At 46.9% G+C, this 127429-nt stretch overlaps 10 protein-coding genes and 2 pseudogenes across 16 annotated transcripts; 7 read left to right on the top strand and 5 right to left on the bottom strand.

Annotated features, from left to right (window-relative positions):
* Positions 1-14405: 14405 nt before the first annotated feature.
* On the top strand, positions 14406-17042 carry Rpl29 (ribosomal protein L29). Of its 2 annotated transcripts, none has more exons than XM_027933914.2 (4): positions 14406-14470; positions 15016-15060; positions 15371-15435; positions 16523-17042. In XM_027933914.2, the coding sequence occupies exons 2-4, from the start codon at positions 15024-15026 to the stop codon at positions 16931-16933; spliced, it is 513 nt and encodes a 170-aa protein (XP_027789715.2). In that variant the 5' UTR covers positions 14406-14470; positions 15016-15023; the 3' UTR covers positions 16934-17042. The 2 variants fall into 2 exon arrangements, with proteins under 2 accessions (XP_027789715.2, XP_027789716.2); XM_027933915.2 differs by lacking the exon at positions 14406-14470 and adding an exon at positions 14542-14600.
* Positions 17043-17133: 91 nt separating this feature from the next.
* Positions 17134-18664, top strand: LOC114091453 (translation machinery-associated protein 7-like; annotated as a pseudogene).
* Positions 18665-20098: 1434 nt separating this feature from the next.
* On the bottom strand, positions 20099-26157 carry Acy1 (aminoacylase 1). 2 transcript variants are annotated; one of them, XM_027933625.2, is made up of 15 exons: positions 25979-26157; positions 25427-25538; positions 24578-24642; positions 24383-24487; positions 24057-24151; positions 23677-23753; positions 23496-23585; positions 23338-23394; positions 22937-23010; positions 22806-22855; positions 22552-22696; positions 22369-22437; positions 21664-21743; positions 21447-21507; positions 20099-21363 (listed from the first exon to the last, which is right to left on the bottom strand). In XM_027933625.2, exons 2-15 carry the CDS (start codon positions 25518-25520, stop codon positions 21199-21201), a joined length of 1227 nt encoding a protein of 408 aa, XP_027789426.1. In that variant the 5' UTR covers positions 25521-25538; positions 25979-26157; the 3' UTR covers positions 20099-21198. The 2 variants fall into 2 exon arrangements, with proteins under 2 accessions (XP_027789426.1, XP_027789425.1); XM_027933624.2 differs by having other exon boundaries at positions 25863-26157.
* Positions 26158-27056: 899 nt separating this feature from the next.
* Abhd14a (abhydrolase domain containing 14A) lies at positions 27057-32875 on the bottom strand. 2 transcript variants are annotated; one of them, XM_027933626.2, is made up of 5 exons: positions 32743-32875; positions 29855-30069; positions 29607-29722; positions 28047-28282; positions 27057-27827 (listed from the first exon to the last, which is right to left on the bottom strand). In XM_027933626.2, exons 1-5 carry the CDS (start codon positions 32824-32826, stop codon positions 27645-27647), a joined length of 834 nt encoding a protein of 277 aa, XP_027789427.1. In that variant the 5' UTR covers positions 32827-32875; the 3' UTR covers positions 27057-27644. The 2 variants fall into 2 exon arrangements, with proteins under 2 accessions (XP_027789427.1, XP_027789428.1); XM_027933627.2 differs by lacking the exon at positions 32743-32875 and adding an exon at positions 30931-31013.
* Positions 32834-38156, top strand: Abhd14b (abhydrolase domain containing 14B). 3 transcript variants are annotated; one of them, XM_071615671.1, is made up of 5 exons: positions 32834-32872; positions 33549-34183; positions 34978-35213; positions 36585-36626; positions 37141-37229. In XM_071615671.1, the coding sequence occupies exons 2-5, from the start codon at positions 33789-33791 to the stop codon at positions 37194-37196; spliced, it is 729 nt and encodes a 242-aa protein (XP_071471772.1). In that variant the 5' UTR covers positions 32834-32872; positions 33549-33788; the 3' UTR covers positions 37197-37229. The 3 variants fall into 3 exon arrangements, with proteins under 3 accessions (XP_071471772.1, XP_071471771.1, XP_027789430.2); XM_071615670.1 differs by lacking the exon at positions 32834-32872 and having other exon boundaries at positions 34000-34183; positions 36585-36826; positions 37141-38156; XM_027933629.2 differs by lacking the exon at positions 32834-32872 and having other exon boundaries at positions 34002-34143; positions 36585-36826; positions 37141-38156.
* A 1008-nt stretch (positions 38157-39164) lies between these two features.
* Pcbp4 (poly(rC) binding protein 4) lies at positions 39165-49857 on the top strand. 2 transcript variants are annotated; one of them, XM_027933735.2, is made up of 13 exons: positions 39165-39344; positions 45742-45898; positions 46286-46309; positions 46421-46453; positions 46683-46799; positions 47027-47158; positions 47319-47447; positions 47694-47768; positions 47939-47983; positions 48060-48123; positions 48244-48296; positions 48384-48553; positions 49162-49857. In XM_027933735.2, exons 2-13 carry the CDS (start codon positions 45818-45820, stop codon positions 49226-49228), a joined length of 990 nt encoding a protein of 329 aa, XP_027789536.1. In that variant the 5' UTR covers positions 39165-39344; positions 45742-45817; the 3' UTR covers positions 49229-49857. The 2 variants fall into 2 exon arrangements, with proteins under 2 accessions (XP_027789536.1, XP_027789535.1); XM_027933734.2 differs by having other exon boundaries at positions 39166-39344; positions 48965-49857.
* Positions 49858-50544: 687 nt separating this feature from the next.
* On the bottom strand, positions 50545-51636 carry Gpr62 (G protein-coupled receptor 62). Its single transcript, XM_027933593.2, has one exon. It carries the CDS (start codon positions 51634-51636, stop codon positions 50545-50547), a length of 1092 nt encoding a protein of 363 aa, XP_027789394.2.
* A 4030-nt stretch (positions 51637-55666) lies between these two features.
* Positions 55667-62763, bottom strand: Parp3 (poly(ADP-ribose) polymerase family member 3). The gene is made up of 11 exons (XM_027933666.3): positions 62319-62763; positions 61301-61487; positions 60622-60747; positions 60246-60434; positions 59911-60043; positions 59597-59823; positions 59179-59328; positions 58897-58983; positions 58488-58665; positions 57271-57426; positions 55667-56839 (listed from the first exon to the last, which is right to left on the bottom strand). The coding sequence occupies exons 2-11, from the start codon at positions 61478-61480 to the stop codon at positions 56670-56672; spliced, it is 1596 nt and encodes a 531-aa protein (XP_027789467.1). The 5' UTR covers positions 61481-61487; positions 62319-62763; the 3' UTR covers positions 55667-56669.
* Positions 62764-62895: 132 nt separating this feature from the next.
* Rrp9 (ribosomal RNA processing 9, U3 small nucleolar RNA binding protein) lies at positions 62896-72232 on the top strand. Its single transcript, XM_027933667.3, has 15 exons — positions 62896-63222; positions 63509-63591; positions 67400-67509; positions 67901-67968; positions 68049-68090; positions 68360-68486; positions 69196-69320; positions 69401-69493; positions 69894-69994; positions 70078-70212; positions 70297-70359; positions 70943-71088; positions 71170-71249; positions 71870-71943; positions 72068-72232. The coding sequence occupies exons 1-15, from the start codon at positions 63136-63138 to the stop codon at positions 72159-72161; spliced, it is 1428 nt and encodes a 475-aa protein (XP_027789468.1). The 5' UTR covers positions 62896-63135; the 3' UTR covers positions 72162-72232.
* Positions 72233-87495: 15263 nt separating this feature from the next.
* Positions 87496-87717, bottom strand: LOC114091211 (cyclin-dependent kinases regulatory subunit 1 pseudogene; annotated as a pseudogene).
* A 1117-nt stretch (positions 87718-88834) lies between these two features.
* Positions 88835-91929, top strand: Iqcf1 (IQ motif containing F1). The gene is made up of 4 exons (XM_027933930.2): positions 88835-89556; positions 90353-90421; positions 90554-90595; positions 91483-91929. The coding sequence occupies exons 1-4, from the start codon at positions 89545-89547 to the stop codon at positions 91927-91929; spliced, it is 570 nt and encodes a 189-aa protein (XP_027789731.2). The 5' UTR covers positions 88835-89544.
* A 12564-nt stretch (positions 91930-104493) lies between these two features.
* Positions 104494-106735, top strand: Iqcf5 (IQ motif containing F5). Its single transcript, XM_027933890.2, has 2 exons — positions 104494-104497; positions 106275-106735. Exons 1-2 carry the CDS (start codon positions 104494-104496, stop codon positions 106733-106735), a joined length of 465 nt encoding a protein of 154 aa, XP_027789691.2.
* The last annotated feature ends 20694 nt before the right edge of the window (positions 106736-127429 follow it).

Consider the following 127429-nt stretch of genomic DNA (forward strand, 5'->3'; position numbering starts at 1 on the left):
GCCTCACAGAAGCATCTACTCTGGTCTCTCATTGAGATTCTAGAACCAGTGGGATCCAGAGATGATGCCACTGCAACAGAGTGGGATGGACAGGAAGGAGACTGCATGGGGAGGCTGAATACGGGCACATGGGAGCTGCCAAGTCATGTTGATCCCCGTCCCTAGGTTCAGCTCTAGGTTGGCCCTCTGGAGACCTCAGGCCCCTCCTGAGAAATGGGCCAGGAAGGCTTTGTGAGTTTCCTTTACAGAGGTGCTGGATCCCGAGACTCAGTACAGCCAGGTCCAGAACCAGGGAACAGAGTCTGGGGGGCATAGTCGCTGAATCCCCCTCCTCTCCACCCTCTCCCACTGGTCTGGGCTTGCTGGCAGTCACTGGTATAATTTCCCAGTGCTTTACAGCCCTCATAGCCACAGGGACCCAGGAATTTCCCTGCCAAACACAATACTTGTTGGGTTGTGATGACTGCAGCATTGTGGGGCCTTCAGGCTTCTGCCAACTGCTCCCCAGAGAGTCAGAACCCCGTGGCACGGGCTCACATGCATGTGCACACAAGTGCACCCAACCTGGTGCCTGACTGCCTGATTGCCCTTGGGCCCAACTGTGCCGCATTGTCATTATTCAGCAGAGCACGCTGTGCCCTGCACAGCTCCAGAGCATGTCCTCCCAGACACCCACTTACCATCTCTCTGTTGTTCAATTGGCCACATGCTTACATCTTTCTGATCTCCAAAGGCAGGCCTGAGCCGTGCTCCTTGTATTCCCCTCATGGTGGCTGTCCCAGTGTCTGACACACAGAGGATACCCTGTAAATGTGCATTGGATGGATAATGAACGGGTGGACGGGTGGATGGATGGGCAGAGGAGTGACGTGTCCAAGGTGTCTAAGACTTGAACTTGGGTCCTGGGCCTGATCACCCAGCCACAATCCTTTTTCTGTACAGTGGACACCCCTGATCTGTGCTCCCACATCTGTCTGCCACTGGTCAGGCTAGGTCACCAGACTAGGAAGGTGGTACACATCTGAAGGAAGAGGACATTGCCTGGGCCAGGAGAATTTTTCCATGTGATGTCACCTCCAGGGTCCAGAGCTGGCAGGAAACACAGCTAGGTGGAGGGCAGTGGAGGCTAGGGGGGATGAGAAAGGGGTTCCTCCATATCTCACCAACCCCCAAGACCCAGTGAAGAAAAGAAGGGGTGATGGGCAGAGACAGGCAGCAGAACGTCTCAGAGCCTGACATCTCAGCCTGAACGTCTCAGGCAGGCATCTGCCTGGCCCTGGCTTTCACTTTCTTTCTGCATCAGTGCTGAGTTGGCCAGACCTGGGGACAATCTGCCTCTGTGGATCACTGGCTTGGTGCCCTCGAGCAGTCTGCTCCTTTTGAAGCCTCATTTTATTCACCCAGAATTGGGTGAATAATGAAATTAAATGCAAAAGCTCTCTGGGCATGGTTCCCAGGTATTGTAACTATCTCACAATGGTAGCTACTGCCTATTGCCCCATTTTATAGAAGGAAAAACTGAGGTCTAGAAAGGTAAAGTAATATCCTGAGGGCAATAACAGGGTGAGGAGTGGCACTCAGATCTCCTGGCATATAGTATAGCATCTTGGCCACAGTGACCCTCTGGTTTAAGGTGGACCAGGTCCAACTGGGCTCAGGTAAGCTGAAATCTGTGACCTCAGTTGGGTGCACAGGGGTGCCATTTACATCTAGTAAAATCTGGCTAAACAAAGTAGTATGCCTGGGTGAACCTCATGAAGGATAGCCCTGCAAGGAGCTTGGAAGGGGTGTGCCCTAGGCAATCAGATCTACCCTGAGTCCTTTCACTATTCCTTCTCAGTGTTGAGGCTGCCCTTTCCTCTCTACCCCAGCCCAGAACCAGCTGCCCAGGAAGCTATCCTGGGCCATACTCTTGGCCTGAAACCTCCACTGGACATGGTCAGATACATGTCCTTCTTATGAGGAGGTTGGACCAGGATGGGCAACACCTCCTTGGCTCTTTCTCAGAGCCACACCAAAGTACAGGCTGTTCCTGGAAGACTGGAACATGATCTGGGGCTGGTGGGACTGTGCCCAGGGCCCACAAGGTTCTGGGCAGCTCTGGGGCCAGTGGACTGCTGGCTGTCCTGAGATCAGACTCTGGGATCTATATCTTGGCATGTTACGGCCTGTACCCCATGGACAGTACTAGGAACTGGTTCTTTCCTGGGGAGAAGAGCTAAGTGCCAGGATCCCCACCCCCGACATGATGATCATGTGTAACTCATTTTACAGTCTAAAAACTCTAACAGTCTCACATCTCCCAGTCAGTGATGGCAGTGGGGTCATTATGGGAGGGCCTGAGCAGTTTTCTATATCCTGGGTATCTCCCTATACCCATTCCACAGATGAGGGCATGAAGATTCAGAGAGGGGCAATCCCTTGCTTGTGATCACACATCCCTCCAACTAGGCTCTGCCCAACCTTGAGTAGGTGCTTCTCACTGCTACCAAGGATGTGGGGGGCATGGCTATTGCTAGCAGATGGGCTGGGGGCTCAGAGCTGTGCAGCAAGGCAGGCATGGGCCTTGGGCCACTGGGCAGGAGACAGAGGTCACCACAGGAGGACTATCCTGGCTGACCCTGGCCCCTTACCCAATCCTTGGACAGGGCTAAGAGCTCTAGGTTCCCCTGGGGTGAAGGTAGAAGATGCAAGGGACAGTAGCCCTCAGAGGGAAGCCCTCCCAAAAGGAGCTGGCTGTAAAGCAACAATTATCTTGCAATGCTCCCTGTCTTTCTCCTGCCACCAAGAGCTAATAAGCCACAGATCCTCCCATAATCCTTCCCAAATGCCTTGTGTCTCACCATTGTAGCACTGAAGATTCTGAATTGAAACACTGCATCTGCCTCCCCCCACACCCCCCCCCATCAGGAGCTCCAGGAAGGTGGCCATTGTCCGCTTTCACAGCTTGGCAGCTGACAGTAAGGGAACACTCTGAATATTTTGTAAAATGCATGGATGATTGCAATGGTTTGGATGGTTAGGTGATGCCTTTGCTTCTACAGCTGCTGTTAAGAGATTACCACAAATTGAGTGGCTTGAACAATACAATATTCTGAAACGGGTCTTCCTGGGTTAAAACTGAGGTGTTGGCAGGGCTGCATTCTGGAGGCTCTAAGGCAGCATCCTCTTCCCTGCCTTTCCAGGCCCTAGGGGCTTCTTATTTTCCTTGTCCTGTGACCCACCCCCCTTCCTCCATATTCAGAGTCAGCCATGTCTGGCCAAATCCTTCTCACACTGCCATCTCTCTGGCTCTCTCTTCTGATTCCCTCTCTTCTTGAGAACCCTTGTGATTACATTAGGCCCATTCAGCTAACTCAAGCTAATCTCCTTATTTTAACTGCAGATAATTAGCAACTTAAATTCCATCTGTTACCTTAATCCCACTTGCCATGTTAAGTAACATAATCACAGGTTCTTGGAATTAGGATGTAGATATCCTTTAGGGGCTATTGTTCTGCCTATCACAGATAGATGGATAGATAGTTGGTCCTACAGATGGATGGGTAGATGGATGGATGCATAGATAGATGGAAGGACAGACAGATAGACAGTTGATAGACTGAGTCCCCACAGTGGGGATGAACAGCTTGAGACAGAGAAGACCTGTTATTGTCATCTTCTGCACCTTCTCCTCTAGTAATGTAGTTTAAAAGCCCTAGACCAGGGGTAAGGGGAGAACTTTTCCAGGCCCTGCATTTTTCTCTATTGTGTTTTATCTCCCCAACCGGCTCTGGCCTTCCCAGAGGTGGAGAATTCTCTCCCACCTACCATCCTGGCACTCCAAGCTGTATTTGACCCTTACCTGCTGAAAAGTGAGAGAATGACTTCATGGGACATCTAATCCTTGGACAGGGCTAAGAGCTCTAGGTTCCCCTGGGGTGAAGGTAGAAGATGCAAGGGACAGTAGCCCTCAGAGGGAAGCCCTCCCAAAAGGAGCTGGCTGTAAAGCAACAATTATCTTGCAATCCTCCCTGTGGATGGAGGGTCGGGGCAGAGATCTGGAGTTGGGAATACTAGGTGAAATGTTGGAATATGGATGAGAGGAGCTCAGCTCTTAGAACCCACTTACCTGGGTGGGATTATTTTTCTGGGGGGAAGGGAGGTCAATTAACTCTGTTTATTCCTTGTTTATCTGTTTAAACATAACATGATTAATACGAAAGAACATCTGTAAGGAGCTATGCATAAAAACATATATACAAATCCTTATAACTATATTGTTTAGTTTTACTTTGGGCCTTTGAACTGAATTTAATTTCCTATAATTTGCTTTCTTTACCCCACATTCTGATTTAGGATTCACCCATGTGGCTCTGGGAGCTGCAGTTAATTTCTCATTTCTCCTGTCACTGGATAGTTGTTCTGTTCCTACTTTATCCTTAGGAACAGTGCAGCTGAAAAATGTCCCTGGGGTTGAGGATAGGGGTTATTGTCCTTATTTTTATCACTGGTCTTGCTCCCATCCAAGAGGGTTCAACACCTCCTTCTCTTCTCCCTGACCCCCTGCCCGCACAGCCACTCCCCAGGTCCACTGATGCGCCAGAATGAGACTTCCACCCTGGGAAGAGGTGGAGGAGGCTTTAGTGGGGTGCGGCTGCAGGGAACTTTTCAGGTCAGGATCCATACCCATGCATCCCACCTGAGTCACTCCCATAAGTCCCTCTGATCCTCCGGGCCCCATGTTCAGAACAGGAAAAACAGATTCCAAAGTCATACAGTGCTGGGTTCAAATGCCCAGCCACCATGTGTAAGTTGTACAGCCTAGGGTAAGTCAGTTCCTCTTTCTGAGCCTCAGTTTCTTCCTGTGTGAACTGGGGATAGACAGCCCCAGTGTGGCTCTCACAGTGCACAGAGTTGGGGACTGCTGGGTGAAGGCAGAAGAAGCTGGTGGTGGGGTTGTCATTCTTTTCCCTACTCCTGCTTTGGCTTATTCTTCTCCCCAGCCAGGCCCAAATGCTGCCAGGTGCTTTAGAGCCCCTTCTGAAACGGAGACACAGGGTGTTGGGGCTCTCATCCTCTCCTGTGCTTCAGGGCTGATTGATCTCACACTAGTATGCACCTACTACTTCTGTGTGCATGTGGGAACTGCTATGCTACTCCACTGCCATGTGGCCCTGGACCCACCTTCCAGACACTTGTCCTCCTTCCCCTGCTCTGTCCTGGCCCTGGGATAGGAAACTGGGGGAACACTGGTAGAGTCAATGTAGTCATCTACTGTGCACCCTGACCCGAGCTTCCAGTAGTTACCTTCCACCCTCCACGAACCCTGGAGCCCCCCATGTCCCCTAACCACATCTGCTTCATCTCGAGGGCCCCAGGTCCTGCCTGGCTTAGGGCCTCCCAACCTTGGTGCCTTTAGAGCCCCCACCCTGCTCTAAAGGCACCAAGGGGGCAGGCAGTGACAGAAGCCTGACATTCTCTCCAGACAGATGCGGTGCCTCTCCCAGAATAGGGGTGGAGTCAAATGCTTGGTTTTACAGTTGTACCCAGTGTTCAGATGACGCAGTTGATCCCAGTGTCACACAGGGAACAGAACAGGAGCCCAAGTGTAAGGACTCTGCCTGGTGGGCCTGTTTCAAGAGCCCTGGGCAGGAGGAAAGGCCGGGGGCTAGGACCCTGCCTGGAGTGCACGCGCAGACTGCTGGAAGGAGCTTCCTGCCATAACCCAGCTAGGCTGATCACCCTTAAGGTTGCAAGAGCAGGGGCTCAGGGCTAGGCCTCTCCCTAGGCCTGCTCTAGAAGGATGCTCCCCAGGGAGCCGGCCTGGAGCCTGGTGAGAAAGGCCACTCTCCCTTTTACAAACTGCACCCTACCCACCTGCCAACACTCATTCTTCTCCATTTCCTCTCAGGGAACCCCGCTCCTGGCTGCTGCCACATTCCCTCCAGCGCCCCCGCACCCCCAGGCCCCTCCTCTGCGCCAGGGTGGGAGTGCAGTAATTCAAGTTATTTTTAGCCAAGCTGAATCCTCCAGGAGATTCAAGTCAAGGGGAAGCCGCCCCCGCGCCTGCAGGAGCTGCTTGCGGAAAACGATCGATTAAAACCAGCGCTGCCAGGGCTCGGTGCCAACCGGGCAGCAGGCACTGAGACAGGCAGAGCCTGGACTGCGGCCTCTCACTGGTTGACTGGCTCCAGGCGCTGGTGTGCATTGTGAGGAGTGGTGGGAGTCCCCGTAGGCCCCCCATTGTCACCTCTTAGCAGCTGCTCCTAGCCCAACTTTATCTGGCCCTGCCCCCAGCAGCTCTGCCCATAGTGAGGAGGGCCATCCCCAAGCCATCCCTCCCGACTGCCATTCGCCCTCCAAAAAGCACATCATTGAAAGCAGGCAGCCCCTGCCCGTCAAGGGTGACCTGGAAGGCAGGGAAGGACCCTTTTCACCTGCCTGATCTTCTGCCTGATTCCTACTTTGTCCTAGGAAAGCTGATGAGTAAGTTGAGATGACCTGGACCCTCTGACTAATAGAGTAGGGTCCTTAAGAGTTATTCAGAAATAAGGACCAGTGCAGCAGGCAAGCAAGAATGGGAGCAGGAGCCTGGCCCAGGAATTAATCAGAGTACCTGGAGGAGCAGGTGACTGAGCAGTGACCCTAGTCCAGTAGTTGCTTGCAATAAATGAGTCCAGGGACCTCACCACAACCTTACAGATGAGGAAGCTAAGCCATGGAGGTCAAGTCACCCAGCTGTTAGGAGAAAACTGCTCTTGAGCCTTCACCAGGGGATGTTTGGTGAGAGGAAAACCAACTAATGGGAATAAGGCAAATTTAAAAGGAGAGACTGGCTGGGGGGTATGAGAAAGCCCACACATGGGATGAGGTGGGTCTGCACCTCCCAGCACCCCTCATCTGTCATGGATGCTCCCAAACCTTTCATCAGAGGAACATTCTTCAGGAAAGGGATCTCAAGCCCAAGCTGTCATTGTTGTGACAGTCTCAGACAGTGTCCAAGCCCAGGAGAGCTTCCAACAGTGGCTTTAGCAGAAGAGAAAAAAACCTAGGTGACCATGAACAAGTCACTTTACCTTCCTGAGCCTCAGTTTCCTTATCTGCAATATGGGATTAACAAGGGAGGCTACTCTGAGGATGGAGCAAGGACCAGGATAATCCTGCAATGCTCCTGGCTCCGGTCCCAGCAGCAGTCTCCTTTCCCATGTCTGATCCATGAACTTAGGACTACGCGCTGGGGAAGTGAGGGACCCCTCTGTGGTCAGGCCTCTAGGACTTTAGGGGTACAGCAACAGCTCAGGGAGGCAGGGATCAGCTGGGAGACAGCCTGTTGTGTCCTCCTCACCTCTGCCTGACCTTACAGGGTCTGCCTCCTCTCCCAGAAGGGTTCCCAGGTCCCTCCTCCAACTCCTAGAGGCTCTGTGGGGCCTCTGGCCTGGCTTGAATAGAGCTCTTTCTGTTCTGCCTCTCACCTGCTGTGCCCGTAGCTTTTCCTCACACAGTAGGTCCTCCAAGTGGATCCTGGCAGCGTCCCAGGCTCAGCAGACACAAGAAGTTTGGGGCTTGAGGTCTCACAGGGACAGCCCCAGATCTGCTGGGTGGAACCCTTTGTGTCTACTACCTTGTGAGAATCTCCCCCAGGCTGTGTGACTGAGGCCATTTTTCATGGGAGATAGGAAAGGGAGTGAGGGGAGATCTAGCAGCCCCTGGGGAATTGGTTGAGTGACATATAGCTAGGACAGGGCATGCTTGGTTACGTAGGATCCATTGCCTATTGCCACAAGGCCTTTTGTCAGGGCACTTGATGCTACAGGTGTTTGCCCACCTTGTCCCCCACCTCTTTGTGTCCCTTGTGCCTCCCTGACCAGGGCTGGGCTTTTGTCTCCCTTGCTCCCTTATATGTGGGGCCTGAAGGGAGAGGCAGGCACCTCTCTGAATAGAAGCAGGTAAGAGCAAGACAAGAGTTTTCCTGGAACCCCTGGGGGAAACACCACCAGCCTGCATCTGTGCAGCTGGGCTGCAGCCCTCCTCTGGCCCTCATTCATTGCTTATGTTTCCTGCCTGACTGCCACACAGTCCCTGTGTGCTCTTGAGCTAGGACCTTCTCCTCCCTGACCTCAGTTTCCCCACTCATAAGCTTGGAGAGGGGAACTAGGTATCTTTAGGTCCTGCCTCAGTGCTGGTTTCTTAAACTTTGCCTGACCAAAAGGGTAGGGCATGCGGGTGATATTCTGGGTCATAGTCTCCTCTCCTGGGAGCCATGGAGCTGGGGCAGGGGAGGGGGGTAGTGACTGGGAGAGTTGGGACTTAAAATCTTTGGGACATGATCTTCCCCTTGTTCATTCAAAGTAATTCTCTGAAAGGTCGCTTCACCCTGCCCTCTCTCTCCCTTAAAGAGCCCTCCAACCTGTCCCTGGGAAGGGGAAGTCCTGGGGTGCAGCCAGGACATTAACCCCATGGCTGTTTGATAAGCAGCGTCCCCTGTCCCCCACCCCTGAAGCTTCTCCTTGACCTGGGCTGGGAGGGGGGCGGAGCAAGCTCGAGGGGCATCCAGGCAGGATAGGGTTAAAGGAGAAAGGGGAGCTGGAAGGGGGCTGTGTTGTCAAGGCAACACTATTGCTGGGGCCTATGGAGGCTGCTGGGGAGGGAGATGAGAGGGGTGTCCCTTGTAACCCTCAGCTTCATTCTTCCTGTTCAGATACTCTTTGTTAAAAGGGAGTCTTCTTTGCCTCCTTTTGTCCCTAGGGGTGGGAGTGGAAGAGCCACTTGAGGGTTCCTTCCTGCCCTTTTTAGCACTCTCTTGCACCCACCTACTCCATCCTTTCCCTCTCACCCTTTCTGGAAGCTCAGTTCCTTGCTGCTGAGCTTGACTTTCATTCACACCTGCCAGCCCCTGCCCACCTGAAGCCAGCAGAACGCAGACCAATCCTGAATTGTCTGGAGACTGCCCTCCACCCAGAGACATTCCCACCTCCTTTCTAGGCTTGCTCAGGGTAGGCTGGTGGGTCTCAGTAGAGGCAGGGCCTGCATAGATGAGCCCACACTCTAGGCATCTGTTTCCCACAGAGTGCCTTCCAGAGGAAAAATCAGTGTCCAAAGGCTGAGGGGGTCTTTTTGATGATCTTCTCCTGTGTCACCTGGAGGTAACTGCCACAAGTCTTCCTGTATGCCCTCACCAGGTCCAAACCATTGCATGTGGGACCCAAGGACTTTGTCTTCACATCTGTGAAACAGGGTGATTAAAAACCCCCACTAGGGCTCCTGAGCTGCTATGTGGCCTTAGGAGCCGACCAGAAGCCACTAGGACACACTGCCTGCTCATTTTTGGGTGCAGCTCTTCCCTCCTCTGCAACAGTTAAAGAAACTGAGGATCAGAGAGGGGACTACTCTTCTGGTGAGGAGCAGTCAGAATTAAAACCCCAGTGCATATGATGCTGAAGCCTGTCTCTTGAATTTCTAAGGGTGAGGCTTTGGGTATCTCCAAAGTGGGCCAGGAGGGGCACTGTTCAGAGATGCCCACAGACTCCCTTTCTTTCTTAGGGGAACATAACTCACCACCCTACCAGGAGCTTGGAGCCTGGGGAGACCTGACCTATCCCAGAGAGCTGGATCTGGTGGTAGGGGTGGTGGCGTCGGTGAGTGGCAAGAAATGGCTTTGAGTTGCCAGAAGGCTTGGAGGATTTCCCCAGGGAGGGAGTAGAGCTGGTGTCTGCAGCAGTGACATTCCATTCATGGTTTCACACTGCCCCCTTGTGGACCACAGCGCATACTCCTAGTTTGGGATACTGTATCACCCCAGGGCCAGATGAAAATCAGTGTCCTGAGGCTGAGAGGGTCTTTTTGATGACCTGAGCAAGGGGTTGCACCTCCATCTCTCTCTCTCTCTCTCTCCCCCCCATCTCTAGGTGCTGGGGATTCAACTCAGCTTCTTCCTCAAGCTAGATGAGCACCCTACCACTGAGCCACTGCACCTCCAACTTGTGTTGGAACTGGCAGACCCTGAGCCTCACTCAGCCTGGCAATGCACACTGCACCTTTCCTTCTCCCAGGAACTTTAAAGCCCAGACTTCCTGGGTGTGAGGACACATGCTTGTAATCTCATATATTCAGAAGGCTGGGACAGGAAGATTGCAAGTTCAAGGCCAGCTTGGACAACTTATTGAGACCTTGTCTCAAAATTAAAAAAAAAAAAAAAAAAAAAGTTTAAAAGGAGGGGGATGTAACTCAGTAGTAGAGCACCACTGGGTGAAATTTCCAGTACTGAGAAAAAAAAGTTGTACTTTTCAACCCTTCATTGCATATTTCAGCTCCCAGACCAGTCATTTCACTGTTGCTTGCATATTCCTTATATCAGGGAGCTTACTACCACTGGGAGCAGACCATGGTTTGGAAGGGATTCTGATTGCAGAAAACCCTCTCCATGCAGTTGTCATTTGCCTCTCTCAGTCATAGCACTTCCCTTATGGACACAGAGAATGAGGTGGGACTTCAATGTGAAGCCATTCAATATGCTTAGGGGCCTCCCCCCCCCCCAGGTCTTTTCTCCTGTGGCTCTGATTACCATTCATAGTCCCTCCATCTGAACACACTGGTAGTCCCTATCTCTTGGAACTTCAGAGATTGAGGGGGATCAGCACCCTTGAGGACTTTCAGTTTCTTCCACCCTGGCTCTGCCTTGTTCTTCCTTGGATCCTGTCCTCATTTTTAGCATCTGTTTGCTGATGACTTTCTTTCCTTAACCCTGAGGTCTTGCGGGGAAGAAGCATAAATGGGGCTAACAATGATTGAGCACCTAATATGTACTCAGCACAGAGCCTGCTTCTTTAATCAAATTACCCAGTTTAACCCTACCAGGCAATGACTGTTTTTATCTCCATGTTACACTGAGAACTGAGGCTTAGCAAGCAGAGCTCTGAGTACAGTACAAGAGCTAATTCTTATCTCCATGAAACCCCTTCAGGCCAGTCAGCCCCTGATTCTGTCATCTGCTTAGATTTGTGAAATGTGCACAATTCATTCCTTAAACATTTATTAGGTCTGTACATATACCCAGGACTGTGAAAAATACTGCAAGAATAACCCCAGATGTCTCCAACCCTATTACTTTGCTGAGTAGATCCCACTGGACATACTTGGTCTGAGGATTGGGCTGAGGGTCTGGATAAGGCCTATGCAGAACAATGCCCTGTCAGGCCATATGGCTGGGGAAGATCACAAGCACCCTGCTCAGTACAAATTTATCTTGTCACCCAGGCCTCACACCTCTCTCCCCCACTCTGTTTTGTGCTCAAGGAATTTTGTGTAAAGGGGGCTGGTTGATTGGTGCTCTGCTGACTCCAGGTAGCACTTTGCTCAAGGCTGTGCCTTTGAGGAAAGCAAGTGGGCCCAGGTTTCCATGTGCACTGGAGAGAGAATAGTAGCTACTCACTCAGGAAGGGTGGAAGTGTGTCAATCTCCGAGGGAGGGTAAGTTCTTAAAAAAATTTATATATATATTGAGAGAGAGAGAGAGAATATGGAGAATGTCCAGTGGGACCTACTCAGCAAAGTAACAGGGTTGAAGAAATACATATATTTCCAGAGACTTCTTTGGTATCTCATGATGCTTATTGACCTCTTCTTGGAATAATATTTTCATTTTATTTATTTATTTTTTTGTGTGGTGGTTGGGGGAATAAATGGTGCTAGGCAAGCATTTTACCCCTGAGATACACTCCAAACCTCAGAATAATGTTTTTTGTTTGTTTTTGTTATTTGGTCTTGGGGTTTATGTTGTTGTTTCATTTGTTTTTGCAATGTTGGGGATTGAACCCTAGTCTAACTTGTGCTAGGCAAGTGCTCTACCACTGTTCTATAACCCTGGAATAATGTTGTTAAATGTGTAAAACAGGGCTGGGTTCAATCCCCAGTACCACACACACACACACACACACACACACACACACACAAACAAAAGTGCAAAATATAGTAAAATTACAAAGGGTTTCGTGGATGGATAAGAAAACAAGTCCACAAATTATTATTTTTTATTTTTAAAATTTTGTTATTATTTTTTGGTACTAGGGATTGAACCCAGGGATGCTTTACCCAACTGAGCCATATCTCTATCTCTATCTATCTATCTATCTATCTATATCTTTCTATCTATCTTTGTCTCTCTCTCTCTCTCTCTCTCTCTCTCTCTCTATATATATATATATATATATATATATATGTATTTTTTTTTTTATTTAGAAACAGGGTCTTTCTAAGTTGCTCAGGGCCTTGATAAATTGCTGAGGCTGGCTTTGAAATTGCAATCCTCCTGCCTCAGCCTCCCAAGTCACAGAATTACACCATGCCCAGCCACAAATTATGACTGAATGCATAAAATCAGGTTATAGAAACGTTCAAAATAAGGTTGCATTTATGAAGAAAAAGAGAGGAAGGAGGAAAGGGAAAAAGAAAGGGGAGAAAGAATGAATAAAACAAACAAAAAGAAAGAAAACTATCCCTTTGCACATGACTGACCCTACCATCCATTCTATCTTGAAAAAGCCTGGCAAGTCAGTAGCTCCAGATCATGGTCCTCTTTGGTCCCTGGACAGGCCTCCTCATGTCACAGCCAAAGAAAGCTCCTCATTCTTGTCACTGCCTCCCCCTTGCCTAGCAGTTGGGATTTCACCCTGGGCCTATCCCAATCATAACCTCAATAGTATTGCTTAGCCACTGATTATCTTTGAATCTTCCTTCTCCATCAGATGAGGCTCTCTGCTCCTGTTCATTCTTCCACTGTCATAACAGCCTGAAAAAATTGGGTCCTGAGTGGGTGTCTCTGCTCACTTTTTAGGAACTATTGGAAGGAGATAGAGCAGGGCAGCCTAGTTCCTTTAAAGTTGTCATAGCCTCCTCTGCCAACATCTAAAATGCTTGCTTGCTTCTCTTTCTCAAGGACAAAGAAGTCAGACTTGTCCTAACCTCTGACCTCACTTCTTCCATTCCCTGGGCTGAGGCCCAGACTTCCCGTCAGGCATCTTGCTACCTCCACCATCTGAAGTCCCTACCTCTGCCCACCAGCTCCTCCACCTGTGCTCAGCACTCTGCAGGGACTTTGCTCCTTCAGAGACATCTTCCTCTCTGGCCTCAACTGTTTCTTTCTTGCTACTAGGTCATCCAATCAGCAAATGCTTTTCACTTTTCCAACTCGCAGCTCACAGAATAATCTCTCCTTTCTCAGGAATGTGTCAGTCTTTGTATGTCCTATTTCTAAGTCCTCCTTTCCCCTTACTCCCTAAAACTTTGCAACATGCTTCCATCACTCTGTGAACCTACCTTGCCAAAGAGTGTTCATGTGGCAAATGTTTATATCAAGTGCAGTTAGGCAGTAGAAAAACAAAAGTGACCAAATGCCTTCCCAGCCTGATCTGACACAAACCAGTCCCAAACTCAAGGCACTGGGACAATGAACACATACACAAATAAATAAACACATAATTAGAGTCAGGGAAGTTCTATGAAGGAAGCAAATAGAATGAGAGGACACAGAGTAACCGGGGAGAAGGGACAGAGTGTGTCTATTTCAAATAGGGAGGCCTGAACAAGAAAGAGCATACCATCCAAAGAACAGGGAAAAGGACAGATCAGGTAGAGGGGATAGAAGTGCAAAGACTTTGAGACAGCAAAAGCATTTATACTTGGCAGGAAAAAAAAAGAAGGCCTAGAGGTTTGGAGGAAAGCAAATGACAAGGAGAGTTTGCCAGGGTCAGAAGGGTTGTCCTTGGACAGGATCTGGTTTCTATCTTTAAAAAAGACCTTCAAGCTCCCTGGATGTGTGGCGAATGAACTGTAGGGGGTGGGGAGAGTCAGAGAGGGCAACCGAGTTGTTAGGAGGCAATGCTTACTCAATTTGGATGTCATCTCACATTTAATGCATGTGAAAAGAAACATTTGGATCATAACCTCTTCAAAACAAAACGACTAAAGCCCCACTTTTCCCCATCTCTGTAAAAAGGACCGTTCACCCAGACGTTTAAACCCAAGTCTTTGGTTCCATGCCTCTTTTTCCTCCCTCTGCATCCATTCCTCTCCATCCTAAGGCAGCCATCACTTCCCATGGTGTTCCACCCAAGCCTCTTTCTCACTCTTCCTCCTCCCCTCTGTCTGCCACAGTCTATTCTCTAAGCAGGGGCCAGACACAGATCTCCTGTCACTCCCTAACATCCAGCACTCCATGATCTTTAAGGAGACCAACTGCCAAGAGGCAGGTCCTGGAAGAACGGAAGGCAAAGGAAAAGGGGTGGAGACCGACGGAGGGAGGCGGGACAAGACTCGTAGCACCGCCTCTCCCTCGAGCTGGCGCCCTTCCGGGCCTCGGAACTTTCCTTCCTGATGCCGCGGGGAACCTTTTTCCAGTAGTACCTTCCGGTGTGGTCGGCCCCATTCCTCGGGTTTGCGCTGAGACCTTTCTCTTCCTCTTCCGGTCTCAACCGCTCCGGGAGCGGCGTTTCGCGGTGTGTTGTGTGCGCGGCATCTGGGGCCATCCGCGGCTTACGGGTGGACGTGGGGCGCGGAGCTTGGGGTGTCGGCCACGGGGAAGCCAGGGGAATCGATTCTGTGGCTGTGGAGAGTGAAAACTACAGGGTGGGGGTGTTGCTCAAGAGGTGGATGGCTAAGGGAGGACCTCGGAATTGGTCGGGGAGCTCAATGTTTTGAGTGCGGGGAGTTGGTTTCAAGGTATCATTACCCGGGTTTGGTAGGCAGGAACTTACTTTGGGTCGTGTTAAGTAAGTTCATACTGGTGGAAGTCGCAAATATAATGCGTCTGTATTGCAGCCTCATGTTCCATCAGATCAGGGCAGCAGAGGTGGCGCATCCCAGAGAGGCCCTTCCTCCCTCAGTCCTTAATGCTACTTTTCTCCCTTGTGTTTTTTTATTGGTGCATTATAATTACACGTAATAGTGGGATTCGTTGTTACGTGTTCGCACATGCACATGATATAATAATGTAGTTTGGTCAATATATTATCCCCCCCTTAACTCTGCTCTTTTCCTGTAGGTGCAGACATGGCCAAGTCTAAGAACCACACCACACACAACCAGTGTAAGTTTCTTGGCCCCTGCTCTCTGCCCCATACCCTAGCAAAGATTGGTTTGAAGATACTAGAGCACAGTGAGGGTTTACCATTCTGGAGCTCATTTTGTTATTAGTGTTTTGAGATTATACGTTTTGGAGCCAAGTATCCAGTTGAGAAACCCAGGGTACTTTGGTAAGGAGTGGTAAGGAGTTTTTCAGTTCTCAAGAAGATCTGCTCTGGGACATAATGGTTTTCCCAAGCCTGCCAGCTTTGATACTGAGTAGTGATATTAGAGAAAATTTCTGCTCTAATTTCTTTCCTCCTCACCACCCCCAGCCCGAAAATGGCACAGAAATGGCATCAAGAAACCCCGATCACAAAGATATGAATCTCTTAAGGGGGTAAGTATATGCATTGAATAACATAAAATGTCCCTTCCCAGCTCGAGGTGCATGTCCAGGACCTTTTTGTGTAGTACCCCCCCCACACACCTCCAATTCAGCCTCTGCCTAAGTACTGTTGTTAATTGTCCCTTGAATTTCCTGCCCTGTTAAGGACACAATTTCGTTCTCTATATGCCAGATCTAATAAAGTTTTCCTTGGCTTTCCCAGCCCTCCATGTAACCTGTATCCTGAGGGTACAATGGCCATTTCCCTTGCCCAGCCAGAGCCCTTAGGGGAGGCAGTCTTGCCTGTAGGGGGTACCTTAAGATCCTCTTCCATGATCTTTTATTGGGGGATACCCAGGATTGAACTCAGGGGCACTTGAACACTGAGCCACATTCCCAGCCCTTTTTTGTATTTTATTTACAGACAGGGTCTCACGAGTTGCTTAGCACTTTACTTTTTGCTGAGGCTGGCTTCGAACTTTCGGTGCCATCCTCCTGTCTCAGCCTCCCAAGCTGCTGGGATTATGGGCTTGTGCCACTGTGCTAGGTGCTTTATGATCTTTATCTGATCAAGTACTATGCTTAGGGACAGTTTGACTCCCTTTGCCAGGAAGTTCTAGGGGAGAGCTGAGCCTCTCCCTACTCTGTTCCTCCCCAGTACTCTTGCTCTCTGATCTTTGGTGTGAATCTGTTGGACTAGGCTTGTTATTTAATTGATAGCTTCCTTTAAAGGGGAAGGGGGTATCCCTGAGGGGTTGTCAAGGTGTGGGGGTGGTTTAGCTGAACTCCTGTAGGAAATTCATGCCTTACAACTTTGGCAGAGAGGTCAGCTTTCCTTTGTTCCTTCTATCAGCATTCACATTTGACTGTTAGCTCTACTAGGTTCTGGAGGTGTGGCCTTGAAAATGTGACTGCACACCATTAGCCAGGTGGAATATTGGCTCCTTGAGGGTGGGTGGTGGTTAAAGGATTGGCTAGTTCCATATTTAAGGTTGATTTGATGCTATCTTTAGAGTGCCTGGCACCCTTATAGAAGAGGACACCAGGGCATGACTTGGGGACTTTATATGCTGCCACTTATACCTTTCCTACTTTCCAGGTAGACCCCAAGTTCCTGAGAAATATGCGTTTTGCCAAGAAGCACAATAAGAAGGGCCTGAAAAAAATGCAGGCAAACAACGCCAAGGCCATGAGTGCACGTGCCGAGGCTATCAAGGCCCTTGCAAAGCCTAAGGAAGTTAAGCCCAAGATGCCAAAGGGTGCCAGCCGCAAGCTTGATCGCCTCGCCTTGCTAGCCCATCCCAAGCACGCGAAGCGTGCTCGTGCCCACATGGCCAGGGAACGCAGGCTCAACCGGCCAAAGGCCAAAGCCCAAGCCAAGACCCAGGCTGCAACTCCAGCTCCAGCATCGGCTCCGGCTCCAGCTGCAGCTCCAGCTCCGGCTCCAGCTCCGGCTCCTAAGGGTGCCCAGGCCCCCAAGGGTGCCCAGGTCCCTGCAAAGGCTCCATAATAAAATCCTCTGGGTATGAGGACAGAAGGACTGGTGTGACCCCTGAGCCTCTGTCTATGGGAACTGGTGTCCTCCTGTGCTATTTGTACAAATAAATCCAGAGGCAGGATCTTTTAGCCTGTGTCTGTTGTCCTGGGGTTGGGTGGGGTTGCTGCCTTCTTTGGTATGGGAACAGACTTGAGCCTTCTGTGGATGGTGGGATGTGGGTCAGTCAGGAAATGGCCAGAGCTTCAGCGTAGGTAGGACACCTCTTTGCCTGGTTGGGTAAGCTGATAAAGAAAGGAAGGAGTCTGGAACGGGCCCCACTGAAGAATTCTCTACTTGAGCTGGTTTTTTGTTTTGTTTTGTTTAGTTTTTTGGTACCAGCCCTTTTTAATATTTTATTTAAGGACAGGGTCTTGCTGAGTTATTTAGTGTCTCACTAAGGTGCTGAGACTGCCTAAGCCTCCTGAACTGCTGGGATCACAGGTGTGTGCCATTGTGACTGATTATCTGCCTGCAGGGTCTTAATCCTCAGAGAAGTTAGGGGAATAAGTAGTTGTAATGAACATCTCCAGAGGCTTCCTATAGAAGGCACCATTTGGGTCATGTGTAGTAGTGCATAACTGTAATCTCAGCCACTTAGAATCCTGAAACTACAAGGATCTCAAGTTCTGAACTAAACTCAGCAACTTAGTGCCCTAAAGATTTAGCAACACACTGTTTCTCAAAGGCTGACTTGGTGGTTCATGACTCTAGGATCAATCCCTGGTATAAAAAAAGAAAAAAAATAGTATCAAGTAAAGCACTTATACTTTTTTTTTTTTTTTTGGCTGGGGAGGGGGGAGAAGGACAAAGAAGTTTTGCTTTGCTAGCAAAGGAGGGGACTCCTGTCCCAGAGGCTGTGATTGTGTACATTTCATCTTCAAAACCAGTTGTAGGGCTGGGGATGTGGCTCAAGCAGTAGCGTGCTTGCCTGGCATGCCAAGTGTGCGGCCCGGGTTCCATCCTCAGCACCACTTACAAAACAAAGATGCTGGGTCTGCCAAAAACTAAAAAAAAATAAATATTAAAATTCTCTCTCAAAAAAAAAAAACAAAAAAAAAAACCAGTTGAAGCCAGCCTCAGCAATTTAGTAAGATATCTTAGTGGTGGAGTGCCCCTTGATTCAACCTGAACCACATATAAACATTAAAAAAAGCATAGCCCAACCTTGGTCACTTTGGAGACTCAGATGGGGTACAACAGTACCCCATTTTATTGTCAAGAGTAATGGGTGCAGCCTGGGACATGTCCTCTCTGTTATATGGAGCATGGATGTCAGGTGGGTTCTTTGTCTTGTGAATTTAAGGAACGAAATTCATGATTGTAAGGATGAAAGTGAAGTAACAGGGTTTAATTAAGAGTAATAGGCACCATGTCCTGCTGGGAAGGTGGCAAGAAGAAGCCCCTGAAACAACCTAAGAAGCAGGCCAAGGAGATGGATGAGATAAGGCTTTCAGACAAACAAAAAGAGGAGCAGTAGAAACTTTAGAAGCTAAAAGTACGGGGAAGGGCCCCCTGGCCACAAGTGGAATTAAGAAATCTGGCAAAAAGTAAGCCGATTCTTGTGCTTGAAATGATGGTGAGGATGATTCCATTTCTATTTAGACATCAGGATCCCTGCTGTAACATCTTTTGTCACCTATAGCTAGAATTAAGTGTTGTGTTGGGATTATTTGTAAATTTAATAAACTTTTTTTTAAACGAGAATTTTTTTTAATATTTATTTTTTAGTTTTAGGTGAACACAGTATCTTTATTTTGTTTCAATGTGGTGCTGAGAATCTAACCCAGTGCCTCACGCATGCTAAGCGAGTGTGCTACCACTTGAGCCACATCCCCAGCCCAAGAGAGACTTTTTTAATATTTATTTTTTAGTTTTTGGTGGACACAACATCTTTATTTTATTTTTATGTGGTGCTGAGGATCGAACCCAGCACCCAGCACATGCTAGGCGAGTGCGTTACCGCTTGAGCCACATCCCCAGCCCCCCAAAATTTTGTAAAATAATCACACACACACACACACAGAGTAATAGAGCTCCTGAGGGAGGGATCCCAAGTGAAGGGTATTTGTTGGTGTTTTATGGGCTTAGATCTGTTCCTATAGGTAACTGGTGGGATATAAGATTCAGAAAGAAGGCCAATCAACATATTTTGTCATCTTCAGAAAAATTTGTAGAAAAGTGATTTATAATCCTTCATTAGCACAAGGGTGGAGGTGAGGGCCTGTTGGCACAAGAGAAAGTACCTTTTGCAATTGTTTTGTGTCTAGGGGCTGTTCTCACAGCTGGGACCAGCTGTCATGGGAAGCTTGATCCCCCAGTCTTCTCTACTTTTCCTGGCTGCCTATGGGTGATTTGTCTCACTACCCCTGAAGTAGGGTTACACAGGTGGCTAAGAAAGGCTGGAAGTAGCATTTGAACCCGGGTGGTCCATGTCAACCTCAGGAAGTAGGTTTTTTTTCAATGCCAGGTGGTAGCACTTAAACCCAGTTTATTTAGAATATCCAACCAAGAATGTATGCTAGCTCTGTGGGTAGCCACCTGCCCCGTGCCAGGGAGTAAAACGCAAGGAAGTAGGAGCAGGTTTTGTGTGCTGAAGGTGGCTGATGACTTGCAAAGCAAGACCTCTGTCCAAATGCCCCAGATAGGTGGTGTAGTGAAAATAACCAGCTCCAATTGAGGGTGAGAGAAAGGCCAAACCCCCAACCTCAAGAAACTCCAGGTCAGGGGCTTCAGCTAGACATCAATGAGTTGACTCCATCTCCAAGCTCCAGTTAGGCCACCCTGTTGAAGTGGAGCTTCAGATTGTGCATCTCTAGTGTGACCTATGTCCCAAGGGCTACCCTGGGGGTTCAGTGAAGCAGAATCCTTGGTCTTTGCAACTGAGCAGGGGTCATTACTGTTGGTAATCTGCAGACTTCCTTTCTGACCACAGCTATGTACTTAAAGTCATCCCTCTTCTCTGTCCCATGGCATGGAGGCAGGACAGGTCAATCAGGGAAAGGAGTAAGCTCAGCTTTTAGGGCCATAGCTAAGCCTGGGGCACTACCATGACTTTAAGAAAAACCCTAGTATAGTATAAATATATGGGAACAAGCCACCAAAGGTAGAAGGTGCCAAGAGACCAAAGAAAAAGGCAACCAGGTTTGCATAAAATGCAATTTATTAGGGTTAAGGAAAGAAACAGGTCTTGGGCAGCAACAGGGAGGAAGGGGTTTATATGTCAAACTAAATAAAGGTAGCCCACACCCACAGCCAACTGGGATCTGCCTGGGTTTTCTCAAAAAGGAGGAGGAGAAAAAGCAACAAAAACTAATATGTCAAATGTCAGTTAAGCTAGCTGACTACCTTAATGGCTTGATAATATCCTATAGGTTTTGGAGTATACAGCAGGGTTACCAGGCAGGCAAATGGTTATAATCAAGATGGCTTTAGTTATATCAAATGGGATCCTGACAAGGGCTGACAGATTGAAACTCAACTCCTCGGCCCCTCTGCACGCACTGATTCATGATCACTGGCCATTCTGCTGGATCTATCAGGGCCCTACTCCCAACATAAGAGTCAGTGGGTTTTGACCAAAACAGAACAACAACAAAAAAAAAGGGTGCTCATACCTTGCAAGCTGTCTCTGCCTACCCACATCTGGCAGTGGCCCATCTGGTCCCATTCTTGTCCCAGGATCCTGAGTATATCCCCAGAAAGCCAGGTATAGTTCCCTGAGATGCTAATCTTGGTATGTTCCAAGATTGGAGATATTGGAGATTGAACCAGGGGTGTTCTATGTCATAACTACATCCCCAGGCTTTGTTTGTTTGTTTGTTTTGTTTTGAAATGGTCTTGCTAAGCCTGGCCTCAAACTTGAGATCCTCCTACCTTACTAGCTAGCCTCCTGAGTTACTAGCATTACACTTATGCCCTTTTGATGGGAACAGTATCCCTGACCTCACAGTCAGAATATGGTAGCCATTGAACTATGGCCCCTTGTTGCTAGGCAGATGTGGCTGGGACAGTGTGTTATGTCATGAGGGCACAGAGCCAAGCTGTTTCCTCATCTGTGAAATTGGGTTGGTAACAGTATGTCCCCAGAGTAATAATGTCCCCTTCTCCATGAATGTGTGCAGTGTTAGTAGTTCAGGGGCTGCCTTTGTCCACACAGGCTACATTACTGGTCAGGAGAAGAGGAGGTCCTTGGCACTGGTTGGGATGAAAGCTCTGGGGCAGCCTGGAGGGTATGGGGCTCAGTTTTCATTGGGCAGGGCAGGCACACTGGCCAGAACAGATAGCAAGCGTGTGTATATGTCAATCCCACGAAGGAACACGGTCTCATGCAACCGCTCATCATGGTCATGCAGCAGCACAGGTGTGCGGTTCATGGGTGAGAAGCCCAGAGCTGGGATCCCCACCTGAAGGAGCAAGAAGGAGCTGTTAGGGGGGAAGCCAGCATCCAGGCCAGCCCCCTGCCCATCCCCCAGTGCAATCAGCTCACCGCACGGAGATAGCGGCTATCAGTGGCAGCAGGGAAAATCTCCGGCTCTAGAGTGAGGTTCCTGCAGAGGGAAGAGCCTGATGAATAAAGGGGGACAGAGGAGATGGCAAGGGAAGAATTCAAGGGGTAAAGGAAGGCAGGGAGAAAAGCAGAGGAGGGGTAGCAAGAAGGAGAGGAGCAGTTGCTGGGTTGGGTGAGGGCTGGTGGGTATGCTTACATGTCCTTGCAGACCCGGTTAAAAGCCGCCCACCAGGGGTTTGTATCATCAATAGGTGTCACTTGGGGCTTCATCCACCTCTAAGGGAGGGGAAGGAAAGCAGGATCAGGACAGAGGCCTGGGCATCTTGCCCTGTTTCTAAGAGTAAGCCATGTCTGGCACAGAGCACAACTCTTTCCATCTACCAGAGACATCCAGGTGGCCAGTGCAGCCACAGGCCCTCTTCCAGGACCTCAAATGCCCTAGGTGGTCTGGGACCTTTCCACAACGTCTATCCACTTACCTTCTGTCTATCCTTCAGAGCCTAGCCCAAGTGCCCCTTCCTTAGGACGGCTCCCCCAGACCACTGGTCCAATGCCAGATTAAATGTTCTGAGTTCCCCCCTTTTCCTGGATCAAATGTGTACACACTCATATCAAAGCAATATTAAGTAAATATTTGACTTATGTCTATCTCTCCCCTTCATGTTCTAAGGACCATGAAGGCAAGCAATAAGCCTAATTTTTCTCCCCACTGTATTTCCCAGCACCCACAATGGCCTTTACATCCAACGCTCATTGAATGATAAAATGTCTCTCGTGGTTAAAGAAATGCCCGAATATATGTAGACACACCAAGCATACACTCCTACACTCACACATTTGGTAAGCCCAGTCGTCCCCAGCCCCCAGACTACCCCATCATGGATAGGTCCCAAGGTGATACCTGAGCAAACTCGAAGGTGACACCCTCGCCAGCTGCCTGGCACCAGCTCTGCAGCTGCTTCTCGAAAGCCTGAGAGAAGGGAAACAAGCTGATTTCTTAGGCTTTCTCTGAGCCTCTAGGGCACTATTAAAGATATGATTAAAGATGCAGGTTCTCTCCCTCTAACCCAGGCAGAGTCAGCACCTGCAGGTCCACATCCGGTGCCAAGCGGAAGTCAAAGCTGGCGCTCATAGTGGCGGGTACCACATTATAAGCCACACCACCCTCTAGCTTAGTCAGGTTCACACAGGTTACGGCCCCCTCCTTCAGATGAGGGTTTGACTTCAGCCTTTAGTTGGGGGGGGAAACAGATAAAAGAAAGTGGCTCAGCCTCCCTCTCCTCTTGTACTGCCTCCCAAGGGCCACCTCCACCCCACCTCATTCCCAGACTGCCTTACCTCTGCCTTTCCTTCTCCCGGAATGCCAAGATGGAGCTCACAACTTTGTGCTAGAAGAGCGTGAAGTGAGATGTGAGAGTGGCCCCAGGATGGAACCTCCCAAACACCCAGATTCTCCAAGGACCATGTACCAGCTTCTCTGCTGCTGTGTCCTCAATGAAGCGTGACCCATGGCCTGGCCTCCCAGAGCTGGTAAACCGCACCCCTGGGGAGATGTAGAGGGAAGAGAATATTTCCAGCACATGAGAGGGCTGGAGATGCAGTCATCCCAGGTATCCCCCTTATTCCAAGCACCTCTGTCAGGACCCTGTCCTGCTTGGAATCACAGCATACAGCTGTTGTGCCTATAGTCAGAACTTGCCCTCAGAAGCTCAGGAAAGAGGAGACCAGGCAGGAAGAGGTGAGAGGCAAAGGCCCTGGCTTCAAGGCCTATTCAGGACTCTAACGGGATTTGTGATCCTTTGTAGGCTGATGCTCTTTTTGATCACCCACATATATAGCAAACCCTCTCTCCAAGCTCACTCATACTCACACCAGAGGCTCCGCTCACTATAAAAGACAGTGAAGGCATCAGTGGGGTTAGCCAGGCCTGAAGGGGAAAAGGAGGTTCAGAGAGTGGAGTGACTCAGCCCCCACTAGCAGCCTCCATACCCCCATCCTGGCTGATCAGAGGCTTAGCAACCTACTCACCCTCATCCAGGGCAAATCCCACCCTCAGGGCCTGGAACTCAGGCCGCTGTACGAGCAGCTCCATGCCTTTGTGACCTCCGATTTCCTCATCTGTAAAAGCACAGGGACTTGTGATAAGGGGGCTGCTCCCTGACACTCCCCTTCAACCCCAAAGCTGCCCTCCTTCATAAGTCACTCCTACCAGGTACAAAGGTCATGTGGATGGTTCTAGGAAAACGGTGGCCCTCAACCTTCAGCCTTCTCACAGCTTCCAGGTACCTGAAGGGGCATAAGCCAAGTGCTGCAGGAGCTACAGATGCTTATTAGAATGGTCCAGCAGGCAGGGCCAAGCTGGGCTAGCAAGGTGCAGTCCTACCCTGCCATGATCTAGCAAGGGCTCCAGAAAGTCCCTGCCCATCTCTGAACCTCAGTCTTCCCATCTGTTCAATGGTCATGGAAATAATTTTGCTCAAGCTAGGGGTCAAGATGACTCTTAACACTGAAGTTCTCCAATCACATTCCTGCGTCAGGCTATTGGTCCAGTGAGGACACTGCAGGGGACTGGGAATAAAAGATACTCACTGGATGCTGACACTCTTCATGTCTTGGGTGCCCCTGGCATAGATGTAGCCCTCAGAATCCTTGAAGGCCTCAAAGGGGTCATGACTCCAATGTTCCTAGGGATAGGGATGGGAAAAAGAGGTGACAGAAAGGGTGGTAAGGAGTACAAAAGAGTACTGAAGAAGGTAGCTGATCACCATCTGGCAGAGAATCAATGCTGGACAAAGATTACTGAGTGGAGAAATGGCATACAGATGTCAAGAGTTAGTGCTGGGACCAGCAGCATGAATTTCTGAGGTCTACATCCTGTGAGTCCTCTAGGTATGCATGTACCCCTCCACACATACCTTGAAGACAGGTACCACATCCATATGGGAGTTGAGCAAGATGGAGGAGAGTGTAGGGTTGGTGCCTGGCCAAGTCAGCACAGGGATCACATAGCCAGGTGTCACCTAGAGACAGTCAAAAAAGAAGTTGGTCTAGTCAGGGTGAGGAGGTGCCCCAGGCCCATTGCCCTTCTCCACCCAGGGTTCCAGGCTTACCTCCACTTTCTGACAGCTCAGGCCTAGCTGGTGGGCTCTCTCCTCAAAAAAGGCCACAGCAGTGCCTGGGGGTAAAGAGAATCTTGGGGCTGTTTCTGCCTACCCATGGCTCCCACCAGCCCAAGCAGCCAAAAAAAAAAAAAAGATCCAGAGATGGGCTTCTGCTCCCCATCACAATTTCATAACCCTCAGAGACACCTGCATTTCTATCCCCAAGGAAAAAGATATTTTTGGCCAGTGTGCAACTTTGTGGAAGACAAGGGTAAAGTCCAGGATTGGAAGCAGGTGTTTTTCTTTGTGTGTATGTGATACTGGGGATTGAACTCAGGATCCTTGCTCATGCTAGGCAAATGCTCTACCACTGAGCCACATCCCTAGCCCTTTTAAAATTTTATTTTTAGACAGGGTGGCCTGGAACTTGCAATCCTCCTGCCTAAGCTTCCTGAGGAGCTAGGATTACAGGTGTGCGCCACCATGTCCAGCCGCAGGTGTTATTCTTCTTTAAAAGATAAGGAAATTATGGCCCAGAGACTTGAAAAGATTCACCCAACATCTCTCAGCTGACAAACTATTGAGCAAAAATTTGAACCCATGTACATAATCCCAGCTACCAAGCTTGATTCCTGAGGGCCTTTATCCAGCCCCAGTAAGCTCCTTGAAGGGCCTCTCCCCAACCACTCCTGCTCTGGGAAGTTGTTCCCTAACCAGTTGCTAGGAGTAACATTTGGAGCAACACAGCTTTTGGGAAAAGGGCGGTCAACAGTAGAAGTGACATCTCATCTATTGACACAGGGAATGACAGAGTTGGAGGTGGTTAGAGCGCAGGCCCTGGGACCACCGTGTTCTCACCATAGTCGGGATTAGGGTGGACAGTGCGGATGCGCAGGTACTGGCGGAACAGAGTCACAGATGGGTGCTCAGACTCAGGATCCTTGTTGGCCATGGCTCCGATCGTGGTAAACTGAGGGCAGAGTGAATGGAGAACAGACCCTACCTGAACAAAGGGCTTCCCCACCGAGGCTCCCCAGAAGTTCTAAAGGAGAGGACACCTTATTTTGGAGCCCCTATTCTGCCCGCTTTCAACGCATATTCTTAATTTAATTCCCCAAAGAGCTCCAGGAATTCTGTGTCTCTCAATGCTCACTTTATAGAGAAGAAAGCTGAGGCTCACAGAGGTTTGGGGACAGCCAGAGAGTTGCTGAGCCAGGTTTGAATACGGACTTTGTTCCCCCACGCCCTCCTCAAGAACCCCAAACACCTCTAGCCCTAGCCAAGACCCCCCCACCTTTCTTTTTCCTGGTCTTGGGCCCGCGTTCGCCTTTCAGCTCCCGCTGCGAGAAATGTGGCGGGGACTCCGGGTCCAGCAGGGTCGCGAGATCAAAACTGCCCTAATCCGCTCACCACTTGGCCCAAAGCCGGGTCGCGGGGCGGATATCGCAGATTGCAAGTAACAACCTTCCCACTCCCTGCGGCAGTGCAGGCGCCTAGGTCCGGGTCCTCCACCGAGCAGGACCTCCACTGAGTTATTGGAGGCTTGAATCCAGGATCCCGCCCCCTGGGCAGCTCTGGCCGCCGCCAGCTCCGCCCCACAGGCGGCACGCTGGGGGCTGGCTCCACCCCGAGAAGGTTCCGCCCCTAGAGGACACCTCCTTCCCCTCCAGCCTCCAGAGGAGGCCCTAGGAGAAGAGGGCGGTCCCTGACGCTAAAAGTGGCCGCTGCGGTGTTGAGTAAGATGTAGCTCTCAGGGCGCAGGGCTGTAAAGGCCTGGCCTGTTTCCCCACCCCCTCCCGCAAGACTTCAACCGCTCTCCTTTTCGTGCTTCAGCGGATCAAGAAGATTCTCCCGTGCCTCATCTCCACGTGCAGTAAGGTTTTGGTTAATATCTACCTGTTCCACACTGTGACCTCCAGGAAGCTGGTCCACGTGTCCGCAGGATTCTGACCCTGGTCAGACACAGAACAACTGTCCAGATACCAGGAATGAAGGATACATGGCATTGTTGGGAATATGTGTGACTGTGTGAATGTGCCACGGTGTGGGCAAACCTGTGTATCAGCGGACATGACCATATGTGTGACAATATGCATGTGAGTTAGTGAGTGTGATGGGATGTCACTGAAAAAGATGCAATCCTGACGCCATATGACAGTGAGACGTGGGGGAAACAGCACACTCTTGGCTGCCCCTGTGCCAAACTGGCTTTTCTTCACCCACCAGAGACGGAGAAACAGACATAGAGGTACCCTTGGCCACCTGCACGTGCACACTTGTGTAACTGGCTGCTCTTTGCACTCTCAACCAGTTCTGCTCTCTGCTCCAGTGGCTGAGTCAGCTTGGCAGCCCACAGGAGTGGAAAACTTCAACCCCTGGACCAAGAAAGCAGTCTGGAAGGGTAAGGGAACGGCCCATCCCATCCTTCCTGGGGTTGAAGTCTCTGGATGTTCACCCACACATAACAAAGGAGCAAACAGGCTTGTGATTCAATAACAATGCTGTTTTAATTCGTAAACCAGTTTCCCCATACTTGTGTCTACACACTCTACATTCCAAACTCAGCTCAGCTACCCAGACCCTGGATTTCCCACCATTCTCAGTGGTCATACAGCAGCATTAACATGCACCCCTGCTTTCCCCATCTCCACATGACCAAATGCTTTACTTACCAGACACATTCAATCCTACAACTTCCCTCCGAGCTAGATGTTACCATCATGTCTGTTTAACAGATGACTAAACTAAGGCATACTGAAGTCATACAGTGAGGAAGTGGCTCACTCTTGGATCCACAGGGTTCTGGAGCATCCCCTCCAACCCCAGCACCTGCCCCTAAACAGTCCCAAACTTGCCTCCCACCCCTACCTCTCTGGAGGCACACCAGGAAAGAGAGCCTGTTACTCTCTAGGCAAAACAAATATGCTTTTCTTTATTGTGCCTGTGAAGTGAAATGAGACATTCTGGCTGGGCCTGCCCCTTGGGCCTGGCTGGGCCTGCATCCCTGGTGGGGAGAGAGTGGTGGTCCAGACACTCCTAGCACAGGACAGGCCTAGGGCTTCAGAAGTGGGTTAGTTCAAGACAAATGGTCAAGAAAGTCAAGGAGGACGAGATGGAAGTCTTGTGGCTTGTGGAGGTAGCAGGCATGGCCTGCGTTGTGTATCTTCACCACAGAGTGATTGGGCAGGTGGCGGAGCTGCTGCAGTGACTCTTGAGCCAGTTTGTGGTCGAGCTCCCCATACAGGATCAGGGTTGGGGTCTGCAGGGCAAGGCAAGAGGCTGTGATCCTGGAGACGGGTGAGGATCTGATCCCCAAGTTATTATCTTAGGAAGACTTTCTGAATCCCCACCTCCTCCATTCAAAATCACGGTTAGAGACATGTCCCACCAAGTAAGACTTGAGTCCTGACCGCCCCCTCCATGACACAAATTAGGGAGAGGGTGCCACAGTGACCTTTGAAGATCCTTATTCTAGTACCTTCACGGCCCAGAATTGTTCCTGGTTGTAGTTCTGGGTGGAGGTGGGAGCGATGGGCACGAATCCACGTAGCTGGTGGTGGCTTTGCATCAGGAAGGGCAGGGCGTAGTGGCCACTCAGTGAGGGGCTCACTAACACAGCATTCTGCACCTCCAGGTCCCGCAAAACTCGCTCCAGCAGCTCTGCCCTCCCTGCCTCGGTGCTTACTTCCTTTGAAGGTGCTGAGTTCCCGAAACCTGGGAATGGCAGCAAGTACTAGTTGAAGGTGAATCTGGACTTCTTTCCCACCACAGTGTAGAAGACATGGGGACCAGTGGCACATGGTACATGCTACCCCAAACTTCCTAGAAGCAATTTTTTTTTTTGTAATGTAATAGGCCTGCTAGAAAAATATCTTTTAGCCAGGCACAGTGGCACATGCCTGTAATCCCAGCCACTTGGGAGGCTGTGGCAGGTGTATCACAAGTTTGAGACAAGCCTCAGCAATTTAGTGAGATCTAGCTTAGTGAGTTCTAGCCAAGGATCTAGCTCAGTGATAAGAGTACCCTGGTCTCAATCCTTAGTACCTGAAACAAAAATTACCTGACAATACCCAGTTTTGGGGAAAGATGTAGAAAAACAGGCACTTTCATATATGACTAATGGGAGAATAAATCTGTGCAGCTCGTTGGAGGGTGAGTTTTAGTATTTTTCAGAATTTTAAAATGTGTATCCTTTGATCCATCAATTGTTCTCAATAACTACCCTAAAAAAGTATTGCCTCCATGCTTAAAGAAGCATGTCCAAAAATGTTTTACTCTTGAGGATTTCAACTGACATTGAAAACTCTAAATCAATCTACATATCCACCAGTAGAGGAATGGCAGATCAAAGGAGATTTGCAGAGACCAGCATGATCCAAGAGTCATAGTGTAGGGGGAGAAAACCAAATTTCAGACAGACTTGCAGAGCCAGCAAGACACTAATCATTTTTTCAATCCTCACCACACTATCCTGCATACCATCTGTGTTTCTATGTGTGGAAATGCTGAGGAGAGGGGTCTAGCACCCCTGCCAACTGCTTAGAGAGGGAGTGAAATGTGGCACAATCTCTGAAGGCTTCACTTTTTTTTTTTTTTTTTAATGACAAAAATGACAGTATCAGTTAAGGGTGTAGCTCAATGGAAGAGCGTGTGCTTAGCATGCATGCACGAGGCCTGGGGTTGAATCCCCAGCACCAAGGAAAGAGGAAGTGTCACAGGGGTGGTGGTGATGAAGAATTGATAGCACAAATCATTCGTGTAGTTAAAAAAACCAAAAAGCCACAGAGTTTGTGAGTCATATTTCTATTTGCTCTGACATACAAACACACTGTAATTTTCAAGGAAAACAATATAAATACACATTTTCATGGTGACATATTGTGTTGTGACCTGCCACTGCTTATCCAGACACTGAGGTCCAGAGGCCCCCAAGCCATACCTTAAGGCTTCCCTACCCTTCCAATTTCCCCTTCTGGGAAGCTGCCCCTTTGTAATTGCTATGTCCTGCCTCCCTAGATCTAAGGGTTGGGGTGCTCACCTGGAAGGTCAAGGGCCACAGCCCGGTAGCCCCTCCGTGATAATAGCTGCAGTGTGCCCAGCTGCTCCCATGTGTGGGAGTTAAAGGCCTTTCCATGAAGCAGCACCACCTCCACCCTGCAAGCACACAGGGAAATATATCCTGAAACCTGGGGCAGCCTACTGTTCTTTCTCCCTAAGCTTTTCCTATTGCTTTTGTAGGTCCCGAGCACCCTGAGTCAGGCTGGGGTCCTTCAGGTCTACACCCACCTGTGTGTCCGATGGAGTGGAAGCACCTCACGGTAAAAGATGGGGGAGTTTCCTGGGGTAAGACCAACCAAGACTGTGACATTGGGGTCTCCCAAGAGCCAGGAAGTTTGCTCAGGGGGGCCAGGCAGTCCCACATACAATAGCAGCATGAACAATAATACACCTAGGCCCAGCAGAGCAGCCTTGTACCGGCTCACGCAGGTCTGTACCGCAGTCTGGAGGAGGAGGGAGAAGGAAAAGAAGCAAGGCTGAGCCCCTACAAGGTGTCTGGACCCATCCCCAAACCCCAACCTGAAGTCCCTACAGAGAAAGATCTGCAACTCTGGCCCTTCCTTTGCTCTGGACAAAAGACTGGTGGTTCAATACCCAGCCATTCCATATGCCAGGACAAAGGCTCAAAGTGTGAGGAGGTGCATCCGAGTTGTCCCTCTAGCACACAGCATGCTCAGTGACCATCATCCCTGATAATTAAACTTACTTCAAGCTCTTATGACAGCAGGCTCCTGCTCAGCCCCCCACAACAAGGAGGTCCATAAAGAACACTAAAGAAGATATAATTACAGGTCTCTTACAAATGAGGAAATTCAGGTTTGGAGAGGTGAATTCTATTGCTCAAGTAGCCCAAAGCGGGAACTGGGATTTGAACCCAGGGCTGGACTCCTAACCATCAGGTCACACTTGGTTTGGAAGAAGGAAAGCATGGAAATGGGAGGCAATGGATGAACTGAAGCCCCTCTACTGGATAGAGTGGTGAGGGCTATCCAAGGAGGAAGACTATTTGAAGAGACCACCTTCTGAGGGCAGGCTCGGAAATAGTTCATTTTATTACTCTGTATATAATACTGCTAAAATCAGAATGTGTTTTATGGTTGATGGGAATATTTAATGGCTGACCACAGCTGTTTTGGGGAAGCTCACAGACAATGTTGGTGATGGAGGAAATGCAGAGGCCTGAGCCGGTGTGGGGCCAGGGAGGAGCGTGGTTCACCTAGAAATGGAAAAGGCAGCTGGAGGTTGGAGAGATGAATGTCCCCACCCCCATATACAGACACACATACAGCTTCACACCAAATGACCTGCTTCATGGACTCCTCCAGTACAGGGCCTTTGCCAGCCCAGGGACAGAGCCCAAGCAGGTCAGGTAGAGCTGGCTTTAAAACAGGTCTCTGCCAATTCCTGACCCTGAGTCTTCAGTATGTCAGTAAAGTGGGATAATTCTGGTTGCTCTCTCAAGTCTCCTGTGAGATTTCAATAATACAGGGGACTTAAGGGAAGGTGGGCTCTGTCCCTGTCCTCATTTCTTGGGCCTAGGATGAGCACGGCCTGCCTTCTCCTAGGATTCTAGTAAATAATCTTTCTTTTCTTTTCATATTTATTTTTTAGTTGGACACAATATATATATTTATTTATTTGTTTGTTTGTTTATTTATTTATTTATTTATTGTGGTGCTGAGGATCGAACCCAGGGCCTCGCATGTGCTAGGCGAATGGTCTACCGCTGAGCCACAACCCCAACCCCATCTAGTAAATAATCTTTATTGAGCACCAGCTAGGTGCCAGCTAGAACTAGCTGGAGTCCAGTCTTGGGTCTCTCACACACCTCTGAGGGACATTTGGGAGGGATATCCTCCCCCTGCCCCGGCTCCCAAGCCTACCCTCCGGGTTCCGGAGTTAGGTGGTGGGTAGGCAATGGCAGCTGCACGTGCTGATGGAAAACCAGGAGCCAGGTGGAGAAACAGCGGGCTCTTCTTCCTAGTCACGAATAGCCTAGGACGCATACCCACAACCTAGCACCTACAACACTGCGTTAGACTGGATTCCTACTATACTGAGCTTTGGGGTTGGACCCCTCCTGGCTGTTGGGTCTGCTGAAAGGTTGCAGGGCCTCTAGCAGGAGGGAGGGGCAGGGCTTTGGTGGTTGCTTTGGCAATCCAGGGTGCAGCCCTTCTAGACTGTTGCAGCTGCAACCGGTGGCTCTAGAGATGGGGTTGGGATGGGGTGGGGTGGAGAACAAGCTGCCCTTTAGGCCGCCGAAACACGTGTCGACAGTGACACTCACATGTCCATACGTGCACACAGTCTTGCTCCTGTACCCTTTTCTTTTGTACGAACTATTCCCTGTACGTACATGCAGAGTCCTCACACACCCATTGGTCCTTGCAATAACACTCTCAAAATCACGCACACAGTCAGGCATCAGGAAGGCAGACAGTGAACTGGCACACTCTTTCAGAACGACTTGTACAGGGTGCTCTGACACATGCCTGTAATCCTAGGCACTTGGGAGGCTGAGGTACAAGAATTACAAATTCGAGGCCGGCCTGGGCAAATTAGCAAGACCTCATCTCAAAGTAAAAATAAAAAGGGATTGGGGATGTGGCTCAATAGTAGAGCGATTGCATGATATGTGCAAGGTCCTGGGTTCAAATCCCAATATGGAAAAATAATAACAATAATAATAAATTAAAAAACCCAAACAACCCACATGCAGACACTCAGAATACCCAAGCACACAGTCACACATAATCCTAAAACTACACACTCACATAAGAAACACACAAGCACAGACAGATAATCACACTCCCACAGATAATCACACATAGAGAAATACCCCAAAGTAGACATACATAGACCCACGAATACACCGCCCCCACATCAGTACGAAGAAACAGACCGACAGATACACAAGCGGACACATACATATTCCCGGATTCCCAAGGATACAGCCTTCAGGCAGACACTTGCGTGCTCACACATACAACACGCGATCACAAGTACACTCCCAGACCCAGCGCGTGCCCCCTCAGTAGGACTCTGCCCCAAGAGGCCTGGGAAAGGTGGCCCGCCCCCGGGGCCGGCCCTCCTCCTTCCTCCCAGGGGACACTCACCGGGCCGACCCCGACGACCCGGCAAGCTACTGCGGGGCGGGCTCCGCCCCGGCGGAACCAAGAGCCAAACAGCGCCGCGGCCATGGCGTTGCCTCCGTCACTAGGTCGGCTGCTCCGTGACTAGGCAGTGGTAAGTGAGGCCACCGAAGTGCGCCTGCGCACTCTGCAGCTGGCAGGCGGGGCTCCTACGTAGCAAATAGTTCCAGAGGAGGGGACTGGGGGTGGCGCCTCAAAGCACCAAGACCCGGCCGGACCCTCCCTGTCCAGAATTTCCGAATAGTTTTGGGCTTAAGAACTGGCGGAGAGCCACCAGATTCTTGTCCCAAGAACATCTTCACTTTAGCTCAGTTATCTCTGTGGATACAATGGGAAGGATTTAAGACCGGTCAAGTCTCCAAGTCTCAGCCTGGCACAGAGGCCTCCTTGTGTAAATGCAGATACTATTTGTTGTTATGCAGCTGTTACAGGCGCGCGCGCGCGCGCGCGCGCACACACACACACACACACACACACACACACACACACACGAGTCAGGCTTGAGTTCCTGTCTCTCATGCAACCTATCCTGCTTGGCGATGTGTGACCATAGTCTGGTCTGTCCCAGGCTCAGGGCTCCGCGTGGTAACCAAACTCGGCACAAAGAAGCTGTGCACAGTGCACAGAACTCGATTCTTACTGGTACCCTGCAGATGTGGGCAACATTCCACCCATTCTACATGTGAGGAAACAGGCTTGGAGAAGTTGGGAAAACGACCAATGTCACCGGGCTGAACTTTTTTTTTTTTTTTTTAATATTTATTTTTTAGTTTTCGGCGGGCACAACATCTTTGTTTGTATGTGGTGCTGAGGATCGAAGCGGGCCGCACGCATGCCAGGCGAGCGCGCTACCGCTTGAGCCACATCCCCAGCCCCCCACCGGAGTGAACTTTGACGGAGCCTTTCACTCAAACCTGAGAACATTAACTCTATGCCAGACGTACAACTCTGCTTGGGCAGACCTGACTGGGGATGAGGGTGATAGTGGGCAAGAAGGGAGCAGCACAGGGATGCAATTCCGAAAGAGCCCGCATCCTCAAGGTGTACCGAGTCTACAGTGGGCATGTCATGAGGGCTTCGGGTCCGCTTCCAGTCTCGCGCCTGGGGCATGTGGGACCGAGTGGCTTGGGGAAACTAAGGTCTCTATAAGAACAAGAGGGTTTAGTGGCGTGGACGGACCCGGAGGCAGCTTGTGGCCACAAGAGGGCGCCCTGCAGCATGGCCGGGTCCCCGCCTGGATCCCAGCCCGGGTCCCAGCCCCTGTTCCCGCCCCCGCCCTGGAGTCAACCTCTTCCCTGTTTCCCTCCCCATCCGCTGCGGGCACTCGCTTGCCTCCGGTGTGCGCGAGACTACGCCGCTCCCCAGGTACCCAACTTGCAAGCCCGACGCACTCTTTCTCTCTCTGGTCAGAACCCACTCGCACCTACCCCAAGTCTTCCCATCCGGCTTCCCAGATCCCCTCCTTCTGTGCTGCCCTGCTTCCGCATGGGTCCTCCAGACCTAGGGAGCCGAACCTTGGTCCCGGGAGTAGACCGAGTGAACCGTAGCGGGGAGGATTTGACGGCGCCCCTGGCCAACGCGTTGGGCCCCAGCCGTTAGCACACTGAGCACCCTGCGCCCCTTGCAGGCTGGAACTCCAAAGCTGTTGCCCGCTGGGCACTTGAGTTTCGGCCTTTAGAAAATGGGCATTTTATTGTAAACTTTGGCTCCTACGGCCTGCAGTTCCAACTCACAGAGCGTTGGGGAAGATAAGGTTGATAAGCAAATTACTTTTTGTCTATTGAGCACTTACTGCGTGCTAAACATGGTGCCTGATGCGAGCATTTTACATGCGTGGCCTCATGTAATCTTAACCACCTATAAGCTAATCCTAGTGCATTGTCCCCGTTTGTACAAAAGGATAATAGCAATGAGAACAATAACCTGTAGAAGAGCTTCGCTGTTATTTATTTTCTTAAACTCTTAATAAAATTCATAATTCTTGAGGTAGGCTTTATTATCCCCATATTGCAGATGAGGAAGCTGAGGCCCAAGGTCACACAATTAAGTGAGTGGCAGAGGCAAAAATGACCTTGAAGCTTGTTTCTAAAGCCCTGGAGGCCTCCTTGCTACCCACTCCAGACCCCTCTCTGAGAGCCTCCCTGCTCCACCTGGGCAGGATGTTCTGTGGCTCCTCATCAGTCTGGCTTTGAACCACAGGCACTTCAGAACAGCAGCAGCAGAAATGGCAAGTGTGGAGCAGCGAGAGGGCACCATCCAAGTGCAGGGCCAGAGCCTCTTTTTCCGGGAGGCACGGCCTGGAAGTGGGCAGGCCACTGGCTTCTCTGTGCTGCTATTGCATGGTATCCGCTTCTCCTCTGAAACCTGGAAGAACCTTGGTACACTGCACAGGCTAGCCCAGGCTGGCTACCGGGCTGTGGCCATTGATCTGCCAGGTACTTCTGGAGCAGGCTTCTGGGTAGGGGTTGGGGAGGTCATATATCGGACCCAGGGCCTGGGATGGGAGGACTAGGAGGACCTAAGAGTTGGGTGTACACTGTAAGCGTCTTTGAGCTTCTCCACTATTGATCTAGATGGGGCTTGGACACCCCTCAACTTCTCGCTATTACGCGGGGTGTCTCTGAGCCTTATTTCTTCATCTGTAATGGGAGAAGATACTGCACTCATGTATGGGGTTGCCCTTAGTGAGAATGGAATAAGACTGTCCATGTGAGTATATGGCTAGTGTCTGACATACAGAAATGGGTACTCAGCTCTTTGGAAGTTAAAGTATTTTGACAGAGCCACGTTCACAGGCTGTTAGAAGATCTGAGGAGTGAGACTTGAATCTCCTGGCAACTTGGCGGGCATGGCAGCACCTGATGGGTAGTTGTCATCCCACATGCAGATCTCTGAGTTGGGCGCTGGAGGAGGTAGGGACAGCCTCCAGAGAGCTTGTTAAAACCTGGACTGCAGGCCCCAGCCCTGCTGTCAAGTTGGGAAAGGAGGCCTGGCTGATCTAATCCCCTCAGAGGCCAGGGTTGGTAAGGTTTCAGGGCTCAAGGGCAGGCCTCCAGCCTGTAGGTATTGTTCCAACAGTGGGTTGGGCTGAGCTTCAGGGCAAAGGTCTGGAGCTAAATTTCGGGTGATGGGGACTGGCTGGATGCAGTGGGGCAGACCTAGAATCCTAGCAACTCTGGAGGCTGAGACAGGAGGATCGCAAGTTCTAGGTCTCAAAATTAAAAGAAATGCAGGATGTAGCTCAGTGGTAGAGTGCCCCTGGGTTCAATTCACAGTATGGTGGTGGGGAGGTGGGACTGATTGATTGGAGAGGGAAGGTATGAGTGCAAAAGCAGCCCCTCAGCCACTGTTCTCCAGGACCCCACTCTGTGTTAATTCACAGCCAGTTGCCCTTTAATTAATCAACTTATTTTCCCACAATAGTCTTCAATGGCAGGTACTTTTGTTATCCTCTTTTATCAGGGGACACTGAGCAGCTGAGAGAGGGTTGAAGGGACTTGCTAATGGTCACATGGACAGTAAATGGAGAACTGGGACTTGGATTCAGCACTGTTAGACTTCAGATCCTGATTTTTTTTCAGGATACTGTTAGTGGGAAAGGTGGGCACAGTATGGAGGGAAATGCTTATGCTTGCCATATTTATGATAGATTAGGCTGCCACAGTTGTAAACTTGGGCTACTGGGTATAAGTAGGAACCTGGGCACAGAGAGATTGAGGTTCCTGGGAGGGCTTCCTGGAGGAAGAGACCTTTGTTTTCCCACTCACTATCCTTCTCTTGCCTTTCCCATACCTGAATCTCTGCAGGTCTGGGCCACTCCAAGGAAGCAGCAGCCCCTGCTCCTATTGGTGAGCTGGTTCCTGGTAGCTTCCTGAAGGCTGTTGCGGATGCCTTGGAGTTGGGCCCCCCAGTTGTGATCAGTCCATCATTAAGTGGCATGTACTCCCTGCCGTTCCTCACGGCCCCTGGCTCCCAGCTCCGGGGCTATGTGCCAGTGGCCCCCATCTGTACTGACAAAATCAGTGCTGCCGACTATGCCAATGTGAAGGTACCCTTGTGTGGGAAGCTGAGACACCCCTGCCAGGAGCCTGGAAGGGTCCATCCTGAGTCTTCCTCATCTGGGGGCTGGGTAACCAATGGGTGGCCTCTGGGAGGAAATGACTGCCAAATTCCATCCTTTTGATGTACTTATCAGATTTCTGTACTAAGCTCTGTACTAAATTGTGTGCTGGGGCAGACACAAATCCAAGCCCCCAACCTACTGATCCAGCTTGTCTCAGTGTGTCACCGCTGATGGCTAGAACTGACCTTCAGGAGGCTGGAATGGCAGGCCCTGTTGACTCTGCTCCCATTTCCTTTCAGACTCCGGCCTTAATCGTATATGGAGACCAGGACCCCATGGGTCACACCAGCTTTGAGCACCTGAAGCAGCTGCCCAACCACCGTGTGCTAGTTATGGAGGGGGCTGGGCACCCCTGTTACCTGGATAAGCCTGAGGAGTGGCATGCAGGGCTGCTGGACTTCCTGCAGGGGCTAGCATGAGGCTCAGCCTTGCAGATGGGGGTGGACTGCCTTCCTGCCTGCCTTGGGAATCTCTCTCTTCTCCTACATGGGCTCTGGCTTATGCACATGCAACAGGTTTGTCTGTCTATAAGTCTATATGGAGTCTTGTCTTTTGGGGTCTGTCTGCCTTTTTTCTGATTTCTCTTGCAGTGACAGATTGAGAAGGTAAAATCAAGAGTGGGGAAAAAACCCTCAGGAATTGAGGAACATAACCTGGTGAAGGGTAATTGATGAGTTTCTCCTACAGGCTTTTCTGCTTGGCCTTAACTCCTTACTCTGCCCTGCCCTCCCCTGCCCTGCCCTCTCCTCCCCTCCACCTCCACCTCCTTCTTTAAGCCCTACAGGCCAGCCACTCCCTCCTCCACTTCTCTAGCCCTCTTAGGCCACTTGCATGCTTACACATTTGAATCTATGTTCCCAAATAGGACCTTTCACCTGAGAGCCAAACCATACAGGTATATGTAACTCGACTGGCACGCACATTCTCATGTGTAGTGTGCATTGCATGCATATAACACAAGTGCTTACACATGTACACTTCCACACATGCAGACCTCACTGGGGACCTCACATGCCATCCCTTGCTGGTGACTCTCTTGCTATGCTCAGGATGTGGCCAGCCCGAGGCTCCACCCATAGGTTGCAACTGGTCCCAGCTCAGAATTGCCCCCTTCCTTCTGGACGTTCCACACTTTCCCAGGTTATCAGGCCTGGGTCTTCTCAGCTAAGCTTGTTTCCTGCCCTGAGGTTTGGGGGTTGGGGTAGGAAGATGGATTGTAAAGGTCGGTGAAATAAAGTGCTGCAATTAGACCCCACAGGCTCTTGCTGTCTCCGGAGCACCGCCCCTACCTCCGCCCCTTGGGACTGCCACTGTCGGCCCCTCCCCCACCCTGGCGGGACCAGATGGTCCCCCTGCCCTTTGTCCACCAGACCAGATGGAAGGAAAGAGAGATTGGATTCCCCTCCCCACCCACACACACCCAGGTGCCAAGAGACTCAGCTGTGGGGGAGGTGGAGGTCAGTGGGACCAGGCTGAGCCGATTACAGAGGAGAGGGGGAGGAATATTTGCTCCCGATGGAGTGGGGGAGGGGCAGGGGACTTGGGAACCGCTCGGCTCCTCCCCCTACTCTTTCCCTAGTAAAGAACTGAAACGGTGCCCCGTCCCTTTGGACCCTAACCCCAAAAGGATTTCTGGGTGTACATCTGGGGGAATCACGGGGCGGGGTGCATAAGGGCCACACGGCTCTCAGGCCCCTCCTCCGGCTGGTCGGGTAACCTGTCCTGCGCGGATAAGGGCCGGGACTCGTGCGGTGCGGAAGCTGTGGGTGGCTGAGGGGAGCGGGTCTTGGTGGGCGAGAGCCCGGAGCAGAGGATGGAGCAGAAGCGAGGAGAGCCGGGGCGGGGCAGAGGGTCCAAGCTTGAGGTCCGACGGACCAGAACTGGGAGCCCGGCAGCGCGGGGACTAGTGCAGGGGCCGGAATCGAGGATGCAGGGGGCTCAGCAGATACGCGGGGTCGGAAGGACTGGCCGGGTGGGAGCTGAGGGGCTCCAGGGCCTGGCGCAGTGTGGGGGGGCGCGGGGGGGACCGTGGCTGGGTACCACACTTCACGCTGGACCCCCTGCTCCGCCACGGCCGAGGGCTCTGGGAGCTGCAGGGGAAGGGTCGCCAGAGCCCTCCCGGAAGCGGCCGCCGCTCGGGGCGCACCGCGGCGCGCGGGGCGGGGCGGGCGGCTGCGGCACTGGGGCGGCTGGGGCGGGCCCGCCGCGCTGTAATCGGATCCGGGGAGGGGGCGGGGAGGGGCCGGGCCAGGCGGGCCGGGGGGTGGGGGGGGCGCGGAGCCGGGCTCCGGGCCGGCCGGGCTCCGCGCCTGTCAAACCCCTCATTGTTCGCAGCTGATGTCACTCGCAGTTGTGAGCGGCCGCCTCTCCCGGGGACAATGTGGGACTGAGCGGCCCAGCCGCCGCGCCGCCGCCGCCGCCGCCGCAGGACAGCCCCAGCGAGGTAGGGCGCGGGCCGGGCGGGGCACGGCGGGCAGCGAAGTTTGGGGGTTCGGCTGGGGGCGGGGAGTTGATGCCCGAGTACGTGGGTTGGGGTCCTGGGAGACTGCGAGGAACACGTTCCTTGCCCCATAGGGCTGAGGCCTGCACAGGTGGGGGGCACTGGTCTGCCAGGAGAGCCCCCAGCACCAGGCAGGGGCTTCCTGGACCTTAGGTACCAGATTTGAGGCCCCATCCCTTTCGCGCTTTTTGTCCTTTGAGCCTGCCCTGTGTTGGGGGTTCTGTCCACATCTGCCATTCTCCTGCAGCTCCTGGCTTGCACACACCCCTTCCCATTCTCTGCAGTCCTCAGAGAACCAGACACAGACCTCCAGGCCAAGGGTGTATGCAGATGGTAGTTGAGGGTAAAAGTGGTCCCCTCCTGCTCTATTCCTATTCAACTCCTAGGTTCTGACCTAGCTTCTTGTTTGGGGTCCTGGGGGGTGGGGGGTCTCTGTTACTCACTTCAGCCTGGCGCTTCTGCCTGCCTGGCCTGGGGAGGGAGGTGCCTGCCTCTTCACTCCCCTATCCCAGGACCGCCATCTTGAGACCTGTGGCACCCAGGGCCCCGCCCCACCCCAGCACCCAAGGGAGTGGTCTTCAAGGGGATGTACCCTAAGCCAGTTGCATCCCCTGTTCCCAGAATATGGGGCTCTGGGTCCACAACAAGCCAAAGATGATCACCTTCTTGCTGGACCAACAGGACTTGTGTCACTAGGGCTCCCCCTTCCCCCACAAAGAGCTCTTAGACCCCAGGCACTCCCCAGGGGCTGAGATCTAGCCCTTGGGGTCACCCTCATGGCCTCAGGACCAGTACCTGGTACCCTATTGTTTCCCCATCTGAAGATCTCCTAACCCCTCCAGGAACTGGAACCCCTTCAACTTGCAAGGCACCCCCATCCCTGCCCCCACCCCCTAGCCTTCATCAGCATGCAGGCTCAGACTGCCCAAACACAAGGGGATTGTTCTCCTTGCATGCCCAGGGTGGGGGGCTGGGAGCAGGCGGCCCACACACCCTGGCAGGCCCAGGCCGTGGGGAGGCTGACTTGCCCCACCCTGTGTCCCCAGACAGGCTCTGTCCACTTACCCTACTCCCATCACTGCCTCTCTCCTCCAGTCTCCATCACCATTGCCCAGTGGCACCAACCTCTTGAGGAATGAGCACTGAGCTGCCCAGGTGGACCCCGGGTTCTCCCAGTCTGCCAGTTGTGGCATGTAGTCTTACAAACAATTCCCTTATATTCTGGACCTCAGGTTCTTCTCTTGATTGGTGAAGCCTTTCTAGTTGTGATAGGCTGAACCCAACTCAGTTCTGTGAAACCTATCCCATGCTCTAGTGCTTCTTGCAACCCCCCTTCTTGGGTGACCTATTCTGATTCCCTAGAAATCTCAAAACACAGTCCAAATTCTTCATTCCAGCAACATGCCCAGGGAGTCTCTAGACCCCCCCAAAACAGCAGGAGTAGGGACTATTGGGTGCTGAAAAAGAACTGAGAATCCTATCCAGGTAGAGCCTGGCTCTCTGCCCATGTGGCTAGTCCTTCAACCCTGGGTCCTTAGGTGAGCCTCATGGTCTCTAGCGATCTCAGTGTTGAGAGCCACAGCCGAAGGGGCCCCAGCAAACTTTGTGCCCAGCCAGACTGCGGCATCTCAGGCCCTGTGAGCCCTAACAATTCTGCCTGTATTCTGAGCCTGGTCCTGTCTCAAATTTCTTATCCTCCTGGATCTCTCAGGGTAGTGGAAGGACGGGCTCTGAAATGCTCAACTGGGATTCCTTTGAGTTACAGCCATATCTTTGGGGACACAGAGGCCTGAGTGTGTCTCATCTGACTTGGAAGGTTGGGGAAGGCTCCACAGAGGAGGTGGCATTTGGGAAGGATTTTGATAGAGAGTGAGGAGGATGGGCCTTTCAAACTGGGATCATCAGCCTGGGCAAAGGCCCAGAGGCCTGGAGGTGGTAGGAGGTGGTTCTGCAGCCTGACCTGTATGGGGGATGGGGTAGAGATGAGACAAGAAGAGTTAGCAGGGGATGGACCATGAAGGGCCTTGATTGCCTGTCCATGGGTTTACTCCTTGGGTTCTGGGAATCGTGGCTACTGAGCGGCAGAGGAAGTGCGCTGTCTTTAGCATGGAGAATGGAAGCCAGAGACCTTTCTCAATTTGAGCGAGATCATGCAGGAGTGGGTACCAGTGAGTGGTGCTGTGGCATTTCTCCTGAGCCCAATCTCGTTTCCCTTGGTTGTGAAGACTCTTTGGGGGCTATCTAATGATGCCCTGAGGAGGGGAGGCTGTAGCATTTATAGCTTCTGATAAGGGGACCTTATCAGAGGTCCCCTTTCCAAGCTCCTCCTTCTTTACTTTGTCTATGAAATAGACCCAAAGCAAGAAACCAGAGTCTGGAGCTTATAGACCCCAGGCTGCTCTCCTATACTCCCCTTCTCCCTCCAAAGGGAGACTGAAAGGCTGAGGCTGGGCCCATGGTCTGAGGGGCAGTTTTTGTGGTGGTCTAGCTAATCAGCAAGGGTGAGCATCCCTCAATTAGGCTACAGGCAGGGGAGCCAGTAGCCCTCCATGCTGACCCCCTGCCCCCTGCCCAGTGTCCACCTCCTGCCACACCCTGCCTTGCCTGATGCTCTGAGCCATTCCCTAGCATCACTGGGTGTGGCCCGCATGACTGCTTTTGGAATAGGAGAAGTAAGCTGCTAGGTTGGGAGCTGGGAGAGCTGAGGGAGAAATTGAGGGATGTGAGGTGGGGAATAAAGCTGAGACTGGATCCCCCTTTCTCTCATCCAGGTGGGTCCACAGGCCCCAACTGGTCCAGATACTCTGGCCAGAAGAGACAAGGGAATCCCCAAGGGGTGGGCCAGTCTACTTGAGTTGCCTAGCCCCAGGAGCCCTCCCCTCCCCCGGATTGTTCTTGCTCCAGAACAAAGCCAGGGTGGACACTTGATCCCTGCATGTGGGGGGAGCTGGCTAAGCCCCCGGCCCTTTGATTGGGCAGCTGTCATGGGAGAGAGACAGCTGGGGGGGAGGGGCAGGAAGGGGGCAGCCACCATCGCTTACACAGCTGTCACCCCCCCCACCCCTTCCAGCTTGAGTGGCAGGAAGCCAGGGACAGAAGGAGTGGGCACCGGGTCTGGGGAGGGGGCCTGGGGAGCAGGAGGGAAAGCCCGAGGTCAGAGGCCTGATCTGAGCTTGATATGTTCTGCCAGGGAGCCCTGCTGACCAGAGGAGGCTGGGCACCCTCAGAGGTGAGCTGGAGGTCAGTGTGGCATGATGTGTGGCTGCCACGTGGGTGGCCCAGCAGAGACCCAAGACCCACCAGACTGGAGCAGCAAGTAACTCGCTAGAGTCCCAGGGAGGGCAGGGGAGCCAGTAAAGCTTAACGGGGCTGCTTATTTTTAGGGCCATAGGAGAATAATCTGAAAGACGTAGATCAGGATCCCTTGTTCTCTCTGAAAGACAGGAAAGATCTTGAGGGTTCTCTCAGAACAGAAAGGACACAAAGAAACCAGCAAGTCTCCCCCATCCCATCCCCCAAACATAGTACAGGTGGGTAAACTGAGGTCCTGAGATCAGGGGAAGGCTGGGCCAAGGTCACCAGTTGAATTTAGGGCAGTGAGTCTCTGTTGCAGACCCAGGTGTCTTTTTCATGGCAGGAGCTCCAGTTCTGGCCAGGTTCCAGCCCTCCTGCCCTGTTTTTCCTGGGGCTACAAGAGGTGATGAGACGGTACGGGGACAGTGTCATTTCTCCCAAAGGATACCACCCCAAAGAGATCCCTTTGCCCCACCCCCAAATTCTGGAGTTCAGGACTGTTTCTTTGGACTACCTGTCAGTCCTCTCCAAACAAGACCCACTAGCCACTAGCCACTGTCCACTAGCCAGGCAGGGGTATCTGAGACAACCAAAGCCTGCAATCCCACCCTGAAAAGCCCGACCTCCAGAAAGAGGACTAGCAGACCTAGATGAGAGCAACCTGAAAGGGGACACACATGGGGCCTGATTCAGGCCCGTGCTAGCAGGTAGGACCCTGCTAGTCTCTTAATTTCCCTTCTCTCTGTGACCTTGGGCAGGTTAAGACCCTCTTTAGGTATCAGGTTCCTCTTCTGTGCAGCGAATTCATCTCAGATCACCAGGATGTTTGAGCACCTTCTCTGGCCCAGCTCTGAACTGAGTCCCAGGGGACACAAGCAGAAGGTGGCAGCCTTGGCTCCTGCTCTAAGGGGCTCCCAGGCTTGGCTGCCCAGGGAGACAGAAACCAAGCACGTCATCACAGTGCTTTGATGGGGGAAGTGCAGGCAGCCAGGGGAATGTCTAGCAAGGGCAGCCAGCATGAGGTTGGCCAGGATGTCCAGAGAGCACAGTCCCTGCGTCTACTGCTGATCTCTACCCTTTGGTGAGCCTGTGGCAGAACTCAAATGGAAGGAGGAGCAGGTGCCTAGGGAAATGAGCCGGGGAACAGAGCTGTCATCCTCATTTTGTATAGATGAGAAAAAGGATACTGCATGCCGTACAGTGGCTTGCTCAGGTTTCCTGAGAAAAAACAGGCGGAGAGCCCCACTTCCCACTTCCCACCTAGGCTCCACTAGTGCGAGGGGAGTTTAGAAGAGGGCCTTGGACAGAGCTCTGTGCCCTTGACCCTTATGTTAGAATGGGACAGGGGGCTGAGGAGAAAGATATCAAGAGGCCTTCCAGGTGCTCCATATCCAGTATACTCATCCTTTGCCCCCATAGTCTTCCAGGCAGAAGAAATTTGTAGGGGGAGGGCTTAGTCTGGGCCCAGACTTGGCATCAGTTGGTCCCACTCCCTGTCTTTCATGTGTTTTGGTCCCTCAGTGAGCTCCTCATCAAAAGCTGAACCTTGGAGGGAGATAGCTTCTGAAGAAGGATTTCTAAGCAGGATTAAGTTCAGGATTAAATTGAGGCATGAAAAGGGGTCGGGTGGGGAGGGTTGGTGGCTGAGCTAATCCCAGTAGCTAATCTCAGGCTCCACCTTCCTCCATCAGTTAATGGCCTTGACATTCTTGCGGCCCACCAAATACCTTTCTTACCAAGTACAGTCCCAAGGAAACATCATCTGTTTTATAAGTGAGGAAACTGAGACCCCAGAATTCAAAATGAGTTTTTTGTGATACGGTAGAAAGTGTTCAAGGCAGGGAATGCGGCCAGCCTGGATGTTTCTTGCCTTCTGTGGCCATTCTCCACAAATAGGAAAGGGACTGGAAACACTGTTGTTCCGACTGCTGACCAACCCCCGCCCCTACTGAGTGCTGAGTGCATCCTGCACAGAGCTATCTGCATGGAGCCTCAACTCTAGTGACCTCTAGTAGATGGGACGCCTCTGGGGGGTGGCCTTTGCCAGACAGGGGGAAGGAAGGGCAAGAGGGCTAGAGCCTCACCACCCACCTGGCCACCCTTCCTTCAAGATCTCCATTGTCTGCATCAGCTTACTCTCCAGCTGCTGCTTTGCACAAAAGCCAGTGGGCTCTGGCCTCATCTTGCCAGGGTGAGGAGAGGAGCCATAGTTGGGCCTTTGGTGTCCATCTGACTCCATTCTTGTCTTGTTTGCAGGAGGTGGGCAATATAATTGGGAAGGGAGGTGCCCAGTTCTCCTCCTTTTATTTAAAGTTAAACTTTCAACCTTAATTCCACCTTCAAGATCCTATCCACAGGGATCCTCTCTTTCAGGGAAGAGGCTGCCTTTTTTTGATTCTCATAAGTTTCCTAGTTAATTCCTCTTTTTTTTGCGGGGGGGTGCTGAGGATAGAACCTAGAGCCTCAGGCATGCTAGTCAAGCACTCAGTCAAAGCCCCAGCCTTCCTCTAATATATGAGAGAAATGGGGTACTTTGTGAATGCACTTATCTCATTTTAATTCTCATAACTTGAGAGTAAAAATTCATATCCCTTTTGAAGTTGGGGAAGTTGAGGCCCAGAAGGATTAAATGACCTATTACACAGCTAGCAAGACACACAAAGCACACTGGTCAGATACTGGTTTGATATTAGGGATTGAATCCAAGGGGTATTTTACCACTGAGCTACACTCTAGCTCTTTAATTTCTTTCTTTCTTTCTTTCTTTTTTTTTTTTTTTTTAGCTTGAGACAGGGTCTTGCTAAGTTACTTAGGGGCTCACCAAGTTGCTGAGGCTGGCCTTGAACTTGTGATCTTCCTGCCTCAGTTTTCCAAGTCACTGAGATTACAGGCATGTACCACTATACTCAGCCAGGGACATTTACAAATCAAGGTTTATTCTATCTCCCTTTTCTGGAACTAGTCTGGCTCTGGGGTCCCTGTGTAAGGGCAGGGGCAGGGTGAACTGGGCTACTCTCTGAAACCCCTTCTTCATTGCCTCTGCCAGAGCCGGCCAGGCCACAACGTGAACGTGGACGTGGACGCACTCCCTGGCTACTGTGGCCCCAGCCCCGCCTGACAGGATGAGCAGCTCAGATGCGGGGCTGGAGGAGGAGCCAGAGCTTAGCATCACCCTCACACTGCGGATGCTGATGCACGGGAAGGTGAGTGGGTGGGGCTGCCAAGGCTTGGGACTGTTGGAGGCAAGGCAGGGCAAAGCTGGGCCAAAGCAAATTTGATCTCAGGAATCTTGTCTTCTGTGGATCCCCTGTCTGAGGGAGGGGAGGAGTCATCCTTGAGACATTGGTGTCCATCTAACTGTATTCTTTTTTTTTTTTTTTGGTATGGGGATTTAACCCAGGGGCTCGATCACTGAGCCACATCCTTTTAAAAAAAATATTTTAGAGAGACAGTCTAAGTTGCTTAGGGCCTCGCTAAAATGCTGAGGCTGACTTTGAACTCATGATCCTCCTGCTTCAGCTTCCCAAGCCAGTGTGATTACATGCGTGTGCCACTGTGCCTGGCTAACTATATTCTTGTCTTGTTTGCAGGAGGTGGGCAGCATAATTGGGAAGGTAGGTGCCTAGTTCTGCTCTTTACGTCCTTTTCAACCTGAGGCCTCAGCCCAGGGTAGGAGGCCATGACCACTCTGGCTAAGAGCAATTATCTTGCTTTGTCTCCCACAGAAGGGCGAGACTGTAAAGCGAATCCGGGAACAGGTGAGGATGGAGTTTGGGGGAGGAATACAGGGTACTTGATATGGAAGGGAGGGGAGACCCCTGTCCCATCTTCTCCCTGAACCATTCCATCTGCAATGACCAGTGAGTGCCTGAGAGGGTGGTGGCCTCCAGGCTTGGCTGGGGACTGGTGATTTGGACAGGCAGAAAGATTCCTGGCCCCAGAGTGGGGAAGGTACCCTGCTGCCCAGTATTTGTCCTGTACCCGCAGAGCAGTGCCCGGATCACCATCTCTGAGGGCTCCTGCCCTGAACGTATCACCACCATCACTGGGTCTACAGCAGCTGTCTTCCATGCAGTCTCCATGATTGCTTTTAAGCTGGATGAGGTCTGTGGATGGCTGGGTGGGAGTCCAAGGGTGGTTCCCTGGGAGAAACTTGACTCCTACTCAAGATAGTAGCAATGAATGGGAGGGAAGGTCAAGCCCAGGGCAGTGTTCCCTTGGAGGAGGACTGGGGAGGGTTACCTCCTTATGCCTCAGCAGAACAGGGCGTGATGAGGGTTGGAAGGAGTAGTGGGAGTGTGTGTGGCCAATCCACCATCTCCCTGCTCTAGGACCTTTGTGCTGCTCCTGCAAATGGTGGCAATGTCTCTAGACCTCCGGTGACCCTGCGCCTTGTCATCCCTGCCAGCCAGTGTGGCTCACTGATTGGGAAGGCTGGCACCAAGATCAAGGAAATCCGAGAGGTGAGGGAAGAAGGATGCCACCTAGAGGGAGTGCCCACCCTCTAATAGTGAGAGGGGAGCTGGGCTTATGGTTTCATTCCCTCTGGGGAGCTCTGAGGCTGGGCAGCCCTTCTCTGGGCTATCAGAGTAGCCAGACATAGCCCCTGCTTTCTATTTGCAGACTACAGGTGCCCAAGTGCAAGTGGCAGGGGATCTGCTCCCCAATTCCACAGAGCGTGCTGTCACTGTGTCCGGGGTGCCTGATGCCATCATTCTGTGTGTGCGCCAGATCTGCGCTGTCATCCTGGAGGTGCTGCCTGTGATCAGGGAGGGGGGCAGGAGATGGGCCCTGGGCCTTCTTTGTCGGGTACCCCAAAGCCCATGCCTGTGATAGCAGATGGGGCAGAGCAGGGCTTCAGGGATGGAGTCTGAGCTCCAGAGTGTAGGGATGCATTTATCTGGGGGTCATGGGAAGGGCCTTGAGGCCACTGGGCATTTAGAGAGAGAACTGGGGCCTGAGAGGATTCTGACAGAGTCTCCCATTTGTGCCTTCTAGTCCCCACCCAAAGGAGCCACTATCCCCTATCATCCGAGCCTCTCTCTAGGTACTGTCCTTCTCTCTGCCAACCAGGTAAGGGGAACAGCGGGAGGGACAGGAAGAATTACTGAAGAAGGGGATCAAGATGGAGGGAGGGGGTAGAAAAGGGAATCGGGTATCTGAGGAGATGGGGAGGAGTGGTCCTGCCCAGCTGCCCTGGCTTGTCGCAGTAACCACCTTTTAACATCACTTTGTCCCCTCAGGGCTTTTCTGTCCAGGGTCAGTATGGAGCTGTGACTCCTGCTGAGGTAAGTGACCTACAGCCCAAGCACGCCTTCCTAAATCAAGCCTCCTCTAACCTCTGACCCCTCTTTTTTGGCATAGGTCACCAAGCTCCAGCAGCTCTCGGGCCATGCAGTCCCCTTTGCCTCACCCAGTGTGGTGCCAGGTAAGCAGCCTCTGCACAAGGAGGCAGGGGCAGATCCCAGGAGGCGAGGCAGCCCCCTAGAATGGAAATGGGGGCCCTGAGAGACCTAGAACCACACTCAGTCTCTCTTCTCCACCTTAGGACTGGATCCTGGCGCACAGACCAGCTCACAGGAGTTCTTGGTTCCCAATGACGTGAGCAGGGGATGGGGTGGCTGGAGGATGGGTAAAGGATCTGGGAATCCGACCTTTGCCCAGGGTTAAATTCTGCCTCTTCCTTAGCTGATTGGCTGTGTGATCGGGCGTCAGGGCAGCAAGATCAGTGAGATCCGGCAGATGTCAGGGGCACACATCAAGATAGGGAACCAAGCAGAGGGTGCTGGTGAGCGGCACGTGACCATCACTGGCTCGCCAGTCTCTATCGCCTTGGCTCAGTACCTCATCACTGCCTGGTGAGCATGGGGTGGGCAGCGGGGTGATTGTAAGTGGGGAGGGGAGAGCTGACCCCCTTTCCTTCTGGACTGATCCTCTGCCTTCCCTAACATCCTTCCCTTTCCTCATGGTATTCTACCTAAGTCACCCATGTTGCCTCATCTTTTTCCTCTGTATCCATCTCTCATATCCTCTTTCTCCACTGCTCTTTTCCCTGGACCTTTGGTCACCCCATTTCTGCTCTCTCCCCATACTATATCTGCTTGTCCTTTCTGCCCTCCTCACCTTTCCACCTTGCCCATCTTCCTCCCAAACCCTCAACCTGTCTCTTCTCTCCTGTCCTTTGGCTAATCTAATGCCATAATCTACCGTCATTACTCCTGTCTCATTTCCACTTTCCCTTCATCTCCCCTCTATATCCCTCTCTCCAGTCTAGAGACGGCCAAGTCTACCTCTGGGGGGACGCCTGGCTCAGCCCCCGCAGACCTGCCCGCCCCCTTCTCGCCGCCCCTGACGGCCCTGCCCACAGCTCCCCCAGGCCTGCTGGGCACACCCTATGCCATCTCCCTCTCCAACTTCATCGGTCTCAAGCCTGTGCCCTTCTTGGCTCTACCACCTGCTTCCCCAGGGCCACCCCCGGGTTTGGCAGCCTACACTGCCAAGATGGCAGCGGCCAATGGGAGCAAGAAAGCTGAGCGGCAGAAATTCTCCCCCTACTGAGGCCAGCTGAGGCACAGGCGGGGGCAGGCAGGACCACAGGCAGGGGGCTGCCTCCGCATCCTACCTGCCCATGGAGACTCCACCCTGGGGTCCCAAACACCGCTAATGCCAGACGCATGGATGCACCCCCTACCCTGCCCTGGTCTTTGGAGTTCCCCCTCTTGGAGAGGGGGCAGTTTCTGGCCCAGGGTTCTGGGAGCTATGGCAGCCCCAGGACAGGAGGCAGTACCCCTTCAGCTCTGTGCTTGGATTCAGGGAGCAGCCAGGGGCCTCCCTAGTGCCCCACCAGGGAGGGTGGTCACCCATGTACTCTCAACCCTTAGGGCTTCCTGGCCTACTGCCCCACGGTAGGAATCAGGGAGGAGGGCTGAGGGTTGGCTGGGGCCATGTTTCTCTCCACCTCCCTGCAGATTCCTGCTGCTTCCACTGATCTCCTTTTGACTGGAATGGACTGGTTGGGCTTGTCAGGGGGCAACCCAAAGAGGCGACTCTGCCGGGTAGCTGGGGGAGTGGCCTGGGGGCAGGGGCCCAGTTCTCAGCAGCAGACACTCTGTACAGTTTTTTCAATCCCTGTTTTTGAATAAATATTCTCAGCGACCAGAAAGCTGTGAAATACTGGTGTTGGGGTGGCAAAACCTCCAGAAAATGGGTATAGCTGAAGCCCCAGAGGACCTCCCATCTGTGAATCCACCAGCCCCAGTTGGGCCACAGCCCCTTTCACATGCCAGTTCTGGGATTCCAAGACTCTTTGGTGTGGGTCATGTTGTCCATGACACCGAATTGATCCAGTTGTTCTCTGGGCATTTTAGAAGCAGATAGAAGAGTTTCAGTGGCTCTGTCCAGACTTCTTGCTGCACACATCAGGGCAGTCCTAAGTTTCTCTATTGGTTTCTTTTGCTGTAGATGTAACTTACACCTGCCCTGTTTGGTCCATCACTTTGGCTGGAAGCCCTTAGGATTCTCTTCTTTGTGACCCTGCCCACTCTTTCTCCTCCCTGGACCTGGAGATATCCATGAATCCCACAGCCTGCAGTGGAGGGCGCCTTAGAAATGGTACAGGGTACAAAAGGGAAAACTGAAGCCTTAGGGAGGGTAGGTTTGGGCATAAGGCCATGCAATGTTGGGTCCCAACCCAGGATTCCAGATGAAGCCTCTGGGCCTTGCCAAACTGTAGACAATCTTCTCTTCATGTTCCAGAGCTGAAAGTCCAAGCAAGGCACCTGCTTTGACTTGTGCAGGGGGCTGGATGGGCCCCCTCTAATCCTATTCTTTCTCCAGCTTAGGAGTGTTCTCAGGTGGCCTCTGGCATGCTTGGACTCTGTCCTCCTGCCAATTCCCTGGCAGGATCTGGTGCCTCAGAAGGGCCTAGGGCAGGGCCCTGTGGGGCTCCCTGGAGACGTTGCAAGAGTGCCCGCGGTTGCCAGGCGTGCAAAGTGCAGGTTCCAGGGGTCCGGGGCAACGCACAGCGGGTGAGGCGACCCAGAGTCAAACGGATGGGGCGCTGCAGCAGGCCATACAGAAAGGGGTGTGCCGCGAAGGCCGAGTACGCTACCCAGGTGACAGCCGCCTCAGCCTCTGCGGCCCGCGCCGCAGGCGCCAGGCACGCGCAACCATAAGGCAGCCAGCAGGCTGCAAATTGGCCCACGGCCAACGCCGGGGCTAGGGCCGCCTTGCCCCCAGGCAGGCGAGGCCGGAGGGGTGGCAAGAAGGAGAGGCGGCTGTCCAGAGAGTCAGAGCGCAGCCGGGACACGCGCGCGGGTCTCGGGGGCCTCAGGGCTGCGCGGCGGGCCACCAGAAAGATGCTGCTGTAGGCGCCAAGCAGCAGGAGCGCTGGCAGCGCGAAGGCCAGCAGCGCCCAGAGCGGCCGGAAGGGCCCGAGGCCACCGACCAGGACCGAGCAGCGAGCTGGGGCAGGGGGCGGTGCGGGAGGCGGCCCGAGGAGGGAGAGCGCCCCCAGGAGCCCGGCTACCGCCCACACGGCGGTAAGGACAAGCCCCGGCGGCGGCCACACGCCTGGCCGCAGCGGGTGCACTATGAAGCGGTAGCGCGCTAGGCCGAGCGCGGCCACACCGAGCGTGCAGGCAGGCAGCAGCGCTGCGGAGAGGAAGCGCGCTGCGCGGCACGGCTCAGGCCCCAGGCGCACGTGGCCCAGCCCGGGCGGTGGTGCGGCCAGCAGGCCGAGCGGCATGATGGAAGCGGCTGCCAGCAGGTCCACGATGCACAGGTGCACCAGGTAGAGCGCGTCTTGTAGTCCTGGAGTGCGCAGCACCACGACCAGCAGCGCACCGTTGCCCAGCAGTGCCCCCACCTCCACGAGAACCGCCAGGATCAAACCCACCGAACCTGCGATTTCTGTGGCGTTCAGCCCTGTGGTGTTGGCCATTTGAGCGCTCAGGCTTCACCTGTGTTGGTATGCGGAGAGCAAATTCGAGCCTCCAGCTCCAGGATTCCCATCACCTGTCCCTTCTTTGCTCCTCCGGCCCCTCACTTCATAGGCCGCCCAGAAGGTGGCCTCGACGCCCAGGCTGCCATCCTCTTGGGGGCTTGGCCGGCCTCATGGAGGGGTGCAAGGCTAAGTCGGCCGGCTCTCTCCCCCTGCCCCAGCCCAGATCCAGCAACTCAGCTTCTGTCGGAGATGGTACTGGCTGTCACTCTGATGTTGCACTTTGGAGACAGAGCTGGCAAGGGAGGGGCAGGGCCTGGTGCCAGCCCCCTGGGTCCTAGCAGCTGCCAGCTGGAGGCTGGAGGCTCTGCTGTGAAAGCGCCTGAGGGTGCCTGTTGGGGCGGGTATGGGGGAGGCACAGCAGGTGTGTAGATTTGGAGGCAACCAGACTTTGTTCTGCCTTTCCCAGGGATGGGAAGTGGGGGTAATCAGATCAGTTGATCCATATACTGAAAGAAACTGAGGTACCAGTCAGAAAAACGGGAGTAGGAAGACTTTTATGTATGCTCTGGCTCCTGGAAGGGCTAGTTCTCTCAGAAATCTTGTTGGAAAAGTCCCAGGGTATAGTATGTAGTAAGTGCTCAGGTAATAGGATCTTGGTATAGAATAGGCGTTCCATGACATTGAGTGGAATAAATGAGAGGAGGCCTTGGCAGGCAACTGCTGGTTGTTTTTTGAGTGATATTAAGTAAATCTTGAGCTCTACTTAATTTTTCACAATGATATGGGGATAGAAATCCTGCAATTACCTTTTGTGTGGGATAGGGCAAATGAGAAAATATATTGATATTGATGGAAACCCAGGTTCTTACTGTGTGAGATGGGAGGAAATCTGGAGTTGGGGAAGAATGGATGGACTCAGTTACTAAACTGGAATTGAGGGCTGAGGATATAGCTCAGTTGGTAGAGTGCTTGCCTTGCATGCATAAGGCCCGGGGTTCAATCCCCAGCACCACACATACACACAGAAAAAAAAAAAAAACAAACCCCAAAAAAACCTAAATTGGAATTGGAAAAATAGATATTTTGTAAGTTCTGAGCCATGTTTGCCAAAAGGACTTAAAAGCAATGACACCCCAGTATCAAGGAGCACATTTATTTCCCAGGTCTTCAATTCTAAACACCATTGCCTGCTCCAGAGAGCCAAGTCTCCTTGGAGAAATGGCTAATTCCAGATTTGTACAAGATGAACCTGGAACATCCTGTGATGCTAAAAAGTAAGAAAATGCTCAAAAGATGACAGGAGCACGCAAGGGAACTTCTGACCAAATCTGGACAATTTGAAAATCAAAATAAATAATGATAGTAATGGATTAAAATCCATTGGATAAGGTAAGAATCCATGAATCTGTACTAATAAGGAAAGAAAGAGCCAGGCATGGTAATATCACCTATAATCCCAGTTCTTGGGAGGACTAAGCAGGAGGATCAAAAATTTGAGGCCAGCCAGGGCAACTTAATGAGACCCTTTTCTTTCTTCCTTCTCCCTCCCCTTCCCCTTCCCCTCTCCTTCCCTCCCTCCATCCCTCCCTCCTTTCCTCTCTTCCTTTCTTCTTTCTTGAATCCAGGGGTGCTTAACCACTGAGCCACATCCCCAGCCCTTTTTATACTTTTTTAAATTAAAAAAGAACTTTTTTGTAGTTGTAGATGGATTGAATGCATTTGTTTATTTAAAAAAAAAATTTTAGTTGTAGTTGGATAACGATATCTTTATTTATTTTTATGTGGTGCTGAGGATCCAACCCAGTGGCTCACACATGCGAGGCGGGTGCTCTACCACTGAGCTATAGCCCTAGCCCTTGTTTATTTTTATTTTTATGTGGTGCTGAGGATTGAACCCAGTGCCTCACACTCTGGCAAGCGCTCTGCCACTGAGCTATAGCCCCAGCCCCTTTTTAAAAATTTGAGGCAGGATTTCAATAAATTGGTTGCAGAAGCTGGCTTTGAACTCGAAATCCTCCTCCCTCAGCCTCCTGAGCTGCTGGGCTTACAAGCATGTGCCTCCACACCCAGTTTAGTGAGACACTTTTCAAGATAAAACATATTTTTAAACGGGATGGGGGCCCGGGCACAGTGGTACACGCTTGTAATCCCAGAAGCTGGGGAGGCTGAGGCAGGAGGAGTGCAGTTCAAAGTCAGCTTTAGCAATTTAGCAAGGCACTAAGCAATTTAGCAAGACCCTGTCTCTAAATAAATTATAAAAAAGGGCTGGGGATGTGGCTCAGTGGTCAAGTGGTTAAGTGCCCTTGGGTTCAATACCTGATACAAAAAACAAGGGGTGGGGGGTGGGGAAGTAGCTCTATGGTAGAGTGTCAGTAGATTCAATTCCTAGTACTGCCAAAAGAAATTTAAAATGAAAAAGGAAAAATGGAAAGGAGAAAATAAGTATAAAATAAACAATGGAGCTCAGTAACTTCTATTTGTAACCATCTTAGTAAAAATTGAGTCAGGTGATTGAGTTCAAGTAAATATTATTGATGGATGCTGAAGTTTGTGGGTGACAGTTGAGGAGGAATGGGTATTTATAGCTCACATTTCCCCAAAGATGACTGGCTAATTACAAAGGGCATAAGTGGCAGTTTTACAGTGGAGAAACTTGGTGGATATGCCTCAATGAAGTGATTAAATTTAATTAATGTCTCCAAGAAAAGGACATGTCCCTCCTGATATAATTCTCAGAAGGCACATCATTTTATGTAGTTTCCTGCCCATGAAATACCTGAATCTACTAAGGACAAAACTTTAGAGAAACTCAAATTTTAAGATATATTATATGAAACATCTTGCCTACACTCTTTGAGATTGTCAATAATGTCAGTTATAAAAGAAAAATAGGACTGAGGAAAAACTTTGGATTAATGGACACTAAAGAGACACAAGAAGGCAGTGGCGCATACCTGTAATCTCAGTGACTTGGGAGGCTGAGACAGGAGGATCCCAAGTTCAAAGCCAGCCTCAGCAACGGTGAGGTGCTAATCAACTCAGTGAGACCCTGCCTCTAAGTAAAATTCAAAATAGGGGTTGAGTACCCCTGTGTTTAATCCCCGGTACCAAAAAAATAAAAAATAAAATAAAAATAGTAACAAAATAAAGAGACATAAGAGTTGAATACAGGCATGACCCTAGACTGGGTTTTGACCTGCTCTCCAGCACCAGTATCACCTAGGGGTAGGGTCACCTGGGGTGATAACTGCTATTGCTTTCATGATTACAGAGCTATTCCCCTCCAACAGATGCATAACTTGTTTGCAATATCCAGAGATGAGACACACTGGGACATCTGATGCTAAGACATGAAGAGTGCTTGATTCACCTGGCAATGTCTAGGGTCAAGGTCGGAATCACAAGGTGGGTCCCTGAATGATAAACAATTTAGTTAGTGGTGAGGGTCCTTTTTGGAGACTCAATGATTAGAGGAGACAGAGTGTTTCAGTGTGGCCCCTGGGTGGGCTGGGTTAAGTGTATGACCCATGTTAGCCCATGTGAGTGCCCACTCCTTGGAATAGAACTAGAGTTTCCATGTGCTGGGTCACCACAGAACGAAAGGAGGCCCAGGCCTGGAAAGTTGTGGCACAAACAAGCAGAGTCCAGAGGTTCATGTTTAATAAACTTGCCTGTGAACATCAGAATTTTAGCATATTGTGAGGAACATACCTATCAGATGTATAGACTAGGCCAGTGTGGATAGCCCTGATGTGTGTGGAATCTGGCCCACTCTCAGCCTGTCCCTCTAGCCACATACCCTTCAATGGGCTGCTGCATTTGGGTCCCAGTAATGAATCCATCCCTACCCCTGCCTTGCCCATCACATTAGGAGGAAAAACTTGGGTCACAGCCATACCAAGGCTAACAGGGATTAGGGGAAAGGGGGTTCACTTTCTGGGACACAGGAGGGCCTGACAAGAAAGGGTGATTGAAGTAGTGGGCAATCTCACTAGTCCAAAGGAAATGAAATCAGTATGAACAGATGTCTGCATGCTTATGTTTATTGCAGTACTATTCACAATAGTCAAGATAAGGAACCAACCCAAGTGTCCATCAGTGGATGAATGAGCAAATAAAATGTGATATATACACATAACAGGATACTATTCTGCCTTAAAAAAAAAAAGAGAAGGAAACCCTGTCATTTGCTACAACATGGATGAATTTGGAGGATGTGAAGCTAAGTGAGATAAGTCAGGCACAGAAAGACAAATACCAAGTGATCTAACTTACATATGGAATCTAAAAAAATTGAACTCATAGAAGTCAAAAGCTGGAGGGAAGAGAGGTTGGTAAGATGTGAGTCAAAGGATACAAAATTCACCTAGGAGGAATCAGTTCAAGAGATTGACTATAAAATCTATTATATAGGCACTGACAATGTATAGTCATTTTTTTGCTTAATGATGAGGACATGTACTCAGAAACACATCATTAGGTGATTTTGTGATTGTATGATTATTATGAGTGTGCTTATATAAACTAAGATGGCTACAATGTCACTAGGCAATATAATCTTATGGGGCCATTACAGTATGTGCAGTTCACTGTTGACCAGAACATTATTATAGGGGACATGACTGTACTGTATTTTTTTTTTTAAAGAGAGAGATAATTTTTTAAATATTTATTTTTTAGTTTTTGGTGGGCACAACATCTTTATTTTATTTTTATGTGGTGCTGAGGATCGAACCCCGGGCCCCGCGTGCTACCGCTTGAGCCACATCCCCAGCCCCCATACTGTATTTTTTCTGCGGGGGAGGGGTGCAGGTCTCACTATGTTACCCAGGCTGGCCTTGCACCCCTGGCTTCAAGCCATCCTCCTGCTTTAGCCTCCTGAGTAGCTGGAACTACAGGCCAGTGGGCCAGGCATGAATTATATTCTTGGGGGCTGTCGAGAAGGGGTGATATGGAGGTACCAGAGATGGGAGGAAGATTTAAGATCATGGTCCAGCCCCTAGCAGGACCTGGTAGACAGGGCAGGCAGCTCAGAGGTGAACTTCCAGCAGATAGCGTAGACGACACTGGCTCTCCTGGTAGATAAGGTACTCGCTCTGGCTAAAGTGGGAGCTGCTGAACTCTGGGCATTGCAGGGGCGGGCCCTGGGGCACTGCCACTCGATGGCCATCCAGCTCCAGCTCAGTGTCCTGGGTTGGATCTGCAAGGCACAGAAAGGCTCATGGGTAACCCAGGGGTCACTGGCCCCTGGCCTTACCAGTTTGTCCTGTCCCCTACACTCCCCACTTCTGATACAGGGAAAACTCTGCTCATTCCCCTTGTACCCACCTCCAAGCCACTGTACAGGCTGGACTTTCTGCCTGGAATATCCTCCCCCATTTCTCTCTGGGAAACTCCTACTCCTACTTCAATGCTCAGTTACTGATACCACTTTTTAAAGCCCTCTCAGATGCCCAGGAAGATCTGTTGACAGTTGTTGGATGACGAAGTTAAGGACTCCAGTGAAGGAGGCTTCTTCTTTTTGTCCCTCTCCATAGTTCCCTCCTTCCTAAAAGTGTCCCAGTGCCCCACCTCAGCCCCTCCCCTATCCTCAGGCCTCTCTATTTTCCCAGGTGTGTGTGGGGGGCTCACCAGGCTCTGTGTGGCCTCGGGCGATGACACTGTCGAAGCCATTGGGTGGACACGTCAAGCTGGGATCATCGATGGTGATGTGGTACTCTTTACCCAGGGCCACCTCGCCCAGGAACATATAGCCCACTTGTTTGGACCCACAGCGCATAGGAGTAACTACAGGACATAGGGAGGCTCAGTGGGGAACAGCTCAGACCCCTGACTGACTCGTGGTTAGGGTACTTTCTGCTGACGTGTCAATGTTATCTTTGCTGGCTTTTTTTGTCCCTGCTCTTCTCTACCTCACCTGTTCCTCATTCCTTGTCCCCTGTTGCCTGTCTCTGTCTTCACCAAGTCAGTCAAGTCTTCCCAGTGACCAAATCCCGGGAGGCATCTTTCTCTCCCTGGTCTGCTCTGCTGATATTGCTGCTGGAATCTTTCAGACCCCACATGCTAGCTCTCCTGAGGCCCCCAGCCACTCTTTCTTAGGCTTCTCTGCCCTTCCAGTGGAACTCTTGGTGTTCAGCCCCATCTGTCCTGGGACAAATCCTTGCATCTCTTTCTCTTGGATGGGTGAGTGGTAGTGGCTTCCAATGATGCAGTCAGCCTGGTCTGGGGAGCCTGGCTGGGGAGGTCACTTCAGTGAGGACACCCCTGGACCCAAACTCAGAAGTCACTGGAGATACCTTTGACTCTCCCCAACATGCTGCTGCTCATCCCACCACCCACATATCCCTCTTCATGGATTCTCTCCCCTCCATCACCATAGCCCTTGGCAGGGTGCCCACCACATCTGGCCTGAGTGACAGCCCAGACTTCCTGCAGTCTCCAGCCTCTGCCACCTCCCCAGTGGCAGCCACTGAAATCCTGCTACATACATATTCAACTTTTTTTCATTGCTCTCTGGAGAAGGCCCCCTTGATGGTCCTGCATCCCCAGCCCTTGGCTCCAACAGGCATTGCTTTGAGTTTCAGCATCAGAACGTGCCTGGAAATCTTGGCCTGCTGCAGCCTCGTCCCCTTGCCTCGAAGGTTCCTCTTTCACCCCTTGCAGGTCTGGTTGGTGCACTCATCCTATCTATCTCACCTCCACCAAGTGTCTCCTCTGAGGCTCTCCAAGCCTCAGGATGCCCCACTGAGCACTATGGTTAGTAACCCTTTAAAGGTTCCTCTCTCAGGTCCACCATGAGTTTCCAGTGGATAAAGACCGCCTTCACACCCACACAGGGCTTGACTCACCATAGCAAACTGACTTGCTGTTCTCTGAGGCGAAGTAGATGCCCTTGCCAACACGGCCACCAGAATGTGGCATGATGCGGAGCCCACTGGTGAGGATAGCAGCCACCACGGCCACATTGGTGCCATGCCACAGCAGCCTTCGATTACCCAGCTTGGAGTGGGCCTGGAATCTATCTCCCTGGGTGTGGGGAGGGGTGGGAAATAAGAGAGGCCTGCCATGCAAGGACCCAGGTGCCTCTTCTGTTGTTTAGATGGTGTGACCAAGGCCTAGTCCCCTCTGGTCACTCACACTTAGGCTGGCAGAAACTGGTCAGAGTTGCTTAGCCAGCTCACCAAGGGGCAGATAAGCCAAGGTTATCTCTCTAAGGGACAGGGTGGTGATGGGGAAAGGGCTGGGAGACTCTCTTACCTCTTTTTCTCGGTTCACTTTCCAAATGTTTTGCAGAACAGGGCATCTGTGTTTGTTGCCAGTCTGTTTTAAGTAGTTTTGTATTACCTGTGGGAGAGCAGAAGCTGGGTGCCAAGAAGGGTGGGAGACTCGAGGACCAACCCCTCTGATCCCTTTAGTCCCAGAGTTCTCCTTGGGTCTTAAGAACACAGGGAGAGGAGGCTGAAGGCCAGGTCTCCTCTGGGCACCTTGAGGGTAGCTGGGCAGAGGAAGAGGGATGGTGTTCTGCGGGGCCCAACCTACCTTGTAATCAGGAGCCTCAGAGTCCAGCAGCTGAAGATGACACTTGAGGAGCTGGTAGTCCTGGTCCAGAGGGTGTGGTACCTCTTCCACTTTCTCCTCCTCCCTAGGGGCTGCCTGCAGGGTCTGGGCCAGCTCAATGTCTGCCAGCACCTAAGATGATAGGCACTGGCAGCTTGTCTGCCCACTGGACCTCCAACCTCCCCCTCCTCTTCCACATGTCTGTTCCCAAAGCCACTGGACCTGTTGTCCACCTGTCCATCCCTACCCCCCATCTGTCTGGCCTTCCCTTCCCCTGTCCCTCAGCCTGCCCACTGTAGTCCATCCCACTGGACTTTCCTCAACCCTCTGTCCCCCACATCTCTTTCCCAGTCTGTCCGTTTGGTGTCCCCCTCCTGCCTGCCCACCTGCTAACCCTTACCAGCAGCATGTCCTTCTTAGCTTGAAGAAGCTCAAGGGAGTTGATGGGCGGGGGCCGGATGCGACCGAAGTCGTGTGGGATAACAGTGTAGAAGTGGGAGGACAGCTCCTCCAGGCTTTGGCTACCATCCGTAGGGGCTTTCAAGGCCACCTCCAGTGCCTCCAAGGCCTCAAAACCTCGTGCAATCTGCTGTTTGCTCAATTTTCCCAGGGGCATCTTCTTCAGATCTGGGGGAATGGGAGAATGGGGGGGACTCAGCCTGGCAGCCCTGTCATCCCAGGGCTCTGCCACCCTGCATGACCCCTCACCCTCACCCAGGTTCATGAGGGTCATGGCATTCTTGAACATCTCCTTGCTGAAGATGTTGGTGATGAGCTTCTGGGTTGCAGGGTCCAGGGAGCAGGGTTTCACTTGCTTAGTCACAATCCTTAGTGGGCCTCCATCCACCTGAGGACAGAGGGCCCGTTAGTCAGGAGCAGCTGCCCTTGAAGCAGGTCATGGCATTAGACAGAGACTGGCCAGACACAGAGGCCAGAGAGGGAGGTTGGTGCCTGAGGTTGCATAGTTGGAAAGTGACAAAGCCCCACAGCTGGTCCAACCAGTCTCCTTCCTCTACCCAGAGCCCACCCACCCTTCTCAGCCTCTTTACCTTCACCACGGCCTCCGGAGTCTCGTCCTCTCCCTGTACTTCGATAAGTGTGTACTTGCCAGGGTGGGCCACAAAGTGGTCTCGCTCTGCCCAGTTGTTCTTAGTCTTCTCCCGAAATTTCTTCTCAAAGTCCTTTTTGGCATCTTCTAGGCAGGTGAAGTTGTTGATCTTTGACAGGCCCACCTCTCCCTGCAAGTGACAGCCTTCAGGGGTGTGTCCACCATAAATGTTTGCTCACCTCTATGTTAAGCCAGGCCTTGTGTTAAGTACCCCTGGAGCCTTGGAGGTGAAGGGAGACAGTCAGCAGCTGTGGCCTTCTGGGGACCCTGGAGAGCATGTGTTGATCAGGAAGAGATGGGGACGAAGGGACACTTACCACCCGGCCCCAGCGGTTCCAGCAGAAAAACTTGCCACCCTCTTCCAGTAGCTGGATGATGTAGAACTTGTTGTTGTTTCTTCCGATGTTGGTCTGGTTCAGGGTGCAGTCATAGTCTTCATGCACCTGAGCAGAGGCAAGTGGAGGAGGGTGCTGACTGGGGCTGGATGGGGTGCCTGGTTGAACACCAAGAGGGGGTCTGATGAGAACAGGAGTCTGATTGCTTTGGGGCATCAGAGGCAGCCTTGTCCTGGAGCTGGAGGAACCATGTCTCTGCATTCAGGGATGCTCTTTGAAAACACATGGTTAAGCCCTGGCATGGGGGTGGGGAGTTCTGGAAGGACATAGCTCTGCCCCAAGTAGCAGAGTTCAAGGGGGGACATGGCTCTGCCCTGAGGGCTGATTTGAAGGGATATGGGTGAGCCCTTGGAACATGGAAGGAGTCAGAGCCCTTTCTTGAGTGTGATGGGAGAAGCCTCCTGGGGGTCTGATGGGCAGACATTGACCTCTCTTGACCTAATGGGATACAGCCCTGACCTCTGTGGTCTTGGGAAAATGTAGCTTTGCTCTGAAACTTACTTGGGCCTTGAGTTACCTGGCCAGAGCTCAGCTCCCAAGGAGGAGGGGTGTAATTGTATTTAGAAGGAGCAGGCTCCAGTTGACTAGGGATGTAGCTCACCTGGGTCCCGGCGTTGCTGCTGAGTGGACAAGTGGGGTCCACGCGGATTACACGCTTCTCTTTGGGTGCAGCCCTGAGGGCCTCAGCCATGGAGCAGAAGTTGTCTTCCTCTCCTGTCCCTTGACGTCCCTTCTTCTTGGGACTCTCAGTCTGCTCCACAGCCTTTCGTTTTGGAGCCATGGTTGTCCTGGAGCACAGGAGGTCTTTAGGCTTCCATGGTCTCTGTCCACTACCCAACCCCACAGCACAGCCTGGCCCACCATGACCTTGCCCTTTGGGGCCTCTTATTACTCCCCACTATCTATATTTCTAGTCTGAACCCAAACCAGCTCTCTGGGCCTCACACATGCCCCTTCCTTCAGTTATAAGAACAAGGTCAGGACTTGTCCTGTTTGCTTGCTCTGGCCAAGGAACAGGTTGGTTTCCTACTCTCTCTAGTTCTTCAGTATGTCCTGAGGTTGTACAGAAGTGAAAGGAGAATCTCCCCCTCCCACTTCTGGGCTCCACCCTGTTCCGAACACTCCTTCCTGTCAGCAAGTTAGACTTGGCATGGTTGCTGGGCTGAGTCACTGAGCTATGGGGGAGAGTGGGCATCGGCAGCTGGAGGATGGAGAGCACTCCTTGGATCAAATCTCCCTCTAGAGCTTGGGCCCCATTGATGCAGAAGCCTTTCCCTAACATACTTACAGAGTTCTGGGCTGGGCGCAGAGCGCACACCTGTAGTCCCAGCAGCTCTGGAGAGGCTGAGACAGGGGAATCATAAGTTCAAAGCCAGCCTCAGCAAAAAGCAAGGCACTAAGCAACTCAGTGAGACCCTGTCTCTAAATAAAATACAAAATAGGACTGAGGATGTGGCTCAGTGGTTGAGTGTCCCTGGGTTCAATCCCCAGTACCAAAAAAAAAAAAAAAAAGAGTTCTGGGGTGCCACCCAAAGTCTAGATCAGTGGCTCTGAATTACCAAGGATCAGGGGCCAGTTCTACCCACCCTGTCCTGCCCTACCCTGCAGAGGATACTCACCGAAGACAAACAGGAACCTGGGAGAAGGTGCTGCCACCAAGCCTGGTATTGGGAACACTTTGTGAACTTCCCTCGGCAGTCTCAGCAACCCTCTGTGGACCTTAGGCTTGACTTATGGAGGGACTTCCCAGCAATCACCACGAAGGGGGGAAGTAGGGTGGTGTAGAATTCCAGGGCCACCAGTGGGATGAGTCAGAGGCTGGGCAGGCTGAAGTCGGTGGCGGATGAGGGGGACACTGATATGGACCCATCCAAGGCCCAAGAGACTGGCACGCTCTTAACGCTGCTCGTCCAGCCTGGGGCATGCAGCATATATCGACCAGTTTTCCCAGTGTCTTGGTCCGGGGTATGGGCAATGCCTTCCACCGCCTGGATAGCCCCCTGTTTTCTAGAGCCAAGCTAGTTTACTCTGGCCTCCACACTCGAAGGGGAGGAGTCACACAGAAACCCGCATCTCTGGCGCCCCCCAGCGACTACGGGGCGCAAGCGCAGAGGAAGCCTTCTTGGCCCAACCCCTCCCTATAAATCAGGCAGCAGCAGAGCGCAAGCGCCACAGCCGCTGGCCGGAAGCGCCGGGAGAGTCGCTTCCTGCGGTGGCCCAGCGCCGGAGCCTATGGAGTCTCTGGGAGGCGTAGCCACGAGCCTCTGTCCTATGGACATTTGGGGGCGTGACAGAACCCTCGGGTGGACCCAATGAAGTTGCGGGAGGCGGGACTCGACGGGCGGCAGAAACCTGTCATGGCGCGGGGACTTGCGGTGCAGCCGGGGGTTTAGTTGCCACGTGAACTTTCCAGCGCCGTCTGCAACTCTTTGCAGCATGTCGGCCACCGCGGCAGCTCGTAAGCCTGGAAAGCAGGCCTCTCGGGCCGGGGCCGCTGCAGAGCCCAGCAAGCGGCGACGAAAGGTGATCATGGGGTTTCCGTGGGCCGTGGTCAGTCTTACTTCTGAGACACGGATCATGCATTCGAAGGACCCGAACCAGACTCCTTCCCCAGCCCTTAGCCCAAGACCCCAGCTGGAGCCAGCTTCGTCCCTTTCTCTGTTAGCCAAATCCCGGAAAGCCTTGCGCTTGACCCAGGCCAGGAGCTGCAGCCTTTCGCAGTCCTGGGACTCTTGAGGGCCCACAGGGGCTCTTGGTCAGTGCAGGGTGGCGGGAGACCTCTGGCCAAAGAAATGGTCCTGTCTTCTAGGCCGACTCTGCGGGGGACAGGAAGAAGCTCAAGGATGGCGGCAAGATGAATGAGGAGATCTCTAGCGACTCTGAGACTGAGAGGTAAGCTGTTCTTAGTGGAAGGGGAAACAGGCTTATCCTGAATGAAAGACTCAGTGAATCCCAGCAGAGCTGGGCCGAGGACCCACGACTTCAGGCCATGACTTTTAGATCGTGGCTTTTCCCTCTATAATTTTGGCCCTGCGACGTCTCACCTCCACTGCGGTACCTCTGTGCGGAGGCCCCAATGGGAGACCATTGAGAACTCCTGGGCTCAAGACAGGGCGCTAAGCACAGGGCTGGACTGACAGGCAAAGGGAGAATTCAAGGCAAACTTGCTAGTTCGCTGTTTTCTCACAGCGTTATAATTACTGGTCTTTCTTTATTCTTTTGATTTAAGATGGATTTCATTATATTGCTCAGGGAGGCTTCAACCTACTGGGCTCAAATGATCCTCCTGCCTCAGTATCCTGGATAGCTGGGACTATTGGCACGTTGTGCTCTCCCACAAGTCTTTTTGACATGCTAGGCAGTGGCTTCAATGAGAGCAGGCAGATGAAGAGCATGTGTTCTAGTGAGACATACATACATCTTCCAGTGGTGTGTACTGGGAACAGAGGACAGAGAAAGGACATTTAAATAGGGCCTGAGAGATGATGAGGAGTTTTATGGAGACATAGGGAGGGCATTCAGGGATCAGAAAAAAGTCTGAGAGGGTAAGTGTGCCAGAATGGGAGGGGAACAAATGGAAAGGCAGGTGGTGGGTGCATCCAGAATGTGGAGGCTTTCCCTCATTTCTGTGGGTGATGGGGTGGTAGCAGGGTCTCAAAGGGCAGGCAAGGTATTTTTCCTACCCGGTGGAGACTTTCATTTCAGGGAATCCTAGTGCCTTCCTATGAGTTTGATACAGAAATTCTGCTTCTAAAATTGAGTATGTGTTGCATTAAGTTGCCCACAGAAAGACTTAATATGTTTTCTTAATCCTAAGGTTAGTGTTAGTGTACATGTGTGTACAAGTGCAATTGTGTATGTATACATCAGGCCCTGTGCTAAGCACTTGTAAGTATTTAAAATGTTTTATTATGAAATACATCATCTGCAAAGAGTGAATGGACTATATGGCTGGGGAGGTAGCTTGGTGACAAAGCATTTACCTAGCATGCACAAAGTCCTGGGTTTGAGTACCAGCACTGCAAAACAAAAACATATTTGTATATGAAAAGTAAAGATAAAATGGTGAACCTCTGCTCACCTTCCACTTAGGTTAAGAACTAGAACTATTATTCCTGATTCCAGTTAATCATTTCTTTGGTTTCTTTCTTTCTTCTTTTTTTGGTAGTACTGGGGATTGAGCCTGGGGCCTCACACATGATGGACAGATACTGTGTCACTGAGCTACATCCCTACACCTTTCTTAATTTTATTTTAAGGCAGGGTCTCACTAAGTTGCCCAGGTTGACTTTGAACTTGCCATCCTCCTACATTAGCTTTCTGAGTAGCTGGGACTACAGGAGTGGCCATCATGTGTAGCTTAAGAATCTTTTAAAAGGCCTGGCACAGTGGTGCATGCCTGTAATCCCAAGTGATTCTGTAGGCTGAGGCAGGTGGATTGCAAGTTTGAAGCCAGCCTCAGCAACTTAGTGAGGTCCTGAACAACTTAGCAAGACCCTGTCTCAAAAACAAAAAACAAAAAAAACTTGGGGATGTAGCTCAGTGGTAGGGCACCCCGGGATTCAATTCCCACTACCAAAAGAAAAAAAAATCTTCAAAAATTTTTTTCTCATTCAGGTATAATTTATATACGGTGACATTCAACTTTTTTAGTTTATAGTTCTGTAAATTCTGACAAGCACAGAGTTGTATAGCTACTATCACTATGAAGAAATAGAAGGTCTCCTCAACCCCATCAAAATCCTGCTGCTACCACCCCCAGCCCTGACAACCACTGTCTCTAAGTTGCCCTTTCCAGAATGCCTTATGAATGGAATCATATAGTGCATATGCCCTTGCTTTCCTTTAGAGTTCTATCTCCTGTGTGTTAATCCTTAAACAACAATTGATTGTTAAATAGAAGTTCAACTCTGGATGTGTAAGGAAGGGGCCTGGTCTGGCCTTGGCTTTCCTGAGGGTGAGGTCACGAGTGAGTCCTAGGAAACACAATTTGAGTACCTGACAGAGACTCGGTATCTGCAGGTATATGATTACAAGGGATGGGTTCCTCTGGATTTTCTGTTTTGGAGTTCCTGTGACTTACCTTCATCTCCCAGGAGCAGGTCAAAGCAGGACCCATCTTTGAATGAAATGAATGCCTTCAGTTCAGTTGGTTCAGGGTCTGGAGCTTAGGAGGGACAGCAGGAACTTGATCAGCACAAGGCCAAGCCAAATCCAGTTAGTATTCACCAGAGGTTGTGCTCATGGTGCAGGATGGTGTCATGGCAGTGAGTCTAGGGTAATGACAATTCCTGTGTCTGCTTGGGTCCTCGTGTCAGGTTGGACTGGTTTCTCCCCATGTTTGGGGTGATTGTCACCTTGGGAATCTGCCTTCTCTGTGTTAATCTGTTGTTTCTTGTACCCCATGTCATCATCCTTCTTAGATTACCCTCTTGTTTGGGAAGTGCATTCTCTATCCTTTGTAAAAAAAAAAAAAGGAGAAAGATTCTATGTCACATTGTTCATCTGACAATATGTTTTTGAACCTAGATAGCCTTGTACATGCCAGGCAAGAGTCCTACAACTTATCTACTCCTCCAGCCCTTTTAATTTTTTTCTTTGAGTCAAGATATGACTAAATTGTCAAGGCTGGATTTGCAACTTGCCCCACCCCCCCCTTTTTTTTAAGTACTGGGGATTGAACCCAGGGACACTTAAATACATTCCCACATCCCCAGCCCTTTTTATTTTTTATTTTGAGATAGGGTCTCATTAAGTTGCTTAGGACCTTACTAAGTTGCTGAGGCTGTCCTTGACCTTGAAATCCTCCTGCCTCAACCTCCCAAATTGCTGGGATTATAGGTATGTGCCACTGCACCTGGCTCTTGGCGATATCCTGATTTGTCAATTGGTGCCTTAACTGGGCAGGGGATCCCAGGGGTTGGCCCACCCTTCCTTCCTTCCTCCCTCCCTCCCTCCCTTCTTTCCTTCCTTCCTTCCCCAAAGCTATGCACATGCTAAGTAAATGCTTTACCATTGAGCTAGACCACAACCCTTTTTAAAATTTTTATTTTGAGACAGGGTCTTGCTAAGTTATCCAGGCTGTGTCTTTGCTCAGCCTCCCAAGTAGTTGGGATTATAGATGTGTACCACTGTGCCCAGTCAGGGACTGACATTTTCATTCTGAGCTTTGTGTATAAGTCTCCTTTGTCTTGTTCTCAACATTGCTGTTGAAATGTCTGAAACCATTTTTGACTTCTTGACCCTTTCTCTTGGAAGCCTATAGAACCTTCTCTTTCCCTAGAGTTGAGAGATTTGAGTGATCTCTTTGTAGTTTGGGTAATTTTACCTTTGCAGGGCCCTATGTATTTTAGTTTGGTAAGTCATATTCTTCAGTTTTCTTTTCTTTTTTTATTTAAGAGAGAGAGAGGGAGAGAGAGAGAATTTTACTATTTATTTTTAGTTTTTCTGCGAACACAACATCTTTGTTTGTATGTGATGCTGAGGATCGAACCCGGGCCGCACGCATGCCAGGCGAGCGCGCTACCGCTTGAGCCACATCCCCAGCCCATATTCTTCAGTTTTTAGCATGTGTAGTTGCTGGTCCTGAGGGCTTCTAGGGATGTGGAAGGTTAAATGGCAGGAGAGCATTAAGAAGGCACAGTCGTAGTGACCAGAAGAGTGATGTGAGCTCTTTAGACCCAGCCTCCTCTGCCCACAGCCCAGCTCAAGGGAAGACTGAGGAGGAAGAAGAGGAGGAGCTGGAGGAAACTGTGCAAGAGAAGAAGCTGCGCTTGGCCAAACTCTACCTTGAGCAGCTCAGGCAGCAAGGTGAGCCATGGGCAGGCCAGCCAAAGGCCAGGGACTCTGCTGAAGCCTTCCTTCCTGTCCCTGCTACAGCCTCAGCTACCTGACATGCAACTGACACAGTTGCTCAGTGGCTGCCAAGGCTTGCCAGTGTTGGCTGCCTTGTGGGCGTGGCTGAGAGCTCCAGTGGTCCTCCAGGGGCAGGCTAGACCTGCAGGGGGCTTTAGACCGATCTGATAAGTTAGGAGGAGATTGTCCAAACTTGCATCCATTCTGTGGAGGTGGACTGAACTTCCCACTGGACATAGACCAAGCATTTAGGGCCCAGCCCTGGAGTGGAGCTGTGGAGGTGGAAATGGAAAGGGAAAAGAAGGACCTTAGCCCTGGTTTATGTGAATCTATCTGTCCTGCACAGAGGAGGAGAAGGCTGAGGCTCGTGAATTTGAGGAGGACCAGGTGGCAGGGCGCCTGAAAGAGGATGTGGTGAGTTTGGAGGGAAGGTGAGTTCTGGGGGAGATTGGTCCTGCTCCCAGGACCTCAGTCCTCTCTTTTTCTCCATACAGCTTGAGCAGAGAGGCCAGTTGCAGAAGTCAGTTGCAAAGGAGGTAAGAGGGCAGGGCACTTTGCTATGAGGTTAGAGGGAATCACTTGTTCTACCTAGATTAGCAGGCAGATGGTCCAGTGGGGCTCAGGTTGTGGGGTTCTTTGTTCGAGACACAGTGTATACCTGGGCAGATATGGTTTGGTAAGGTTCTCATCCTTGGCAGCCATTGGTCTTGTTTTCCTTTTGGCCAATGTGGGTGGGAAAGGATGGTGTTGGGGGTGGGTCTAATAATGCCCCTGACTGCAGTGACCCAGCATCTTGCCTGCCCAGATCCAGGCCCCAGCCCCGGACGACATTCGAGTTTTACGGGGCCACCAGCTGTCCATCACGTGTTTGGTCATCACTCCTGATGACTTGGCCATATTCTCCGCCGCCAAAGACTGCACAATCATTAAGTGTGAGTGAGATCCTGGGTAGGATGTAGCCCCTGGGGATAGCCTGGAGAGCAGATTTGGGGAGAGGGAGCCATCATGGCAAACTGAGCTCAGATGGGGGAAGTCTTCAGGTTTTCTATCAAAGAGGAGCTTTCTGGGTAATAGCAGTTGCTTTTGCTCAGCAGTTGGGCTTATGAGCTCTGTGGAACTGGAGACCATTAAGCAAAGAAAGGACAATGACTTAACAGGAATGAAGCTGCAGGTGGGTGGTTGAACTGGAAGATGTTTGAGGTTCTGCACAAACTAGGATTGAGTCTCTAGTCCTTCTAGGTTCCCAGCTATCAACAGCTGAGCACAGTCCTCATCCACCCACAGTAATCACAGGAAGAACTCAATACCTTCAGTCCCAAAATACTTAATTTTTTTTTTTAGTTTTTTGCAGTTCTGGGCACCAAACCCAGGGCCTTGTGCATGGTATGCAAGCTCTTCCACTGAGCTATGCCACCAGTCCCCAGAGCACTTTTGCATCCCTTCCTTTTTGGGGGCTTCATGGTGTCGATTGGGACTACTACCCCCACTTAACTGGAAACTGATGTGACTTGTCCAGAGGTTCACAGTAGCTGAACTAGGTACTTTGACTCGAGTTCCCTTTTTCCTTGCTACCCCTTGAGGGGGTTGCCAAAGTCTGTCCTGTCCCCCATCCCAATATCCTCTGTCCTCTTCTGGTGACAGGGAGTGTGGAGAGTGGACAGAAACTGCATGTGATCCCACGTGTCAAGAAGGATACTGAGGGCCAGCCTCCTGGCCATTGCACCCACATACTCTGCATGGCCATCTCTTCTGACGGCAAGTATCTTGTAAGACTTGGTTGACCCTGGGGCAGGTAGGAGTCTGGGTATGTAGTGCATGCCTGTAGCCATGGTTCTCATCCCTGCAGGCCTCGGGCGACCGCAGTAAGCTCATTCTCATTTGGGAGGCTGAGAGCTGCCAGCACCTATATACCTTCACAGGACACCGGGATGCTGTGTCGGTGAGGAGCTGGGCCTTCCTGGATGTTTAGCAGGCACCTGTGGAGTAGGCCTAGCACTGAGCTAGGGGTCTGCTGTCCTTAGGGAACCTGTACTCTGGGGTAGTTGAGTGGTGTGTAAAGGACAAAAATGGGCTGATGGCATGGGGAGTTGCTAAGGGAGACCAAGTTCAGATTGCACAGGGTCAGGTCAGAGAAGCCTTAAGAACTCTGTATCTGCTTAAGGGTACACAGGCATGCTCTTGGCTTATACAAAGCCTCATGGAGGGACCTCACAGAGTGTTCTTGGAAAAGCTGGCTTCCTGTGTTATGTGACTTGCTTTCAAGAGGTCCTCCCTAAGCTCGACCTCTGTCTTCTGCTATAGTCCAGGTCCCCTTTTGCCTTCTCTCCATGGATCCTTAGGGGCTGGCATTCCGCAAAGGCACCCACCAGCTTTATAGCACATCCCATGACCGCTCTGTGAAGGTGTGGAATGTGGCAGAGAACTCCTATGTGGAGACACTGTGAGTATCCTCAGGCAGAGGGTGCATGGATACAGGTGTGTGGGTTCATTTGTGACCCCATCCCACTCTATCCTGCCCTCAAGCTTTGGACACCAGGATGCTGTGGCTGCACTGGATGCTCTGAGCCGGGAGTGCTGCGTGACAGCTGGTGGCCGGGATGGGACTGTGCGCGTATGGAAGATCCCTGAGGAGTCTCAGCTTGTCTTCTATGGCCATCAGTAAGGCAGCCATCATGCCAGATGGGAGGGCTCCATGAATGGGGTGTGGATCTGGGCCATGCCTCTAACAGCCCCTTTCTCTAGGGGTTCCATTGACTGTATCCATCTCATCAATGAGGGGCACATGGTGTCAGGTGCAGATGATGGGTAAGAGCTGCCTTTTTTTAAGTGCATTAGTTATACATAATGGTGAGGTTTACTTTGGCATATTTATAAATGCATATAATATAATTTTTTTTCCATTTAAGTCCCCCTTCCTTTTTTCCTTCCTCTCCCTAGTCCCCTGCTGCCTTTTTTATTGGGGGGGGGGGGCGGGGGAGGTGTTATTAGGGATTGAATTTGGCACTCGACCACAATGAGCCACATTCCCAGCCCTATTTTGTGTTTTATTTAGAGACAGGGTCTCACTGAGTTGCTTAGTGCCTCGCCATTGCTGAGGCTGGCTTTAAACTCGCAATCCTCCTGCCTCAGCCTCCTGAGCTCCTGGGATTATATGCATGTGCCACCGTACCTGATCCCGCTGCTGCCTTTTTGATGCTTCTGATTACTGTCCGTGATTGGGCTCTGAACTTGCCTAGTAGACTACCCTTTATAGAGGAGGTGTAATTGTTTTCATAGACAAAGTGCTGGTGACTTGTTTACACCTTACAGCTGTTGTGTGTGCACTTGATTCCTACTGCTCTGTGCCTCTCTCTCCTGCCCCACCCCTCATTGCATGCCCCGTCTACAGCTCTGTGGCCTTATGGAGCCTCTCTAAGAAGCGGCCACTTGTCCTACATCGTGAAGCTCATGGACTGCAGGGGATGCCAGGCCTGGAGCAGCCCTTCTGGGTGTCATCAGTGGCAGCCTTACTTAACACGGACCTGGTGGCCACAGGTAGGGACCCTGTGAGGTGGGGAGTGGGGTGGGTCCAGGGTGGCTGCTACAGGGGTTGCTCACTATCTGTTTATTCCTCAGGCTCCCACAACAACTGTGTGAAGCTTTGGCAATGCGGGGAGGGCTTCCAGTGTCTTGACCATCTCTTTGACATCCCCCTGGTAAGTGGGACTTGACTGTTTAGCCTGTCTTTGCTACACTCCTTGGGCCCCTGGAGTCCCTGGTCCTTGGAATGTGCTCATTGACTTCTTCCTGACAGAAGCAACCCTTATTAGGGCTATCAGAGTCTGACAGGAACCCTCTCTTCTTTCCTCCTCTGCCCCTTCCCTTCCTCCACTGCTCTCCCTGTCCCAGGACATGTTCTGGGTGTCGGGTACAAGGGCAAAAGCACAAAGGCCTCGTGCTGTGATTGGTTCTGCATGACTGGAACATGTGGAATTGACCATCTGTGCTGAGCGACCTGAGGGAGAACCACAGGATCTGTCAGTGATGTGCTGAGTGTAGGCCTCGGACAGTGAAGGTGATCCTGGTGTCGCTGATACCCCACAACCAGGAGCCAGGCCCCAGGCCCTGCTTTTGATGGAATTAGTGTACACTATCTTCTTAATCCTCCCCAACCCCCTGCCAAACTGGTGCTCTACCTCCCTGTTTCACAGATATGGAGGCCGAGGCCCTGAGGGGTAAAGGGCTGACCAAGCAGGGATTTCATTCTCAAGCCTGTGACCGTGATGCTAGGTGTTGTTAGCTCTAATGTTTTAACCATGTTCCTTTTTCTCCTCAGGTGGGTTTTATCAACAGTCTCAAGTTTTCCAGTTCTGGGGACTTCCTGGTAGCTGGAGTAGGACAGGAACACAGGTACATGATGACCCCAAAGGGTTGAGACTGAGGGGTAAGATGGTGCTGGCTGGGCAGCCTGGTGGGGATGGGAGTAAAGACTGGGTGGGGGCTGAGCTGTCTCAGCTGTTCTCTGGTTCTCTAGGCTTGGCCGATGGTGGCGGATCAAAGAGGCACAGAACTCAGTCTGCATCATCCCACTCCGCAGGGTTGCCGGACCCCCAGCCTCCAGCTCCTGATGCTTCATCTTCCTTATTTAAGTTCTTACCAGGTCCTGCCCCACTTTTTGTATTAAATGCCTCCCTTTGTATACTTTGTGTCTTGCAGCTTCTGAGAGGGTGAAGCTGACAGGGACTGTGAATTGGCAGAGGCCTGGGGACGGGCAGAACTCCCAAGGGCTCTCAACTCTGTCCTTCGGTTGACCTGAGACTCTTTATTGTTTTCCAAAGAACTCTGTAAGGGGCTTTCAGCTGACTTCTGGCTTCTGGTCCCTGGGTATCCTGTATGACCTCATTAAGCTCACTCCCCACTCTGCTCTGGGCTGGAGCGGGAGGAAGCTGCTTATCCTTCAAATGTAATTGACCATCGGATTATGTATAAGGAATGGTGCTGGGGCCTGAAAACTGAAGTGGAGACCACTGGGCTTGCCAGTCAGGCTGACCTACCAGGTCAGGAAGCTGAGATAGGGGTCTTTTGTGGGGGTCGGACCCTGGACTGAAGCCTATTGCCTGAGAACAAGGTCAGAGGTGGAGAGAGCACTGTCCTATCTCCAAATGGCAGAGCCAGGTCACATCACCCATCACAGCAAGAACCCAGCTGGATAAATGTATCAAAGTGATGTTCACTTTCTCTAATTATAAAATTAGGTAATTTACTGGGCGAAACTGACAAGGAGTTGGAGAGGTGTAGGAGTGCAACGAGGGCACCTCCTCTTAGCAGAAAAATGAGAAGGGGGGGTTGAGGAAATCTTTAGTTCTTTGGGCCCAACAGCTTCACCTCTCAAGGGGTGATGTGGTCCCCTCAGGAAAGGAAGCCACAGCTCCTCCCAGCTCCCATGCTTTGGAGGCTTCCCGCCTCACACTGATGTGCCTTGCATTTGTCCTGGGGCCAGGGAGGGGGTGATGTTTACTGAGCCCTTGAAAATCCCGTTTTGGATCAGAAGATATCGGTGGAATTCATTTTGTTGTATATCCTGCCTCAGTTGAGCTCAGCAGTGGCAAATATATCCTCTAAATGACTTGGGAAGCAACATGGAAAAGCTCCTGAGCATGTGAACCCTTTCTGATTAGTATACTCCCAGGGAGGAATTACAGTTTGAGATGGAACAGCCCTGTGAAGATAATTTCTCCTGTGGCTTCTATTCTGCTCTGCCTTGCTCTGCTGAGGCTTCCTTGCTGCACTTGGATTCTTGAGCAGCAGCTGCCATCACCGAACCTTGTGCCTTCAGCCTTTTCCCAGGCCCTTTTTTTCCACTTGCTTTGGCCAAGATCCAGCTATTCCATGAGGATGTGCCTTCCACCCAGCTCTCAGAGGTAGAGGGGATACTCAAAATGTCTCCTGCATCATGTAGTTATTGCTAGGAGACAAGTCATCAAAACTTAGGGTCTTATCACAGTTATTGCCCATGTGTCTATACGTCACCTGAGTGCTTCCCTCTGGTCTGAACTGTAGCTCTGGGCTGGAGGCTGTACTGACCTTGTTTGATCTGTATTTGGAGGCTGTCTGGCAGTGGGCCTGTCTAAGCTATAGGCTAGGAAAACTGAACACTGAAAGGTGTTTGGTCATTCACCTGCAGGCTAGCTCTGGAGAAGATTCTAGGACAGTGAGCAGAAACATGGAAGTCATGTAGAGGCCCAAGTGGATGGTGATATGGCAGATGAGCAAATATTACTAAGCTACTCTCCTTTCTGCCCAAGAATGGGCCTAGGAGTTATGTCTGAACCTAATCTAGTCCTTGTACTAGAACTGGTCACAAGCTTTGACTCTAAAGAAAGAAACAGTATCCAGGAGGTGAAAGCAGTGGAGCTGACCACCTTTCTAGGATGGTCCTGGGCCTGTGTTCTGGGCTTTATCTTTTTGCAGCCCAGGGGTGTATCCTCTGGTGGCAGTGACAAGGGTTGAGGCCACTTCATGGAGCTGGTGATAATACCTGTCCTGGACACCTGTGGTTTTATCTACCAGGTTACTTATCTTTTTTCTTCTGGAGATGGGACCCCAATTTCTCTTGGAAAACTGTCCCTTTGCCCATGTAGCCTGTCTGTCCATACATCCATACATCCATTCAACAAAGATTGAATTCCAATGATACTCAGCTCCTATTCTGGGCCCTGAGGCTACAGAATTGAACTGGAGAAGGTTCCTGCATTTAAGAAACTCACTTCCAGGAGATCATTAAAAAAATATAAACAAGCAAACACATAACATTCAGATGACCAGTGGTATGAAGATTGAAACAAAGTGATATGACTGGGGCGGCCTCACAGGGGTAGATGTTCTGAGATCTCTGGAGAAGGGATGTGAGACCTGAATAATGGTGGATGGAAGAAAGGGCACATCCCCATGGTTACCCCCACCAAAGGCCCCAAGATAAAAGCCGCAGAGGGGTGCCAGTGTGGTGGATGAGATGATGGAAAGATGGGAGAGTGACTTGGGGAGGGCAGGCCAGTTCAGGTGGGAACCTAGGGTCCTGGGAGAGTCTTGGGATTTTATTCACATGTAATGGGACCATGAAAAGATTGAGAGTAAAGTGACTGGATCTGGTTCACATTAAAAAGATAAGGGTTGGGGTTGTGACTCAGCAGTAGAACGCTTGCCTAGCATGTGTGAGTCCCTGGGTTCTATCCTCAACCACATAAAAATAAATAAAATAAAGGTATCATGTCCAACTAGAACTAAAAAAATAAATATTAAAAAAACACGGAACAACAAGAAAAAACTTAAAAAATAAAACAGTGGGGCCTTGTGCAGTGGTGCATACCTGTAATCCCAGTGGCAAGGGAGATTGAGGCAGGAGGATTGTAAGTTCAAAGCTAGCCTCAGCAAAAGCAGGATGCTAAGCAACTCAGTGAGACCCTGTCTCTAAATAAAATATAAAATAGGGCTGGGGATGTGGTTCAGTGGTTGAGTCCCTGAGTTCAATCTCCTGTACAAAAAAACAAAAACAGTGGGCTGAGGATATAGCTCATTTGGTAGACTGCTTGCCTCTCATGCACAAGCCCCTGGGTTTAATCCCCAGCACCATACACAAACACACACAAGCCCCTGGGTTCAATCCCCAGCACCACACACACACTCACACTCTGGCTGCTGTATGGAAAATTGATTAAGGGTGAGGCTTTGGGGTAGAAGAGAGGCAAGCTATAGTAGTACTGTAGCAGGTAAGAGATGATGGTGTCTTCAGGGCATAATAGCAGGTGGGGACACAAAGCCACGTGTGAGATGGGTGTTGGAGGTTGAGTTGACACATCTTTTTTGACACATTTTAAAAAAATATTTAGTTGTGGACGCATACCTTTATTTTATCTTTCTGTGGTGCTGAGGATCCAACTCAGTGCTTCACATACGCTAGGCGAGCACTCTTTCTCTGAGCCACAACCCCAGTCCCAGAGTTGACACATCTTACTGATGGATTGCTTGTGGAATGTGAGAAACAGTGGTGACATATGGTTTGAGTGGAGGACTCCTGTTTGCAGGGTCCAGTAGACACAGGGAAATTGAGTGTACTATGAGCTCACTGCTGTGTATTTGTATTATTGCCTGACTGAAGCCATGGAGTTCGGGGCTATATGCACTACCCCTATTCAGGGGTTTGGGTGGGGCTCTTAGCTGGCCAATTGGATTATCAAATTTCTGTGGCCATGATGATTTTGGAGGGGTGGGCACATAAATTTTGTTAATCCAGTTAGTTGGATTTAAATTTGGGATTCTTATTTGAAGCTTTGGAAAAAGTTTTGTGAGGCTATGAAGTGGGAAGCGCCAGTAGTCAGTTTATCATCTTGGTGTGTGTGTTGGGGAAATTAGAGCGAGAAAGGCAGGGGGTTAGAGGGAAAGAGGCGGGTAATCTACTGAGAAAAGGAAAAGGAGCATGAGGGAGCGTGTGGAGCCAGGAGAGCATTGTTAGATCTTCTGCATTCAGTTATGCCTCTGCTGGCCAGCCCTCCTTCTATCCAGTTGGAGTTTCACCCGTAGATGGGGCACCAAGAAACAGTGAGGTAGATGCTCTTGAGGGCATCCATTCCACTCAGTTCTAGGGATGTTGGGACCTACCTGGGTCATGCAGGGGTCATGCAGGTAGGATCTTCCTCAAAGATATGCTTCCCAGGCCTTCCTACCACTCAAGAGAGAAGGCAGTGACAGCTGGGATAGAAAGGGGTTGGTTGCTGGCTCTTCTCCAAGTGCTTGTTCCACTCTCTTACCTCTCCCTCCCCTGCTAATGTACCACATCTCTGTCTCAGGCTTTTCCTCTCTTCTTTCTTCCACCTCTAACTTTTCAGTGCTTGCTCATTTGGTTGCTGTCCAGATCTCGGTGCTGAATGCACCTTCCTGATGCAGAAAGTTTCCTCAATCACAGGCCAGTCACGTCCTGATCACCTCTGCCCCTATGGGGGCACTGGGGACAAGGAAGAACAACAACAGGATCTTCTGTAAGAATGAAGTGAAACATCTCAGGACCTGAGGACTTCAGACCTCTCCAGGGAAGCAGTCTGGTCCTGGTGTACTTTACAAGATCCCATTCATTCATTCATGAATACTTACTTAGTACTTGCAATGTGCCAGCACTGTTCAGCCCATGGAGACACAAATGAGGAAAATGCTCAGACTTTGCCCAGTAAGAGCTGGACAGGAAAAGACAAAAGCTAGCAAGGTGATGGCATAAGATCAGATGGTGACTGCTGCCCCCTACCCACATGGGCAGCTGTACTTAAGGTCGCTCATGTGAATTTCCAGGGACACCAAATAAAACACAGACACACACTTTACCTTTAAACAAGCTTCAGGATGGCTCCTCTGCTCTCAGCCCCAAGCTCCCCAAATGGGAGAGCGAGGGAAAGTCACAAGAGGCTGGTGAGAGAGAGTGAGCACGTTTGGAAGTGGGCTTTTATTGGGGGACCCTTATTCTTAGAAAGTTCCATACAAAAAAAGTCAGAAGGGGCAGGGTTACAAAGGACAGGTGAGTGTAATTCAACCCAAGGAGCTATAGTGTGACACAGCTACGTCTGAAGACAAGTCCTCAAACTTCTGGGACTAGGGCAATGTCCAGGTCACCACGAGATGTAGTGATGGTCAAAGCCTCTCCGCTCCAGGACGGAAGACCGCGAATCATTCAGAGTGGCTCCCCACAGGCGACCATAACGGACAGAGATCTATAAAAGGGCCCTGGGGTTTCTCCAAGAGCAGGATCCACTAAGTCAACTCCTGGGTCCTGCTGGGAGGCCTGCCATGCTGGAATCTATAGGCAACAGTCACTTATCTGGGGGTGGGGCTGTTGCAGAAGAAATGACCAGGGCAGGGGCTGATGGAGAGGGAACATCCTAGTACAACTCACTCCAGGAAACCTAATGTTTTCCTCTTCAGGCAATGGGGCATGTGAAGAGGTCTGATCCCATTGGGACCTCAATGACCTCTCCTTTCATCTCTCTACCCCTCCCCAAAGGGGTCTAATTAGGATCTATCTGGGGGAACTCATGGAAAGAGGATCAGAGAATAATGGAGATGGTAAAGGGAAATAGACTGCAGAGTACTCGAACTACCTAGCCAGGGTCATCCACAGTGGTCATGAGGGGCTTATTTCTTTTTCTGGGGGAGGTCTTGATGCACTTTGTTTATTTGCAATCTGTCCCAGGAGGCAGAGTGTCTACATATTCAGAGCCCCAATCTGATGACTTTACCACTAAGCTATATCCCCAGCTCTCTTTCACTTTTTGAGACAATTTCTCACTAAGTTGCCGAAGCTAGCCTTAAACATGCTATCCTCCTGGCTCAGTCTCCAGAGCCACTGGGATTACAGATTGAACCACCACACCTGTCTATTTATATATTCATATTGTAATGATCATTTGGATTATTTCTAAGTTTTGGTGATTATGAATAGAATGGTTATCAATATTTGTAGGCACAAGTTTTCATTTATTTGTTCATCATTAAGAGTTCTTTTATCAGTTCTTTTAAATTTTATTTACTTGTTGGTATGTGGTGCTGAGGATCAAACCCCGTGACAGGCAAGTGCTCTGCCACTGAGTCATGACCCAAGCCCTTTTATCAGTTCTTTTAGGAACTTTTTTTTTTTTTTTTTTTAAGAAAGAGAGAGAGAGAGAGAGAGGAGAGAGAGAGAATTTTAATATTATTTTTTAGTTTTCGGCGGACACAACATCTTTGTTTGTATGTGGTACTGAGGATCGAACCTGGGCAGCACACATGCCAGGCGAGCGCGCTACCTCTTGAGCCACATCCCCAGCCCTTTTAGGAGCTCTTTATAAGGTTAAAGAAGTACTCTATTTCTGGTTTGCTGAGTTTTTAATCATGTTAAAAAATTTTAAATGCTCTTTTTGAATCAATTGATACAATGATACAATCATGTGATTTTTAGTCTGTTCACATGATGGGTTATATTGGTTTATTTATTTTTAGTACTGAAGATTGAACCCAGGGGCACTTAACCATTGAGCCACATCCTCAGCTCTTTTTTGTATTTTATTTAGAGACAGGGTATTGATGAGTTGCTTAGGCCCTTGTTAAATTGCTGAGGCTGGCTTTGAACTCACGAGCCTCTCATGCTGCTGAGATTATAGGCATGCACCACCACGCCTGACATATTAGTTGATTTTCAACTATTGAACCATTCTTATATTCCTAGGATAATTTCCATTGGCCATGTGTATGATTTTTTAAAAAATATTTGATGAGCCAATATTTTGTTGATTATTTTTATTTTTCTGTTTACAGAGAATATAGTCTGTATTTTATTTTCTTGTAATGCTTTTGGCATTAGGGTAATTCTGACCTTTAAAATCCCTTGGAAATTGGTCCCTTCTGTTCTAATCTCTGGAAGAGATTGTGTGGAATTGCTACTATTTATTTCTTAAATATTTGGTAGAATATGACAGTATCTTGGTCTAGAATTTTATTTATTGGAATTTAAAAAAAAATTTTTAGTTGTAGATGGACACAATATCTTTATTTTATTCATTTATTTTTATGTGGTGCTGAGGATCAAATCCAGTGCCTAATGTATGCAAGTCAAGCGCTCTACCACTGAGTCACAACCCCAGCCTTATTGGAAAATTTTTAATGTCAAAATTAATTTTTTTAATAGACACGAAACTATTTTGGATTGTCTGTTTCTTCTTGAGTGAGTTTTGGTACTTTGGGACTTTCAGTGTATTTGCCTCTTTTTATTTTTTATGGGGGTTGTTAGGGTTCAAACCCAGGGCTCCACAAATGCTAGGCAAGTGCCTGAGGAATATGTGTGTGTGTATACACACACACACACACACACACACACACACACCAGGAATTGAAACCAGGAAACTTAATCACTGAAACACATCTCCAGCCCTTTTTATTTGAGACAGGGTCTTGCTAAGTTGCTGAGGCTGATCTCAAATTTGACACCTCCTGCTCCAACCTCCCAAGTCACTGGGATTAAAGGCATGTGCCACCATTCCTGGCTCTCCTTCACTTTTAAAGAGTAATTTCACTGATTATTTTTAAGTCAACAGTTTAAATATTTCACTCCATTCTCCTTTATTTACTTGATTTCTGATGATAAGTTTGTTGTATTTATTATCTTTGCTCCTCCATGAGATATTCCCCCACATTCCTAGCTTTTCAAGAATTTTGTCTTTCCAGTACTTTGAATATGGTATGCATGGGTGTAGTTTTTTGGTTTTTATTCTGCTTGGTATTCTTTGATTTTCTTGGGTTTATGGTTTAGTATCTACCATTAATCTGTAAAATTATTGGCCATTATTTCTGCAAATATTTTTCTGTCTCCATTCTCTTTCCTCTCTTTTTGGTATTCCAGTTACACTTATGTCACACATTTTAAAAATTGTCCCTCAGTTCTTGGATCTTCTGTTTTGTTTTTCTCATTCTTTTCCCTTTCAATTTCAGTTTGGGAAGATTCTATTGGCATATTTTCATGCTCACTAATTCTTTTCTCAGCCATGTCAAGCCTATTGATGCCCACAAGAAGACATTCTTCATTTCTGTGATGGTGTTTGTTTCCAGAATTTTCTTTGGATTCTTTCTTAGGGTTTCTGTCTCTCTACTTGCATTACCTATTTATTCTGGCATACTTTCCCATTTGAACCCTTTGCATATTAATCTTAGTTATTTTAAATCCCATCTGATAATTTCAACATCTATGTATCTGAATTTGATTCTAATGATCATTTTGTCTCTTCAAATGGCTTGTATTTTGCCTTTAGTATACCTTGTAATTATTTTTTTAGTTTTACAATTTTTTAATTTTTATTTTATTTCTTATATATGACAACAGAATGCATTACAATTCATATTACACATATAGAGCACATTTTTCATATTTCTGGTTGTATACAAAGAAGAGTCACACCATTGTGTCTTCATACATATACTTAAGGTAATGATGTCCATCTCATTCCACCGTCTTTCCTATTCCCATACCTCCCTTTTGCCCTATCAGAGTTCATCTGATCTTCCCAAGCACCCTGCCCCAACCACATTATGAATCAGCATCCTTAAATCAGAGAAAACATTCAGCATTTGTTTTTTGGGGATTGGCTAACTTCACTTAGCATTATCTTCTCCAACTCCATCCATTTACCTGCAAATGCAGGTAAATGATTTTATTCTCTTATAATGCTTACAATTACAAGGTATACTAAAGGCAAAATACACACAATGGAATAATATTCCATTGCGTATATATGCCACATTTTCTTTATCCATTCATGTACCAAAGGGCATCTATGTTGGTTCCAAAGTTTAACTATTGTGAATTGTGCTGCTGTAAATCATTGATGTGGCTGTGCCCCCTGTAGTATGCTGTTTTTAAGTCCTTTGGGTATAGACTGAGGAGTGGTATAGCTGGGTCAAATGGTGGTTCCATTCCCAGTTTTCCAAGGAATCTCCATATTGCTTTCCATATTGGTTGTACCAATTTGCAGTCCCACCAGCAATATATGAATCTGCCTTTTCCCCCCACATCTTCACCAACACTTATTGTTTGTATTCTTAATACAAACATTCTGACTGGATTGAGATGAAATCTTAGAGTAGTTTTGATTTGCATTTCTCTAATTGCTAGAGATGTTTAACTTTTTTTTAATTGAAAGTTGGATAATAGGAATGGAGGGTAAGTAGGCTTTAGTGTGAGAATCTGCTAGGATTTAGACTGTGTTTAGAATCCATCACTTTAAATGTTTTCTCATCATTGATAATCCCCTTTTCTTATTTCTCTTCTTCCTGAAGAATTCCCTTTAACATTTCTTTAAGAGCTTGTCTGCTGAAATGCAGTCTCTTATTTTCTTAATTTGAGAGTGTCCTTTTTAAAAAAAATTTGTCTTTACTTATAGGTTGACACAATACCTTTATTTTATTTTTATGTGGTGCTGAGGATCGAACCCAGTGCCTCACACATATTAGGGAAGTGCTCTAATACTGAGCTACAACCCCAGCCCTTGAGAGAGTCTTTATATCACCATTATTCTGGTAGGTTTTAGAGTCTGTAAACAAGTCAAAATAACACCTGGCATTTTGCCAGAGAAATGTTAGAGTCTGTAAACAAGTCTGGATGGCGCCTGGCAAAATGCCAGAGGGAGTGGTTTGTAAAGTAACACCAGCAAGCCATTAAGTGTGGAGATTTCTTATTGGTTGACTGATGTATCTAGTTATCTAGTTTATGCTAATTAAGATAAGCTGTGTGGAATGTATAAATACCTCTGTTGTCCTACAATAAACGGCTCCCACTCCTGCTGTATCAATGTTCACAAGTTGTTCGTCAACCCCCCCCCCCCCCCCGCCCCGTTATTGGTTATTTTGCTGCAGCCGGACTGCGGCAGGTAGGATATTTTTGCTGGACATATAATTCTAGGTGACAGTTCTTTAAGCATTTTAAAGACGTTGGTCTATGGTCTTCATGGTTTCTTTTCTTTTTTTGGTGCTGGGGATGGAACCCAGGGCCTCATATCTGCTGGGCAAGTGCTCTGTCACTGAGCTACACCCTTAGGCCAGCTTTTCATGCTTTCTGATGAAACGTCCACACGCATTTAAATAATTTCTCTGCAAGTAATGCTTCACTTTTCTCTGTCTATTTTTAAGATTTTTTTCTTTCTTTGCATTTCAATAGTTTTATTAAAATTTATCTGGGCATAGTTTTGTTTGTGTATATCCTTTTTGGTGTTGGTCTAGATTCTTAATCCTGTAAATTTAAACCTTTTATCAAATTTGGGAAGTTGTTACCCTTCCCCTCCCTCCCCCCCTTCCTTCCTTCCTTTCTTCCTCTCTCTCTCCTCAGCATCCCAACTCCCTCTCTTTCTTAGTAGGGATCAAACCCAGGGTTACTTTACCACAGAGCTACATCCCATTCCCAGCCTTTTTTTTTTTTTTTTTAAACTTTTACATTTTGAGACAGAATCTTGCTAAGTTGTTTAGGGCCTTGCTAAATTGTTGAGGCTAGCCTCAAACTTGGAATCCTCCTGAGTCATTGGGATTACAGGTGTTTGTCACCACACCCAGCTACCCATTATTTCTTCAAATCATTTTTCAGCACTAAGTTTTTTCTCCTTTCCATCTAGGTCTCCAACAAAATGGATGTTAGTCCATTTGATATTGTTCCACAGTTCACTGAAGCTGTTTATTTTATTTTTTCTAACATTTTATTTCTGTTTTTTAGATTAGCTAATTTCTATTATTCTGTATTGAAGTTTACTCACTAATTTATCTATCATGTCTGTTCTCCTAAGGAGCCTGTCAGTAAATTCTAAATTTCATATATTGTATTTTCACTATTAAAATTTCTATTCATTCTTTTAAAATTTAGTTTTTATTTCTCTGCTGAGAATGTGTATCTTTCATTAATTTAAAAAGAGTTCGCCTTTACCTCATGGATGATGGTTATAATAACCATTGAAATCTTTGCTATTTCTAATATCAAGATTTTTTTTAAAAAAGAGAGGGGGGGAATTTTATTATTTATTTTTTAGTTTTCGGCGGACACAACATCTTTGTTTGTATGTGGTGCTGAGGATTGAACCCGGGCCGCACGCATGCCAGGCGAGCGCACTACCACTTGAGCCACATCCCCAGCCCTAATATCAAGATTTCTTGGAGAGCCGAGTTAGGTGGCACATGCTTATAATCCCAGAAACTCAGGAGGCTGAGGCAGGAGGATTGCACAGTCAAGGTCAGCCTCAGCAATTTAGCAAGGCCCTAAGCAACTTAGGGAGACCCTGTCTCAAAAAAAAAAATTTATCCATGTCACTTATCATTACTTCTTTTTTCATTGCTCAGTAGTATTTCATTTTATGAATATACCACAATTTGTCCATTCTTCTGTTTATAGATATTTGACTTATTTCCAGTTTTTGGCTATTATGAATACAATGCTAAGAGCGTTCCTATACAAACCTTTTTGCAAATCTTTGGTTTCATTTCCCTCTTTCTTTCTTTTCTGTTCTTTTGTTTGTTTGTTTGTTTACCACTGAGCTACCCCTAGTCCCTTTTTATTTTTTATTTTGAGACAGGGTCTTGCTAAATTATTGAAGCTGACTTTGAACTTGTTATTCTCCTGCCTTAGCCCATAGAATTGTTGGCCATTACCCACAGAGGTTTTTGTTTCTCTTGAATAAATATCTAGGAGTTGAATTGCTGATGTAAGTGTAGGTTTGTGTTTAATCTTCAAAGAAATAGCTAAATCAATTTCCATATTGGAAGTACCATAAAAATTACCTGAGAATTTTATTTGCACTACATTTTTGCCAATATTTGCTATTTTTTCCCTGTCATTTTAGCCATCATAATGGATGTGGAATGGTTTAAATCTTATCTTTCCCTAATGACTAATGATGTTGAGCAACTTTTCATTTGTATAATGACCATTTGGATATTTTCATTTATGAAGTATTGGTTTAAGTCTTTTGTCCACTTTTATTGGTTGCTTATCTTTTTCTTTTTGAGTTTAGAAGTTCTTATATTCTGAATATAAGTCCTTTGCTGCCGCAGTCTGGCTGGGCACAAAATCACGAGCCACTCAAGCAGGAACAAACTTTATTTTTGAAACTGCTGCCAATGCCCCTTACGCTCCCGGGAAGATTGCCGACTGACCCACGCGGACCCCAACAGGAAGTCCCTCCTTCAGAATTCCCTCCTACCGCACTTCCCCAACCAATGGGAACTCTCCAGGAGTCCCGTAGCAGGCCGAGGTGGACAGCAGGAGTCCAGTATCCATATGAATGCAGATCTTAACATAATCATATCATCTCAATGGCTTGCTGGTGTCACCTTTCAACCAAAAATGCCATGCATCATATTACTTGGCTGTGGCTCTTAGCACTTTGCCATTATAAGGTCTTGCTTAGCATCTGAACGGTCATCTTAAATGACAGCTGCCATTTTAAGGAAAAAGTTTTGCTTTCTCAGCATTTCTGAGAAAGACTCACCAATCCTTCATACCAACCCAGCTCTGATTCCTGAGTCTGCCCTATAAAAGCCTGGGAACTCAAGCCTGTTTTGCCTCTCTCCACTATAGAGAGATGGCCTTTATTTGTCCTTTCTGGCTTACCTGTCTCTTGTTCCTCGCTTTCCCTTCAGCCAGACATATGGATTGTAAATATTTTTTCCCCAACCTGTAGTTTAAGTGATTTTTTTGATGAACAAAAGGTTTTAATTTGGACAATGTCCAATTGATCAATATTTTATAATTAGTTTTTTTTTAAATAATTAGCATTCTGTGTCTTTTTTTTTTTTTTTAAAGAGAGAGTGAGAGAGAGACAGGGAGAGCGAGAGAGAGAATTTTAATATTTATTTATTTTTTTAGTTCTCGGCGGACACAACATCTTTGTTTATATGTGGTGCTGAGGATCGAACCTGGGCCGCTCGAACGCCAGGCTAGCGCGCTGCCGCTTGAGCCACGTCCCCAGCCCCGCATTCTGTGTCTTGATTAAGGAATTTTCATCAACTTCAGGGACACAGAATAATTCTCATAGAATTTCTTCTAGAAGTTTTATAGTTTTATTTTTTGTTTAGGTCCATGATCCATCTTGAATTAATTTTTTTTTGGTCTATGGTGTTCAATAAGGGTCAAAATTTTTTTAAGATCAAAAACTGCATTTTCTTTCTACATTGAATTATCCTGGTACGCTTTAAAAAAAATCAATAGACCATATAAATGTGAGTGTATTTCTGCTTCTCTATTCTGTTTCATTGATCTGTTTATTTATTCTTACAGCACATTGTTTTGGTTACTGTCACTTTATTTATTTATTTATTTTTTAGTTTTAGATGGACACAATATCTTTATTTTTATGTGGGGCTGAGAATCGAACCCAGTGCCTCATGCATGTTAGGCGATCGCGCTACCACTTGAGCCACATTCCCAGCCCGTACTGTCACTTTATAATGAGTCTTAAAATGAGATAATGTAACTCCCTCACCTTTTTACTACTATATCAAGAATTTCCCAACAGTTCATTGATGTATAGAAATACAGTTGAATTTTGTATATTTCCTTTGTATCTTAAAAAAAAAAAAATGATGCCTTTTATTCTTTTTCTTTTTTGATACTGGGTATTGACCTAGGGGGATTTAACCACTGAGCCACATCCCTAGCCCTTTTTATTTTTTTATTTTGAAACAAGGTCTTGCTAAGTTGCTTAGGGTCTTGCTAAGTTGCTGAGGCTGGCTTTGAACTTGTGATTCTCCTGCCTCAGGCTCCCAAGCAGCTGGGATTGCAGGTGTGTGCCACCAGTCTGGGCCTTTTTTATTCTTAATTAATTTTATTATGATATAATTCACATGATACAATTCACCCATTTAATATGTACCTTTTGATGGTTTTTACAATATCTACAGATACATGTAACCATCACATTGGACATCTTGCAAATTTGCCAAATTTTCTTTTTAGTTCTAGTAGCTTTTTTATTTTTAGATTTATTAGGATGTTTTGGTAGTGTGCAAAACTTGCACCTGCTAGGCAAGTGCTCTACACTGCACTATGTCCTCAGCTCCTTCTTTGAAAATTTTTATGCACATAACCATGATATATATGAATAGCATAATTTTTCTTCTTTCTTTTTGGCATTGGGAATTGAACCAGGGGTAATCTACCACTGAGCTACTTCCACCCCTTTTTATTTTTTATTTTGAGACAGGGTCTCACTAAGTTTTTTAGGGCCTTCCTAAGTTGCTGAGGCTGGCCTTGGATTTGCAGTGCTCCTGTCTCAGCCTCTTGAGTTGCTGGTGTGTGCCCCGGGGCTCAGCACAATTTTATTTCTTTAAGACATTACATTTCATTCTCTTGCTTGATTATACTGGTCAGTACTTTTAGTATATTGTTAAAGAGAAGTGATAAGAACAGATCTTCTTATATTTTATTTTCCCATCTTTATTTTTGAAGGATGTTTACTCTGGGTATCAAATTTTAGATTGGCTTTTATTTTCTTTCTTCTTCTTTAGCACTTTACAATATCATTCCATTTTCTTTTGCTTCCATTTGTTTCTGATGACAAGTCATCTATCATTTTTATTATTATTCCTTAAATGTAATGTGGCCTTTTTCTCTGCTTTTGAGTTTACAATTTTCTTTTAATCCTTGGTTTTCATCAACTTGACTATTTGTGCCTATATGTGATTATTACATTCATGGGTTTAGAGCTTGGATTCCAATGCAGAGTTAAGGTCTTTAGGAGGTGTTTGAATCATGAGGTCAAATCAAATCTGACCTTGTGAATGCTTGAACTGAGCTATATCCTCAGCCCTTTTCTCACTTTATTTTTGCTTCCTGACTACCACAAGGTAATCTGCTTTGCTCCACCACATGCTCCCAGCCATGATGTTCTGCTCTTCACACTCAGAAGCAATACAGCCATTTGATCATGGACTAAAACCTCTGCCACTATGAGCCATAATAAATCTTTTCATCTATTTATTTATCTATTAGTTTATTTTAGATTATAAAAACTTCCACTTTAATCAAGGCTTTTAATGTGGAACAGATTTATCAATTAAAATGGAAAGTTTCCAATACAATGAAACAAAAGTCCATAAGTCACCATACATACAACACCCAGCAGGAAAAAACAAAACAGCAAGTTTACACAATCCCTATAACGGTCTGATTCTCAGATGTTCCATCCATCTGCCAAGTGTGTTCTGCTGGATACAAAGCACACGGTGGCTAAGGCTGTGGGCCACAAAGCACTCATCTGGTCCGGCAGTGGTGGCTCTATTCCACAAACAAAGCCATTATCAGCACATTCAAACAGTGTATTGAGCATCTTTTAAATATAAAAGTAGAAAACAAGAAGGCAACATGATCATGTTATCAGAAAGATATCAGAAAGTTAGGGCAGCTATGTAAAGCTGGAGGCTTCATTTCTTTGGCTTCTTGGGTAGTGGCTGCCAAAATAGCAAGATATGAAGTTCTGGTTCATGGATCATATAATGAACCCATCCCTGACACCAAGATTCTTCCATTCAGATTCAGTGGGTTTTAGGGACCAGTTTGGCTCTGTCCTTGGGCAACATGACATGCCAGTACTTGAACTCTTTGTTGTCATATTTGTCTGAATAGTAAATTTGTTTGTGTGACATAATTGCTCTGCCTGCAGGCCTCCAGCACCATGCTGCCAACCTCTCCAGAAGCATGCCAGATCTTTCCTTTTAGGTTGATTTTCTCAGGTATTTTGTCTTGGGAGTGGAAAGCTGACTAGCACAAGATTGCATAATTTTTTGATTTGCCTTGAGGTTTTATAATCCAGTATTTTGTACATTATATTTTTCAATGTTAGAATTTCCATGTAGTTCTTTTGTTCCATTTTCTGGAGCTTCCATTTGTTTGCCAATATCCTTCATCTTTTTAGTTATATTGTCCACTTTTCTCTTTAAATTCTTTATTTTTAAGTTTTAGGGTTTTTACTTAGTTCTTTTGTTATTTTAAAAAAGAGTTTCCATTTGTTTGCCTGTAATAGCTTGTTACTATAATGAATTAGCTGATGCAGAATAACTTTTTAAAGAAAAGAGATTTATTTAGCTCAGTCTGGAGGCTCAGAGGCACGGTGCTGATATCAGCTTACTTCTGGTGAGCATTTCATGGAGGATGGCAGGAACATGTATGAAAGGGGGAGATCATATCACTGAACAGGAAGTTAAAGAGCAAGTCAGGGGTCAGCCTCACTCTTATAACAACTTCCTCTTGAGAGAATTTCAGTCCAGGAAACAACATTCCCTTCCAAGGGCAGTGACCCCAAGGACCTGAGGAGCTCCCTGTAGTCCTCACCTCTTAAAGATCTCCCATTGCCTCTGTAGGGGCCAACTTCTAATGCACAAGTATTAAGGGACAAACCATATCCAAACCACAGCATCATCAGAATCTTACATCTTTCATTTTTTCCACCTTTTCCTCTAAAATATTTATCCATTTCATCCATATTTATATCATATTAGATATTTTAAAGTCCTTGTCTGCTAATTTGAACATATGAGTCATCTGTAAGTCTGCTTCTATTAATTTTTTTCCCTTTTGGTTACAAGTCACAGTCTTTTCCCAGCTTCTTCATGTGTCTCATTTTTTAAAAATATATGCCAAACACTGGATAAATGTATTAGAGACTGAGCTAGGCCATTTTTCCCATTAAACAGGAGTTCAGTTAGATTGGGACTGAGTTGTCACTACCTAGTTTTCATTCATCTCGGTTTCAGGTGTTTTGAGGGTGGGATTAGACCCTTTGGTTCCAGCATAAGTATGGAATCACTGCACTGTTAGACTGGAGATCTTGCTTTGCCTGCCAGACCAGTCTCCAGTTCCCTGTACTATTGCTGATGGAGTACAAGTCCCAAGGAGAAAATGATGGTTGCAGATTCTGGTTAGTATAGCAGCTCATGTGCAGTCATTGATTATTCAACTGATTTCTTCTAAACCCCACAACATTACTCTGCATTTGGAAGGCTCACAGCTCTCTGTCCCTGTGTCCAGAGTTTCGGTAAATAACCACAATCATGAACTAGAAAAGGATTGAAATTGAATTTATGTAGACTATTTGTATCTATTTTTCTTTGACAACTTAAAGAAAATTGCTATTTTTCTTTTTTAGTTCATCCAGTGTTTTCATGTTGTTATAGTTACTGACCAAGTTATAGTCTCTGTGGCCCTCTACTTCCTAACTGGTGGTAAAATTCTTGATATTCTCATGAAGTAGCATTTCTTCCTCCTTTCTGTGGGAAGAAACTATAGGAAGTGGGACCTAGCTAAAGGGAATGGGTTCCTGGGACATGTTCTTGGGGTCTATATACTGTCCCTGGCCCCTTTCTATTTCCTAGCTGCCATAAGTTAATTGGTTTTTATTTGCCATGCTCTTCTGCCATGTTGTACTGCTTCACCACTGGCCCAGAAACAATGGAACCAGCCAGCCATGAACTGAAATGTCTGAAACTGTGAGTCAAAATAAATCTTTCCTCCTCTAGGTTAATTTTTCCAGGTACTTTGTCATAGTAATGAAAAACTAACACAGTAATCATTGGTAACACTCTTGTGTATTTACCTTTCTCCTTTATATTCATTTTCAAATTATGTAAATGGGATCATAGTGATCTTTAATTTTTCACTTATATATACATCTTGGATATAATTCCTCATCAGTAATAATAGATCAACTCATTATTTTTAATATACAGTATTCTAAGATATAAACAGATTATAAATCACCAAAGTAACCCCCGATTGGTGGATATTTAAGTTGTTCAATTAAATGTTATTACCAATAACTGACTATCTTTATATGCTTGTATATCAATGGGCTAATATTTGTGCTGCCTTGGCTTTAAAGCCAGGCTTTGGCCATTTATGGTTTAAAAAAAAAAAAAAAAAGGCAGCACTTTTGTCTTTTCCTTGGCGAGGGCTCAACTGTTGGATTCATCTGGTGTAGAGTCATAGCAGCCCTTATGACATCATAGATCTCCCTCCTCAACTCTCTCTGCTTATGCCATGGCTAGAGGAATTCAGACCTGAGGGGGATTTGAACCATCTACACCCAATCCCTGTGTGATCAATGGTGAATACAAGAAAGCCAGATACACTAGGCTTTTTAAGGATGCCCCCATAGATATTTCAGGATGCAGGGACCCTCTGACATCTGAAGACTCTGGGAAACTCTGGGGATGTGTGGGCTATTGAATGGAGAGAGAGGGATGACAGCCTTACTCTTACTTTTCTCCTAACTGCTGATTGCAGGAGGAGGAGGAGCAGCCTGAAGATAAAGATGAAAATCCCTTATTATCAGAGAACCCATCAGAGGTAGAGGTAGGAGGAGCCCTGCCTTAAGTGTCACTGATCCTTGGGTCCTAATGCTTGTGCCTAATGTCTTTTGCATGGTCCTAAGCCAAGAGGAATAAACTCATTCTTGTTTATCCTTTTCCCCTGTTTCCTTTTCAGACTGACATTTTGGCTGAGACACAGAAAACGGACGATACTGAAGTAAGTCATACTTAATATTAAGTATGACTTCTCAGACCATAGTGGGCTGGGGCTGGGGCTGGGGCTGTTGTGTTTATGAAATGGAATGACCAAGATGTGAGAAGCTTGGCTTTGTTAGAATTGTGTGTGTGTGTGTGTGTTGAACTAATTCAAACTATGAAAGTCAAGAGAAGTGAAGATGGGGGAAGAGATGAGAGGTTGATATTTCTGGGTTGGATAAAACTTTTTTTTTTTTTTGGTACCAGGGATAGAACTCATTTTATATTTTAGCCCATTTTATATTTTATTTAGAGACAGGGTCTTGCTGAATTGCTTAGGGACTTGCTAAGTTTCGGAGGCTGGCTTTGAACTCGTGATCCTCCTGCCTCAACCTACTGAGCAGCTGGGATTACAGGTGTGCACCACCACACGTGGCTGGGTAAAACTTTTAATACCTGGACTTGACAGGGAGGGAGTAGTTTGTAAAATGAGGTAGAGTCAAGAATGAGGGCAGGATGACTTAAGGATGCCACTCCCCCCAGCAGTTGGTGGGAGGGTCTAAAGGGATATGGGTCTTGGTTAGGTAGTGGGTAGGCTCCGGCAGATCATGATAGTCTTTTGACTCATATCATAGAGTTTTCCTGTAGCCTGGCTAACCTGATCTATGGGAAAACTGATTGGCAGGGAAGATGTATTCCCATTTTACAGACTGAGACTAGGACTCAAAGGGCAAGGTGATATGATTGTAACCATTAAGCAGAAGGTGACAGAGGCAGGTCACTGACCTGCTCTTCTTGTTCCAGCCAATTTTAGAAGGGTTTCTAGGGACTCAGAATCTTTCCTGGAACACCTTAGACTGAAATGGGTGGGGAACATTCTCTGAATGTCTCCTCTTTTTTTCTTGAAAGGCTCCAGTGATCCAGGATGAGATCTCCGAAGAAGATAAGGCAGTTATAAAGATCCAGTCTTGGTGGCGGGGCACACTGGTGCGTAGGACACTGCTACACGCTGCCCTCAGGGCCTGGGTCATTCAGTGCTGGTGGAGGCTGATGCAAGCAAAATTTGCAGAGAAGAGGCTCCGGGTGACACTTGATAGATTTTCACGGGAGGAGTGGGCAGCAGTCAGACTGCAGTCCTGGGCCCGCATGTGGCGCATCCGTCAGCGCTACTGCCAGGTGCTCAATGCTGTTCGTATCATCCAGGCCTACTGGAGGTGCCACACCTGTGCTTCCCGGGGTCTCATCAAAGGCCAATACCGAGTCACAGCCAGCCAGCTGCATCTCGAGTTGGAGATCCTGCTGGGCTCAGGGCCCTGTGTTGTGACAGAGTGTATTCCCCTCCCAATAAAGCAGTGAAGTGATCTTCCAAATACTTCCTTTGTTTGACAAACTGCGGAAGGACATGGTAGATGATGAGAGATACTTGACATCAAATATGTTAGTGCTAAAGAATTGAGGGGTTATCTGAAGCTCTGTGTAGAGAAGGGTCTGAGCTCCTTGTCTAGACTGAGCAGACTATAATTGATTAGCAATGGCGCCAAAGGTAGGAAAGTAGGGGTTACAGATTGATAAGGCTGACAAACCCCAGGGGGGCATCACTCATGCTTGGTCTAGGGAATGGCACACTCTCTTCAAAACTGTGTAAAGTAGAAATTCAGGGTGGGGGTCATGGCAATGGCAGTACATTTGCCAGGAATTTCACCCAGCTGGGCCTAGTTGCTCAGGGCTTGTTCCTTATCACCATGATTAAGAAGAGCCCACCCACCACAAGCCCATAATCTTGTCTCCCTGCACAACTGGGGTTGTTTCCCTGAGGACAGCTTGTAAGAATCTGAGACCCAAACAGGAAGCTGTTAGAGAGCCCAATCAAATTCTCATATTCTCTCTCTCTCTCTCTCTCTCTCATTTTTTGGTGGTGCTGGGGATTGAACCTAGAGCCTTGTGCGTATAAGATAAGCACTTCAACAACTGAGCTATACCCCCAGCCCCTCAAATTCTCATTCCCACCTTAAACATCATGTGTCCCTTACCCTTCAGCCCAGATGGAGGCTAGGATTCATTTTCCTCCACCCCTGGCCAGTGTGAGAGGTCTCACAGCATGGGGATGGGGGAGATGGCATTCTACTGCCAGCCCTACCCTCAGGTGAGTGTCACATCCCAAGCTATCACAGACCCTGGAGCTGAGGAAGCCTTAGCTTTGTCTTGTCTCTGTACAGGATGATCCAGGTAGAACTGAAAGTCCCTTCCTGTGACATGCTGCTACTTGGGAGTGGAAATGGGGCTAGTTGGTAATAAAAGGCCAATTACGAGGTTAAAGCCAGTCTGCCCCTCTTCTTGCCTGGATACTGCTATCTCACAGGTCCCTGCAGAGAGGGAGGAGTCTGAGGTCTGAGTTGTTTGCTTCAAAGAAGAGTCCTTTCCTTCAGAGCTCTATATCCAGCCCTGCTCTATTGACTCTTCCCTGGTGACCTGATCTTGTAGCTCACAGAGGTTCTGAGACAATGCCCAGGGCTCTCAGGCTCCAACTCTCTGTCTTGTACTTAGGTATTAACTCTTTGTTTTTTGTTCTTTTGCCTCAGTGCCTGGGTCTCTCACTCTCTCTCTCTGAAGGATTTCTGTCACTCTCTGATCTAGGTCAGGTCCCTAGCTCTGTCTGTCACTGCCATGTGGCTATGGACAAATTGATTCCTTTCTCTAAGTCTCAGTTTCATGAGTTGTGAAGCAGAGCTAATGACCCCCACCTTTTAGGATAAATGTCAAATACTGTGATACCCCATTGTTCTGCTGTTCTTTAAAACATGAAGTTGTACACCTTAAATATGATTGTGTGTATATAAATATATTTTTTTAAATTTATTTTTTAGTTGTAGTTGGACACAATATCTTTATTTTTATTTATTTTTATGTGGTGCTGAGGATCGAACCCAGGGCTCTGCACATGCTAGGCGAGCACTCTACCACTGAGCCACAACCCAGCCCCAAGTCACAACCCAGCCCCTGTATTTATATATTTTTAACATGTCAATTAAAACTCAATAAAGCTAAAAAAAAATCAGCATCATCCACAAAACAGACATAGACTTTAAATGCTGGTGGACATGGAAAAAGCAAATTCTGGGGTTGGCTGGAATGATCCACAAAACTCTTACAGGTGATCTACTCCTGCTCCCAGACCCTCTCAGTGGGCAGGGCTGGGGAGTATACGCACAAACAATACTCACATCACTGTTTATTTCTATATCTATGTTGGAATCTGTGAGTTCACTTTGAGACCTTCAATCCCAATCTAAACTCACTGAGTTCATTCTAGTTTTCTCCTTTCCATATTCTCCCCTCCTTGCTTTTTTTTTTTTTTTTTTTTGATACTGGGAATTGAACTCTCAGGGGTGCTTTACCACAGAGTTACATCCATCCTCAGCCCTTTCTATTTTTTTATTTTGAGATAGGGTCTTGCTGAGTTGCCCAGGCTGGCCTCATACTTGCAATCCTCCTACCTCGACCTCCCAAATTGCTGGGATTACAGGCATGTGCCACTGAACCTCTCTTAATTTTCTTATTTGATCTTCCTTACAGTTAGCTAATTTTCCATGGTTTCTGCTGATCTCTTTTCTGTACAAACACTTTCTCTACCTTGCTTGGGTTCTGATACCTCAGTGGATGATTGTTCTCTTCATGCGGTTCTGTCCCCTCATTGTTCTGCTACTCTGTGGAAATGCCCCTCTCGCCCAACTAAAGCTGACAGGAAATGTCAGGACACCCTCTATGTATCAATTCTCTGTATAGTGCTCAAGTTCTGACTTAACTATGAGACAAGGCTGCCTTCCTCATCCTGTGGGATATGATACACATTATTGATATGACCTCGGACCCCTGTGTGGACTCCTCTTTCTGCCTGGTTCTCTCCCTCTCACACCAATGCCTTGGGCACCTTTCTTGGCATCCTCACTGGCTCTGTGCCATGGCTGTTCTCTCCTCTCCAGGTACATTTACATTGCACTCTGCAACCTTAAGACTTTTAGACTGAATTGTTCAGGAAGGCAAAGGAAAAAAGAAAGAAAGAAAGAGAGAGAGAGAGAGAGAGAGAGAGAGAAGATAAGATAAGATAAGATAAGATAGGACAAGAGAAAACAAAAATTCTAATTAAAAAGTGTCGCGACCCCTTGCCCGCAAGGAAGACGCAACTCAGGAATCTTCTTTCAGCAGTTTATTCAGGTCCCTGATATTTCTTCTTCTCTCTCTTGGATGCCCCTCCCAGCCTTAATAAAGCATCTCAAGCCCCAATGCAAAGCTGCTACGTGGAGCTTTCTCATAGGGTGATAAGGGATTACGTGCCAACTCTCCAAAAAAGGAGTTGTTTATCACAGGCCACAGTGGAAGCCGGCGCCATCTTCTAACGGCTCACCACAGTTCCCCCTTCTGTTTTATAAAACAATGCAGGCGAAAGTAGAGGTCCTATCCCACTGTGCAGAAGTGGCTGCAATGTATGGTTCAGTCCTAAGGAGGCGCCTTCCCCAGACCTGATCCCATATCAGCCGACGCCTTTTTTCGTAGGGCGGGGCGTGGACGTCAAACCCGCATGCAATAGGACATGCTTTCCTTGAGGTCCGTTGAGGGATCACTCAAGTGCAGTGCCTTGCCTCGCATCCTGCATCGTGACGACGGTGAGAAGTAGGGTAATACAGGTAGCCTGGTAATGATGACAAAATTTAAGTTGGCAACACAATCCCTAAGCCCCAGAGGAAGGTAAAGAGTCTGTAGCCGAGAAGAAAGACCAGTCCTGAAACCCATCTGCGTGCAATGGTAACAAGACCTGCAGAGTGCAAGGGCTATTCAGTACCGGGAGAGCATAAAGAAGAGGACATGCCAATCCCAGTGCAATGTGAATCTAACTTGGGGTGCAATGGCCATGCCCAGAAATCACTGTTTAAGATGTGCAAGCCAGATTTGTGGAGAAATGCCATTTTCTAAGGCCGCAAGAGCCTGTACAATCATAGCTTTCTCTTGCGCATGGCGAGCTTTAAGGCGACAGAGAAGCCACAAACAAAGTACAACACCGAAGCAACACATTGCCCCCAAAATGCCTACCCCCACCCACTCTTTGAAGAAGGAAAAAGCAGAAGATATCCAATCGGTGAATCGACCCAAAGTCACGGGATCGACACGGGTACTATTCAAAACAGCAATCTGAGTTAGTTGAGACTGGATCAAGTCTTCAGCTGCCATGGACCAATTTCCGGCCAAATATTCGCCAATGATGCAGGAGGCATTCCTGGAATCATTAAATCTGACAGAGGTTATGCATAAATGTGCACGTTGGTCAACACAACCCAAAAGCACCAAGTCAGCCAATTCTTCTACCTGAGCTTGGAGTAAATCTATTCTTTGGTTGGCAGCTAAAATCCCTGACAAAATATGTTGATTAATTGTATTTTGGGATTCAAGTATGGTGGAAGTTTGTTGAACAACTTGATTAATGGTGGCAGCAGTTTGTACTTGACTGGCCATGGCCACTCCGGCCGTAACCGCTGCAGCAGCAGACACTGCCACAGCTGTCACTATAGCTGCCGTAATTCCAAAATCTCTACGGGTTCTAATCAATTCAACAATAGGAAAGGATTCTGGATCTGCAGTAACCGGGATCGGGACAAAGGTTGGAATTTTCATAATCACTGCCATAGTCCAGGAGCCATTCCAACACTCAGACAAGTAGCAAGTAACATTAGAACAATTAAGCATCCCCTGTAATGTAACATTAGCCAAAAGAAACAGGAACGGAGATTGGAGACAGACTGCTGCGGAGGGTAATGTAGCATTAGATAATTGTGAATTATTTGCAAAAATTTTAAGCCTCCTACCTCGCTCCGAGTCTTGGGTAGTGCCAGAAACATTAAACAGCCAACTTTGGACTCCTAATATTTCCCTGGGGAAACACAAGCGCGGACTAGACTAGCCCAATCTGAGGGATACAAAATCTAGTAAGTCCCTCCACCTGAGTGAGAGTGAAAGCGGCATCTATGCCATAAGTGCGGACGGATTCTGCCAAGGTTTTAACTATCTTAAAGTCTAAAGGCTCATGATATCTTCCCCTGTTATTGTCCTGAAACACCGGGTACGCAAGTCCCATATCTGTATTAACTGTCCTCCAAACTTGCGCATGAAAAGATCTCCCGGAACCTTGGCTCCCCCCCACATACGGGGGTGGGGCAACAGGCATCATATCTTCTTCTAAATTTTCAACCTCCTCCTCCTCAGAATTCTGTTGACCAATATTAGATCCCTCCCCCTTCTTACAGTAGGCATGCGCGCCTTGTGTCTCCTTTTTCTTCTTTTTCATTTTTATCTTATGTAGTTGTTGCAACAATATATCAAGGTCCTCAGAACTCTCTGAGTCGCTTGTGTTCTCAGGCGTTCTGAATTCGGTCAAGTCTGGATAGAGCCTTCTCCTATTTTTATCTTCAGGCTCTTTTGCCTTCTCACTACTGTTACTTTTGATACTCTCTGCCACTTCACTATGTGATCCTTCAGATTTTTCCTCATGTAGTTGTTCAAGAACGGCCTGACCCTCACTCACAGCTTCTTGGCATTTACCATCTGTAAGGCAACTACGGACCATTTTCCAAAGGGGTATCACCCCACCCTCTAATATGCCCTGCTCAGAAGCAAAGTCAAGATCTTTGCCTAATTTATCCCAACTAGGTACAGTAAGGCTGCCCGAAAATGCAAACCACGGTGCAGCGATATCTATCTTCTGTAAAAATCTCTGTAAAGTACTATGTTTCACTTCCAGGCCCTTGGAACGTAACAGGCCATCTAGGGCCAGGAGAAGCGGACTTGAAGATGCGGCACCCATGACACAACAACAAAAGAAGCACAAAAAACAAAAGCGAAATGACACAACAAAAGAAACACAGAAAACAGAAGCGAAAGTACACAGTGCAGCTGCAATAAAATGTAATGCTCTCTCTTTCTTTACAGAGGAGCTGCCCCGCTTTGGTCGCGGGTCCCACTTACTAGGGACTAACCCCGCTTTGGTCGCGGATCCCACTCACCTGGGACTAACCCCGCTTTGGTCGCGGATCCCACTTACCTGGGACTAACTGGTGCACCACCCCTGACTGCTGAAAGTTCTGGTTCCCGGGTCTCAGCACCACTTGTCGCGACCCCTTGCCCGCAAGGAAGACGCAACTCAGGAATCTTCTTTCAGCAGTTTATTCAGGTCCCTGATATTTCTTCTTCTCTCTCTTGGATGCCCCTCCCAGCCTTAATAAAGCATCTCAAGCCCCAATGCAAAGCTGCTACGTGGAGCTTTCTCATAGGGTGATAAGGGATTACGTGCCAACTCTCCAAAAAAGGAGTTGTTTATCACAGGCCACAGTGAAAGCCGGCGCCATCTTCTAACGGCTCACCACAAAAAAGCAGACAGGGCTGGGGCTGTGGCTCAGTGGTATAGTGCTTGCCTAGCATGTGTGAGGCACTGGGTTCGATTCTCAGCTCCACATATAACTAAATGAAATAAAGGTCCATTAACAACTGAAAAAACAAATCAGAGACAAAACATCTGCAGAAGAAAATGCTCAGTCACTGGCTAAAATTTGTTTAGGTTTTTCATCCCAAACCTGAAGGAAACATAACCACACAGAAAACTCAAAAAACATCCAAGAGAAAATGGATCCAAATGTTTAAGCACAGGTTCAGGACTTCCTTTCCTTCTATGAATTCATAGGAACAACAGAAAAATAATATATTAATTCCAAAATCTCTAATTGTACCTAAATAGGAAGGGGATAATCAGTAGATAGAAATTATGTGAAATCTCTAAAAGAAGACATATGTGAAAAGACTGGAAGAAAGTAAGTTCTAAAAAAGGTCTTGGGCAAAAAGGAAAGAGTGGGCTACATAGGCTGTCCAAGCAGCTGGCTTTGGTTGCTGCAGGGGCTGGTTGCAATGTACTAACCAACTCTCCAGGACACCAGGCAGCTGGCAAGAGAGGGCTTGTGTCCAGGTGGCCCTCTCTTGCGAGTGTGCTGAGGAGGAGTGGCAGGGCCTTGTGTCATGTGGTAACCTTACCCAGGAGACTGATATATCACCATGAGCCTGCCCCAAACCTCCCTTGTAATCCTCAGAGTCAGGGACATGGCAGTTATCAACCAGCTATGGGGAAGTCAAAATACAAAGAGGGACTTCCAAACAAGAACCATCAAACTTTGGAAAGCAACAGCATGAAAAAAAACCATCCCTCAACCCCATAAGCAGAAACACAATGGCCAAGGGAAAGTCTTAAGAAAGGTTTAAAGAGTGAATTTAATATGCTCAGTGGACAGAGGAAAACATCTTAAGTATGAAAAAAGCAAACCATTATTTATGGACCTTAGGAAAAATGCTTGTCAAAATTAACAGATGGGATGAGTAGCAAAAAGGACATCTAAAGTGCAGATTAGTGAGTGCAATGTTTGACATGAAGAATAATCCTGGATTGCAGCACAACAGGGCAAAGAAATGAAAAGGTTAGAGAAAATAAGCAGTGATCCAGAAGTTTCTGTCATGGTTGATTGTGTGTCCCTGAGAAAGAAAGTACAGAAATGAATGGCAGCAACATTATAGCGTGAATGACTCCCAGAGCTTATAGGAACTCACTTGCCCTCAAAAGGTGAAAGAAAACAGATGGAGAGCCACAGAGGTTGCAGCACAGTGTCATTACTGAGGAATATAAAACACTCCAAAAGTTAAAGAGGAGGAGAAAGCAACAAATTACCAAGTAGGGAATAAGTTTCAGATTGATGTCTGCTCTCAGCAGCAACATGGGATCCAAGGAGAGAGTGAAGCAACACCCTCATGCTCTGAAAGAAAATATATTTAAACATCGAGTGATATGCTATCTCAAATGCCATTCAAGCACAAAAGCAGAGTAGAAGGCATTTTTATTAATTTAGAGACTTCTTTATTAATTCACAGTTTGGTCCGTAACTGTCAGCTCCTTCAGGGGTCACTTGGGTGGCAGAGAGCCTGCCTTGTCTGAGGTCAAAGCCCTTCCATATGCCAATTACAGTGATTAATCCAGGTGAACAGAGACCTGGGAATTGAACTCTGGTTGGAGCAATTCTGCTGGGTCATTTCATCCTCATAGCTTCGTATGGTACCTGCTAAGCTTAGTAAGGGAATATGATGAACAATCATACAGCCATTGATTTGATGAAATGCATCAATTCCTCGAAAACCAAAAACTACCAAACACTTGTCCAAGATGAAACAAATAACCTGAGTTATACTACAGCCATTAAAAAAACTGAATTTAAGCTGAGCATGGTGGCATATCTGATACCAAGACCAGACGAATATAGTGTTACAATAGAAAATTATGGACCAGTGTGCCTCATGAACGTAGAAGCAAACAAAACAAAACAAAACGAACAACAAATTATCATCAGATCCAACTTTGCAACATATCCGAAAGTATCTCTCTCACACACCCCATGAATGGGGAATTATTTCAGATATACAGTGGGGTATGATGATCTAGACCCTTATCCCTGGGGAATCTCATTCCCTGGTTGCACTTCTTAGACCATGACTACCATATGGGTTCATCTAACATTATAATTGAGGGTAAGGCACCAAGAGATTGTCCAGTGACTCACTCAAAGGGTATTATCTGCCCCCATAGTATAGCCCACCCCATCCTAATAATCAGGGTTATTATTCTTGCTAATATGGTGACTCTTTTTAGTACTAGCACATTTCTTGGCAAAAGGCGGCTGATGTGAACAGGTCATAATCATAGCTTTAATGCTCTCTCTCTGGCAGAGATGCTAGTCAAAGATGAAGGAAATCTAGAAAGGGTGGTAGATGATGGGGGTGGGGGGAGAAAGGAGTGTGAATAATGGCCCCAAGGTCAATGTAGTAGTGGAGACTTCAGTGTATCTCTCTGAGATAAGATGTCTCTCTGGAATCTTGAAGAAGCTATTTTGAAGTGGTGAGAACTTACTACAGGAAGCAGGTAGATCTGAGTGGCATAAAGGGATGGGTCACAGAAGATATGTGGATGTAGTGGATCCTTGCTGAATAGTGGGTGATGCATCCCACAAGTGTTGGGAATACTGGCTGCTCTTGGGTCACTGCTCTCTCTTCCTGAGAATTGCCTTTGGCCACAGGGAAAAGAGTTGATCAGTTGTGTCTTCTCCTCAGGAGAATACTGCAGCCAGTGTCTGGCTTGTGATTAGTGAGGGTTGACTTATGTCCCCACAAAAAGATATGTTGAAGTCCTAATTCCCAGTACCTAAGAATGTGACCACTACAGTTTGGATCTGGAATGTCCCCTGAAGGCCTAACACAAAGGTGTACTCCCCAACTTGGCACTACTGGGAGGTAGTGAAAAGTATAGGGGTGGGGGCAGTGAAAGGTTTTTGGGGGGATTGTGGAACCCTAGTCTCTTTCTCTCTTTTTTCCTCAGCTGTAAAGTGGGACTAATGTCACTCCATTGTTATTCCCATGAACAGTGGAGTCTGGTGATGAGGGCCTTGCCTCTGAAGCCAGACAGATGAAGGCTCTAAACTTATGCAGGTCTCACAGGGTCTAGCCAACACTTTCATCTTCAAATGTATGCTTCCAGAAACTTCCCTGTCCCACACATTTTGTCCCCACTATTTCCCCCATCCTCTGTCTTCCTCACCCACTCACCCCACTAACTTCACACCAACATGCTCCCCAGCCTCAAATGGCCTCCTTTCCTTCCCTGCTTTCTCCTTATAGATCCACACAGGCTTTTCCCTTATGCACCCTGTAAATTCCAAATGCATGTCTCAGTGACCCCTTGGACTGTGATTTTGAGGGGAAATAATGTCCAGGTGGGTCTTTAGAGGTTGGGTAGAGGTGGGTCTGTTGAGCTACCGGTCATCCATCCAATTGTGACCTTGATGCCCTCCAAGACAGAGAAAGACAGAAAAGCACTTGAACCCATTTGTATGTAAATAAGTGCTTATATTTGGGTCATCTTTTTCTTTTTTTTTTAATTAAAAATTTTTAAATTCTAATTTGTTATATATGACAGCAGAATGCAATTCAATTCATATTACACAAATAAAGCACAATTTTTCATGTCTCTGCACACAAAGTAGAGTCATACCATTCGTGTTTTCATACATGTAGTTAGGGTAATGATGTCCATCTCATTCCACTGTCTTTCCTACCCCATGCTCCCTCACCTCCCCAGCCTCCCTTTTGCCCTATCTAAAGTTTGTCTATTCCTCCCATGCTTCCCGCCCGCCATCCCCATTATGAATCAGCATACTTATATCAGAGAAGACTTTCGGCATTTGGTTTTTTGGGATTAGCTTACTTGACTTAGCATTATATTCTCCAACTCCATCCATTTACCTGCAAATGCCATGATTTTATTCTCTTTTAAGGCTGAATAATATTCTATTGTGTATATATAACACATTTTCTTTATCCATTCATCTACTGAAGGGCATCTCGGTTGGATTCACAGTTTAGCTATTGTGAATTGTGCATCAATGTGGCTATGTCCCTGTAGTGTGCTATTTTTAAGTCCTTTGGGTATAAACCAAGGAGTGGGATAGCTGGGTCAAATGGTGGTTCCACTCCCAGCTTTCCAAGGAATCTCCATACTGCTTTTCATATTGGTTGCACCAATTTGCAGTCCCAACAGCAACATATGAGTGTGCCTTTTCCCCACATCCTTACCAACACTTATTGTTGTTTGTCTTCATAATAGCTGCCATTCTGACTGGAGTGAGATGAAATCTTAGAGTAGTTTTGATTTGCATTTCTCTAATTGCTAGAGATGTTGAATATTTTTCATATATTTATTTATTGATTGTATATCCTCTTCTGAGAAGTGTCTGTTCAGGTCCTTGGCCAATTTACTGATTGGGTTATTTGTTTTTTTCAGTGTTAAGATTTTTTTTTTTATTGGTTGTTCAAAACATTACAAAGCTCTTGACATATCATATTTCATACATTTGATTCAGTGTTAAGATTTTTGAGTTCTTTATATACCCTAGAGATTAGTGCTCTATCTGATGTGTGTGTGGTAAAAATTTGCTTCCAAAATGTAGGCTCTCTATTCACCTCACAGATTGTTTCTTTTGCTGAGAAGAAACTTTTTAGTTTGAATCCATCCCACTTATTGATTCTTGATTTTAATTCTTGTGCTATAGGAGTTTTATTAAGGAAGTCAGGGCCTAATCTGACATGTTAGAGATTTGGGTCTACTTTTTCTTCTAATAGGCACAGTGTCTCTGTTTTAATTCCTAGGTCCTGATTCACTTTGTGTTGAGTTTTGTGAATGGTGAGAGATAGGGGTTTAATTTTATTTTGTTGCATATGGATTTCTAGTTTTCCCAGCACCATTTGTTGAAGAGACTATCTTTTCTCCAATATATATGTTTTGGTGCCTTTGTCTAATATAAGATAACTGAACTTATGTGGGTTTTTCTATGTGTCCTATATTCTGCACATGTCTATTTTGGTGCCAATACCATGCTGTTTTTGTTACTATAGCTCTGTAGTAGGTTTAAGGTCTGGCATATTGATGCCACCTGCTTCACTCTTCTTGGTAATCATCTTTTTCTTCATCTTGATTTACTAATTACTAGGTCTTGTGTGCACCCTTCTATATTGCTATCTAGAGAACAAACTCATTCTAATTGTTATTTAGTATACCACTGTTTCAATCAACTGAAACCCACTTAATGAACATCAGCCAGGTGATAATGAATATCATCTATGCTTTTGTGTCAATCAGTATTTGGAGTGTTTTTATTTTTAATTTTTGAGATACTGGGAATTGAACCCCAGGACCTTGTGACATCCCCAGCCTTTTTCAAATTTTATTTTTATTTTAAGACAGGGTATTATTATGTTGCCTGAGCTGGCCTCAAACTTGCCATTCCACTGCCTCACACTCCCAAGTTGATGGGATTATAGGCAAGTGCGGCTCCATCTTGGAGTGTTATTTTTGTAGATATTTGGCTTGGGGTGTTATTTTTGTAGATATTTGGCAGAACAGGACAGGTCTTCTAGGCTTCCCTTAGAATGGCTCAACTGTTGGAAGCCATGCTAGTGCCTGCGTCATAGGTGCCCTTATGACATCACCATAAACACAGCCTTTTCTCTACTCCCCCCACCCCCACTCTTTCACTGGAGCTTTGGCTGGAGGGCAGACCGGAGGGTGATGGAACCATCTAGCCCACAACTATGGGTAATTTAGTAGAGTACAGACCTGTGGGGGTTTGACCATCCATTCCCTGGTTAGGGACATTAATTGTTTTTTTTTTGGTGGGGCCGGGGGAGTACTGAGGATTGAACTCAGGGCCACTCAACCACTGAACCACAGCGCCCCATTTTGTATTTTATTTAGAGATAGGATCTCACTGAGTTGCTTAGCGCCTTGCTTTTTGCTGAGGCTGGAATTGAACTCATGATCTTCCTGCCTCAGCCTCCTGAGCCACTGGGATTATAGGTATGCAACATCGCACCCAGCACATTCATTGATTTTTTTTTTTTTTTTATAATGTTAGACCAACCATGCAAAGAAAAGACCACCGGACTCCAATTGAAATCAAATTAAAGCAAGCTTATAATTTCAACCGGCAGGGCTACCTCTCTCAACAAAAACTGTGGGAACAAAAGCAGCCCCACAGCTTTCCAGGAGTGCAGCTTTATAGCCCAGAAAGTTACACAAAGGGGGTTTGAGAACTTACAGATAAAAAAAATCTGATGAACATAACACAAAGGCTAGTTTATATTTTTGCTGGCCCCAACATCAGAATTTATGAAGGTTGTATTTATAAAGGTCATTAGAGCCTCAGAGAGGGTTGTTATCCGGCCAGGGAAGGCCAAGGTTTATGAGGCATCACTAAATTTCAGAGAGGGTTGTTATCTGGTCTAGGAAAGCCAGTTATGGGTGAGTTCAAGGCACAGGCAGGCATTCCAAGCAAGTTTAAAAATCGCAGTAATTTATAGTAAAGCTGAAATTAGCTTTTCATGCCTTTGTGGTGATGGCGCCCAATCTTAAGAGGGAATTAGGCTGGGCTTATCATATAATACTTTTATTTTTTAAATTGCTTTTATTTTTTAAATTCATGACAGAGTGTATCACAATTCTTATTACACATATAGAACACAATTTTTCATATCTCTGAATATAAAGTATGTTCACATCAATTCATGTCTTCATACATGTACTTTGGATAATGATGTCCATCACATTCCACCATCATTGCTAACCATTCATTGATCTTTAACAGATGGATCCATCCAAACTTTCTGAGAGGGCAGGGTAAGTTTCCTGTAGTTTATTTGAGAGGGTATCCCTCTTCGTGTCTGGAGTCCTGGGAAAGGCGCGGAAGTTGGGGTTGTGGTTGATTTGGCACTGGTGATAGGAGAGCACCTTTTACCTTATCCTGTGTTTCCCCCCTGAACTCCAGTGTAGAAAGACAGCAACCCATTTTAAATTATCATCGAAGATGATGATGATGAAATCACATTGATAGAACAGAACTTGAGGAAGCAGAGGAGAGAAGAGGGAACCAATTCCACACGCAGTCTCCTCACCCACTACCCCGCTGCCTCTATACCATGTTCACTACCTCCCTTGGTCCCCAACTCCTAAGGTAGCTAGGTCTAGGTTTTGCTGTGGACATCTCTGACCTTCAAAGTCCAGTGGCATGACTCAAAGACCATGGCAATGTTATTTATTGTCCAAAGAGATGTTTCACTGAGAGGGACACTTGCCATCATTATGCCAAGACACCAGGCATAAACCCAGGCCATCCCAGGTAAACTAGGGTAAATGGCTGCTGTACACAGAGCTGGGATGAACAGAGATTGTCTCCTCCTCCTCTTATTCTTTTCTCCATTTCACCCTTAAGCAGAGAGAGTTGGGTCTGGCTGAGATAAGAAGCAGGGAGTGGTGGCAAGGAGTGTAAACCCAGGCCACATAGAATTGGGAGCTGTCATGGGGCTATGTTTAGGAATGCAAGGGCCAAGGTGTGGGAAGCCAGGTTTTAAAATGTGTGTGTTAGTGTGGATGAATGTTTGTTTGCACCCATGTATATGTTAACACATGTTGAACCTGTCAATAACATGGTGAGGTGGAGGAATCTTTGACTACTTTGGTGAGGCAGAGGGGACACAACAGTTTGTGGTTAAACAGCTCAATGGCTAACCTGCGGATAGGCCAGAACTCTGGGGGTCCAGCTACAGTGAGGGAGTCTATCCTATTCCCTCTATTAAAATATCATTGTTGGAGACCATGGTGGTTGTCAGAGGCAGGGTGCAGGGCAAGCAAAGGCAGGTGGGAAGGATCTGAAAAGAAGGTCATGGATTCCAGATAAGCTGTCCTGTCCAGATGAAACGAAGCTCTTTTACCTCTAAATCATGAAATTCTTGCTCTAGACTGGCCAACTAAATGAGGAAAACTGGGTGAAATAGCTAGAGCAGGCATACCCCAATTTTACAAACAGTGACATTTAGACTCAGAGGTCAATGTGATGCTTCCATGTCCATCAGCCAGAAACTAGCAGAAACAGGACACCTACCTGGTCTCTTGGGTCTAGCTGTGGCCATGCCCAGTGCTCCTGAAATCTTAAGGAAGGGGCCATTGTTGATACACATGGGTGCTCCTGGCACACGCTGAGTTTCCCTAAGTGTCCTAAACATTCTCTGCGTTCTCTTGCCAGGCTCCGAGGACGACACCGAGGATGAGAAGGTCATCATAAGCATAGAGGATACTGCTGCTGTGTTCATCCAGGCCTGGTGGCGAGGCACGTTGGTGCGACGCACACTGCTGCATGCTTCCCTCAGGGCGTGGACCATCCAATTATGGTGGAGGCAGATACGGGTGAAGCTCATGGAAAATAGGCGGCGTAATGCGCTGGATTTCTATGCGCGGAAAGAGTGGGCAGTCGTCATGCTGCAGGCGTGGGTCCGAATGTGGCGCATCCGCACACGATACTGTCGATTGCTAAATGCTGTCCGCATCATCCAGGTTTATTGGCGTTGGCATAGTTGTCATACCCGTGGTTTTATTCAGGGAGACTATGATCTCAAAGAAAACCAATTGAATATTCAACTTGAAATCTCTCTGGGTTCACAGGTCTGTAAGGTGCAACAACACATACCCCTTCCATTAAAAGAATGATCAGGTCTGCTCTATCTGCGTTCCCAGCTGTCTTTTTATTTGACATATTTCCAGGAGGTCATCGTTGGAGCTTATGATGGCAGATACTGTAGGCAACTCACAAATCAGCTTTGGGGAATCAGAAGGGGTAATCTGGTTACAAGTGAATAACCCTTTGCAGAGCCTGGGTGTTGAATGAACAGGACCAGTGATGGATTAGCCTTGTCTGCCGCAGGTGTGACCCAAGCAGATCAATGCTAGGGAGACTATGTAAATAGTGCTCCTTGTGGCCCCTTGGAATTCTGCATCATTCTTGGCTCTTTTTTGGGGTACTGTTTTCTAAGACTTATTTTAAGAATTATGGTAAAACATAAAGTTTACCATTTCAACTGTTTTAAAATGTACAGTTCAGTTACTTAAGTTCAATCACATTGTGTAATCATTACCACCATTCATCTCCAGAACTTTTTGGGTTTCGCAAAACTGAAACTTTGTACCCATTAAACACCAATTCCTCATCCTTCCAGCCCCTCGCAACCACTATTCTATTTTCTTTTTTTGGTGGGGCATACTAAGGATTGAACTCAGGGGCACTCGAACACTCTGCCACATCCCCAGTCCTATTTTGTATTTTATTTAGAGACAGGATCTAACTGAGTTGCTTAGTGCCTCCCTTTGCTGAGACTGGCTTTGAACTCGTGATCTTCCTGTCTCAGCCTTCCGAGTCTCTGGGATCACAGGCATGTTCCACCACCACATCCAGGTCCACCATTTTATTTTGTCCCTAAATTTGACTAATCTAACTGACTAATCTAGATCACTCATAAGAGTAGAATCATCCAAATTGACTGCTTGCTTCACTTACTGTAATGTCTTCAAGGTTCATCCATGTTGTAGCATGATTTTTCCTTTTAAGGATGCATAATATTCCTCTGAATGCATACACCACTTATTATTAGCTATTCATTTGTCAATTGATATTTGTGTTACTTCCACTTTTTTCCTATTTGAATAGTGCTACTATAAACATGGGTATACCAATATTGCTTCAAGTTCCTGCTTTTGGTTGGGCATGGTGGTGCATGTCTGTAATCCCAGCTACTTGGCAAGGATGAAGCAGGAGTATCACAAGTTCCAAGCCAGCCTGGACAACTTAGCAAGATTCTGTCTCAAAATAAAATACAGAAGGGCTAGGGATGTAACTCAGTGATAGAGCACTTGCCAGAATGGGCAAGGCCCCAGGTTCAATCCTCAGTACCAAAAAAAAAAAAAAAAAAAAAAAAAAAAAATCCCACTTTCAATTCCTTTGGATAGATACCCAGAAGTGGAATTGCTGCTGGATCATATGGTAATCCTATTATGATTTTTTTTTTGAGGAACTGCTGTGCTGTTTTCTATAGCTGCTGCATCATTGTGTGCTCCCCTCAACAGTACACAAGATTTCCAATTTCTCCATATCCTCATCCACACTTGTCTCTGCTTTCTCCATATAGTCCTCCAAATGGTTTCTTGTTGTGTGTGTGTGTGTGTGTGTGTGTGTGTTAACAACTTGGCATCACTGATTGCAAAGCATTAAACTGATTTTCATAGAAACAATAACTATCTTTTCACACTTATATTTCATTAATTACTTGGTATTTTAAAAAAATATATAACAAATATAGCTGACATAAAAAAGTTTGGGAATCAACACAAATAATTGTGTATGTTTGTCATTTTTTTATTGCTCTGAACAAAATACTTGATGAGAATAATTTAGAGGAAGAAAAGATAATTTTGAGTTCACAGTTTCAGAGGTTCAGTCCACAGTTGGCTGACTCTATAACTCTGGGCCCAGAAGGGCAGAAGGGCATGGCAGAGGAGAGCTGCTTACCTCATGGTAGCTAGGAAGCAGACAGAGTGGGAGGAGTCAGGGACAAAATATCTAACCCCCAAGTCATGCCCTCATTGACCCACTTCCTCCAGCCTTGCCCCTCCTGCCTATTGTTACCATCTACTAATCCATCCAAATTATTAAGCAATCAAGTTGACTAATCTACTGATTGGATTATGGTTCACATAATCTAATCACTTCCTCTCCTGCATTGAGAAAGGAATTTTGGGGGGACCACTTATATTCAAACAATAACCCCCTGGTAAGTATATCTCTCAACTGGTGGGTGCATAATTGCTTGGGCACCTAATTAGACATAAAAGAAGTATATTTGTGGGCCTCAGCTAATCTCACTGTGGTTTTGATATGAATCTTCCTAATGATTAGTGATGAGGAACATTTTTTTTTGGTGCTGAGAATTGAACCCAGGGCCTTGTGCATGCAAGACAAGCACTCTACCAACTGAGCTATATCCCCAGCCCACCATCTTTTCATATTCTTGTAGGGCATTTTTTTGTAGGGCATTTGACTTGTTTGGAAAAATGTTTAAATTTTTTGCCCTTTTGTTTTTCATTTAATTTATTTAATTTTAAATTACATTCCTTTTTTTTTTTTGTCAACACTTATAATTACATTAAGGTCTCATTTCACCCTTTCACGATTAACAAACCAACAAAAAATTCCGGTTGATCAGGCGGTATAGCGATACCAGACTTCAAACTATATTACAGAGCAATAGTAACAAAAACAGCATGGTACTGGTACCAAAACAGGCGGGTGGACCAATGGTACAGAATAGAGGACACAGAAACCAATCCACAAAACTACAACTATCTTATATTTGATAAAGGGTCTAAAAGCATGCAATGGAGGAAGGATAGCATCTTCAACAAATGGTGCTGGGAAAACTGGAAATCCATATGCAACAAAATGAAACTGAATCCCTTTCTCTCGCCATGCACAAAAGTTAATTCAAAATGGATCAAGGAGCTTGATATCAAATCAGAGACACGCCGTCTGATAGAAGAAAAAGTTGGCTACGATCTACATACTGTGGGGTCGGGCTCCAAATTCCTCAATAGGACACCCATAGCACAAAAGTTAATAACTAGAATCAACAAATGGGACTTACTCAAACTAAAAAGTTTTTTCTCAGCAAAAGATACAATAAGAGAGGTAAATAGAGAGCCTACATCCTGGGAATAAATCTTTACTCCTCACACTTCAGATAGAGCCCTAATATCCAGAGTATACAAAGAACTCAAAAAATTAGACAATAAGAGAACAAACAACCCAATCAACAAATGGGCCAAGGACCTGAACAGACACTTCTCAGAGGAGGACATACAATCAATCAACAAGTACATGAAAAAATGCTCACCATCTCTAGCAGTCAGAGAAATGCAAATCAAAACCACCCTAAGATACCATCTCACTCCAGTTAGATTGGCAGCCATTATGAAGTCAAACAACAACAAGTGCTGGCGAGGATGTGGGGAAAAGGGTACACTTGTACATTGCTGGTGGGACTGCAAATTGGTGCAGCCAATTTGGAAAGCAGTATGGAGATTTCTTGGAAAGCTTGGAATGGAGCCACCATTTGACCCAGCTATTCCCCTTCTCGGTCTATTCCCTAAAGACCTAAATAGAGCATGCTACAGGGACACTGCTACATCGATGTTCATAGCAGCACAATTCACAATAGCTAGACTGTGGAACCAACCTAGATGCCCTTCAATGGATGAATGGATAAAAAAAATGTGGCATTTATACACAATGGAGTATTACTCTGCATTAAAAAATGACAAAATCATAGAATTTACAGGGAAATGGATGGCATTAGAGCAGATTATGCTAAGTGAAGCTAGCCAATCCCTAAAAAACAAATGCCAAATGTCTTCTTTGATATAAGGAGAGTAACTAAGAACAGAGTAGGGTCGAAGAGCATGAGAAGAAGATTAACATTAAACAGGGATGAGAGGTGGGAGGGAAAGGGAGAGAGAAGGGAAAATGCATGGAAATGGAAGGAGACCCTCAGAGTTATACAAAAGTACATACAAGAGGAAGTGAGGGGAAGGGGAAAAATAATACAAGGGGGACAAACGAATGTCAGTAGAGGGGGCAGAGAGAGAAGAGGGGAGGGGAGGGGAGGGGAGGGGGGATAGTAGAGGATAGGAAAGGCAGCAGAATACAACAGACACTAGTATGGCAATATGTAAATCAATGGATGTGTAACTGATGTGATTCTGCAATCTGTATATGGGGTAAAAATGGGAGCTCATAACCCACTTGAATCAAATTGTGAAATATGATATATCAAGTACTATGTAATGTTTTGAACAGCCAACAATAAAAAATTAAAAAAAAAAAATTCCGGTTGGAATTTACACTGTCTTATCCATTGCTGAACTTAAGTATTAGTATTTAATGCCATTTCTCTCCAACAAATAATATGGTATAAAATATCTTAAGTCTCCTGGTATGTTTAAATTGCATCAAATTAAGGTTAAGCTTGAGATTGGCATTCCAAACCAAATTCTAGCAGAGGATTACATGATGTTTTTGTACATATCAAATAGTAAGTTTAAAAAGTGTTTATGGGCACGTAATTAAACTGTACATAGAGAATCCTCAATTTAGAGTCAATAATTGGCTTATTTAAATATAGATATATTTGATAGTTTCCAAGGTAAGTTCACCACTAGGGAAATTCTAATAATTTGGTTGAATAGTTATATAAACTGACCTAATCAGTACCATTAAGGATTTCTAAATGTATTTTATCATGTACTTAGTATAATACTGTCATGTTAATATTATCAGTACTAAACTGCAGACAAGATAAGTTAAAAACTGTACAGAAACTGGGCATGCCTATAATCCCAGGGGCTTGGGAGACTGAGGCAGGAGGATCATGAGTTCAAAGCCAGCCTCAGCAAAAAGCCAGGCACTAAGCAACTCAGTGAGTCCTTGTCTCTAAATAAAATACAAAATAGAGATGGGGATGTGGCTCAATGGTCGAGTGTCCCTGAATTCAATCCTCAGTAGCCCCCCCCCCCAAAAAAAAAAAGAACTGTGTAGAAAATCTGAGAACCCTATTTTTACCTTCTGTACATTTTCATTATCTATTTTTTTCTCTTCAAACCATCTCCTGGGCCAAATGCTACTTTCCCCCAGCTCTTAAGTTTCCCTATCAATAACAGGGCATGGTGCATGCCTGTAATCCCAGTGATTTAGGAGGCTGAGGCAGGAGGATCTCAAGTTTGATGACAGCCATTTACTGAGACCTCAGCAACTGAGCAGGACCCTGTCTCAAAAAACCAACCAACCAAACAAAAAGGACTGGGGATATAGCTCAGTGGTAAAAGCACCCTGGGTTCAATCCTCAGTACCAAAAGGAGCTTATCAGAATAAATTGCATTAAAGATAGTGCTGGGGGAATTTTTTTAAATGGTGGAATAGAGAAGGTTGCTTTTCTGGCTGCTCCATGGCATGAAAGCAAGAAAGCAGATAGGCAGCTTCTCAACAAGGTGGATGAACAAAAAAATGGCGGGGGGAGCATACTTTACTGAAATTTAATAATGAACATTCAAAACATATTGGAGACTCAGGCAGTTGAATATAATAAAATAAGAAATCCCCTTTGTCCTAGCCAATGCTGCAGCTGGAGGCACCAGTTAGAGTGGTCCCTCCACTTTGCTCATGGAGGGATAAGGGAATTAAAGAACCCAAATTTTTAGGATGCCTGATCCCTGTGGGGACAGAGTTAAAAGATCAAAGACACTGCCTGACTAAGCTGAAAGGCACAATTTACAACATCCTTGTGCAGGAAAGAAGCCCCATCTCTCCCACTGCATGTGGAAGACAAAGGAAGGAATGATTTGTAGCTGTGGCAGGAAGTTGGCAGCTGAGGGAGCTGATTCCTGGCAAACCCTAGTTTGGCCCAAAACACAGGTCTGGCAAAACCACACTGCACGACATAGAGTGTGTCTAAGTGACCAGGAGAAAATCATTTGTGGAGAGAGGTTTACACAAGGGACAACATGTTGAGGAAACCCACCTGGCTTTCCCCTTCCCCCTCCATTCTGGCTGCTTGCAGGACTGCATGGGAGAGATGCATCTGGCCAGGAATTTGAAAGGGTAGGGTTGGGACAGGTTGAATTTGAACCTGAGACCAGAAAACATGGGATCTGCCGGTGTCATAGTGGACTAAGAATTGGTGGTTCCACCACATGAGGGGAACCCAGGGGAGAACTCTGGAAGTGCAGTCTTCCAGCATGGACTGGGCCCATTGCTGGGCCCTGAAGGTGCACTGATTTAAAATCTCCTGGCCAGTGAGCTTTCAGAAATTGGCCAGGAGATTTTAAATCAGCCTGGAGCCCTCCTAAGCCTAAACCCCATCTCCAGGAGTTCCACCCAAGGATTAGGTAGAGCAAGCATCACATTCCAGATGACCCCACCTAATATTGCTGAGAAGGGAAACCGAGAACCTTTTGAACTCCAATGGAAATAATTTGTTAACTTTTCATTGAAGATCTTTTTTTCTTTCCTCCTTTTTTCTTTTCTGTGTTTTTTTTTTTCTTTCTGTGTTTGCCTAAAAAAGACTGGAAGACCAATGGTACAGAATAGAGAACACGGAGACTAACCCACAGAATTACAAGGTGCCAAAAACATGTACTGGAGAAAAGATAGCCTCTTCAAAAAATGGTGCTGGGAAAACTGGAAATCCATATGCAACAAAATGAAATTAAACCCCTATCTCTCACATCCACAAAGTTCAACTCAAAGTGGATCAAGGACCTAGGAATTAAACCAGAGACTGAAGAAAAAGTAGGCCCTAATCTTCATCATGTGGGATTAGGCCCCAACTTCCTTAATAAGAGTCCTATAGTGCAAGAATTAAAACTAAGAATCAATAAATGGGATGGATTCAAACTAAAAAGTTTCTTCTCAGCAAAAGAAACAATCTGTGAGGTGAAGAGAGAGCCTACATCTTGGGTGCAAATTTTTACCACACACACACACATCAGATAGAGCACTAATCTCTAGGGTATGTAAAGAACTCAAAAAACTAAGCATCAAAAAAAAAAAAAAAACAAGTAACCCAATAAATAAATGGGCCAAGGACCTGAACAGATACTTCTCAGAAGAAAATATACAATCAATCAATAAATATGTGGAAAAATGCTCATCATCTCTAACAATTAGAGAAATGCAAATCAAAATTGCTCTTAAGATATCATCTCACTCCAATTAGAATGGCAGCTATTATGAAGACAATAAGTATTGAAGAGGATGTGGAGAAAAAGATACACTCATACATTGCTGGTGGGACTGCAAATTGGTGCAGCTAATATGAAAAGCAGTATGGATATTCCATGGAAATCTGGGAATGGAACCACCATTTGATCCAGCTATCCCTCTCCACGGTATATACTCAAAGGACTTAAAAACAGCATATTACAGGACACAACCACATCAATGTTTATCGCAGCACAATTCACAATATCTAAACTGTGGAACCAACCTAGATGCCCTTCGTAGATGAATAGATAAAAAAAAATGTGGCACATATACACAATGGAATATTACTCAGCAGTAAAAGAGAATAAAATCATGGCATTTGCAGGTAAATGGATGGTGTTGGAGAAGATAATGCTAAGTGAAGTTAGCCAATCCCCCCCCCCCCAAAAAAAAAAAAAAAAGTGCTGAATGTTTTCTCTGATATAAGGAGGCTGATTCATAGTGGGGTAGGAATGGGGAGCATGGGAGGAATAGATGAACTCTAGTTAGGGCAGAGGTGTGGGAGGGGAAGGGAGAGGGCAGGGGGTTAGCAAGGATGGTGGAATGTGATGGACTTCATTATCCAAAGTACATGTATGAAGACATGAATTGGTGTCAACATACTTTATAACCAGAGATATTAAAAATTGTGCTGTATATGTGTAATAAGAATTATAATGCATTCTGTGTCATTTATTTATTTATTTATTTTAAAGAGAGAGAGAGAGAGAGAGAGAGAATTTTAATTTTTATTTTTTAGTTATTGGCGGACACAACATCTTTGTTTGTATGTGGTGTTGAGGATCGAACCCGGGCCGCACGCATGCCAGGCAAGCGCATTACCGCTTGAGCCACACCCCCAGCCCTGTGTCATTTATTTTTAAAAATAAATTAAAGAATAAAAAAAAAAGAAATATGTGATAATCTGAAAAGACCAAATTTAAGGTTTATCAGATGAAGGCATGGAGATACAAATAAAAGGAATGCTCAATCTTTTTAATAAAATAATGTCAGGAAAATTTCCAAACCTAAATAATGAAATAGAAAACCAAATACAGGAGTCTTACAGGACCCCAAATATACAAAATTGCAACAGACCCACATGAAGGCACATTATTATGAAAATGCCTAACACAGAATAAGGATAGAATTGTAATGGCTTCCAGGTAATATTTATAGGTAAACCAATCTGGATCTCAAATGATTTTTCAACCCAGACCCTCAAAACTAGAAGGTCTTGGAGTAATATATACCAAGCCCTGAAAGAAAATGGATCCCAGTAAAGAATACTATGTCCAGCAAAATTAAGATTCAAAATTGATGATGAAATAAAAACTTTCCAAGATAAATAAGAGTTAAAAGAACTCACAACTATAAAGCCTTCACTACAAGACATACTCAATAAAAATATTTCATGAAGAAGAAATGAAAAATAAAACTGAAAACCAGCAAAGGGAGAAACTGCACTAGAAAAATAGTCAATCAAAGGAGAAACTAATTCAAATAAAAAACCTGAAATAAATAAAAATGAAAGGCAATAAAAATCATTTCTCAATAATAACATTGTATATAAATGGCCTAAACTCATCAATCAAAAGACATCAATCAAATGGCCTAAACTCATCAATCAAAAGACTAGCACATTGGATTAGAAAACAAGACCCAATAATATGCTGTCTCCAAGAGATTCACCTCACAGGCAAAGATATCCACAGAGTGAAGATAAAAGAATGGGAAAAAACATATAATTCAAATGTATCTCACAAACAAGCAGGGGTTTCTATTCTCATATCACATAAAGTGGACTTCAAGCCAAAGTTAATCAGAAAGGACAAAGAAGGACATTTCATACTGCTTAAGGGAATTATACATCAACAAGACATAACAATCATAAATATTTATGCCCCAAACAATGGAGCATCTATTTACAAATTATAGAACTAGGACTGGGGTTGTGGCTCAGTGGTAGAGTTCTTGCCTCCCATGTGTGAGGCACTGGGTTCAATTCTCAGTACCACATATAAATAAATAAATAAATAAAAGGTCCATTGACAACAACAACAATTTTTTTTTTTAAAAAAAAGGAAATTATAGAACTAAAAATACAATGAATAATTTAGATGAAGCAGACATATATAAAATATTTCATTCATCAATGAGTGAATACACTTTCTTCTCAGCAGCATACGGATCCTTCTCTAAAATAGACCATGTATTAGGCCACAAAGCAATTCTTAGCAACCCCCAAAAAAGAGATAATGTGGGAAGCTGCCCCGAATGAACATACCTTTAAGTCCTGATGCATCGGGTTCTAAACAATTATTGTATTCAGTCTGGCACAGTAGCGCCAGGTCGCAGTAACTTGGGCATTAACCCAGCTCAGATAACAAGGTGTATTTCCAGGAGTAGGCATCACCCACTGGGGCTAAGTTACACTCAGCTGTTCCTTTGTAATTCTACCCCTTCTGCCTTTTTCAGATAGAATGTTCTAAGAAACGGCATTCCCCCAAATAAAAGCCCACTTCTGATCGTGCTCCCTCTCTCTCATCAGCCTCTTGTGACTTTCTCTTGCTCCCCTTGTCTGAGTCTGGGAGCCAGGAAAGTCATCCTGAAGCTTATAAAAGGTATTCTGTGTCTGTGTGGTATTTTGTGTCACCCCAAATTCACACAAGTGGCTTCAGTACAGCTGCCCACATTGGACGGGGGCAGCAGTTGGTGCCCAAGGGAGGGACACTAGTTTGGCGGTTTGACTTGGTTTGAGCATGCTTTAGAAATGCAGAGTAAGTTAGATTGGGTGGTGAAGAAAACCGATTGCAGTAGAAGAATAAGGGATGCTTATCAAAACACAGGCAATTCATTGTCTTCTACTTAATGATCTTGGAGACTTTGATTAATCATGGAGAAAAACAGATCAAAAGAGCCCAGCTTGCTCAATTTCTAAAAACAGTCAACGATGTTTGTCAGTAGTTTTGTGAGGAAGACTCGCCTAATTTGCATACTTGGGAGAGGCTAGGTAGAAAGGTTAAAGGTTGCCTCTCTGCTAAACTACCTAGAAGTACAATAGAGAATATTCAGAAAGTCTGGGCTGCCTTAGAAATGTGTCTTTTCGCTGACCGAGAGGAGGATCAGTGGTCCTCTGAGGAATTATTGGAAGGGCTGCAAAATGCACTTAGGAGCCTAGAACAAGACAGACAGCCTAGAGCAGCTTCGAGGCGATTTTCTCTGTCTGTAGCTGGACTAAGGGCGGAGTCAAGTCATGCTCAGTCTTTAGCTGTAAAACTCAGACAGAAAGCCTCTGAGCAAGAAGTAAGACTCTTCAAAATCACAGCAGATCAGGGCCAAGAGAAAGATTCACGAAACTAGTTGGTAGGGGTGTGTGCTAGAGAGGAGACCAGCCCAGATAGAGTTTCAGGAAGAGAAATCCAAGATGGAAGGGAGAAGACTGCACAGGGAAATCTAGAGAAGCTGAGCTCCAGGATTTGGAGGATTCTCAGTCCGATGGAGAAAGTGAGCTAGAAATGGTTGTGGTTGGGAGGCCCTGCTTCCACCATTTGGATAAGGCCACTCCCCTCCGGGAGAACGAGATTTAGTCTCTCCAGCATGGCTGTGGCCAGGCTCTCATTGCTCCAGTGTGGCCTCCGAGCCCCACTGGGGGAAAGGGAAGACGTTATGAGAAACTGATGTAACTCCATTTTTTGAAGATAAATAAATAACAGCAGCTTCTACCTGAAGGCCTATCCAAGGAAGGAGGCGTGACCCTTTCCTGGGAAAACCCCACAAAGCACTCCTAAGCACATACCCACCCTGCTGAATTGTTTGTCTGTAAATAACAGGAGAGATCTGTGGTGCCAGGTGTCCCTGACTCAGTTAGGCTAGGTGAGGACCTATAGCAACCCCCTAGCAACCTCCAATCAGCATGAGACAGGGAAAATACCTGGGATGCCAGATGACCCCCCAGTAGTTTATGGTGGTTGATAACATGTTGGGAAACCATGTAGTTTAGCATGTACACCCCTCGTGACCTAAACCAATCAGTTCAAATGAATCCCCCTCTTGTACTAACCAATCACCCCTACCCAACTTGTTCCCGCCACTGAATGTGCTAATCAATGTTAAGAGTTGTTGTTTGATTTTCCCGAGGTATGGAATGATTTGCTGTGTGATGTTGCGACTCATAGAGTATCCCCCCAAAACCTATAAAATCTCACTGAACAAAGGACCAGGACTCACTCCCTAGGACCGCTGCGTCAGAAATGGTTGTGAGTCCAGGCTCGAGCTTGCAATAAAGACTCTTGTGTGATTGCATCGGATTCGGCTTCTGGAGGTCTATTGGGGTCCCACGAATCTGGCATTACAGTTACAGGTTTTCAACTTTTTCGAAAAGTTTTGAAGCAGGTTAACTAGCAAAATCAGCATGTTCAAGTTCACACTGGGTTCCTTTTAAAACTCTAAAGGAGCTGAAAAACGCCTGCTGTACTTATGATCCTAAGTTACCATTTGTTCAGAGTTTAATTGAGTCAATCGGTAGTGAGCCACTAACACCTCATGACTGGGTTACGCTAGCCAAAGTGTGTCTGTCTGGAGGTGATTTTTTTATTATGGAGATGGAACTGGATAAATTGATGCAATCAACAAGCCGAAAGGAATCACAGGCATGGTTTTGAAGCTCCTTTAGTGATGTTAACTGGATCCGGATCATTCGCAGATTTAGAACAGCAAATAAATTATGATTTGCTGATTTATTATCAAATTAGTACGTGTGCTAGAAGAACTACCAAATAAAGGTGAAAAAAATTTGGACTTTAGTCAGATTTGGCAGGAACCAGAGGAAAAAAATCTCGGATTTTTGTGGCACGCCTTTACCAGGTGGCTAATAGGACCACTGGTGACTCAAATGCTTCAAAGGTTTTGGTCAAACAATTACTTTTGAAAATGCCAATAAAGTTTGTCAGGAAATCATCTGACCCCATTGGGAAAAAAAGAACTGTTGCTGAATCTATTCGCCTTTGCTCTGACACAGGTCCAATGCAATTGCAAGGTTTGACTATCGTTGTGTCTTTAAAGCAAGTGTTACAGCCTCAGGCTAGGAGGCACCATTTTTAAAGGCAATGTTTTAACTGCGGTAAAACAGGGTGCATGGCTAGGGACTGCGGTCACCTGGTTCGCGCCAGCACCATTGGAAAGGTGACCATATGGCATGGGAGGCTCTGCAGGCATGGCAGAAGTGGCCTGCTGCCATTTGCAGTTTCACTTTGTTTCACCACTGCCGGGAAACTGGAGGTGGGGCCTGCCTGGCCCGCCAAACAGTAGGGGATTTATAGTTTACACTGGAAGAGTTGTGCAGGCTCACAGTCAGACATCATCAAGCCTAGCCCAGCTGGCCCGGCATTACTATTCTTCGGGGATGTTTCTGCCCCAGGGGCCGAGAGCTTTCGACTATGACCAGCCCTGGAACTAATTTTAACTCCTGAAATGGGCCCACAACTTGTCCTTACTAGGATTCATGGGCCACTACCACCAAATACCATAGGCCTAGTTTTGGGAGGAAGCAATTTAACTCAAAGAGGAATCCAAGTATTGCCAGGTGTTATTGATTCAAATTTTGAAGGAGAGATTAAGATCACAGTTCAAACAGATTGCATTATTCAGCTTTCTCCAAAGGATGAGTTAGCACAATTAATATTCTTGCCCTGTTGCTTTGCCAAGGGGCTGGATGAAATCCTGACTTCTGGGTCCCAGGACCTGGCATATTGGGCTCAATTGATTAGACAGGAGCGCCCTCTATTGGATCTTAAAATTAACCATAAAAATTTCAGCGTTGTGCTTGACACTGGAGCAGAAAAGTCAGTAATTTCTAGCAGGTACTGGCCAAAGAAGTGGCCTTTACACATTGCATCTGCCAGCTTAGAAGGGATTGGTCAGATTTCTCAAACTGCACAGAGTGCTCAATATCTTCGATGGGAGAATAAAGGTGGTAACTCTGGAATTTTTAAGTCTTATGTCCTAGACTCTTTGCCAGTAAATTTATGGGGTGGAGATATTCTAAGCAGCCTGGCTTTGTTATTAATAGCTCCAAATTCCACTGTGTCACCTCAGGGACTTAATCAAAAATTTATTTCTCCTAGGGAATTTGAAGGGAATTCAAAAGAAGGGTGTTTACCTATAACCCAGTCTTCCCAGCAAAGACTAATTTATTCACCCCAGTCAGAATTTTTGGCAGGGACACTGACCTTCTTCCTGGCCCAAAAAACAGCAGAAAAGATTAATTGGCTTACAGAAGAGCCAGTTTGGGTTTGTCAGTGGCCCTTAACAGGGGAGAAACTTAAAATAGTCAATGTGTTGGTCCAGGAACAACTTCAGGCTGGCCATATAGAACCTACTCTCAGTCCCTGGAATTCACCCATTTTTGTAATTAAGAAAAATCTTTTTGCAAGATCCCAGGGCAATGAATCATGTTATCAACCTCATGGGAGCCTTACAACCAGAGCTTCCTTCTCCTACAGTTATTCCTTGGGATTATCATCTAATGGTGATATATTTAAAGGATTGTTTTTTTTTTTCACTATACCTTTGCATCCAGATGACTGTAAAAAATTTGATTTTTGTGTCCCAGCAATAAATTTTAAAGAACCAGTTAAGAGATATTACTGGAAGGTGTTACTCAGGGTATGTGTTATAGTTCAACTCTTTGTCAAAATTTTGTGGAACAGGCAATCACACCTGTGAGGGAGAAATTCCCTGATGCATATTTTATTCACTTTATGGATGATATACTTTTAGCTCATGCTAGTCCAGCTGTACTTTTGAAAGTCTTTGCTCAATTACTACAATGGGTTTGTGCATAGTGCCCCAAAAGCTGCAAAAACCATCTCCCTTTTGATACCTTCATAATATAAGGATGCACAATTTGTCCTCAAAACTTACAAATAAAGGTCAAAGGATTGCATACCCTTAATGATTTTTGGAAATTATTGAGTGCTATTAATTGAATAAGACCATCTTTAAAACTAACTAATGCGGATTTGAGTCCCTTGTTTCAGATCTTACAGGGGAATCCTTCTCCAACTTCTCATTAGCTAACAGCAGAAGCAAGAACGGCTTTAAGAAAGGTTGAATTTGCTATTAAAAATGCTCAGCTACCAGAATTAACCCACAGGAGCCTATATATTTATTAATATTCCCACAGGAGTGATATGGCAATCATTGGGATTATTGAATGGCTCTACTTAGCTCATTCTCCTCAAAAGTCGTTGACTCCTTTTCATGATTTTGTTGCTTGGTTGGTTATTAAAGGCAGAATGCAAGTTTTACAGCTGGTTGGATCAGAACCTAATATTGTAATCATCCCATTTTCTACTCAACAGAATGATTGGCTTTTCCAAACTTCCAATACTTGGCAAATAGCGCTAATTTCCCTGGTCAGATAGAAGGTCATTATCATCATGATAAAATTATTCAATTTGCCTTAGTAACTACATTTATTTTTCCAAAAATTATGCAGGCACAACCAATAGATGGAGCACTGATATTCACTGATGGCTCGAGCTCAGGTAAAGCAGGTTTTTATAGCCATGCTCACACAGAGGTAATACAAACCTCATATACTTCTGCACAACAAGCAGAACTTGAAGCTCTCACTTGTGCTTTAAGTCATTTTGCAAATGAGCTGATTAATATTTATTCTGATAGCTTATATGCAGTTGGAATTAAAAAAATATTGAAATTCAACTATTGGGTATACACCATCACCAGAGTTATTCAATTTGTTCCATACTTTACAAAAGACAATTCAAATGTGTTAACATTCATGTTTTATAGGCCATATACAGGCCCACACCAATCTCCCAGGACCTTTAACATCCGTTAATGATAAGATTGGTAAACTGGTTGCTGTTTGTCAGTAAATGTCTTTGTATGACTGTGCACAAGCTTCACATTCTTTGCATCATCAAAATGCTTCTAGTTTATTATAAATGATGGTGGAATGTGATGATTATTATTATCCAAAGAACATGTATGAAGACATGAATTGGTATGAATATACAAGAGATATGAAAAATAGTGCTGCATATGAGTAAGAAGAATTGTAATGCATTTTGCTGTCATATGTAAATTAAAAAAAGTAAGAGCACAATGGTAGCTAAATATTATTAAGAGGTCAGAAACCAAAAGGCTTGTTTCAATCCATTATCTTAAAACATAACTATTTCCAAACTTGCTTGGTAACTATGCTGTATTATGATTCATGATATTAAATTTAAAATAAATGCTTCTAGCTTGCATAAAAAAATTAAATATTACTAGAGAACAAGCTCGTCAAATTGTACGTCAGTGCCCACAGTGTGTCATACACATTCCATCTTTACCATCTGGGGTAAATCGTCATTGATCCACCAAATCAGTTATGGCAAATGAATGTAACCCACATTCCTCAATTTGACAAACAATGTTATGTACATGTAATTGTGGATACTTATTCCAGATTTATCTTTGCCACAGCCCATGCAAAAGAAAATACTCAACATGCTATTTCTCATTGCCCCTAGCTGCTTTTTCAGTATTAGGATGTCCTTTGAAGATTAAAACTGATAATGCATGGGCTGAGGTTGTGGCTCAGTGGTAGAGCACTTGCCTAGCACGCATGAGGCACTGGGTGCAATTCTCAGCACCACATATAAATTAATAAATAAATAAAGGCCCATCGACAACTAAAAAATAATAAAAAGACTGATAATGCACCAGCTTATACTAGCTCTTCTTTTCAGCAGTTTTGCCAACAGTTTCGTATTGACCATAAAACAGGTATTCCTTACAACCCTCAGGGTCAAGCCATTGTAGAACGAGCTCATTTATCTACTAAGTTACAATTACAAAAACAGAAAGGGGGAAATAGGACCCCCCCCAAATAACTTTAATCATGCCTGTTTGTTTTAAATTTTCTAAACTGTGACTCAGAAGATCCCACTGCAGCTGAGCGACACGTCTTCCACAGAAATAGGTCCTTTAGGCCGAGTTTGGTGAAAGACTTACAAACTGGTCAATGGAGAGAACCCGATCTGGTGATAATGTGGGGCAGAGGTCATGCTTGTATTTTCCCAGAAGGTGCATTTCATCCTATTTGACTGAGGATCAATCCAGAGACGTCAGCCCTGATTCCTGAAGAGGAACCTTCGAAAGAAGAAGGGAAAGAAGATGGCCCAGAGAGACTCAACGGTGAAGCTACCCTCATGGAAGCAGTAGAAGAATCTGATGCTGCAGGCTGAGCAAATGATCCAGCAGCAAGGAAGGACTAAATTTCCAACTACGATGCTTGTAGCAAGGATAGCTCTGTTGAGCTGCCGTGTAAATGGGACACAGGGAGAAACTTATTGGACATATTTTCCAGATCCACCTCTAGTATACCCAGTGGTGTGGACTGCAGGATCCATCCCAATATTTACTAATGACTCATATATGATGGGAGGATTTACAGACACCCATATTACTTCCATCCATTGTGACTGGATTTAATTATTCTGGCTATAGTGCTCAGTTACCTATGTGTTGGTCCCATGATAAACATGCTGGCTGTCTAAAGGTGTCCTTTGATGAAAAGACAGCAGTTGGGGGGCTTAAACCAGCTAATCATACTGGCCCTGGGGACTCAAAGCCTTATATTAGAATAGTTATTAAAATGGGACTTTCTCATAACAAGCCAGTCATTTTAGCAGATCATCCACTAATACCTTAATGTCCTAATTATTCTACAATAGAAATTGGCACCTTTCCTAAGTGGATGGATTGTATAAATACCTTGCCAGTACAGCATAAGTTGTCTAGAAATAGTAGGTATATTTTAGACTGGTCTCCTAGGATTGAAAAAAAATTATGCAAGGGTGCTGCCATGACCTCTGGAGGATTTGTTGGTAACATCTTGACCTTCCGCAAAGATGGCATCCAGAAAGATGTTTGGCATTTGATTGTAGCCCCAGAATTTTTACATTTTACTGACAAGCCTTTATCTGACTTTGTAGGCAGAAATCATAAGGAAGGTTCTTGTTACAGGCTGCAAGCCTGTGTTCAATCTCCTTACATTTTAATTACTGGAGATGTGAAAGTTAAAAGAAAAGATGATAAATATCTTGTAGCCTGTACTAGGTGTAATTTAGCTAATTGTATCACGAGATATAATAGAAGAAAGGGAGCACTGATACTTTACCAGCCCTTTTTTGTCAGCTAATATTTCAGAGCCATGGTATGCTGATGCTGGCTTTCAAGTCTTACAACAAATACATGCCCAGCTGACTAGACCTAAGTGAGCTCTTGGACTCATAATACTTGGAGTAGCTGCCTTAGTTTTATTTATTGCTTCCACAGTCACAGATTCGGTGGCCATATCTCAAAATATTCAGCATGCAGATTTTCTTAATAATCTGGCTCAGAATACTTCCAAAGCTCTTCATAACCGGATAAATATTGACGAAAGGGTTGAAACTAAGTTAAATGCCTTAGAAGCTACTGTCATAAATATTGGTAATGAGCTTTCAGCTTTAAAATTCAAGGAAAGGCTCAAAAGTCATGCTGATTATAAGTACGTGTGTGTTACATCTGCCAAATACAATACTTCCCAGTGGGACTGGGAGAAGGTTAAAAACCATTTGTTAGGTATTTGGCAGAGCAATAATAACAGCTTGGATCTTTTGGAGTTGCATCATCATATTCAAGATATACAAAAAAGTAAGATTGACTTTTCGGATCCTACCTCTTTAGTTGATCAAATACTTTGAGAGTTAAATGGCTTTAACCCTGGAAACATACTAAAACATTATTGGACTGTTCTCTTTGCTACTAATCCTCTTTTGTATTATAATCATAGGCTGTTGTGTCTTCAGAACAAGAATTTGGAAACTCGAGATAGTGACTCATCACCTGCTTTTTCAAAGAAAGAAGGGAGATTATGTGGGAAGGTTCCCGGGATGAACACTCCTTTCAGTCCCAATGCACGGGGTTCTGAACAATTATTGCATTCAGTCTGGCACAGTAATGCCAGGTCACAGTAACTTGGGCATTACCCTAGCTCGGCTGACAAGGTGTGACTCCAGGATTAGGCGTCACTTGCTGGGGTTAAGTTACGCTCACCTGTTCCTTTGTAATCCTACCCCTTCTTCCTTTTTCAAATAGAATGTTCTAAGAAACAGCATCCCCCAGATAAAAGTCTACTTCCGAATGTGCTCCCTTTCTCTCGTCAGCCTCTTGTGACTTTCTCTTGCCCCTCTTGTAGGAAACTGAGGCTGGGAGCTGGGAAAGCTGTCCTGAAGCTTATAAAAGGTAATCTGTGTCTCCATAGTATTTTGTGTCACCTCAAATTCACACGAGTGGCTTCAGTTCAGCTGCCCCCACTGTACGGGGGTGGCAAGATAATATCTTGCATCCCATCAGATCATAATGGAATGAAATAAGAAATTGACAATAAAATAAAAAATAGAAGCTACAGCTGGAGACTAAATAATATCCTACTGAATTATAAATGGATAGCAGAAGAAATCAAGGATGAAATAAAAAAATTTACTTTGAGATAAATGAGAATAGTGATACAACCTATCAAAATCTCTGGGACAGCTGGGTATGGTAGTTCATGCTTGTAATCCCAGCAGCTAGGGAGGCTGAAGCAGGAGGATTGTGAGTTCAAAACCAGCCTCAGCAAAACTGAGGCACTAACCAACTCGGTGAGACCCTGTCTCTAAATAAGATACAGAAAAGGGATGGGGATGTGGCTCAGTGGTTGAGTGCCCCTGAGTTCAATTCCTAGTACCATCCCCCACCCCCCAAAAAAAACCTCTGGTACACTATGAAGGCAGTTCTAAGAGGAAAGTTCATTGTGTTGAGCTCATTCACTAAAAGAATAGAAAGTAAAAAAATAAATAAGCTAACTTATATCTCAAAGCCCTAGAAATAGAAGAACAAATCAACATCAAAAGCAGTAGAAGACAAGAAATAATTAAATCAGAGCCCAAATCAATGAAATTGAAACACACACACACACACACGAAAAAAAAAAATCCAAATAATCAACGAAACAAAAAGTTGGCTCTTGGAAAAAATAAATAGAATTGATAAACCCTTAGCCAACCTAATGAAGAGAAAGAAAGAGGTGATTCAAATTACTAAAATTAGTAATGAAAAAGGAAATATCACAGTGGACACTACTGAAATACAGACGATAATAATAATTATTTTGAAAATTTATAACCTAATAAAAATCTTGAAGACATCAACAAATTTCTAGAGACATATGATCTACCCAAACAAAATCAGGAGGACATGGAAAATTTAAATAGATCAATTTCAAGCAATGAAATTGAAGATGGTATCAACAAAGAAAAGCCCAGGATTAGATGGATTCTCAATTGAGTTCTACCAGACCTTAAAGGAAGAATTAACATCAATTAACTAATAGAAAAAGAGGGAACTCTTACAAATTCATTCTATGAAGCTAGTATCACCCTGATACCAAAACCAGACAAAGACACATCAAGGAAAGAAAACTTCAGACAAATATCCCTGATGACCATATGTGTGTGTGTGTGTATTTTATATATATATATATATATATATATATATATATATATATATATATATATATTTTTTTTTTTTTCTTAATAAAATCCTGGCAAATCAAATGCAAAAACATACTAAAATATAGCACATCATGATCAAGTGTGGTAGTGTGGTTCATCCCAGGGATACAAGGTTGTTTCAACATATGAAAATCAATAAATGTCATTCATCACATCAATAGATTTAAAGACAAGAATCATATGATTATTTCAATAGATGCATAAAAAGCATTTGACAAAATACAGCATCCATTCATGTTCAAAACTCTAGAAAAACTAGGGATAGTATGAATATACCTTAACATTGTAAAAGAAGGCCAACATCATTCTAAATGGAGAAAAAGTGAAAGCATTTCCTCTAAAAACTGGAACAAGACAGAGATGCCCTCTTTCACCAATCCTATTTAACATAATCCTTGAAAATTTAGCCACAGCAATTAGACATAAGAAAGAAATTAAAGGGAAACAAGTAGGAAAAGAAGAATTCAAAGGATCACTATTTGCTGATGACACAATTTTATATTTAACCCCCCCCCCAAAAAAAACTCCACCAGAAAACTTCTAGAACTCAAATGAATTCAGCAAAGTAGCAGGATATAAAATTAATACCCACCAATCAATTGCATTCCTACAGGAATGAGCTATACCTCAGTGATGAATGAACTGAAAGAGAAATTAGGAAAACTATCCCATTCACAATAGCCTCAAAAAAAGATACTTGGGAATTAGTCTAACAAAAGAGGTGAAAAAAAATTCTACAATGAAAACTACAGAGCACTAAAGAAAGAAATTGAAGAGAACCTTAGAAGATGGAAAGATTTCCCATGTCCTTGGATAGGCAGAAAAAAAATTGTCAAAATGGCCATACTACCAAAAGTGCTATACTTATTCCTATTAAGGTTCCAGTGACATTCTTCATAGAAATAAAAAAAGCAGTCGTGAAATTTATTTGGAAAAATAAGA

This window comes from Marmota flaviventris, chromosome 8 (assembly GCF_047511675.1).
Source record: "Marmota flaviventris isolate mMarFla1 chromosome 8, mMarFla1.hap1, whole genome shotgun sequence".
Taxonomy (NCBI): Eukaryota; Metazoa; Chordata; class Mammalia; order Rodentia; family Sciuridae; genus Marmota; species Marmota flaviventris.

Bases quoted from the DNA above. Each gene is read 5' to 3' on its own strand.
- Rpl29 (XM_027933914.2), top strand. From the start codon at position 15,024: ATGGCCAAGTCTAAGAACCACACCACACACAACCAGT. The intron at 15,061-15,370 runs GTAAGTTTCTTG...CACCACCCCCAG, and splicing joins CCACACCACACACAACCAGT to CCCGAAAATGGCACAGAAAT. The intron at 15,436-16,522 runs GTAAGTATATGC...CCTACTTTCCAG, and splicing joins GATATGAATCTCTTAAGGGG to GTAGACCCCAAGTTCCTGAG.
- Acy1 (XM_027933625.2), bottom strand. From the start codon at position 25,520: ATGGCCAACAAGGATCCTGAGTCTGAGCACCCATCTGTGACTCTGTTC. The intron at 24,152-24,382 runs GTATGTGTGGAG...CCCTATCCCTAG, and splicing joins ATGTGGTACCTGTCTTCAAG to GAACATTGGAGTCATGACCC. The intron at 23,586-23,676 runs GTAGGAGTGACT...GTGCTTTTACAG, and splicing joins CCACATGACCTTTGTACCTG to ATGAGGAAATCGGAGGTCAC.
- Abhd14a (XM_027933626.2), bottom strand. From the start codon at position 32,826: ATGGCCGCGGCGCTGTTTGGCTCTTGGTTCCGCCGGGGCGGAGCCCGC. The intron at 30,070-32,742 runs GTGAGTGTCCCC...CTCCTCCTCCAG, and splicing joins GGGTCGTCGGGGTCGGCCCG to ACTGCGGTACAGACCTGCGT. The intron at 27,828-28,046 runs GTACTAGAATAA...CTTGCCCTGCAG, and splicing joins AACAATTCTGGGCCGTGAAG to ACCCCAACCCTGATCCTGTA.
- Abhd14b (XM_071615671.1), top strand. From the start codon at position 33,789: ATGCAATTCCGAAAGAGCCCGCATCCTCAAGGTGTACCGAGTCTACAG. The intron at 34,184-34,977 runs GTCAGAACCCAC...TTTGAACCACAG, and splicing joins ACGCACTCTTTCTCTCTCTG to GCACTTCAGAACAGCAGCAG. The intron at 36,627-37,140 runs GTGAGCTGGTTC...ATTTCCTTTCAG, and splicing joins AGCAGCCCCTGCTCCTATTG to ACTCCGGCCTTAATCGTATA.
- Pcbp4 (XM_027933734.2), top strand. From the start codon at position 45,818: ATGAGCAGCTCAGATGCGGGGCTGGAGGAGGAGCCAGAGCTTAGCATC. The intron at 46,310-46,420 runs GTAGGTGCCTAG...TGTCTCCCACAG, and splicing joins TGGGCAGCATAATTGGGAAG to AAGGGCGAGACTGTAAAGCG. The intron at 47,769-47,938 runs GTAAGGGGAACA...TTGTCCCCTCAG, and splicing joins TCCTTCTCTCTGCCAACCAG to GGCTTTTCTGTCCAGGGTCA.
- Gpr62 (XM_027933593.2), bottom strand. From the start codon at position 51,636: ATGGCCAACACCACAGGGCTGAACGCCACAGAAATCGCAGGTTCGGTG.
- Parp3 (XM_027933666.3), bottom strand. From the start codon at position 61,480: ATGGCTCCAAAACGAAAGGCTGTGGAGCAGACTGAGAGTCCCAAGAAG. The intron at 58,984-59,178 runs GTAGGTTGGGCC...GCTCTCCCACAG, and splicing joins CTGAGGCTCCTGATTACAAG to GTAATACAAAACTACTTAAA. The intron at 58,666-58,896 runs GTAAGAGAGTCT...CCCCACACCCAG, and splicing joins AAGTGAACCGAGAAAAAGAG to GGAGATAGATTCCAGGCCCA.
- Rrp9 (XM_027933667.3), top strand. From the start codon at position 63,136: ATGTCGGCCACCGCGGCAGCTCGTAAGCCTGGAAAGCAGGCCTCTCGG. The intron at 71,089-71,169 runs GTAGGGACCCTG...TTTATTCCTCAG, and splicing joins CACGGACCTGGTGGCCACAG to GCTCCCACAACAACTGTGTG. The intron at 71,944-72,067 runs GTACATGATGAC...CTGGTTCTCTAG, and splicing joins GGAGTAGGACAGGAACACAG to GCTTGGCCGATGGTGGCGGA.
- Iqcf1 (XM_027933930.2), top strand. The intron at 90,422-90,553 runs GTAGGAGGAGCC...TTTCCTTTTCAG, and splicing joins AGAACCCATCAGAGGTAGAG to ACTGACATTTTGGCTGAGAC. The intron at 90,596-91,482 runs GTAAGTCATACT...TTTTCTTGAAAG, and splicing joins AGAAAACGGACGATACTGAA to GCTCCAGTGATCCAGGATGA.